This window comes from Pelecanus crispus, chromosome 22 (assembly GCF_030463565.1).
Source record: "Pelecanus crispus isolate bPelCri1 chromosome 22, bPelCri1.pri, whole genome shotgun sequence".
Lineage (NCBI taxonomy): Eukaryota > Metazoa > Chordata > Aves > Pelecaniformes > Pelecanidae > Pelecanus > Pelecanus crispus.
The window spans coordinates 3,359,531-3,500,600 of record NC_134664.1 but is presented as its reverse complement, the minus strand read 5'-3'; the positions used below and the strand labels follow the sequence as shown (position 1 = coordinate 3,500,600).

At 49.6% G+C, this 141,070-nt stretch overlaps 3 protein-coding genes across 4 annotated transcripts; 1 reads left to right on the top strand and 2 right to left on the bottom strand.

Moving 5' to 3' along the window:
• Positions 1-26,015: 26,015 nt before the first annotated feature.
• Positions 26,016-44,885, bottom strand: PLEKHO1 (pleckstrin homology domain containing O1). Of its 2 annotated transcripts, none has more exons than XM_075724492.1 (6): positions 44,829-44,885; positions 43,835-43,981; positions 31,193-31,333; positions 29,624-29,728; positions 27,311-27,412; positions 26,016-26,780 (listed from the first exon to the last, which is right to left on the bottom strand). In XM_075724492.1, the coding sequence occupies exons 1-6, from the start codon at positions 44,856-44,858 to the stop codon at positions 26,016-26,018; spliced, it is 1,290 nt and encodes a 429-aa protein (XP_075580607.1). In that variant the 5' UTR covers positions 44,859-44,885. The 2 variants fall into 2 exon arrangements, with proteins under 2 accessions (XP_075580607.1, XP_075580608.1); XM_075724493.1 differs by having other exon boundaries at positions 43,835-43,972.
• A 10,797-nt stretch (positions 44,886-55,682) lies between these two features.
• VPS45 (vacuolar protein sorting 45 homolog) lies at positions 55,683-85,715 on the bottom strand. Its single transcript, XM_075724269.1, has 15 exons — positions 85,609-85,715; positions 85,375-85,509; positions 84,622-84,682; positions 83,315-83,394; positions 82,720-82,788; positions 82,258-82,395; positions 81,729-81,839; positions 79,813-79,947; positions 79,330-79,443; positions 78,851-79,018; positions 75,093-75,251; positions 74,205-74,312; positions 73,763-73,884; positions 65,663-65,794; positions 55,683-56,398 (listed from the first exon to the last, which is right to left on the bottom strand). The coding sequence occupies exons 1-15, from the start codon at positions 85,699-85,701 to the stop codon at positions 56,311-56,313; spliced, it is 1,713 nt and encodes a 570-aa protein (XP_075580384.1). The 5' UTR covers positions 85,702-85,715; the 3' UTR covers positions 55,683-56,310.
• A 32,844-nt stretch (positions 85,716-118,559) lies between these two features.
• On the top strand, positions 118,560-138,207 carry OTUD7B (OTU deubiquitinase 7B). Its single transcript, XM_075724360.1, has 11 exons — positions 118,560-118,632; positions 122,846-123,016; positions 123,237-123,452; positions 128,460-128,561; positions 129,434-129,561; positions 131,695-131,807; positions 132,454-132,581; positions 133,173-133,322; positions 134,362-134,476; positions 135,735-135,819; positions 136,828-138,207. Exons 1-11 carry the CDS (start codon positions 118,560-118,562, stop codon positions 138,133-138,135), a joined length of 2,589 nt encoding a protein of 862 aa, XP_075580475.1. The 3' UTR covers positions 138,136-138,207.
• The last annotated feature ends 2,863 nt before the right edge of the window (positions 138,208-141,070 follow it).

The window sequence follows — 141,070 nt, the reverse complement described above, 5'->3', positions numbered from 1 at the left end:
GTGATTTAAGGTAGGCAATTTTTCTTTGTAATGGAAACATTTCTAAACTGCTAAGCAGTAAGAAAAGGACAGAAAACTGTCTAGAAGGCACTGTAAAAGGGGAAGTTGTTTTTAAGGCATCTTAAAATACAGACAGTGACGTTTCTACAATGAAAGTAAACAAGGTCACAAGCTGTTTGAGAGTCTGAGGAAAGCTACAACAGCAAAAAATTTTGGGTCACTAGAAGGGTGGCTGGACTGTCAGAGTAAAACTGCTGAGAGATGATACGGGGTTTTTTTATTATTTTTAAATGCATCCATTTGAGCTATCACCCACATTTTGTATAACAAGGCATTTTCAACTCTGTTCCATGCAGTGGATGCTCCAGTTTGCTGAAGTGTGAGAGACTCTGGCCCTTGCTCTCCAATCTGCTTGGTTCCACCTCTAGTGTGCTAGAGTTCATTTGGTTGTTTTAAAGAGTTCCAAGTCTAATCATTTCAGTAGGAGCTTGTGACCACGTTTTTGAATGGGCACCCATGGTGCTCTTTCTGCCCTAGCTTTGCTAACGATTCCAAGACAGACATTCCTCAGCTCTACAACTCAGTTTCCCCCCCTAATAAAAAGCAATCTTTTCTACTTTTTTACTCATAAAAAAGTCAACGTTTGGTCACACAATAGTATGAAAATCCTAGATAAATACATCTTATTGTGTTCAAAAAATATGTGGATGTGGCACTTGGGGACATGGTTTAGTAGGCATAGTGGTGTTGGGTTGATGGTTAGACTGATGATCTTAGTGATCCTTTCCAACCTTAATGATTCCTAGCTTTACTTTCATTGAAAAATAATCCAGCCACCAAGCCAGGAAACATGACATTAATTATGACTCTCCCCTTAATTGGTTTAATGGTGGACTTGGTAGTGTTAGGTTAATGGTTGGACTGGATGATCTTAAAGGTCTTTTCCAACCTAAATGATTCCATGATTCTATGATTCTATGCCGAAATCGTACTAGGAGTTACACTGGTTTGTCTACATTTTCCCATTCTTTGCCATTTTTTCCAGTGGTAGTGCACTCTACTACCAGTAGTAGTAGTGCTCAGGTGACAGCTACCTGAATCTGCTGTGATGGACTCTTTGGTTCTGTGAAGCAGATTCTAGCCGACAAACATTGTAGAATTACCCATGCACACCAGAATAGAATCCTGTCTTTGGTTAAAAAGATGGATTATAAGAAAATAAGAGTTCCATATGAAAAGTGTAAAGGGTCAGACACAGTGTAACGGAGGCCAACAAAAAAAGATGGACAGGTCAATAGGTGCAGATAAGAGTAACTCTAGATATAGGCCTATGAAGAAATAAGAAAGCAGGGAAAGATACACCCATAATAGCTGAGAGCAAATCAGAAGCTGTTTGTAATTAATCTGGGTGTCCACAAAAGTCAGCGTGACGCTAAGATGCACACAGAAGCATTGTGTCATGGAGCAAGCTGCTGAGTGTGGTGCACCTCAAGTCCTCCTCCTGTTCCAGCTGATTCTGTCTTTCTTTTCTGTTCCTATCCTGGGAAGCAAAGATCGGTGTTCCTGCTTTGGCCCAGGACTATGACAAATCAACTAGTTGATCCGTTTCCCTGAATCCCAGTCACACATCAGTTTGCTAAAGAGAGACAGCGTCTGTCCTTCGCTGGTGTGTGACGTGCTGTGTGGTATGGAAAAGCTGCCTGGTTTCATTCCAGAAGTGGCTGCAGTCCCTGCAGTGATCAATAAGCAGAGTTTATACCTGATGACAGATCTCTGTTCAAGACTAAATTTCTAGAGAAATTAACTTTACTATTACATAATAGATGAGGAGGCTGCTGCTATGAACCATTATTTTCCCGATAGCATACAGTCAGATTTATCTGTGATTTTGCCTCTTGTTGACTAGCTGGTGGGTTAACTCTTCACTGAAAGTAGGGAGGAAGCAGATGGCAGAAGACAAATTTGCTTAGCTTACTTGAACAAGGAGACAGATAAATTGATTTTCCTAATGATATATTTGACATACAGAAGCCAAATGTTATTTTTATGAGCCAGGCTTCTTGTTTATAGAACTTCACCATTTTGCTTTCTTGCCAACAGACATAAAAAAAGTGACCTTGTGACCTGTAAAGGATCAGAAAGCAAGCAGCCAAGAGGAGGCATTCAAACCATGCTTTTACAAGACTCTGCATGATTTTGAATGCCGTCTCCTGATTTCTGGGAAGCATGATGCCCAGATTGGACTGCAAAAAAGGTAGACAGTGCTGAGATTATATATAGCAGCAAGTGGGTTGGAAGGAAGAACACTTGGCTCGCAGGAAGTGGGAGGCTGTTCTGAAGAAATCAAGTGACTTGCTTATGCTACAGCATAAACAGTAATGAAACCAGGCTTGCCTCCCAGTTGCTGGCTCTAACCTTTAGGCAATGCTACTTCTCCATCTCACACATTCAGGCTCTCTGAACATTCAGCATCATATTTTCCTCCCTGCTGAGACTTGTTTGGGTATTACAGCAATAGGCACTTGACAGAGATGAAGGAAGGCCCCGGCCGCTGGCCTGCTAGGGTTAGGTTTGGTGTACTCTGTTTGATTCCTTGCTCTCTGCTCTGTCTTCTTCCCTACTCGCATACAAAGATCCGTCGCTTGGGGAGCAAGCTAGCTCGCCAAGCACACTAAGACATACAGGATCCCACATGTTCCAGAGGGCTGGGGCCAACCTGAAGCACACAGTCTGCGCAGAGGGCAGGGGCGGCTGCAGGGCTATTCTTAGCACGGAGAAATGTCTGTCCATGGGTATCCTATTTTAAAGAGAGGATCCAACAATCCACGCTAAAAGTTAGGAGGCTAGGGAACTAGATGCAACCAAAATAATGCATGTGCTTAAGGATCAGCAGCTTAATGAGGAAAGGAAGATGTTCTTGGTTATAAAACTGTCCTTCCTTTTTATCATTAGCCACAGGACTTCAGCTGGTGATTAAAAGCTTTTGAATTAAAATTGCGATTTCCTCAGCCCATTTATGAATACTGAGAACACAGAGGGATCTAGCAGAGCCATCTGCTCATGAATTGGAACTCCTGGTTGGGAAAAGGTGAAGTACCATCTTTGGCTGAAGCACCTCTCAGCTGAGGGATTGCCTAGCTCTCTCTGCTGTTTCTCTCTCCCCTGGCAGCTTCCCCATCCTACTGGATCTAAGATGTCTGATCTGATGGCCAAGGGGAGTATCTTTAGGGTGATGCCATATGATCACATGGCTGTCGAGAACAGGAGGACCATTATGCAAATTCCCAAGTTCTCAATTGTGTCTGCCTCACCACCTGCCTCAGATGTGCGCTTATTGTGTCCCTCGTGCCACTGTATCTCAGCACCCCACCGGCTGCCTCATGAGGAATCTCAAGGGAAGACACCGCCCTATGGCTTGTACTCATCGTCGCCATCACGCTGATCTTCTTCCAATCAATCAAGACCCCTTGCTGGTTCTCGTAGGCTTGTGAGGTTGGCAGGCACAGAGCACAAGGTGAGCAGATTTTTGAAGAAAAATGTTAAAGAAACTACTCTTCAGGCTCTCCATGGATGGCAAGAATCATTCTGCTACCTAATAGCCAAAGGCTGCCTGCATCCCTCAAAATAATAATTCCATTCTAGGGCATTTGCATTTTTCCTCTTTAGATAGTTACGCTATGCGTTTGCCATGACTAAGTCCATCTGTTGAGAGTTAGTCCTTTAAATAATTATGTCCACATTTCTGCTGGATAGTTCCAATTAATGCCAGTCCTTTGCATACTGTTCAATATCAGACTGTAAACCACTAATTCTTACAGCTCTGAATAATACCCTCTGTCTGCCTACCATGCATCTATGAACTCTTTATTCTAACCACAGAGCTATGAAATGTCTCCTTTCTGTCAGTCTGAAGGGACGGTTTTTGGAAGAGGCAATAATCATTTACATGCATAACTCCCAAGCCACTAGTGTCATGAGGGTCTGATCTCCAGCACTTTGAACTCTGGCTTGTCTGACCTCTCCCAGACATCCAGAAAAGTTATAAAGATTTTTTCTAAAACAATTGTCTTCCCTCTGAGCCGGGAAGAGTTGTTTCAAAACAGCAAAACAGAGCAAAAGAGGTGTTTAAAAAATTAAAAATTAATGCAGTGGAAGGCTCACTATAGTTTTCAGTCCCTCAGGAACATTTTATAAAGTCAAACAAAATAGGTATGTCTGAAAATACAGCAGATGATTTGCCATTCTTTTGCCATGCTGATAGAAACATTTCTGAAAAGTATAATTCACAGCTACAACTTTCAACCTTTTCCATACCAGATGTCATGTTAAACAGCAGAAGTGTCAAAACACCACCTCTGACCTCACATGAAGGGAAGGAATACTAGTGCTAGCATGGAGGGATGCTCTGAGACTTATTAGTAACTCCCATGAACAGCTCTTCTAGTTAACGGGCTGTGCCTTGAAAACGAACGTGTCGTGCATTGACTGCTTCTTAATCAATCCCACCGCATCCTTTTATAGGTGGATGGGGGATTATTGTCTTCATACAGACAGGGAAAACTGGGACACGGAGATCAAGTTTCTTGGGCAAAGTTGCCAAGGAATTAAGAACTGAGAAGCTGCCGGCTCTGAGCTGTCTTCCTGGAGCTTGGTTTCACCCCAGTGGACCGGAAGCATTTTTGAAATGCCGACTACTTTGTGCTGAACGCACGCTGTACAATTCACACCGTGCGTTCTAGTTCCTGAAAACAAACACTTGATGGCAGGAGCCAGGCTTCCAGGCTTGTCAATACATCTCTTATTACAGTTTCCACTCGCCCTTTTAGTGTCTGTTAATCCCTGAATCACTTGGGGATATATATAAAAAAAAGTATAGATAGACAATATATGTATACATATATGTGTGTATATATCTGCTTTTTCATCTGTTTGCTTTCCTTAATATCATCTTCTATCCCAGCTGCCATTTCCTGGCAGTCAGAGGAGAACCACTTTGGCTTGTGCTCCAAAACAAATTTGGAAAGGAGGTGCAGAAACCCCAGGATTCTCCCAGATCCCCTCCAGGGAATAAAGGAAGAGAAGGAAACTGAGAAAGGGGAGAGTGGGGAAACAGGGGAGTCTGTCTGACATGTGACCTGGATATCAAGCATCCAGAAGTGAAAACCAAAGTCCGGGAGCTGCCCACAGCTGGCTTCAGCTTCCCGCCATGCTCTGCTTCCACCAAAACTCGGCCAGGACAGGCGTCTCCCAGAGCTTTGCCACCTGGAGATGGTCAAAGGTGACGTTAGCAGAGTGAGGCACTCGGTGCTCAGTGGTGTTGCCCCTGCGGTTCTGCTGCCTCTCTGCCTTTGCCTGGGGGTGCTGCCTGCCTGCCCAGCCCCTCCTGTGACACAGGAGGGAAGCTCAAATCCAATAAAACCTTACCCAGGACCCAGGCAGCTGGAGGGGAAGGAAATGGGGACAGAGATAAGGGACATGGGCTGGAAGTCTCTGCTTGCCACAGAGAGAGGAAAGATTAGCATCTGCTCAGGAGGATTTGGGGAGAAATATGGTTACGTGCTTGTTTACCCCTCATTTGGCAGAGAACAGCCGCCAACCAGTCTGTACACAGGGGTTTACACCTTGCACGGTGATGGGCAGTGCTGTGCACTGGTTACACAAATCGGTGAACACGGCTAACCCGAGAGATGGTACCCGAAGGGCATGGAGCTGCCAGCAGTGACAGGGTGGTGGCAAGGCCACCGTCAGTGGCACAGCCAACCCGAGCAGGCAGTTCGGCCAGGGATGCTCAGCGGTTGTGTCCTGGTGACATTCAGTACAGGCAAACAGAGGACTGTCCCAACCGGTAACACAGCACCGTGTGATGTACTGCTACAGGACCCATCTCCCCGAGATGAAGGAAACTGTGAGTCAAAACTGACGGCAAAAGATTCCACATGGAAAGACACAAATTAATGGGGATGAGTCTGTAAAAAGACTGCATTAAGTTGCCAAAGAGCCATAATTCCTCCTTCAAGAGAGTCCATCTGGCACAGACTCAGTGCAAAGACAGCAATTAGAACAAAAAAGCAATATGTAACAAATAGATATGAGGAGATGGAGGGATTGAGAGCAATTAATATGAATTAGTTTTATGAAGTGCATGAAATACAGAAGGAAAAAAGGCAACTCTAAGACAGAAATTCCTGGCTGTCAGTTTTAAGGACAAAATAAGGTATATTTAAAATTGTATTTAGAGAAAAGAAATCCTAGTAATAGTCCAGGACTTTTAATGGATGGAGAGACTAACGCTGTTCATAATTATGCAGGAAAAGCCAGAAACTTTTAGTAAATATTTCTCACTGGAGTTCAGAAAGAATCAAGAGTGTTGTGCCAGAATCATACAATGATGATGCGCTATTTTCCAGTTCATTAGTAACAGATAACAGCAAGTAGGAAAAATTGTTTAAAACAGCCAGTCTACAGAGCTTACACAAAGTGTCCTCAAAGAGTTAACTGAGGAGATCTTTGGCCAGCTAATATTAACTGTTAAATATGTGCATTGGTGGAAATTTTTAGAATGAAAAATACCTGTTCTGCCCTAGTATTCAAAAAAGACCGAGTGGAATAACCCAGGCTAGGCAAGCAGTCAGTCTTTAAAAGAACCGGTGCGTGCAAAGCGAGTGACTCGTGTGTTAAGTGCTTGTAAGAAAGCGTGAGGTCCGCGCAGTTTATTTGGTGACGGCCCATGGCTGGGTCACCCAGCTGCAGTAGGACCCTGCCGTCCTTAACCAGTGGAGAGTCCCCGCAGTAATGACAATGTGTTGAGGCAGCAGAAACTCCTAAACCTCGCAACCAAGAGTGCGGTAGGATGTGATGATTCGTAACAGCAATTCCACGAGTGACAGGAATCTTTGGGTTCTAAGCCGGTCTCTTAAGGTGGCCAAATTTGGGAAGCAGTCTCACACGTTCCTCTAAAGCACCTAGTCCTGGTCTGGTTTGGATATAAGACACTGAACTAATGGGCTTTGGGTCTCATCCAGACTAGCGATTCCTGCATTCCTATTAATTAGCACTATAACTTGCTCCCAAATGAGGGGTGCTCTGTCTGAGGAGAGCTGAGGCTGCATAATGACTTTTACCTGCAGAATTAATTCAGCCCAGGCCCATTATAGCTTAAAAAGGGATTAAACATCTTGTGGATGGTCTGGCTGACTGATGGCTCATTTGGAAGATGCAGAGGGACTGCAGGAAGGGTAGGTACGTCAGTAACACCATCACGTTACAGTCTCCAGAGTCCTCTCTGCTCTCAGCCCACAGCGCAACCCCCCCGATTGTGCAGTACACCCAAGAACTTAAGGACAGCAACTCAGTCAGATCTGGTTTTAGCTCGCACAGCAGTGTTGAGATCATGGATAAAAATGGGTTGTGAGTGAGGTTCAGTTTGCCATTACTTATATGGGAGGTTTTCTTTGATGTCTTCAGAGTGATTCCATGGTGCAGTCACTTGCCTAAAACAAAGGTTTCAGCCCTTTCTTTGCCATTAATTTTAGTGACGTTGCGTAAGTCATCCTCACTTCATACCCCAGAAGTGATATAGTAGAATCTTAGATTCTCATTGTCATTCAAAAACCTTTTCTAAGCACTGGACTATTTTTTAGAGGCTGGACTTAAAATGATCAGGGGTTCTCTTAGCTTTTGTGTCATTCCTTACCTGGACACTCAGTAATAGCTCTTTATAATAGTTGTTCCATATGGACACACATTTTCACCTAACTGCTGTCTGTCTTGGCTGTGAGCTGCTGTATTAAGTGGCAGACACTGTATAAAAATAAATAGGACTCTGCAGCATTTTTCCTAGATGGAGAAATGAACCTGCCTGCATTTGCACATAAAAATACTAGTTAAAATGTGGATCCTAACCCAATCACTGCCACTTTCAATCACCTGTGATGTAATGAATCACTCAAGCACAATTCTAAAAACTGAGCCCAGTAATGGCAAAATAATCAGGAGATTAATTAGTTCTGCTTTGTGTATGACAGTGTTTCCTTCTCGGTAGCCCTAATTCAGGAAAGCACTTAAGCCCATGATGAATTAAGCATCTGTTTGTGTTGAACAGGGAAGTTTCCCTGAATCAGTATCTATATGTATGATATCTTTTTCTTGAGGTGAAAGATTAGGATACAAACATCTGTCCAAGGTTTGTGGTAGGAACAAAAGCCCTCTATGTATTCATTAAATGGGATTATTATTAAGAATCGGTTACAATTAATCCATTACAGAATCAAAATTAGGAATTGGCCATAATAAATCATCCAATCCATCTGTCTGGCCTAAGGCAGGATCCAATCTATCATTAATAGTATTTTGTATCATAGTCCCATGTCTTGATTTGGGATCAAGTAGAATCTTGGAAGTCAGAAAGGAGTCTTAAAGAGAACATACCTTCAAAACAGTAGATTTCTGTGGACTCGGGACACTAACGGAGATGTTGATGTCATTGAGAGTTTCTGGTAGGATATAGGAAAGAGTTCCCAGAGCACAAATACTAATCATTACTTTTTTAGCATTTCCTTGCTACTTGCTTTTTAACTCCAGTCTCAAGTATTGATATTTGAAGGCCTTTTCTTCTTTCTTTCTCAGATGTTAATCCCAGGGACAAGAAGCGTCTCTGATGCTGATTGTTTGCAGGTATAATCCTGAAACTCTTGAACCCACAGCTGCTGGGTTTCCAGCTTCCATTGGTCCATATGGTCATCAGGGGGAAGTGCTGAACGAGCCCTTCTCGGGCAGTGTTTGTTAATGGTTCGCAGTTGTGTTCCCAGTACTGCTCACATAGGTTCCAAAGAAGGTCTATAGCCTGCTTGGCTGTACATACCCTGCCATACATCTTCCTGGACTGAGAGTGTGCAGAAATTGCCAGTTGAATCCAGAGACCCACACTGCAAGGCACTGTACAATGTATCACAAAAAAGGATTCTTTCCTAAAGAGATCAAGCACACACAAATACTCATATTCCATATTGCATATTCCAGGGATACATTTACATATGATCACTGCACACATGTACACCTGACATAGTAAGACTGAGGTTTTTCCTTTTTTTCTTTTTTTTAGGGAAGTGGGTCTGTTCTTGCTGAGCTGTAATTTGAAAAACTGGTTGGAACTTGTTAAGTCAATAATTATTCTTGTGAATGTAGGTCAAACTAATTTCTATTTTTTCCCCTCCCTCTTGGGACTTTGAAGATGATTTCAATACTCCAATACTCCAAGGATAGAAGCACCGTGCTTTCCATTAGTGAGAGACAACTCTCAATAGCAAAGCAGGAAGACTTGAGGGCTTCAAGATAAATATACTCCTATATGCTTAAGTAGGTTTTCCTATAAAGCAACTTCCCTCGAAGCAGGAAATTTGCAGAAATAAAACTGTCTTCTCAATACACTACAGTTTTCTAAACAGTCTAAGATTTTCACAAAATTTACTGAAAAATGGAGTGTTATGATAAGTGAGCTCAGTGTAAGTGCATTCCGTTCTGTTGAGAGCTTTTCTCCATAGCAGATAGCTGCCCATTTACATGCACTTAACAGGCAGTAAATCCCTGGCACTTTCTCTGAGCAGGTAATTTACAGGATCTCGACGTTAGTAACCTAGTTGTCAGCACCCTCTCTATGATCAATGGAAAGATGGGCATCTCCAGAGGAACATTTTATTTCAAAAGTTCAACAGTCCACATCAAACTAATTGCCCCATGGGGGTAAAACTGATAAGGCACACAGTCGTGCAAGCAAGCTTCGCTGTAGCTCTAGGCCACCCTCTGCTCCCCAGCCTAAATGACTGGGTATTCATCTCAGCTGCTGATACAAGTGTTCAGAAAATAATTCACCCAGCTCCGATAACATAATGGAGTGCATTTGAATCCCATTGATTTTATTCTAAGTGTGGTCTGAACTTATTCAACCATATTTTACCATCACAGTTGGGATATCAGAGGGCATATAGCTTTCCACCTCTTGCGGACCTCCAGAAATAGATCTCGCCTTATATTTTTAAGGCATTTGCCTTACTAGAGAAAAAACCCCCAACAACTTCTGCAGTTGCTTTCGTCAGTAACTCCAAGAAACACTTCTGTGCAGCAGGATCTATCTGCTGTATCACAAAACTGTATTTATCCACCCACTTTGCCAGGCTGAGAACCCTCTGGCATGAGTCACAATTGTTTATGCTCCATTCTGGGGCTTGGGGGCTTTTCTTTTTTTTCCCCTTAATGCAGTGGAAGGCTCCAAGACTGGAAACTGCTGGAGAAATATGATTTTATCTGCCAAAATTTTATTCGTGTGAACTGCTTTTGTAAGATATAATTCCAGGATGTGGACCACTGCTATTTAAACACCACAGGCCTATTTCTTCTTTATACCAAAGTCCTTTACCTCACTCCAGCAGTGTAAAAGTTGCCTCCAAGTGTGTGTAAATTCTATTTATAGCCACCAAAAGCCTCTTAATAGTCATCATCTTCTGCTTTAAAGGGGCTTGCAGTAATTCAGAAATTTTTCAGCCGCTCTCTTTATCTGGCCTGTTATGCTTGCTTTGAGTTATTGATTCTGAAGGGCATTAGCAACGTATGAAAATAAGACATGGGACAGACTATTAATTCCACTGAGGGCAGATGTCTGTTACAGCACCAGCTAAGCAGCACTGGCTTCAGCAGTAACTGTTATATGTGGAGATCGTGTGTTCGCTCATCAGTGTCAAGGTGGCAGCCACCACAGAGGTGTCACCAAAATGGTGGCCAGTCAATAGCACATGCAAGATTGTCACATTCCTAATTTTCCCTCCCACTTAAAATTCCTGGAGCAAGGCTAGGAGGAGCCTGATCTGCCTGAGGCTACGACAACCACAGCAGCTCCTGCTCCTGGTGCTGGAAGTCCAGGTTGTGTGTGCCACACAGTTGACAATGCATGTAACCAGATTTCCTCGTGGTTCATTTATCTTCATTTAAATGACCGTAAGGACCAGAGATATAGGACTGCAAGGGTTCCTGTCTCCTCGACGCTCTGAGACCAACGGGCTGTCAACAGTTCTCACCGTAACCATCATTTCTTACCTTGGGGGGCCACATTTCTTCCGTCCCTCCAGTCTTGCTAAGTGGAAGGAGAAGGTCATGCATGTGCTGGAAGAGAATCCTGATGGAAAAACCACCGTAAGACTTTCAGATACGCTGTTTTGTTTTCTTTGTTTTTCTCAAGAAAAATTAGGAGAGTGTGCAAATGATCTATTACTCCCAGCTATGAGGCTGTCTTCCCATCTCCAAAAAAGGCCCACCACAATGCAGTGTGAGGGATGGAGGCTGCATGGGACTCCCAGCCCAAGAAGAGACTGCAAAGCAAATTAACTACAACTCCCTTGAGACACTGCAGCACAGTTTAAAAACTGAAATATTTTGGGTTTGCCTCATTTGACAAAAGGCCCGAGTTTTTCGGTGGAAAAATCAACTGAAAAGATACATTTTGTCATTGTTTTCATCAAAAGTGTCTGTGGAAAATCTTCAATTCATATCCCCCAACCCCCCGGCTTTGTTGCCGGCTGAACAAGTCACAAGATGAAGATAGTTTCCGTTCACTGCTGATCTAAGCACTGCAAGGCTGAAAATCCAACTTCGTACCCTGCTGTTCTCCCCCATTCTGCCTGGGTCCCTGCTTTGAAACGCCTTTTTAAATGCTAGAAGGGCATCATCTGATGCGGAGCAGCACGTCCCCGTACAGCGCTCCTTGCTCCAGACCCGCGGTGGGACCAGACTAGATGGTTGCTGCTAAAACTGAGTTGCTTTGCAGCTGTGAGTGCAACAGACTTCAGAGAGTAGGGCAAGGCTGGTAGAGGAGGCAGACTGATTCTCTGTGTGACAGGGGGCTGGTTAATGAAATCTCTTTAAGGATTCACAGGCAAGAGCGAGTGGTTTTATGATTAAAATTTGGTTTCCCTCAAAACATGCGGTGGGTAAAATTTAAGGACACCGTACAAGTCCTCCTTGGGGTGCCGATCTGCAGAGCAGGGCGCCCTTTGCACCCTGAAATGTGCTCCTGTGGGCAGGTTTGCCATGCGCTGTGACAGCTTCTCTCGGTGCCTGTTTTCCCAATCAGTTCAGCTGCAGGCTGATGCATAGCCTTCTGGCGCTGTTGGGGGTTTTTGTTTTTCAAACCTCTTTTCCCAGACTGTCATGTACCGATAACACCCCAGGCGTTTCCCAGGTGTCTCTCCGTTATTTCTTCAGAAAGGCAGAAGAGGGAGGGAGGGGGAAGGGGGTTTGCCTGTCTTTGAGCCGGGGAGGGGGAAATCACCAAAAAAGGCCACTTTGGCTCAGCTGCTCAGCTGGGTGGGTGCATGGGTGCCTGCACGCACCCGGGGTTCCTCGCGCTGCTTCTCCTTATTTGGCTGGGAGCTGGAGCGTGGCGGGGATTGGCTGCGGAGCGGGAGCAGGCAGCGGAGATGGAGAAGGAGAAGCAAGCAGAGAGGGTGAAGGGAAGCGAGCTCGCTGCCTGTGGAGTGGCAGCTGACAAGCAAAGCAAAACAACACTCACACTCACTGGCATTTGTCAAGCAAACTGCAGCTATTTTTATGAGACACTTTGCCTACATCTTAACTAAGAAGCCAAGGTCCAATCTGATCTCCCTGAAATGTAATGAACCTCCCTTCTCATCTTGCATGTGTTTTCAAGGCACAGTTGTGCAGAGTTGTGCATAAGCAAGATTTCTTGGCCATGAACAGGCTTCAAAATTGTTCTTTTCTGTGCTGCTCTGCCAGGGTGCTTTTTATTCTTATAATGATACAATATTTTGTCTCCAGAGCCGACATAATTGACACACTGGACAAAACAACCAGCCCCTTCTGGGAATGGCAGACTTGTTGCTCCTCCGTTTGCCAAGCATGCCCTCTTTGTGTAGTGTTATTCCCACATGGATAGACCCACAAAAACGGTGTGCGATGCACAAAGCAATGTCTGTGCTCTCTGGCTTTGCAGCTCCATTAGGGTTCATTGCAACATGCCAGTGTTTTTGGAAATGCCATCAAAGGCAGGGGACCGTCTAAGGGGCTGGCAGGGAGGGAGCAGAGAAATGGAGGTGGAAAAAAACTAGCAAGGGGTAAGGAGAGGTGATCAGATGCAAGAACGAGAACAGGAAGGGGAGCTGAGACGGATACTGGAATGGTGAGGTTATCCTGGAAGTAAAGACCAGAATAAATGTTCATGAACAGATACTTTGGGAAGCTAAGCAATTATTAGGACAAGAAGAGGGAAAGCAGAGGTTTGAGGAATGGGACTCAGAAAAAAAAAAATAGTAGTCAGAAGTGAAGATTAGAAACTGGAGAAAAGTGGTTGCAACAATATTCCACTTTGCCACCTTTGGTGTTTTTCTTAAATTGTCAGGCTCCTGGAGTCATGCAATTAAGTGAGATTCCCAAAAAGCTAGAGACATGAGCAGGCAAAAAGAATTCCGTATTGACTCTCTAATAGCTCTTCCTCTAAGCTGATCTCCTCACCTCAGAAGGTTTGTAATTTCTATTGCTTCACTGGTCCAGCAGAGACAGTTGTCAGTTATTCTTCAGGTTACTGCTTCTGCTTTTCTAAGTCCTGCATGAGACTCAACACAGAGCCTTGGAAAACAAGAGAGCTGTTTCTTCAGGTCTTTCCAGACTATCTCCATGCAGGAAGCACAGGAAAATCTGTCCAGCCTGTTTTTCAGACTTCTGAAATATCTTGGAACAACATTTGAATTTCTGAGACCTTATCCAAACGAGTCCTGAACACAGCACTTTTTAAGGTTTTCCTGTCACAAAGCACCAGGCAGCTTTTTGGTGCAGCTGGCAACTGAATGGCAACAGACCTGTTGCAGACACATTTGTTCTGTGGTTAGTTTTGGCCCACAGATGATGTGTATCGAAAACGGGGCCTGGCAGTTTGTGTCGTGGAGCGCGGCTCCTGCTGGCACCCCAGGTGCCAAACTCGCTGCAGGTGTCTCGCAGCTCAGGCTGACCATGTGCATCAGGTACCTGAGGTCCTGCAGTGGGGAGAGGCCACGGTGTCACGCTGAGAGCAGTGAATCGATCTACGTACGCATGTACGTACGTATCTGCCCCTCTGTCTATCAAGTATTTTCGCAATATCTGGACTTCTCTGGGGAGAAAAATTCCCTGTGGAGACCTCCTTCTTCATCGGTCTCTGCATCATCACAACAGACAGCTCAGACTGAGCGTGTCTGAGATTAAAAAAAATATGGGAACAAGTTTATACAGCTGGTTATTTATCGTGACATGGCCTTGTTGCCTAAGCAGAACATGTGGGTTTATAAATCAGGACTTTTCCTTTAGGGTAGATTGCTGTGATTTGTAAATCTCTAATAGGATCTGTAAATCTGCAGCAGGGTTAATAAAACTAGGCTCAGATTTATAAATTGAGAGTAGGGTTTGCAAATCCATCAGTGGGGGTGGAAATCCTATAGGCCAACTCCTACAGCTGTTGAATGTTTTTATTCTCCATCTGATTTTTGAGAGAGTGATTTTTTGAAACCAGTCTGTAAGACTTGGCATATGCAGGTGAAGCTGTTGAAATATGAACCAAGAAATAGGACATTTCTTAGGCTTTAAGAGCAAGCCTAGAAATCGTGGAAACCATAGAAGATTTTAATGCATTTTTGAGTATTTTAAATCTGTTTTTCCAACCTGTTCTTCCTATCTCCACTTGGATCACTGTTATTGTAAAAACAGCCCGTACGCTTTCTCTCTGCAAACTACCAGGTACTGTTGAAGAGGTCACAGAGAACGAACTGTGTCCTTTGTCACCAACAGATAGAGCAATTTCATTGCACCAGTAAAGAGAACTATTCTTCCACAGAACTATGCTAAGGCACAAGTTCAGATTCAAGCCCAGGTTATTAAATCTCATAGAGGAATTGGTGAGTGAAAATATACTGGCAAATACAGGCAGAGCACTCAGCTCAGAGCCGTACCGTGCGTGACACCGAGGTGTGAGCTCTGCTCCCGATGAGTTCACACTGCCTCTCACCTCCCGTCCTGCCCACTCCTGTGTCGCTGCCCTCTCTGCTCCCGGCCAGCCTGGCCAGGACATGGCTGAGTGTTATTTAAACCCTCTGTGAGCCTGAAGAAGGGTCTTTCTGACAGCATTAGCTACCTCTGTGACACTGATCTTGTGAGAGCAGACACGGAGGTAGGTCACAGTAGTGCAAGAAACAAAAAATTGCCTTGATTCTCATACTGCTGGGTGCGGTGTGTTATTGCATATTTTAAGGAAACATGTAGGAGGGAACTGTAATTCTAAGAGCTGTAAAATGTCCAGGGCTTGAGCTCGCGATGTAGAAGATGAAGCCAGTGGTCCTGTAGGATCTGATGACTCTCTGGCAGCGTATGTGAAATAAATAGGCTGCAGGGAGTTCATGCGTGAGCGGACAGGCGTGCCTAGTGCCCAGTCCCGACGGGGCCGCGCTGCTGCAGTCGGTGCTGGCTGGAACGGTAGCCACATCTCTGCTAAGGAGACAGCAAGGGCCGGGGGAGGCAGCTGGTGAGCTGCAGACCAGACCTCGCCACGGCAGAGAACTCTGGTTCTGTGGCTGGCCTTCCCTCAACTACAGCGAGTCCTAAATTTACCCAGGTTAAAACCTCTCCCTCCTTACTCCTCATTAAAGGAGGCTTTGACAGTAACCTGGAAGTGACAGGAACTCGCTTCCTTCTTCCAGCCTAAACCAGCATTCGGTTAATGGCAAAGGTTTAGGGAGGAAATATTCAGAGTCCTGGCTGAGCTGTGAGCTGCTGTCTGCCCTCTGGTAACTTCCCTTGTCATCTGCCTCTCTGCTCCCCATCCCCAAAACACTGTCCTTCGTAGGCACTTCAGGGACTTGCTGAGTGCTCTCTCAAAGGCTGGGCAGGGTAGCTTGGGCGTACCAGGTACTGCAGCAGTCAGCTGTTGTTCATGACCTTTCAGCTGTTCTGCTGGTTTGCAGCATGAAACAGAGCTTGTGCTGGCTTTTTTAAAGTCTTTAACTCATAGCAGCAGTGCAATAGGCTTTCCGAAATACGAGGAGAGTCACTGGGGAGACCAGCATCTTGTTGGCGCTACGTGGGTTGCAAGAGGTCACACATGATTCTCAAGTGGTTCAGTACTTTTAAAATTGAAACTACATGCCTTTTCCCCCCCTTAACCACTGCTTTAATACAGCTATAAGGGGGTGACTTGCTTGAGTTTGCTGGCAATGGCAACTCACCGTTAACAAGGGCTGTGGCAGGATTAGCAGGGAATGTTGATCACTGCCCCTACCTGTCGCTGTAAGCAGTGACACACACTGGTTTGTACTGCTGCCGTCCATCTCACTGCGTCAGGAGCGTAGCCCTCCCACTGCAAAAGACTTTTTGTGGAGCAGTGCAGTTCATCAGTGTGAAAAAGGGCTTGACATTAGCCCTGGAAACATCACTTGATTATAGTTATCCAAAACCCCTTAAGAAAGACTTCTTTTTTTTTTTTTAAATTTTCCTTTAATTTAAAAAATTCTTTTAATCACAGCCTTAAAATCAATCAAAATAAACAGAGCTGCAGCAGACTGGAACAATGTCCTGGCGTCTGTACATATGGAAGGTTTAATTTACATAAAAATCAGTGCAGATTTTTTTCCAAAAGCAACAACCCATTCCGTTCCCCCCCTCCCAAATCCCCTTTTTAAGAAGAGGAAAAGAGAACCTGAACTACAACTCAAAGAGGAAAAGAATTGATAGATCAAGCAAGAATAAAATCTGTGTAATGTTTGTAAATACTCTTTTGAGCAGTTGCAGCAAAAAATAGCACCTTCAAAGCCCCTTTGTACAATATATGTGGAAACCAAGGCTTTCCAAAGAGTTTGAATGAGTTAGAGACATGACATGATGTTTTGCTTACAGACAAGAATCATCTCCAACTTTTAACTGTTTGGGCTTGCGTGCAGTTAATGGAAAGAAATCAGTACCTGTAGCAGGTGACTTACTCATCCCAAGATAAGCACCTAAAATAGTTTAGATCTGCTGGAGATACCATTTCTGGGGAAGGAAGCTAAATGACTAAAGGTAGGCAAAATTAATCCCTTCCTGATTGACCTGACTTTCAATGGCATTTGTATTCCTAAACCATTTAGGCATTCTTGGAGAGGGGAGGGACTCAAGCCCTGACACTCCCTTACAGCTTTTTGGAAAACTCTTGTTTTGCTCTGAGCCATGACTCGTTAGGGGATAAAACCATGTGGCTTGTTAGATATGAGTATTCATAAAGTTCAGGGTCAGATTTCCATGCACTGTCTTGGTTTGCAAACAGTTTGATTCCTTCGATTGTTGGGTACAGAAAAGTGAAAGAGGAGAATGTTCCTTTCTCACACAGCAAAGCAGACATAAAGGTTAATCTTGGGGAATTCTAATTAAATGGATTTTGAACCATTCTCTAATATCTACGCTTCCTTGTGCTTTGAAGTTCTGATCAGTCCTGGAGCTGGTCTTTGTTGGGTGATGAATCAAAGCTAAGTGTAGAGGATCTTTGGATTTCCAAGTAAAATGGGCGACAGAACATGGGGGTCAGTGAGCGCCTTGCACAGCAGGGATTTCCAGGGCAGGGCTGCCACAGCCTAGCAAGCTTCTCAGCACGGCTTGCATCCTTCAGATGTCTCCTGTATACAACTGCCTGATCCCAGCATCAGTCCTCGCCAGTTGTGTGGGTCAGGTCCTCATGCACATATTCCTACAAGTTTCACGGTTGATAAAAGTTAATGCAGCTCTGTGGAGGTTGTTGCAACTGAGGGCCGTTCGTGGCTGTTAATTACCTGGCCTAGCAGACCAGCTTCTTCTTACAGGCTGGGGCTTTTGGTGTTTTGATGAGGACTGAGTTGGCAGATCCACATGTCCCAACCAAACCTTCCAGCAAATAACTAGAACTCTTGAGTCCCTGAGATCCTTTGCTTTTGCCAGAAGGCCGGGAATTGGCCTGGGTTATTGGGTGGGCCGGGCTGTGACACCCACCGTGCAGCAGCACGGAGAACAAACCTGCAGGCTCTGCTAGAGGAGGTTCAGTCAAATGCTTAAGCACGTGCTCAGACCTATCGTATCAGAGAAGGAGGTCGGAGCCGGGGAGCTTCATGGAGCGGCCTTGTGGCCCACAGCTGGCTTTTCTGCTCCTCCTGCACTCCATTTAGTTTCTTTAACAGAAAAGAGATGTAATGATGGCAGGAACAGCATTCCTCCCTTCCCTCTCCCATCCTTCCTTCAACCAGTACATGCACTCCTTGAACAAGCTCAGCACAGTCTCCTAGAGCACACTTCTCCCAGGTGTTGCCTGCTTGTTTTTTAAAGACTCATATAATTGTCTCCAAACCCTCCCCCTTCCCACCGCATCGCCCCCAGCTTGGCTCCATTTACATCATAGTCACTGTTGGGTTCTTCCCAGGGCCTTTTGTTCGCTATGGGTTCTTGCAGCTCAGATACAAATAGCTCCCGGTCCTCTGGAAACCATTCCTCTTTATTCTGAGGGGAGGACAGGGGGCCCTAGGCTTCTTCCCAGCTTCGCCATTTGAAATTCAGTGCCGATTTCGTGGGTAGGGAGGGGCAGGTGAGTTGGACGGTTGATGTCTTCTGCTCTCAGGGCCCAGATGTGGAGGTGAGGTGAAATTCCCAGAAATATGTAGCCTTCGAGTTCTCTAGGAGTATGTGGCTGAAGCAATCGGACAGGACCCCAAGGGAGAGGGGGAGAAAGGCTGATGCCTTGTTTACTGCCTGCAGGGTATTGGCACGCTTCTCCCCGCAGGGCTGGATGGTGTATGAGCAGGCAGGGGGGAGCTTGTGATGCAAATCCCTGTGGGCAGAGCTCTGTGAGAGTCTCTAATTAGGGGCTGCGGTCCCCTGTCCTTCAGTGAATCTCTGCCACTTCGAAATCGGGAGGAAGTTTTCTTTAAGGGGGCTTTCTGTCATGTTTTTGGAGGGTCAGGGGAGCTGTGAACTGTTTCCCTACAATGGAATCAAGAAAAGTTTTTTCCTATTGAAAAAGCAGGTAAGCATGTACAAGCTTTTAAATTTTAAATTTAAAAATATTCCACAGCTGGACCAAGGGCAGGTTCCTTAGTACATTACAGCTACGTAGAAAGAAGGATTTGGGGAGGGGATTTCGCAAAAGTCTTAAATAATGCTCAAAGTTCTAACACCTGAGAAACAAGTACATAGCAGGGGTGCTTCAGGAAAACAGCTTCCAGCCTGGACTGTGCTCTGTGCTAAGTGAAACGCTCGGGCACAAAGCCAAAATGAAGTTGTCACTCAACTAAAGAATCCCCCGTTCTTTCTCTAGACCCTGAACACTTGAACACTGGCCACAATGACCGCATTGATGCAGGAGATGTCCAGCTTTTGTCATCTAGGTGCACTCTGAACTGGCAGGCAGTGACGGTCCTGTGGCCCTGTCCCAACTAGCGTGTCTGGTGCTCCAGTCGTCTCTAAACTAGCCCTGTGCGCCTCTGAACTGCCCTGGGCCACCTAACCCAGCTCCGCATCAGGCTGCGGAGCAGTGGGTGCGATCACCCAGCCGTCGGGACCTGGCGATATCTCTGCACAGCGTAACCTTGCTCTTTCTGCTTGTCTGATGCCAGACAGCTATCTCAGTGATGAGACCAGGGTAAGGTCGTGTGTGTGTGTGTGCACAGGGGCCGTAAGGGGTGTTCGACGAAACCTGACCTTGACAAGCATTGTGTGTGTGCGTGCGTGTGCAGGGGCCGTAAGGGGTGTTCGACGAAACCTGACCTTGACGAGCATCTTGCAGTTACGCGAAGTGAAAGCCCCTGGTTAATCGCACGGTTCCTGCTCTCCCATCACCCTTCTGAGCAGAGAATGAGACTGGAGGAGCTTTGGAAACCAGGAGCTGCTGAACTGCAAACACAAACTGAGACAGAAATGATGGAGGGTGTGAAGGAGAGGAGCAAGCCGGCAGTCGTCTTCCTTTTCGCTGAAGCCCCAAGGAGGTGGTTCAGGGGACCAGTTCCACAAGAATCCAGGTTCCTCCGAGACCCAGATGTGCTGCTCAGCTGGTGGATTTCACAGGGGAAGACTGAGGAGGAGGAAGGGAGCAGGTCAGAGAGCACGGAAGTGCTCAGTGCTCCGAGTGGATTTGCCATTTCATTGTTAATGTTTTTCATTGTAAATGTTTGCATAATGCTGTAGATGACAGCTGAAAGGGAAGAAAGTCAGAAATCAAAATGAAAGGCTTTTGGAAATGTCCCTGAAGGAGAAGCTGGGAATGATTTTCTGGAATAAAAGCAGTCTGGAAATTTCCTTTGTGAAAGAGAGTTTCAATTCTCTACGCAGCTCAACACCTTAATCCCTGACTTCTGTTTTAGGCAGACAGCGCAGCCCCCACCTCCCCCAGGCACACACAGAAGTCAAACCACAGTCAGCACTTCTATGATACCAATTCCTATTTTACATTTATAGCTGTTCTTGCACCAACTACTTCAGGCATTCAGCTCGCTCTGATTTATGTGTCAACTCCTTCAATACGCAGGGAATCGAGGCTTTTCGTTCTCGTCCTTTCAATGATACCAAACATGGGTGCTGCAAATAGACTCGGTGGGTAAGCCCTGACCCCCCTCCCTATCACAGATGCTTGTTCCCTTGAGAGCCAGCCTGACAGCTCCTGCGGCTGCTGCAGTGCTGCGCTCAGCATGGCCGGGGCCATCTGCCTGCCCTTCCTGGGCTTGTGTCAAGTGCACTCCGTGCAGAATGGGCTTTTCTTCAGCTTTGAGATTCCCCCCAGGCTCAGGCATGCGGTGCACAAAGCAGAAAGGGATCTTGCCCTTCAAATTCTTGAACTGCTTTTACAACAATGATTTGCTCGCGTTTGACACTGCTTGTTCCCCTTACAAATTTTTTCCTTGCTATGCTGTGAAGCATCCCAGGCGCATGCTCGCATGGGGTGTGCCTGCTGAGCCACCGTGCCCGCTGATTTATTCTCGGCATAGCCACCTGCTGAATGCCGTGGTGCAGCCAGGTGAAGGGTGCCCGTGGGCGCAGGCAGACACGGCCATCCCTGGGGACAGTTCCACTGCGGTGCGGCTGGGGCGGGTGCAGCAAGAGGAAGGGAGACAGGAGGGAAAGCTTTAAGTACCAGATAGGCATGAAAGCAAAATACAAAACCTCTCAGCTTCCAGGTAGACTCTGCCCTTCATCCTGTTGTGTAGAGACCAGGTATAAAGAAACTCTTCATTTTCAACTTTGTTTTATTCACACCTTAACATCTGATCTTCCTGAAAACTTGCTGCCCAGTGCCCAGAACAATTCTGAGGGGCTTTTGGACAAGAATAGCAATGCTCCCAGAGAGTTCGGAAGCTGAGATTACTGCTGCAGCTCTCGAGTTTAATGTCTTGGAGATGACTGGGACGTTGCCTCAGGTTGCAAAGCGCAGTCTTCCCTTAGGCCTGCTGGACTGAAGCTCAAATTTTCTGTGCTTGATTTTCTGGGCTGTGGTGGAAGTGAAGGTGAATTGCTGCCTTGGGACCGTCTGAATTATGTCCGAGGCACTGGGGAGGAGGCAGCCCCAAGGCAGGCCTCAGAGAACAGCAGACCCTCATTCTGAGCTGTTGCGAAGCACTTCAGTGTTCAGCCATGTTTTCAGTTCGAGTGACTTGCATGGTAAAACTCAAGCAGGCTCCTGGAGCCCCACAAATCTCCAAAAAAATCTGCTGGAATCCTTTTCAGAGGTTCCAGTGGCAATTCAAGGACAATTCCCTTCCTTTGATGACTTAGGGGTGTTACAGTACACGGACTGCAAATCCATTCACAAGGAAGATCCCTTTTTATCGCAGCATCATGAATTCCTCCCCATCCCCTGGCACAAGGACCCCCCGGGGCAGTAGCGAGCTGGGATGGAAGGAGGTTCCCACCACAGCCCACCCTCCCTGGTGTGAATGGCTTCCTCGGCGTAGGCGTGCTGAGAAGAGACTAGAGAGAATCACTGCAATTGCGGCTGAATAATTTTTATTATTGCAGTTTGTAGGTTTTTTTTTTAAAAAAAAAGCAAAATTTCTACTCAGTCCTTTTGAATGTAAGAATGTAAGAGAAAATAAGGGTGAGAATCGCTGTGTGTTCAAGTGCCTTCCTTAGCCATTTATATGGCTAAATAAAGAATAAACTGGCGCTAACTGTGATCTGTCAATGAACTGCACCCGCTGGGTGGGAGGAACCAGGCTCAACCCCCTTGTTCCTGCCCTCAGGAACGGTCCCCTCCCGGTTCTCCGCTCGGGAAGCTGTGCTCAAGAAGGAAAGAAACAGCAGCACTAATGTGACTGGCATGTTTTCCATACACATGCCATTCTTGCCCATAATTGTCTTTTTGTCTCTAATCCCAGAAGCAGGATTGACAGAGGGGAGAACTTTGCAAAATTTAAAATAAATAAAAAAAGAATAAAAAGAGGGCAGAATTATAGCCCGTGTGGGAGAAGGGGAGAGAGACATTTCGATCCTTTAATTTGTGCAATGTCTAGACTCAGAGGCTCCTAATGTAGGAATGAGTTTATAGATATTCTTGTGAAGCTTCTAATAATACACAGAACCCTCTGCTCTGGCGCTGGTGTGTGACTGGGTCTCCTAGCCATGACCCAGTAGTACACAGTGCTCAGCAGCACGGAGCCTGAGCCCAGGGTTCAAGTTTTCACAGCTTGGTGATCGGACCCGGTTGGAGCCTGGCATTTCTGCCTTGTGAGGAATTCCACAATTCAAGTTTAATTTTGTTTTGAATGAAAACAATGTAAAAATTGCCTGTGGAAAAATGTGTCAGGCTTCTTGAAGGGGGGCAGTTGGTAAAACAGAATGTTTTATTTTGACTTGGAGAGATTTTTAAGGAAAAATTCACATTTTGTATAATACAAAAATATTCCCAAGTGAAAAATATACATTTTCTATTCTGAAAACTCATGGTTTTTTTCTTTCTTATTTTTTCGCTTTCCCTGGGCCCCGTCAGAAGTGGTGCTTTCTAACAGGGAATATATTCTGAAAGAAAGTTTCCAATCAATTTTGGAAATAGTAAATCTTCACAAGATCCTACTCGGCAGTGATGAGCTGAGGTGGAGAGAAGGGAGGGAGAAGCCGATGTATGGATCAGATCTGGGATCTTGTGTCGTACAGTTTGAAAAATCATCCTAAATCACGTCGTACTTGTGCTAGCCTGAGGCACTCTGTTCCCTGTGGAGTGGAGGAGAAGAGCCCGGGGTAAGACCCAAAAAGCGGGAGAGCTGGGCATCTTCTAGGGCAGGAACATAGCACAGGGAGCAGGAAAGCTGCCGCTCCGACCATTGCACTGTGGCTCCGTACCCAGGCAGCACTCTGCTGTCCAAATGGGAACGCTGCACCAGGAGCGGCATCAGACTTGGCCCTTTAGGTTGTCAGACTAGAACTAGGAAATTGCCTCCTGGGTTTTGGCAGGATGAGAACTGCAATTCTTCCCAGGTTGGAAGTAGTTTCTTCCTAACTTCCTAAGTCAGCTCCATTGTTTCCTCCAAATCTTGTTCTAGTTACAAAATAAAAAGGATTGCGCAGGTTGGTCTGAAGAGCAGAAATGGTCCTGTGCTTCTGCCCAGCCCTGACAAGTGTGTCATGCATCCCTTTTCTCTGGACGGCAGAGACCTAAAGATGGCAATGCTGTGTCCAGACATCTGGGTCTTACTGATGTGATTCAGTTCTGTAATCTGGTGGAGGCAGCGGTGAAATAAAGATGCCCTTGGTTACCTCTCTACAAAAAAAGTCACCTGTTTGGGGTGACTGCTCAGTGTTTCATCCCTGCCTCTAGCACTGTTTTGACCCTGTTAATCAGCCCATTTTTATATTACCTTGTTGCTTAAGAAAGACTTGAGAGCATTTAATGACCCCTGTACAGTCAGGATCGGGTGTATTTTCATGCTTACATTTTGACATCAGTCCAGTAGGCCAGTCACAACACACATCCATCCCAATTGAGTGCAATTCAAACATCCAGGTTTTTAGACAAGCTTTCTTATTTTGAAAACAAGGCTAATTTTAATGCTGAATGTCTCATCTGGAAAATATTTGCATATTTTTCTTGTTCTCTTGATCAAAGAGCTGAATGGGAAGGGTTTTATCAGAGTGGCTCACATGCATTCTTTTCTGATCTCTTCTAGGGATTATGTTTTTTCCTCCGACGCATCCAAACGGATCCTTCAAGTGATACAAAAGGTAAGAAAAAAAAATTGAAAAGAACAAAAATGCTGGAAGGGTGACATGTATACCCCTGGACAGTTGTAACATGCAGCTCTGTGACAAGAGCTTAGGTGAATGAGTGATGCCTTTTCAAAACTGTCCTTTAAGAGTGGGCAAAGAGCTGTGCTAGAGTCAGGAACAAGTAAAAGATTGTTGCAAGGGCCAGATCTGAAGTTTGTAAATAATACGATCTTCAGGAACTTCGTGCCAACAGTAATAATTCTACCAGTAATTCTAACAGGAAAGTGGGAGAAGGACTAATTAAAACAAAACAGAAATGCTTTCTTTGCAGCGCTGGCAACTATACATCAGCAACATGAGCCTGAATAGTAAAGCTGACCAGACCCAAGTGAAAGTAACCAATCTCCTTTCCAAGGGAGCTCAGCCATTAAAAGAAAATAGACAACACCAACTGCGACCAGGAAATAACTCTGTTGGTTTTAATATTTTCATGGATTATTTGCAATGTAGGTAAGGGAATTAGGTTTCCTTTTTTAAAAAAAAAGTAACAGTTGGATGTTACCACACTGGTGTACTTTAAGCCCCATGAGACATCTTAACATTCTCCTTTTTTGTCTTTCTGCTTAAAGGCGTGCAAACTGAGCCACCTATTTAGCAAAGTGCTTGGCATCACCAAGATGAGGGTATTTGAGCTCTCCGACAGGCTCAGCTTTCGTTTCAGTAGGCCTGATTCTGTTCCTAGAGGAGCAACAAGGACTATCTGTTGCAGTCCGTCTGGCAGAAACCCAGCCTGCGTGTGCATGAGAGAACAGAATCAAACCTACCAAAACCACTTTTGGCTCTTGGGTTCCGGCTGCTGCCTGTACACGACCCTGATTTTTCCATTTCCCCTCAGCTCAAAGAAAAGGAAAAAAAATGAAATGAAAATGGAAAGCCAGAAAACAACCCCCCCCAAACAACCCATATGGGCTGTCTGCTAGATTCAAGGCTTTGCTCCTCTATTTGCACAGAAAGGAAGACATATAGCTGCTAACTCCCATTGCACAGGGCCAAGGGGGTTCTGTAAAGCATCGACGGACAGACAGGATTAGTTTGAACACAGATTGCATACCTGTTGCCCTCCTTCTGGAGGGCTGTATATGTACCACAAGAATAAGAGCTGCCGACCCCGGGAGTTCACAAAAGGGACCTGTGCCAGGACAGAACCCCGCTAGCTGCAGTCCAGCGAGTGCCTCTGATGACTCGCATAAAACTTGAGGTCAGCCTGAACTTCCAAGCATCTTCGAGACAGTTCCTGGATAATGGGGACTTCCAAGCATTGGCCGGGACAGACACCTTTTTTTTGTCATTTATTTCCAAGAGGACAGTGAGGAAACAAGACGAGACTCTTGGTCAAGGAGCTGTAATGCAGGATACAGCTCAGACGTCAGAGCAGCAAAGCCAGGGCTTATACAGCGCAAGAGCATCTGTCCCCATTGTTATGCACGTGCTGCTCCAGGCATGCAGGGGCATTTTCTAGGAACTGGTGCTTTTCTTCCGTCCTCCAAGCATGACAGAAGTTGGGGGCCTGCGGTGCAAAGGGTGCTCTTTAAAAAAGGAGGTATAAACTGTAACTGAATTTATTGGGACACAGGGTTGTTTCATCAGGGGATATGATGGAGGAAAGGAAGGGTTCAAGCTTTGAGAAGCAAATTTGGGTGAGAACAGGCACCTTTTCACTCTTTTGAACACTGTAAATAATAATAATTAAAAAAAAGACCAAATGGCCACCCTCCCCTGTCCCTCCCTCCCAATCCCAAGGCTTGCCTTCACATCATGCTCTTCCTGTACTGAGACTGTGAGCTCTGTTTGGGTTTTGAGTCCGACTGCTGCAGTTCAAACTGTTTGTACAGGTCCCTTAACTCTTTGATCTCCTGCAACACCCTCTTGGCTTGGCTCCAGGTGGAGGAAGCCTCCCCCAGCAACCTCTCGGATTCCTGCAGGATCCTTTCAGAGTCCGACTTGGAAGATGATGAGGAAGAAGAGGTGGTGGTGGTGGTGCTGGTGTTGGAATCCTTGGTCTTTCTCTTGCCTTCCCCGTAGCCCTTCACCTCTGTCAGCAGTTCCTGAGTTTTTTCCAGTTTCAGTGCAACCAGTTCTTGTATCCGGGACAGCTGCTCTGGTTCTGCTGAGGCAAACTGAGCCTCCAGCCCCCTCCTCAGAACCGCCCGGTGCGTGGAAGAGTCCCGTCGAGACAGAATTTCTTCCATGGAGGCACATTTATTCTTTTCTGAGTGCGAGAGCTTTTTGGGGACCTGCGGCGTGTACATGGTCCCTTTGTCAAAGGAGTCATTGCGCTGCCCAGATCTGTCCCATGAGGTCACCTCCCGTCTCGGGAGGCTCCCTGTCCGGCCTTTTTCTGATGACTTGACGTTCTCTGAATCTGACCGGCGCCGGCCAGCAGTAAGATGTGCCACTGACTTATCCAGGTCCACCCGGAAACTCTCTTCGCAGGTGCTGTGATCCTCTGGAGAGGCGTCTTCCTCCTGGATCAGGTCGAGTGTCAGCATGCCATCAGAGGTTGAGGTAGATGCCTGAAGAAGCAGACAAGGAAGAGCTGTGTTATCACAGGAACAGGCATGGCTGCACATTACGTCATAGTGTCTCTTATACCGAAGATACGGCGTCACCTGCACTGGGATGCAAAGATGGACCAGGAATAATAGCAAGTGTGACCTAGTGACAGAGCCCCAGGTATGCTGGGTTGGTAGCTGAGATGCAGATCAGCTGAACAGCCTTGGACAAGCCATCTGTGCCAATCCATGACTGAGTTCCCCAGCTGTATGGCTATTCTCCATCAGGAACTTGAAGGAGCATTTCATTTTCAGCATCAGGAAAACAGGTGTCAGTGATGGCAAGCTACCACTTAGCAAAAGGGTTTGCACAATGCAATGGTCTACAAGAACGGAGGGCTAGATCTGATGACCCAGGACAGCCCTGGGTCTTATGACAATTTTCAGTTCAGGCCAGAGCTCAAACACCAGGTCTTCTTGCATTTACTTATAAATGAAGTAGTTACAAGGGAATTTTACCTAAATGGGTGTCTGGAATTTGTTATACGTACCACAGCCATCAAATGTCCCCGTGTTGGAGGGCGTCGGGAGTGCTGTATTTTTGCTCTGTCACGTGTTGGGTGGGCGAGGTAGCTGTCCTCTTCGACAGTAACCTAAAGTGGTGACAAAGGTTAGTGAACGCCTGGGAGCATAGGAAACATGAGCCATTCCTAGTTTCTGTAGCTGGAATCAGCCACATGCACTGTGGCAGATCATTTATTCCTCCAGGATGCCCTTTCTCTTATGACCTGGCCATATGCTGAGGGTGAGCTTCTCCCACATACCTCTGGGCCAGGATCCTTCGCTTAAAGGCTGTCAGGCAGAGTGCTCAGCAGGCAGAAGCTTGGGTTGCAAACAGTGAATCCTGAACTCGAATACAGAGTTTGCAATTCTGTAGTGCAAATGTTTGCTGAACAGGAGGAGAGCTATGACCACCACCTGAACCAAACCTCGTTGCTGAGCTGGAATGGGGAAAGCACCACATTCCCAACGTGCTAACTTGCTGGACACCTCTGGCTGCCGAGCTGTGCCAGGATTGTGCCTGGGAGCACAGCCTGACTGCCTGGTGCTACTGGATGGCTACAGTCTGTAACACGCTCCCTAGGGAGTGTGCCCAGGCACACGCAGACCGATAGGTTTGTAAAACCTGCCAGCACAGTGTCGACAACATGCTGGTCCCAAGGGCCATCACTGGTCCAAGGCTTGTAGGTGGGACTCGCTGATCTGTGTGCTTACAAAGATGCACAGAAGGAGATTTGCAGGCAGAGCCAGCAGGGAATGGGGTGTGGGAATCCAGCCTTAGAAGAGTCTTAGAGTGTTTCCTTGGTCTCTCCCCTCTGTGCCTTGATGGGATCAAATCTACTTAAGTCAAATTATCTGTTGAATCTGTTTGTAAAGATTTCAGTGACAGACTCTCCTTGAAGCAATCTATACCATTGTTTGCTACGCTGCTTTCTGCTCTACAGCATTTCCTACGGTCTGACCTTCGTTTTCCTTCACTACAGGGTTTTGCGTTGCCGTCCAAGAGAACAAACAGCATCACAGCAGTGGGCCGCCTGTATTGCGGTAAGTTGAATGTGGATGAGATCGATCTGAGACAGATCTAAACTGAAGAGTAGTTGTCATGAAGCATTAATGTGAGACAGCATTGAAATGCTCTTTCAAACTGCAGCCGTGACAGCGAGGGGCCCAGCCCTCTCAAGGTAGTTATCATTCACACTGGAATAAACTATGTGGGAGCGCTCATACTGATCTAAACCTGGCCTCTGTCAGCTCAGCTGTGGTTGTAAGCATACACTTTGTCTCCAGGAGGAGGCTGAACTGATGTTGCTTTGTTCTTTTTTCTAGTAGAAGCTGCCTTGCATAATTGTGGTAGCTACTTTGGGAGTTTCATGCAGCAATAATGCTGCCACTTTGGAAGCGGTAGGAGCTATGCTAGTTACGCTTTGTGTGGATGTGTTCTCAAGTAGGCAGGGCTGTACTGCTCCAGGGTCCTCCTATTGCCATCCCACAGTGCACTGACGCCTCATCTCTCCAGTTGTCCCTTCTTTTTTCACTAAATGGAAAGCCTGACTTATCTTGACAGAAATATATATGCCACACAGTGCTGAGAAGGCAGGATTAAACATTCCTGGTTTGACCCTTGAACAGTAGGAAAGGATCTGCAAAGTTTGAATGCCCAGTAAGTCCCCTTCCTTCAGCCCAAGCAGTGGAAATGGGCCTGTCTCCTGGGGACGGTGACTGAGAGGGGCGGGGCAGGCGGGATGAAGATGGACTGAGGTGGGTTGACAGATGGTGCCGTGCTATTAGGGTGCTCTGAAGATAGCATGGGACTATATTGGTTTTCAGTTAATTCCTTAATTCAGTTCCACTACTTAAAGCTCCTTTGCAAACATGAGCACACTGCATTATCATCCAGGAGCAGCGAGGAAAGACTCTCCAAAGCCCTGGGAAAGCATTCCAAACATAGTCCCACCACCCCTGTGTGAGGCAAGGCTGGGCTCCAAAGCAAAGGCATCTCACGGGGGCCGGGTGTGACAGAGCCTTGGCAGCTGCCCCTTGCCATTGCTTTGCAGTCGCTGCTGCATATTAATCCCGAGGCTGGGAGGATCAAACTATCCCAGACCTTCAGAAGAGCTCACTCTATAGGTGTTGGTGGCTGTGTTTGGAGTGCAGTCCATAAAACCCAATGGCTTTGCACTCCTTTTAAATAGGAAATGGAGAGGGTAGGAGGGGCTGCTACTGTCTCCAGCAGTCTAAAATCTTCACCCAAGATGAAAGTTGAGACAATGGAGCCTGGGTCCAGCCCTCAGAGTCCTGCTCACCTCATCTAAGATGCGGTTTTTAGCACGTGTGATTGCAGAGTTGAGGGCATTAATCCAGGACTCTTTCTCTTCTGGACTCACAGCCAGGAAGATCAGATTTGGTGCCTACAAAAGAGGGAATTCAGGTCAGTGCCAGTGACTAAACTCATACAGAGATGCTTTCACACTGCCCCTGCCCACAGAAAAGCTACACGGCCTTTACAGCTGGCTTGCCTTAGTGGGAAAATGCAAAGCAGACCTGATCCTCCAGTCCTGCAAAATGGCACTGGTCTGCCATGCACTGCACCTGGCCTCTCTGCCGCTTGGCAGCCCTTTGCAAAGCAGTCTATGATTCCTCACAGTACCCAGCTTTTCAAACCAAAAGCTGTGTACCATATTTACTTCTCTCGTGGCTGCAGTTCCTCCTTCCCCCTCTTTGCCTTCCCACACACCATCCTAGATTTTGCCCTCATCAAATGATGATGCAGCCTTTCTGTGCATCTGCTGCTCACATGCGATTTATCTGTTGCCACCTCAGACTTTGACAGAGTCTGTTAGACAAGCACCTACAGTAGGTACCCACAGAAGGATTTTCCATCCTTTGGTATGTCAGATGCACACTGAGGGCCGAGCAGTTCTGAAAATATGGCCCATATAGGGGATCCAGGATCCTGAGGGTTTTTTTTAAGTTAGATACTCAGTAGAAATGAGTTTTAGCCTGCACAGCGTTTTGTTCAAGTCTCTCCATTGCTCAGGGCGCTTGGGGACAGTGCAGCCGCTTTCCATTTTCCCCTTTTCTCTTTTTGCATTTCATGGTGTTACACAATCCTTATCAAAGTGTGGGGCGGGCAAGCTTGGTCTACTGAAACAAGTCAGAATGAATAGTGTAAATCCAGCTCACGTGTGCGGCTGTGGGTGGGTGCATCTGTGCCGGAGACAGCTTGCAGTTAGAGACTGGCTCTCTTTTTGCAGTGGCAACCAAGACCTCCTGGGAAGTCCTGCTCCTAGGTAGCAGTGCCCCCATTCTGGCACTTTTTAGCTTTCCTCTGGGCAGAAAGTACTCCTGGGACAAATTCCCGTGCAGCTCTTTTGATGCTGCCCAAAGCTGGGCAGCGAACCCAAGGACCGTCAGCACCCCTCCCTTCCCTGCCTGCCCCTGTGAATAAACAAGTGCAGTCAGCTAAACTACAGCTGCCGGGAGCGGCGGCAGTGAAATGGCTTTGTCCTTGCTCCCGGCAAATGTTCTTCCTTTCCCGAAGTCAGAATACTCTCAGGTAAACGGATCCAGAGCTAAGTGCTTGGTTGTGTTTACTTAGTGCACCAGAGGCCCATGTCCTCTCCCAGCAGAAACCCTGCTTCTCTCTCCATCTTTCTCTGTTGCTATCAGTCCTCACATGGTAAATGGACGTTCGTATATTTTAAATCACGAGGCATGATCTGGACTCCTACACAACTCAGCCTATCTAGTTTCACCCCCCAATTACTGTGTCAAGCCCTCAGGCCTGGAGCAGGTAACCGAGAAGCAGCCTGGCCCACGCCCAGAGCTAAGGGCTTTCTGGGGCTGACCGCGTGCTTGAGAGCAAAGCGTACCGTGTTCCCAGGCTGTCTGGAGTGGGCGAGGGTAAATTTGCTGTGGTTCTTTTTGCTTCTGCTTTTGGATTTCCTGAGCTCTTCACATTTCTCATAATCACTCAGGTCAAACATTTCCTGTATGTTTTTTTCATCTTTTACCTGCAAAACAAAAATAAAATACAGGCTTGCAGATGCCAGGCAGAGAAGGAGTAACAGGGCTGCTGCTCCAAGGCAGCGGGGTGCCTGGCTGGAGCCGCTGTCCGCACAGGGGGGTTGAGCGTACAGAACGTGTGCTGGAGCCTCTGGTGCGTTATGTGGTCACCGAAACATTGTGCAATAGTCTTCCACCTTAAGGCACAAAAACAGTAATGGCACTATTAGCTGAGCAGTGCTACACTTGGTTTTGGGGGGGCAGAAGCAGAGATTTTCAACATGATAGTTTTGACTCGAGTCTCCTCTGGAGTGAGGGGGACATTTAGAAGGACATATGACGTATTTAATGACATATTTAGAAGGATAACTTGAAAATCACAGTCTCCTAGGTTAATTCCTGCTTTGCTACGGATTCCTTTGGGACTTAACTGCCTCTCCCACTCCCAAAGTTATGGGGGCTAGGCTGAACTGACATGCAGGTGTGATCAGACTTTTCCCTGTGTTTACGCTTGTGGGCCCTCAAAACAAACGGGATTTACTCCAGCAGCAAGGAGAGGACCCTGTCTGCTAGGAGGAGGTTCATGCGGAGGCTGGAGACGCTGGGAGGAGGTGGACTTTCATCTGCTGATTAAAAGGGGCAATCATATTAGCGCTTGTTGCTTTTCTGGAGACAGCATAACAAAAGTTTGAGGGATAAAGATTAGCACTTCCTATTTTTAACCTGGTGGTATTACTGAAGCCTGCGCTGACAGCTGATTTGGGGGGTGGATGAAGCACACCCAGTCCCAGATTACTGACACGATGCGTGTGCCACTCTCCCCCGCTGCTGAGCCTCCTCCCTCGTGAAGGGGCTATGGGCAGAGTTCATCCAGGCACCGGCAACTGCCCGGATCATGGGCTTTGTTTTGGGCAGCTGCTTGCCAGGCTTTCGCTGCTGGGTGGCCGGCCAGGCCCCCCGAGACCTTTGGCGGCCACGGGATTCATGGAAGGTTTCAAGAAGGAAGAGAGTGCTAGGGCTTGGCCTTCGCTGACAGAAGCACTTCTTGGTTGTCCTTTAGAGAGTCACTGAGTGGCCACTTTGCGGCTTTTACAAGATCTCACTTTTTCCAGGTCTATTCCCCAACACCTTCTGTATTAGCCATGGTGTGACAGGCACACAGCTATAGATAAATATCGCAGAGGCTTAAATGAAAGATGTGACTTGTACGGGGTCGCAAAGGCTGTGGTGGAGCTGGGGAGGAAGCCAGGGGTCTTGATGCTGTCCCATGACAGACAGACCCCTGCCCTGCAGGTGCCGTCACTCGGGGGACACTTGGAACAAAGAGGAGAATGCACAGCCTGACTGCTGCCTGGCCCCCTTTAGTTTTGTATGGCCTTCCTTTTCATTGCTCTCTAGTGCACTGTCCTCACGTCCCACCCCTACAGCAGGGCAGCTCTAGTCTTTCCATGGTAAACATGAGGAGTGAGGGTAACTGGGATGGGAGAGAACTTGGGTTTGCATGTCCGCTAAGGCCAGAGCTGTAGCAGGCTCAAATCCCCGTCAGTCGGCTTAATCCGGCTCCAGCCGGGGTCATTACAGGCTGGCACCTGCAGTGGGGTTTGAGTGACTCGGGTGCTGGACAGGCAGACGATGATGAGGTCTTAGCTCTTGGATTTCTTGAAAGGACTCTGCTCCATTTAATATGTTTCCTCCCTAGTTTTGGGAAGCACTGACGGCATTCCCCATGATTTTCTCAACACAATTTAAACAAAGAGGCTGACTAAAATGCTGTAACCAGCTTTCTAACCAGAGACACAGATAAACTGACCATCTGGCCTTGCATAATGACTGCAGTTCCCCCGCTATCCTTTTTCCTTCTATACCCCGAGTTTGTCTTCAAGAACTAGGAGGCAGACACCGTACACAGCTGTTCTTGAAGCCCCGGAAGCTATTGCTTATTTCTGCTCATAACAACAGCCACTGTGTATGGGCTATTATGGACAGATACGGAAACGTCTCTCGCAAATAATGTCTATCTATATATCCTCCCCGTGCATTTCTAATCGGCTTTTATCTCTTCCCAGTACCATCCTACAATCCACCTCTTTCCAAGAATCTTGGCTGAACTCAGCCCTATTCATTTGCAGCAGGAAAAGCCGATCCCCTCTGAGCCCCCAGCTGTGACACAGCGGCTGAGGCAGAAGTCCTTACTCCAGATGTTTGCTCATGTAGGTCACTGGGACTTCCCCAGCCCTTCCCTCCTTTCTCAGACACGTAGAGCCTGCACTGTGAACTCATGGGAGCTGGGACTCAAATATCTTGCCTCTAGGAATATCTACGGGAGGCTGCAGAAAGGAGGGGTGTAACTGGTTCAGCTAAACACCCTTCGGGTGTAGCAAGTCCTTTAAAAGCCTCGGACTGACAAGTGCCAGGGCTCTAACACCGCGCTTCCCTACCCATGACGCACACAGGAGACCCTGCTGCACAGCAGCGTATCGCTTTCACCGAAGTGCCATATGTGTGGTTAGACCAGTTACAAAATGCTCAAGAATGGAGAATAAGCAACATCTATTTGCGTTAAAAGGATGATAGTGGGGTCCCATTGCTAAGTTTCAGACACGGCGGGCAGGTTCAGCCCCCCCCAGGTACTTTGTAGGGGTGAGTGCACGCGTGGATACAGGTGCCTCAGGGTACGTCTGTCCTTCAGCCAGAGCTGCAGCGGGGAAAGGCAGGTTCGTGCTCACTTTGAATGGATTCCCTCTCGTACGCAGCCTTGGTAGTATAATGAGGCCATAAAGTGAATGGGGCTGTAATTTAGTCATTTGAACGTGGCTTTGTTCTGCCTTGGCGGTGGGAAGAGGTCTCAGCATCAGCCTGAAATGGGCTCCATTGCGGTGATGCAATGGCAGTGATTTCACGGAGCACGGGAAGGACAGCAGTCTTGTCTCACAAGGGGCATTGCCAACCGATTTCCCCTCTCTCTCCCGCACTGAGACATGCAGGCAGAGAAGTAAGCAGCAGAGCAAAAATAACAGAGCATTCAGTGTGTAAACAGTGAAACTAGAGAGAAGGAAGGTGAAAGGCAAACTTCAAAAGTACCAGCCAGCTCTTTTGTCCTTTGTGGAAGGCTACTGAGGCCAAAAAGAGGGAGGTGGTGGGCATGAATTACAGAACAGAGCAACCTCAGAGGCAGGAGAGGATGAGTGCTCAGAGGCTGAGGATAGTCATGCAGCCCATCCTCTGTGAAAAACAGAAAAAAGCAACCCTTAAAGACCCACGAAACTGCTGGAAGCACATGGCCAGTGAAGCCTAAATCCCGGTCACCTACACTGATAGGAGGTGGGTGACAAACCTGCAGGGTGTCTACCCGCCTCCACATGTTCAGTGAGGTTGGAGCTGTGCAAATAAAACCTTCCAGCTTTCACCAACAGAGAATTTGGCTTGATGTGTTCCCAGCACGCAGGCAATGCACAGGTCTTTGGATAACATTTTGGAGACCTTTGGGAGGATGTAGCCTTGGGTGTTGGTTCTTAGTAGGAGGGAATGAAGCACGATTTCTCTGTCACCCGGCGAGGTTTGTAAGGGGAATGACAGGGGCAGCATAGCAGCATTGATCTTAATTTCTGTCAGGGTGACCTACCACAGCTCGTCATGCACCCAGGGTGCTCCGAGTGAGGAGTTCATCCTAATGTTGGAGATTTACTATGATCATTACGTTTACTTGATTGTTTTCTTCTTTGCTGAATATAGATTGAACACAGATTTTTGAAAGTGAGGGGTAATTTTTAGTCTCCGATGCTGAACTTGAAACTCTTTAAGAAAAGGTCTGAGTTCCGGGAAGGGCTGAGCATCTCCTCTGAATAGTCTGCAGTCTGGTTCTGCATCCCCAGACAATTTGTCTCTTGCTCTCTAACTTGCAGGGAAGATGGCTTAAACAGGCTCACCAGGGTCTGACAGTTCCTCTTTTCTACAGCTCCTTTTAGGGAGTCAAGAAAAAGCTTCCCTGTCTGGGGCGACATATCCTCTCCTGTCCACTGCACGGGTTCGCACACCTGCCTGTGAGCAGCCAGGGCTCTGCAGATGCGGGTATTTTTTAGATCCTGCTGCTTTCATTAGCCTTCCTTAAGGTCTCCCACACTCTAGTTTGCTGAGAGGAATCAGGGACCGCTTGGCTTAATGTGCTCGGAAAGGAGAGGCCTGGATGGTTGATTTTGGCAAAATCATTCCTAGCTGGGATGTGGCCAGCAGGTCTTTCCTTCCTCACAGCTGCTGAGTGCCTGGCACGCAGTGAGCCGACGGATCTCAGAGCCTCATGGACAGGTAGGTCCTGCACTCCCTGCCCTGCAGGGAAGCTCTGGATTGAAAGGATTAAGGTATATAAATCCCAGCAATGCTGCCATGGCTGCCTGCCGGCTTTGCTATCCGTATTGCACCTGCCCTAGGCGGACAAAACAATTTCTTACCCTGGGGTTCAGCCTGGCTCCTCCCCATGCTCCCAGAAATGCTTCCACACTCCAAGTAGGCCAGGTGAGGGAAAGGAAACTGAGGCACAGAGAAGGAACCTGAAGTGTCCCCCATCACCTAAGACAAAGCCAAGTCCCTAGAGCACGTTACCTTAGACCGTGGGGCCATTAGAGCACGCAGTCCCTGCACTCCCAACAGCAGCTGCCACTGCTTGGGGCGTAGCTACGCTGCAGCCAGCCATGCAGCCACCGGCTAATCTGGGCCTGCAGTCAGCGGTGAGATGTGCTGAGGCTGACATTGCTGGCGCGTTGCTAAAGTTCAAGGAGGGGAGCTGCATTCCTCACACGCCTCGCCCCCGCAGCTGCTGCCCCAGCAGGGTCAGCCCAAAGGGACGCCAGCCACGACGGCACTCCCTGTGCCCGTGGGACGTGGCGATCCTGTGGACATGTAGTGGGTCAGAACATCAGCCCCGGTACCCAAACTACCTTCTCTCAAAGGCCTGTAGGGCTTATTTCTAGCCTTCCAGCTAGTCATGCTTCCAAAGGTCTGTTTTCTCCTGGGCGAATGCTCCTTCACAGCATTCTGGCAACGGGAGGATCCCTAATGTGGTTTAAATTAAATGACCCTTGGATGTCTTGCTGACGGACAGTTAAAATTTCCTCCCTCATCAAGTTGTCACCTGCAGCAACTCCGAACCTCCTTGATTCAGCTCAGGGCTGTGTTCTGGGGCCAAAGCAGGAGCGAAGCAGAAGGCAGCCACTTGGTCACCAGGCGAAGTTCTGCAGTTCAAGTTTTTTTGGTGGCTATTTGCCTGAGCAGTTTCCTGTTAGATGTTACACACTCAAAGCAAATGCGGAAGGTACAGAAAATCACAAGACACCAAGTGTAACCTATCCACGAGACATTCAAGAGATCATAATGTGGCTCAGACTGTAACAAGAAACCTACAGATTCTCAGTAAAGCTGAATATCCAAACATGGGCAGTCTTGGGGACAGCATCAGCCAGCATGTTCCCCTCTCAAGATGAGATGAAAGTTTCACTTCCTCAAGCTGAGCAGTTCTACCATCTAGCATGGGACAGACATTTCTGCAGAGCTTAGCTAAAATCAGGCTGTCACTAAGACAGGAATCCACGCATGTGTGCAACACTGGCTCTGGCAGTGCTGGGAAGCAGCACCAGTGAGGGGACTGGCAGGTGACAGGGGAGACCCGAGTTTAAGGGCCTGTCCTGTCACTGGCTCCTTGTTCTTCTCAGTTCCCTGGTTACAAGGGAGGTAACTGTGGTTCTCGTCTGCCAGGGAACTGGAAGAAATACAGGGAGCATTGGGAGGGTTTCAGGGATTGCAGTAAGAGGGACCTGCAAAATGCTGTGGACGCAGGGTAAAATGGCCCGTGTACAGTGGGACACTGCAGATGGTCCATTTTTTCCTTCTCTAGTAACAGTGAAGGCACATGCGTTCAGGGATATAGACAGGGATATAGAGTGTTTGTGCAGTCACCGGCACAGCAGGACCCCTGTTTCGGCCAGAGCCTCCGGACCTCGGTAGAACAGAAATGGCAGTGCTCCAAGAGACTGCACCTGCACACCTGCATCCTGAGTGGGAGTTTGCACCATGAACTCCGTAGCTCAAGGGCATGAGCATGACCTTCCAGGCCTTTTCACTGCCAGATTGCTGCCCGGAGCTATCAGGGGGGTGACGGCACAAAGTTGCTATCTAGTCCAGTCCCTTGCCCCAAAGAGTCATCAGCCAAGGCTACCAAAACCACAGGTCTCTCAGAATCAACTGGCCCCAAGGAGCCAGTCTCTTTTGCATCCCAGTGCTGCACTCAAGTCCCAAAGCCGTGCTGCCGCATCTCGCAAGCTACCTCCGTTGCAGGGAAAGGGCGTCAGGCTGTGTGTCGTTTCTGCCTAAGTGTTCTCTGACCCTCTCTCTGGTTGTGCAGGACAGTGCCACTGGGACAGGAAAGGCACTCACTGAAACTTTTCACTTTGCTCTGCAAAGTGTAGAACAGAGCTTGGTCGAGCAGGAGAAGGAAGGTGAAAGGGAAAAGGATGGCTTAAAAGAGCAAGAATAGGAGAGGTATGGAAGGGGCAGCAGGTCCCAGCCATGCAGTCACAGACTACTCTTGTGTAGCCGAAAGCCAAGGGTTTACACACCAGACTGACACGTAGCACTACCACTGTCCCTAAACACGTATGTAACTGCACAGCAGCACTTAACACCTTGTACATGTTGAACACAGTGGACACCCAACATACTTTCCGCACCTACCAACCGCAGACGTGACACAGAGGCAGAAAACATGGCCACCCCGTACACGGAGGCATTCACCAAGTGCAAATGCGCGCCATGAAGCCTCGTCGCAGTGCTCAGTGCGTGAACAGCACGTGCGCAGAAACACCACGAGTACTTTGCAGGCTCCATCACACGCATGAACCGTGTATGTGACCATGTGTGTGAACTCCAGACGCTACTTCGAATGTGTACACGCACACACCCCTCCCAGGCAGAGAGTTGTGCAGTGTTTGATGGTGCTGTAACAAATGAGGAGCGAGAACAGACTACTTTTCAAGTGCTCTTCTGCTAATTGAGTCGATGCTTTTGGTAGCAAACAAGAAAAGGCTTAAGGAAGCCCCGAGAAGCATTTCCTCATTAACATCTCGTCGTCACAGAGTCCGTTCATGCTGTCTGGACAGCCCTGGGCTTCCTGACAGGAAGTGGTAGGAGCCCAGCTGTGTCTGTGTTAGTCTGACTGCTATTCCCAAGTGCAAAGCAATAACAAAGCTGTGCTAGAAACAAGAGAACAATTACCAGAAATTTGCAGGGGGGGAGGGAACCGGTGAGGAGGAGAGCAAGGGGAAAGAATGCAGAAATGATTCTGAGAAGGTGTTCTTTTGCTTAGCAGAGCTTAGCTCACTTCAGCACATCTTGCCTTGCATGTTTCTGCCCTGAATGCTTTTTTTGGCTGATGACCAAATGCTAAATAATGACGGGGGTTTTTGCATAAGTTCACCGAGTTCGGCTTGCAGCAGGGGTACAGAGTGCTGTGCAGGCTCAGAGCTCCTGGCTGAACAAGGTCTGTAAGCCTCAGCTACCATTTTGGTGCACGGTTGGAAGAGCAAAAGGTTCTAGGTGTTAGAGCAGATTTCACAGCTTCCAAAGGTTGATGCCCTAATAAAAGAACGTAACTCAAAAGCCCTGTTTGCATTTTACAGGTATATCAGCTGGTCTGATAAAATATATTTCCTCTCCTTACAGACTGGGTTTCTGCCAGGGAGAAAGCCCAGGCTTCCATCAGGCGTTCGCATCTTCTCCTAACCCAAATAAATAAATGAGGGCTAGTCTCTAACCTGCAAGCCCACGTCCTAGGCAGGCAACTGAAAAAGCACACAGATTCCCAGCAGGAATCAATGTGGATATCGATGGGACTTTGGTAGTCACTCTGCCTGTGGGAGTTAGCCTTTTGGAAACCTATCCGTTCAGCCCTTCCAGGTATCAGACTGCTGCTCGGCTCTGAGCAGTTGCTTCGTGCAACATCATCACCTGCCCTGAGCTGACATCCTTCCCAGGGGATCCCACAGTCTGTGCCATACAATTCCCCCTTCCTAGGCACCTTGTGCCTTAGGGAGATGAGTATTATTAGCCCTGCTTTCCAGATGGAGAAATTCAGGCAAAAGTAAATAAATGTCTGGTTTGAATTCATTTAGTGAGTGCGTGGCAGAACTGGGGATAGCATCCAGGACTCCTGGTATTTAACCCCTTCTTCTGCGGTGCTCTGAGCTGGCAGGGAGAGGCCAGGAGTCCTGCTTTACCCACTAAACAACCTGCCTTCTGTTTTGGAGCAGCTGCTGAGCTTAAGAGGAGCTGACAAGAAACACCAAGGTTAATATGAGAGTTAACTTGTAAGCTCCATCCATCAAATCCACGTTGCTCCGATGGCTTTGATGGAGCAAAAATAATATATAGCAGAGGAGGACTTTGATCTTTTGCTGAAACAGACAATTGAGTCTCCTCTCCCATCACTCCAGAAATTGGGCTGAGATTCAGCCTGTCTGGTGGCCATTTCCACTAGAGTTTTCTATTCATGTCTCCTCAGGGTCTCCACTATTTAATTCTCTCTCTGGCTGCATCCAGTGCTTGCCCCATCAGCCACACCAGCAGTGGCAGGGATTCAGAAGTGGAGAGGCCTTTCTCCAGAGCAGTGAAGAGCCTCTCACACAATTCATCAGCACAACCCAGCAGTGGCTCCATTTTCTCTACTGGGCATAATCTGGTGTGTGAAAAAACAAAAGAGGCTCCATCCTGTTCTGCTTGACAAATCCCAATTTATTAAGCTATTTGCGGGAGCTGCAGGCACCTGCTGCCAGGAAGGCAAGCGTGCAGAGGGAGCCTCGTGCTCTGGGAGCGGAGCTCTGAAACACGCGTTAAGACCTGCGGACAGGAGTGCTGGCTACAGGCCTCCCCAGGGCAGAGCTCAGTTCTTGTTGGTATGTGAACGCCTGGCTTTGCTAAGGAATAGAAGTCCGGTCAGTACCAAAAACCTGCGCTGTGTGTTAAAAGACCCGTCTGTCGTTGAACAGAAAGTCTTGGAAACGCCCAAGCGACGGGCAGCCCCCCCAGACGCGTGCCCTCCGTCCGTACAGGCACACAAGCGTGCTCACCCAGACAGGCAGCGCAGCGTGCCAGGCGGCTGGAGCCACCGCCTATGCTGAGATGCCCAGAGATGGCAGACCCACTGACACCGGCGTATCCTTCAGTCCTGCAGGCACACAGAGTCACTTCAGCGCACACGCAGGCAGCCAGATGTTACCTCTGTAACCACATTTCTACACGACCACAGATTCTTCCATATAAAGACATAGGCAGTCACTGCTGCATGTTATTTATGGTCTTTCACACACATATTCATACACGTAGAGCCACAGCGCTGTTTCAGCTGCACATGCATTAGTTTTTTCCCCGTAAAGAAAGGCATGCACGCTCCCTGAAACAAACACAAGTGCTCCTTGTTCAGAACTAGCACCCGCGTGGCCCCTCAGGCAGCCTCGTCCCTCTTCTGGGCTCAGAGCACAGAGATATTGGAGCGGTGGCTACCTAGACGTTCGGAGGGAGGGACGGACAGACAGACATCTTCCTCCTGCACCTCCCCACTGGCGTTGATTCCAGTATGAATACATTCTCTCTTGTGCAGGCTCCTCAGCCAAGTAGAGCCTTTGCTGTCAGTTTATTCTCCAGGGTTCAAACATTTGGGGTACCAGAGGGAGCCATAGCCACCCACCCAGCATGCTGGGTGTCCAGGACATCCCAGTGGTGCTGCAGGCAGTGGCAGTCCAGCTGGTGACTTCAGGGTGGCCAGGATTTTGGAAAACACTCTTGTTTTCCCAGGCAACATCCAGACTATTTCCCATTAAAGGGAGGGTTCGCACATTGCTTTAAAGGAGCGTTTTGTGCCACACAGCACAGCTCTGCTGTCCCGGACAGCCGCTGTGCAGGTCTGGGCTGCAGAGGGAGGGTCTGGGAGGATCCTCCAAATGGGGCAGCCCTGGAGGAGTTTGCTAGCATGGAGCCCAGCCGCTGGGCCGGCCTCCCCTGTGAGCACAACCCTGTTAGGAGCGCAGGCACCACAGTGGATCTGTAATGGGTACTTGCAGAGGCCGCTCAGGGACTGTACGTGCGCTGACTAGCTCTCTGGAAGTGCCCTTTCCCTCTCCCTAGTGAAGGTACTCCGAGGAGGGCCTCAGCTCAGGCAGAACGCATCTGGGCCGCAGCCCGCGGGCTCCGGTGGTCAGTGCGGCCTGGGCGGCCGTGCCGCCTCCCGTCACGCCTGCAGAGACAGCGCAGTGACGGTCCCAGCCGCCTTGTTCAGCCTTTGCTTCAGCGGGGCCAAGTTTCTCCCTCTACCCCCCCATATGACTCCTCCTCCCACTGAATGGCGGTGAGAGGGACCATGAAAAGTTCCTGTCTCTGTAAGTCCCCCCCAAACCACATACACAACCTCTGTGCTAACTTGGCTGTGAACTTCAGTATTATTCCGTCCCATTGCTGATGTTGCACCTTCACACCTGCTTGAAGGACCATAAAGCATCCTGCTAACACTGCTAAGCATCTACCCAGCCTGCAGTGAACTCACCAGTACAGAGCTGCCTACTCCAGCCTATTCCCAATCCCTTCCCAGCAGTTCCAACTGTGTCGGCACAGCCGATGCAGTCTGATCCGAGCAGGCAGCTCCCCTAATATTTGGACTTGGTCATGATTACTTCTCCTCCAGGTCCTGGCTCAAAAAGTACAAGCTCCAGTTGGATCCCCATTAACTGGGCTTAAGTCTATGTTTCTGCTTAAGCACGGGCGTCAGTGCTGCCTTGAATTGGGGCCCCAGTACAGAAGAGCCATTGACCCAGACTGGTAGAACACGAGGCGGCAGGTAAAACCCTTCCCACCATGTAATCTGTCTGTCTAGCAGTTTCCAAACTCTGATCTGTGGCCCCAGAGGTATGTGAGCTGCTTGTAAGAGTCATGCAAGACAAGCAGGCCTGCTGTTGAGAAATACACGCTATACGGTCTGTGTTACCGCTGGAAAATGTGGAAGGACCACAAATCAAAGCAGATTTGTACCACTCACTGTGTACCTCTCACATCCATCTTTCCATCTAACTTTCCCCATCCATAAACCTCTCTATAGATTCATCGTAGGTTTAGTGTTTCATTACCACTACTGCTGTCTGCAGTCCCCAGTCTTTCTCTTACTACGTCTCTTTACCTGAGCATTTCTAAGGCACTGAACCCCCAGCCTGCAGACATTTATTCCCCACGCCTGTGTCTCTCTCTGGTTCTGGATGATCTTAAAGGTCTTTTCCAATCTAAACGATTCTATGATTCTATGGAGCAGCCAAGAGATCAATGGGAGTGAGCTGCGAAATACCAACACATAGCTAAGCGCGACCTAGGCTTTCAGTCTGCTTTTAGGCTATTTCTGTGTTCTAATAACCCCTGATCCATCTGCACTTTGCCATGCCCCACGATTCAATTAGCCTCTAAATCAAATTATGCTTGGCGCTCTGGGCCCTATTATCTCTCCAGATCCTAAACTGATAAAGCTGGGCCAGGTAGCCATGCACGTGAACAACAAACCGCCCTGCAATGCCCGTCAGAGAGTAACCTCCGCTTTTGGGAGGAAACCCACCGAGACCCAGACCCAGACCTGTATTTTCACCCTGTCCTAACACCAGCCGGACTCCAAACAGCCCCTGTGCCTCTTCGTGTGGGCACAGCTCTCACCGGTGCTAGCGCTGAGTTTTTAAAGGGTAATCAGAGGGAGGAGTGCTGTTGCCTGGGGATTTCTTCCTGATGAATTTATCGAGACAAAAACTAAGGGGGGAGGCTGTGCAAGGACAGCCGGATCCCAGCCTGCCAGAGCCTGCAACGCTCAGCCTGATAGTCACATCCAATTAAGTCTAATGAAAACACTACATTAAACCCCAAACCCCAGCCGATGTTGAGCGGAGACAAGGGGGAGGAGAGGGGGCACATTTTTCAAGGTGTTGAATCCATGGTTAAATTCCCCCGTTGTCCTCTTGCGGTGTGGTTCAGGGGGAAAAAACTACAAGAGATAAGGGACCCGTAAATGGCTCGATTCCAGTTGGGAGACCGCAGTTATTTCCAAATAGAGCAGTGCAGCAGCTGGGAACAAGACCACTGTCGAACTTAATGACAGAGGACAGGCACAGAAGGAAGCTGGCACTGCCGTTTCACCGCGGCGGAAAGAAGGATGAGGGTTTTAACTCTCTCTAAGTGAATCCTTTCATGTGTCCAGTGCTGGGAAAATGTCTCCCAGCCAGAGCTGTCTGGGAGAGTCGCTGTTGGAGCCGACACGCCAACCCAGGCCAGGTTTCTCCGGTGCCGACTCAGGGAGAAGAGAAGCCCCCGAGAAACCTCCCCAACCCTGGCTGGGGATGGCGGGTGATGGCTGGGCGCTGGGGAAAGGCTGGGGCTGCTCGCGTGTGCTTTTCATATGCAAAGGGGAGGAAAGGGGGGATGGGAAAGGAAAATGAAACCGATCCTACCTCCTTCTCCGAGATGTAAAGCTGATCTCCCTTCAAAACCACATAACGGTTTTTCCAGATTTCCCTAAAAATGCCTTTCCCGCAAAATTTCCGCACCCAGCCGACCTTCTCTGGCTGCACAGATTGCTGGTTTCCATCCTGTTGCCCCTAACACAAAGAGAAAGGGAAGAAAACGGGGGGAAATGGTATTATTCTTGGTTTTACACTCCTCTTCTCCCCCCCTCCCTCTTTGCCCAACTTTTGCCTCCCCCTCCCTCTGGCCCCTCTCTCCACCGACGCTGGGACCGAGGTACTTTGCTTGATTCCCTCTACATAGATTTTTCTGCTGCAGACATGAAGCAACAACAGTAATACCGAGGGGACGATGCAAAAATCGCAGGCAGGGTTTCACTCTGTGCATTATATAAGAAAGGCTTATGTTATGTTACATTCGCCTCCTACAACATGCATTTGCCCGTGGAAAGAGGAACAGGAGGGTGTTGGGGAGAATTTAAACTAGCTGATTTTTTTACTGCAGTGAAAATTGCATTTTTGAGCCTTTTACGAACAATTAATCCTAGAGGTGAAATCTTTGTATGGGTTTATATTTAAGATTTCTTCATAGGCAGCGATAAGATCTCTGGGCGCAGCAGACACACGCATACGGCACAGAGCAGACAGAGAGCGACAGATAGATGGTGCCTCCGTATTTTATCGTTTCCTTGTGATCAAAAATGAAAACTGCCTGCCTACATTGCTCTGCACTGAACGGCGAATAGTATCTCCTGGCAAATTCAAGAGGAAGGAGAGGCGCTGGGCAGTCGGAGGGAAGGAGAGACGGGTGCTGGGTTTGGTTTTGTTTTGATCTGGTTGGGTTTTTTTTTTGCAAGGCAAGGGCGGGGGGGAGCAGAGGCAACGCGAACAACTGGAAATCCAGAGATGAGCCCCCCACCCCAAAACATCCGGGAGCCTCCCCCACCCCACCATGCCCCAAAGAAGAACTGCTTCGACTCACCCTTTTTGCAGAATTATTTTTTTTCATCATTCCTTGGTGTGCTGCGCTGGAGGGAGATTGGGGGGGGGGATCAGAGAGGGGCTCCCGGCAGCCTCCTCTTGGGGTGAGCGTGGCTGGGAAATACACAGGCTACCTCCTCTTAACTCCCTCTCTGTCTTCACCCTTTGTAGATCACAGCAGCTCTCTAGTTACATTAAGACCAGCCCGCCTCTGTAATACATCCTTAGCCATACAGACACGGCATCCCCCCCCACCAACCGGCACCACCACCACCATCACTGAGCTCTCGTGGGCTTGCACTGGGCTGGCCTGGGCTCCCGAGCTCCATCTATAGCCGTGCGCGTATGACGTCTGGAGTTCACAATAAAGGGCGAATCACAGCCCACGAGGGTTTTTCTTCTTTGTTTCTGACTCACTGCTGATGTGAGTGTCTGGATGTGTGTGTGTGTGTGTGTGTGTGTGTCGAGGCTGGGGTCCGCGGGGGGGACGGGAGCAGACAGCGCATTGTCAGATGGCCCCCCTGCCCCGTGTCCGAGCCACATTCCTGGCTGTGTCACAGGTCACTGCAAAACTTCCTGGGAGACGGAAGAGCGGCCAGGTGGCACTGGGAAGGTTTTCTGCCAAGAAAGGGGCTGAGTGTTTAGAAGTATAAACGAAAGTGCTCTGCAGAGAGCAGTGGGGAGGAGATTCCCTGGGGAGGGGGCCAGGGGAGAAGGGATCGCTTCCTAGCACTGAGGGTCTGGCAGCAGGGACTTGCGCTGCAAAAAGGCAGTGAGATTCAGAGCACAGCTTCCCAAAAGTGAGGAGATGCTTGGCTTCTTAAAAAACACCCTTTTCCTGCTTATTTGGTCTCCCTCCTGTATGTCCTGCAAGCTCAGAACTATCTTGAGTGTGGGACTGAGGGCATAGGCTGGGCTTATAAGACAGATGTGTAAAAAAGAACAGAGAAAGGAGGAGATAGTTAGGTTCAGAACTAGATAGATAAAGAGATCGATCGGTCATTGATCAACTGATCAGTTGTATGCTTCACAGTGAAAACCTTCCATCCCATCCCTAGTCTGGCACACACCCACACTACCGATTGTAGACTGTATTTTAACCCAAGTACTTCGGAATTTAATGCCTCGAGAATACTGATGATGTACTTGTGCTGCTAACATCTTTTAAAACATTATATGCTGGAAGCTCAAGCAGTGGTTGGGCGCTTGGATTGGAGAGTATTTCCAGAGCTTTTGTGACTGAGGGGCTGGCGGGTTTGTATCTTTTCTTTTTCAAGTGCTGGCATTTCTGTAGCGCTCTCCCGTTTGTGTCGTGAGCTGCATACCTGGGACAGTGCAACAAGTTACTGTCTCAACCAAATCCACCCTCTGAGATGCTCGGAGCAGGGATTGCCTTTTCCTTCTGTGCCTGTGCAGCCCTGTGCTCCGTGGGGCTCAGAACTGGGAGTTGCCATTTTGTGCCTCAGTTTCCCCTTTTATACCATGAGAATGATAATTTTTTGGACAATGATAGTGTGGAGTTAAGCAGCAGCTAAATGCTTTAGTATCGTTTCCCTTATTCTCTTGGGTCAGTTCAGCGGTGTTGGGTGCTGCTCTGTTCTGTTTGAGAGGCAGCGGGTTGGGTGGGTGCAGCGTAGCTTCCTCCTGCGGAGTGGGGGAGAACCACGGTGCTGGCACGTGTCCGGCGAGGGCTGCAGAGGCCCGGCGGTGGCACTGCCCCGGGCAGCTGGATTACGGCACGCGGGCGAAGCTGGGGAAGCGGGTGCGGTGTGATGGCAGAGGGACGGAGATGAGTCACGCTCACTGTAGCCAGAGTTAAACTGTCTAAAGGCCCCGGTGCAGTTTGCAGGGTCTCTGACTGCACGATAGAGCGTGCCAACTTATTTAATAACATTTTGCCTCCCAACCGGACTTGTTATTCTTCACGTCCTGTTTTCAGTGGCCAGGTCCTACGGAGCACCCTGGAGGGGGCTGCAGGCCAATGCCAGATGGCACGAAGCTGGTAGCAGCGGGAGAGCTTTGTCATGCCCTTTGAATCAAGACTCGTGCTGGTCAGGGCCCACTCTCTTCCCAAATGGCCTCCTTGCAGGACTGTCAGGACAGCCCGGCACTCACCGTTATGTGCTATTTTCACCAGTCTAACTCAGAACTCTGAGTACAATTCGTCTTGGGATTGTGTTTGGGGTTTTATCGAGGGATTTACGTGCCAAAAGACTTATCGTTAGGTGCCTCATGGGAATTTTAAAAGTGGGTGGAGACGATGCCTCATGCCCACTGAAATCCCATTTGAGTCTATATCATGCCTTAGCTATACACTTCCCGCAGCCGTATGCCAAGTCACTGTAAGATTCCCTGTTGTCACACACGAATTTTTAAACCAATACACAGCATCCGAAAGTTTGCCACCGGCAGGATTTCGGCTGTCACCTAAGTTGCCTTTACTAAAGCAGCCGCCTGCCATCATCACAACACGGTGCGTACCCACAGCGTGGTCTGGTGACAGAAAACTTGTTTTCATCCGGTTGCGTTTTGCCAGCGGCCAGCCCTGGGTGGTGCAGCGTGGCCTGGGTGCCGGCAGCGCGCGGGGGAGACGCTGCCATCGGAGGAATGGCTGCCTGAGCGGCAGTCGGGCTGATGCTGCCGGCATGCTTTGCGTTATTGTTCTGGCTCTGGCATGCCTTCTCCGGGCACATCTTGCAGAGATCAAAGGAAAGGGCAGTGGGTCATTCCTACTGGTTTCTTCTGATCCTAACAAACTCTTGTTCGGTGGTTCCCAGTAAACAGCCCTTCCCACTCCCCCATCAGCAGATAATCAATTTATCCAGGCAGTGTAAAAAGGGGCTTTGAAAAAAGCGTTCGACACCATAAATCTCTGTGGCACTTCTGTTCTCATCCTGGGGGAAGTGTGCAGGGCTCCTTGCTGGAAGGGGCCATCCCTTTCTCACACGAACCACAAAAACGAGGAAATGCAGTGGCCAAGCAGCCCTGGGGGTGGCCAAGGAGGGTCTTCAGCCACTTGGGAGCCCTCCGGGCGATGGCCTGGATTTCCACGGGCACTGACGGCCTTTTGCACTGCGCACCCAGCAGAGCTGGGCTCCCATGCCGTGCAAATCAACATCCCCAGCCGTTGTGCCTCGTGCCAGGGAAGTCGCCTTGTAGCTGCACCAGTAAAGCACCTGCACACACGCATCCCAAGGAGGAGGAATTTAGCTGAAGTTGAAATCCTTGGGCTGTTTTGGAAAACACAAGGGGCGTAGCTGGTTGAACAAGCCTGCAGGCAGTAGTACGACAGTGACTCACGTTCGTAAAGGATGTGACCAGTGATTCAGATCTGGAAACAGCAACAATTTATATGGAAGGAAGGGAGATAGGAGGGAGTCCAGCTCCAATTTCCGTGCTTGAAGCAGGCGGTCACACTCCCGGCGGTAGAACTGACCCCCGGACATTGCTCACGTTGGATTTACTGGGCTGGGGGAGGTGGCTGGGAGGGACGGAGGCGGTGGTGGCCTCCCTGAGCCATGTTCGCACCGGTGTGGCACATGAAGTTGTCTGTACGGCTGTGCAGCTTCCCCACCCTGTCCCTGTCCCCATCCCCATCCCCATCCCAGCTGCGGCGAGCCCCGATTGTCCTGTGGTTCGCATTCATGGTTACACAGTAAATATGGCCTTGTGCCCACAGACGCAAACAGCCCCCGATGAAATCAGTGGATCTCGCATACCGGAATAGCTAATGGAAGAATTTAGTCTTTTATTAGCTGCTAATTAACTCAGTCCATAGTTTAACAACCTTTGTGTAGACTGTATTCTGGGATGATTTGTTTTCCCAGTTTGTATTTTCAGTAGCAATGCATTTTGTATTGTGGTTGCAGGATATATCAAAAGTACCTAATAACACCGCAGGAAAAAGCAACTTCTGGCCCAAAGCTGGGAGCAACCACCTGGCCATGAGCAGGAAAGGCGGAACCAGAAATATTTAGACTATAATGTTACAAAATGATGGCGATCACTTCTTTAGTACCTTCTTGCAGTAGCTGTGATGAATCCGTGTCAGGATGTGATTCTCCTGCTGTGAGCATCGCCAGGCAACTTCAGTCCTGGTGCTCGGTGCTGTACATTTGGAGGTGCAACACAGTATTTCCAACAGCCCCTGCCGCGCTCCGGGACTCCTCCGTGCTACACAAACTGGCCCAGAGTCTCCACCTTTTGCTTTGTAAGGCTGTAGTCTGAAAAACTGGGTCCACAAAGGCTCTCTGTGCTACTCTGCCAGCGCAAAGGCCTTTGACTCTGGGCGCAAGGAGACCCTTGCAGTGGCAGGGGAATGCGGGAGGGTCTCCACAGAAGTGTGGATCGCGGTCGTGGGTGCAGGAATGCTCCTCCATGCGTCTGCTGGAATAAAAATGCCTGTAAGCAGGGGAGGCAGGGGAGAAGCGGGCGCCCTGGGTTGGTGCACCATCCTTTGCAGGGGGGATGCGAGCCTGGGTCTGAGTTCCCATGGCACGTTTCATTCCCAGCTGACTATCTTTTCTCTAAGGGAGCAGGGAACAATGGACTTGCAGGGAATTGCTAATATCACGGCTTTGAATTTTGTTACACGGAGCACAAAAATATCGTTGTTTTTAAAAGAGGGGGGAGGGTGTAGGAGGGACGGAAAGGACCTTGAAAATGTGGGCAAAATGAAAAGAGAACCTCTCTCTAAAGTTCTGTTTATGTCCTCCTGCTTACTGTCCTCAAACATCCTATTTGCTCTGTTCAGCCCTGATGTTGCAGTTTTGCTCCCCTATGCTATGTTGATTCATAATAAACAGTTACCAAAATATCTTCTTGCTGCAAAAGCAGAACAACAAACACTCTCAGTTTATTTATGTATTTAACACCCCCCACACACATAATTTTGCCTCTGGATATCAAGTGTGAAACTGCTGCTTAGGAGATGAATTGAGTTTAATTAGGACATGCGTTTTTCCTTGTCTCTGGAGATAATTACAGCACTATTGTCTGGGAAAGGGGTCTGCTTGATAGGAGAATCTACCCCTCTGGAAAGGAGCAGGCCAGGGGACTGCCTAAGTTTCCTTTAAGGGCCATAGAATCATGGGATCATTTAGGTTGGAAAAGACCTTTAAGATCATCGAGTCCAAGACTCAGCTCTACTCTCTTCTTTACAAGACTCTTTCAGGGTCTGGTGGCTCAGGTTGGCAGCAAGATCTGAGTTGCCTGCTGCAGAGTGACTCACGCAAGGCTCTGCCCCATTCCCAACGACTTAAAATTTACTGTATGGGGCAGGGAGAGGGTGGGAAAGACAGGAGAGAAGGAGGCTCCTGTCCAGAGGAGCCCTCAACAGGGGCGTAATTCTGAGCAGGTCAGGCTGCATCCATGTCCTGATGAAGTACCTTAAATCCTACAGGACCTTCCAGCAGGACAGAACCCGAATCGGAGCCAGAGCTGGAGCCGGAGCTGGAGTTGGAACCTATCTCTGGCCCATGGCCTGCAGGAGGAGATCTTAGACCTTCACAGAGTTTGAGCCAAGCTCGTCTGGAGATCAGGTTGGCTTAGGCTAGACATGAGCTAGGGTGTAGACAAACACATTTGGGGCACTGGGGACTTGGGGTCAAGGGCAAGTCTGAAGCTGAGCTAAGACAACAGTAATAAGAGTTAGTGGAAGGGCCAGGAGTAGACTCAGGATCTCCAGAGACACAGTCCAGAGCTCTGTCCACTCCTGGCACAGTAATTCCCACTCTCCTGAGACGAGGCACCTTTATACCAGCCTAACTTCACAGCACATTCAAGACTGACCCAGTATAGATCTAACCAGTGTCAACCTCCTGCTAAACCATTGCACCCACTGCATGCTTACCTGATGGCCATTCTCGGTGACTCTCCTTTCACTGGTGCTGTAAAGCAGTTGCAAATTTAGCATCCTCTCTCCCTTGACCCTGCAGCACTGCTTATCTGATGTAAAGTAGCCTCCCAGTAACAGAGAAACAGGCTTTTATTTCCCCTGCAGCTTATATTAGTTAGACAGGTTTGGAAGTTTGGGGTTGGGTTTTTTTTTTTCTTAAATGAAATGCCTCATCTATGTGTTCCTACTGCAATGTGTTTTCCCTTTCCTCCCAGAGGGCCAGTTTTATTTAACATCTCTAATTTAATGATGTGGAAGGGGGAGGAAACCAGCCTGCTAGCGAAATTTGGAGAGAGCTAACAAACTAGCCAGCTCTGCAAACATAGCTCAGGACTGAAAAGACAACACAGGAGGGGGAGGTCAGGAACCAGAGTGGGAAATAAGGTGGGCCTTGGCCTGGGAAATTGCAGGCTAACGATCCCAGGGCAGAAGGGGTCTGTGGGGAGTGGTAAGATGGTAAACATGGGCCGGGTAAGGTTGGAGTTCATGGAGCTTCACACCTTGTGCGGGGCTAGCTCTTCCTGCAGCGCGGGGGCAAACGAGGTAGCAGCATTCACTGGAGCTAAAACATTAGCAGAGAGAGGAGAGAAACCAACACATCTGCCTGGCTCTGTCAGCCAGCACACAGCACACATCCATCTCCACAGGGTTTTTATGCCCGACTTACCCCTCTGGGACTGCCCCAGCAACGCTGTCTCTGCGGAGTTTCAGCAGAGCGAAGAAGCCCCCGGGCCACACCGACGCTGACTCGGGACACGAGCCGGGTTCTCTCCTTGGCGCTGTGTCCTCACCCCCACTCCCAGTGGGACACAGGTCCACAGCACGGGGATCCACATCTCTGAGGATCCTCGCCACATCCTTCAGGTACGGCTTGCATGATGTGGCTGGAGGGATCTGCTCCTTGCCCGATGATGGCTGCGTGTTTTTTCCAACACAAAGAAGAGGTGTCAGGGACACCTGTGGCCAGGTCCCTGAGGGAGTCTGCTAGCCAGGCTTGGCTGGCCCCCTCCCCACTACGGGGTTCTGCTCTCTCCTGCTTTCCTCCACATCAACAGGGCTTATTTGTGATGCTAAGATAATTCCCAGGGATTTAGGAGCTCATTTCATTTGATCTGGCTTGTTAATTCCCAAGTCAGTCGCTGATTAAAGGCCACGTGTCGGAGATCTGGAAACTCGCAGGTTTCTCAGCGGGACCCTTCGTGTAACCGTGGGGATCGCAGGGTCCCGGCATCCATGGCTGCCGCCGCTCAACGCAGTTATGCCAGGGGCGGGAGGCTGCCGTCAGCCGTGCAGGAGGGAGCAGGCGAGGAGGCACATAGCAGGGACAGTTGGGGGTCCTCAGGTCCTGCAGTGCTCACGAGCTCTCTGCTGTCCCTCACAAGGACCCCCCAGGGACAAATTTACTGGGTAGAGCTAAGGGGACTCTCGCCCCTCCTTAGGGCCAGTATCACTTGTGATAGCCAGGGCCACTAACCAGCAGAGCCCCACTTTGGGCAGCACGTAGCAGATAAAACAAGAACAAAATCCTTTATTTCTGAGCTGTCTTAAACTCCTTCAGTTACAAAGAAAAGAAAAGCTGAAAACAAAAAGGATTTTTTATTCACACCTCTCAAAATGTTTTGGTATTTTCTAAATGCAAAGTTTCTCCAGAGTTTTGATACTGAAAAAACACCACCACCACCACCCCCAACAATTCAGCAAAACACATTTGCAAAGTGTTTCAATGCTACCACACTTGCATTTTTCTCTGAAAAAGCAGCTTTGGTGCAAAAACTTCACATAGCTCCAGCCTGATCCAGTTTCAGCATCATGCAGAGGTATCACCTCCCCTTCTCTGTAAACTATTATCATCACATCCTCCACATAACAGCAACTTGCACTTTGTATTCCAGCACTGGGGTACGGAAAACAGCAAGGGACATTATTCCATCTGTATTCTCTTGTTATTCCTGCTCCTTGAACAGATTGAAGCTGTGGCCAAAAGAAGAAATTACAAGGCTCTTCCCATTTTGCAAGGAGCCTAGCAATTGCCCAATAAATCTCCATCTGCAGCAGTATTAGTCACCCGTGCCAAGGAAAGAAGCAAGGGTTTGCATGACTGAGACTCTCCCATTTCGCCTCTGCGAGTGCAGGAACAATACAAGCCGAGCCACAAAAAGCCGTGGCTCAGCAGAGTGATAAAGGAACCAGCCTCGCAGAGAGTCTTCCCACCTCCTACCAAGGGCCCTGCTGTTTCCTTTTCAGCTCAGTGATTTTTCCATGAGAAAATGCCCTGGGAAACTGATTCTTAAGTGTGGGGGGACTTTTGTTCATGATGCCCTAAAACAGAGTCATCATGTGCCTTTTCTTCTAGACGGGGAAAACAGAATCTTCCTAAGACGTCAGAGGAAGGCCCCTGGGAGCTGCTTCTCTTCCCCCTACCCATCAAGTAAGTTACATGGCCTCCAGAAGGCAAATGAATAACCCCACATATACTGTGGGCTAAAATTATCTTGAGTATGATCTGGGCATCCACTGGCATGGCAGAAAGCTCTGAAAGAAAAGACAGCAAAATCCGGCGGCTGAAAATTGAAGCAAGTCCAATTTTAGCTACAGTGTGTACTTAAAAAGAAAAAAAAAAAGAAATCCAGGGAGGATAGGCAGTCTGGGGATATGTGTTGTTAAACAAAGATTGGGTACATTTTTAATGTGCACTTTAGCTTAAGCAGAGTTATAAATGAGATGTAGAGACTACTGAGTAAAGTTCTCTGGCTTGTCTCATGCGGCCCAGGGTGGGTTTAGAGCTTTGCATAAACCAAAAGCCCCAATTCCCTGTTCATTGCTAAAGTGCACTCATTTTATACCAGCACAAAAGTTCGTGAGCAAAATCCTTACAGGTGCCTGGAAACAGGATGCGGATTGCTGCAGGCTCAGCAGCGGCGAGCCCGTGTTACACCCAGGACCCGAAGCTCTTTGCGGCACAGAAAATACCTGAGACGTGAGCCTGGGATGTGTGGGACACCAGTCCCCCCAGCAGGACTCGGCCTCTCAGACACCGGCCCGGGAGTTGTTCTTGACAATCTCTGAGATGCCTGTCAGGAGGCAGCCCCCTCGGCAGCCCCAAAGGATGCTCCAGGTCCAGCATCTTTCTTTCACCCCGCTCTGTGCCTCCACAGGACCCATGGTAGCAACTGGGCTCACTGGGGAGAGCGGAGGGCTGTCACGAGCGTTGGCAGAGCTTGGCTGAGGGCTGTGGTACAAGGGCTCCTGCTCTGTCGAGTAATTTCACTCCCTGCTGCACTCAGAGCAGGTGCCCTGGAGGCCTCTTTGCTGATGGCCCAGCAGAAATCGCAAGCCAGGGATTTCGCCTGGAGAGCCCAGTTTTGCCTCATTTCTGAGGAACGATTTGCTTTGCCTGCAGGAAAGCAGTGGGATTCCAAGCAGGAAGAGGAGGCTGAGGTGAGACAGCATGAGATACAAGGTCCAAATGCGGCTGGGGAAAAAAAAAAAAAAGCAAAACCCAGCACTCCCAGCACTGTGCCCCTTCTCTCCAGTTTGTTATCTGCTCTGGTTTAAAAGCTCGGAATGTTTATCACAACGCTGATCAAAAGGGAGCCAGGCAACCTCACATGATGTCAGCTCTGTCTGAGCCTTTGCAAAGGGTGGCACTGTGATCCTCCAAGCCTTACGATGTGAAGCAAGGGAATGGCGAGGGAAGCAAGGGAAAAAACGACTGTGCAGGGGGCAGGGATGGGTCCCCAGGACTTCGTGTCAGGCTTGGTCCAAACCTTCGGTGCTTGCGTTTGCCAGGATGCAAAAACGTGTACCAAGGAGGCTGCAAAACACAGGAGACAGGTTTCCCTTTGGAAAGGTTGATGCAACATCACACGTAGGGGTCTCTTAATCCACCACTTAATCCAGTACCAGGAGCACAATCTTTTACAATGCACTGTTAGGAAATTGAGCTGCCTGATAAGGTCAGAGCCTGCTGGCTAAATAAACCAAACACCTTGTTTTGTTAGGTACCTCTCCTGCCTCCAGCACCAGCGTCAACCCCACCTTGGAACTCCGCTGCCTGACGAGGACTGCAGCGTTGCAGGGCGTTAATCCTATAGGGAGGAGAGGAGCAAAATGTGTCAGCTTCCTAGATGGGAGGATGAAGGCGATAGACTGGAAACCATGCCAGTACCCATCCTTTCCAAAACAATGCCTGACGCTCCCGAGTTAGAAAGGAAATGCTCCCTAATGATGTGGTGTGGGAACTCTGCCCCACAGCCTGACCCCATTGTTTTCATGCGAGAGCCCTGGAGCAGCTCCACAGCGCACGTACCATCAATCCTTCAGCACTGCAGGGAGATTTTGGGATGGACAGGCACCCAGGCTCGGAGTGACCTTGCTTCAGGGAATGAAGCCAGAGAAATGAGTGTGAATTCATCCACAGCAGCTCTGCAGAGCTCTCAGGGAGCTAGAGGGTCAGTCTTATTTAATTATGGAAAAGCAAGAGATAACGGAAAGACTTGCTCATTGGTAGTGGACGTTCACAGAAGCCAGGCATCCAGTCTGCTGATGGCTGTTTTGACTCTTTAACCTGTGCTGCTTTTCACAGTTCCTGTACCTAAAATAAAAGGAAACTCGAAAAAAAAAATCCTCTTGAAGGTGTGGAGAGCCTGCGTTTCTCTCCTGGGTGCCTGCACCCTGGCAGGAGGCACGGGGTTACAGCTCTCACCCTGCTTGTCTGCACTTTCCACAGAGCCAGGGGCCAGGAAGCAGTGAGCACTGTCTGGTCTAGCTTGCATGCCTAGGAGGATGCCAGCCACTCTCCTCTGCTCCCAGGTCTGCTCCACAATTATAATTCTCTTCTTTCTTTTCAAATCCAACATGTTTTATTACTGCTAGAATTATTTTTATTGTTAAAAAAAAAAAAATATCACTTTTCCAGCTCACAACATGGGAGCAAAACCAGGGGCATGGAGTTGTGTTTGTTTATTAAGGTAAACAGAAGTTAATAAAGAAGATTGAGAATGTAATTATACCTCAGTGGCATTACAAAAGGGATATTAGGAATCATGTAATAGACAAGAGGTTCAGTCAAAAGGGTTATTTAATAGGACTCAAAATATACAGACAACTGAGCAGAGCAAAGGGCTTCTAGTGCCCATCAGCTTCACCTTCCAGAGATACACAGAAGTCTGGGCCGGGATCATTAGATGTTCATTAGGGGACTCATACCACGTGTTCTGACAAATCAACTAGGAGCACAGCTTTCCCACAGGCTGGCAGAGCTGCAGCGGTTCAGTGCTTCTGTAGTGACATTTTTCCCAGGTTCTCCAGCAGGTTACGATTCCAATGACGCAGCCATGTCCCGTTCAGAGCTGTGTTTGTGAGAAGATGATGAGGGTGCTGCAGTTTGGGGCATGTCCTGGCTCATCAGGGCAGACGCCAACTCCTGCATTCACTGCCCTGATGCTTCTCGTGCCCATTAAGGTTCCTGGCATGGATGGGGGACGCTACGGCAGCAGTGCAGTATGGGAACATCCATTTCTGCTCCAAAGCTGTACGGTCAGTTCATGGAAGCTCCGGATGGGCGAGGCAGCGATTTCTCCAAGATTCACCGTCTGCTGCTTAACCTTGGCGTAACTTGAGAGCTCTCAGTGCTTCGGCCACGGAACCCCGAAGCTGTAACTTCCTCGAGGAAGCTGCCAAGCAAAGTTAAGGTTAGCAGAGACAAGGGCCAACTTTTCACTCATGCAGTAACCACATGGCCTGGCCTCAAGCGTTTGAACAAAATCAACAAGTGCTCTACAACCTCAAAGCTATGTAAACATCTCGTTTCTCCCCTGGTGTCACCAGGATGGGAGGGACAGTCATTCCATATGTGGTGACGGTGGCAAAGAGGAGAAGACCTGCCCACAACAGCATGTGATCCAACAAAAAACCCCACCCTGAACAGGGATCCCGGTCCCAACGGTGATGCTGCTTCCCCTCATCAGGCTCATGTTAAACCCAGCAGCTCCCTCCCCAAGGAGGCAGCAGCGAGGAAGTGACAGGGACTGAGCATCCTGGGAGGAGCACAGGACAAAGAGACACTCATCTCCTCCCATGTAAAAGCAACATCCTGAGAGCTGGCATCGGGGCTAACCATTTCCCTCTGCACTCGAGGGACAGCGGCAGGGTGGACAGATCACCCTGGGACTGGCCTCCTCCTCCAGCTGCTTGCAAGGGGAAATGTCCTCAGACTGGGACAGCTAAAGTTAGGAGACATTAATGCAAGAGGAAATAAGTGAATGGCAGCCTTGGAGAATTTTCCAGTGACAGATCCTCCCACCAGCCAGGATGAATTCAATGAGGGAGAACAAAGTGCAAAGCTATGGGACTGCAATGACCTGCCCTGGGGACCAGAATCTGGAGCACCAAAATCTGGAGCATCCAGCATGCATCACCAGGTCAACATCTGCACTTAACGTGGCCATTCATCCTTAAATGCTCCATCCTGTCCGGGAGGTCTCTTGTCTCTCCCCATGCCGTGAACGGTAAGGCTACCAAAACAAGGACAGCAGCTCCTCAGGGGCTCAGCTCAGCGTCTGGACACTCGCCTTTCAGTAACAAAGCCAGGAAGGCCAGCGTTCAGGCTTGTTTTTCTGCTCAGTCTTCCTGTGTGGATGATAAGGCAGGAAGAGGTAGGGTGGAAACCTCCTGCTGAGGCATCCTTGATGTTTCACAGCCAGGGCTTTCTGGAAAGCAGCCCCTTGAGCAGCCCAGGTCACTGCTTGTGCCTCACTCCCAGCTCCTCGGCCTCGTACCAGGGCTCACACCCACAGCAAGACCCTCCCTCTGATTTCCAGCCTCTTTAGACCACACTCAAATCTAAATAATGAGCCACATGGAAACCTCTGGGCACTAACCATTCATTCAGTCGGATCTCAAGAAAGTTTTAACCCAGTAAAATGCTTAAGCACACACTCAACTTCATCCCTGTTTCTCCTCTGTATAATTTTCCAAGGAAACTTAAGGGAGTTTGGGGGCTAGACCCCAAGGAACAGGTCAGTTTGAGACTTATGTACAAGTTTGTCCTATAATGTCAAGTGAACGGCTCAACCACATGCCAGAACAACGGTTCCTCACAAAAAACAAAAGGCAACACATTCGGAGACACATTTGAATTGGTGAACTGCTTCTCAAGGAAAAAACTGTCAGGTGGAGATCAGCTGCTGGGGACTGCAGAGGGAAAAAAGATTGAAGCAGGCAGCAAGCATGCAGCAGTTAACAAAATGTCTGGGAGTCAGGAGGGCTGGGCTCTGTGTCTTGCTCTGGTTCAGATCCTGAGATCCTGAAATCGGAATTTGCAAGACCGTTCTGTCCTAGCCCAAATCTGTTTCCACTTAAGCCCCGTTACGTCTTTAGGAGCGGAGTTAGGCTAAGCATTTGAAAGTTTGGAAAATCCCATTCTGGAATGCCTGTGGTGCGCCTTAAAAGCCTTGCACGGACATGGCTGAAGTCACGATCACTGTGGAGGCAACTTTGTCAGTGAAGAATTTCTGCTGCATGCAGAACTGGGGTTGCATGGTGCTGGGTTAGGTGGTAAGGCAGATGATTTCTACCTTGATGAGTCTGCAAAATGAATTTCACCCATTCTGTCACCAGGCAGTCTTCAAAGGCCAATTTTATCCCTGAAACATGCCACAGCGTTTCAGTTTCCAGGCTTATACCTGTCATGGGCACAGATTCATTTCTTATCTGGGTGGACGGGTACACGCAGCAAGCTGAGAAGTAGGTATACGTACAGAGCGGTGTTTGCTGGAGCTGCACCAAGGTCAGCCGCATCACGCCTGCACCCTGGCAGCCTCAGCCCGGCTTCACGGAGCACAGCGGAGCTTAATCCAGCAAAGCACGCCAGAGCAAGGAAGGCTAAATCTTCGAAACACCGTTGTTTAAATAGGTCTAAAAGTGGGTTAAGGTTTGAGACTAATTCAATCCTTTCAAGAGGAAAAGAAAAAAACCCTTTGAAAGAAGAATGCTTTAAAGCTCCTTGCATTGGTTTTGCTTGATTATAGGCTCTTGCATGCCTTCGTACGGCACTCCTGCCTGCAAAAGCCAAACGGGAGCACGGCCTACAGAGGTGAGCGCTAGACTAGGACCAAAGCTTGGAGCTAGTCCCCGTTTCCCCATCAAGTGACAGCTCACTCCTGCCTTTCCCTGCTGCTCCCCACCTCCGTCTTTCACGTGACTGGCCTCCTCTGGAGTATGCACCGACCAGACCGTCGTCTTCTGCGTGCGGGTACAGCTCCTGAGCGGCTGGGTCTCCGCACGCCGCTATAATACGAACACCAGAGCGAGACACAGGCGAGTGAACCTTCACGTGACATCCTTGTACATCTGTACGAGAAGCCTCTGAAGCCAAAGGAGCTGTGACGACTGCCCACAAAACGAAGATCTGGCCCGCTGGCGTTACTTCATCGCAGTTACTTACACCTGCCGGCCTGTGCAGTTTGGGAGGCAGCTGAGTACTTCGCAAAACCACAGCAACGCTCCCACATAAGATCTAATGAGGATATGTTACCAGGAAGATGGTTACTCTGGCAATGCGATAAAGTGCTACCAGTTTCTAGGTTGACTCATTCCTTCAATATGCTGATCAAGTTATCTGAACATTAATGCGTTTAAAAAAAAAAAAAAGATAAAGAAATAAAAATCAGGAAATACCACGAATCCTACAAAAATGTGGTTCCCTAGAACAGGTCTAAAATAGGTCTACCTGCCAAGGTTGTGAATCATGAGGGTTTAAAAAAAAAAAATAAAGAAATAAAATCTCATGTAAATGCCTGCACCAATTTCCAGATCTCAGCACCGCACCATTTAGAAATATGCATTCTGGGAGGGCAGCAGCCTGATTTATAAGAGGTGTACAGGAACACTGCTCGCACTATGGTCATTCAGCTCTGTGATTACAGCTAGAGAGCTGTCCCTCCTCCAGTTTTATTTTTAGGCATTAGAGTCAGGCAGACTGAGTTCTTAACAGAGAATGACTTGCTTTTATTTTTAAAGGGGACTCCTGTTTATTTGCTATCTGGAGAGAAAGTTTGTGCATGTGGAGAGGGAGATGCGGTGAGACACTGTCAATTTACACTTCAGGAGGGTCTTAAAAGCGGGCAGCACGACCACCTCCGAGCATCTCCTGCACAGAGGATCTCCCCATCTGGAGCGCAGCTGACGTAAGAGCCCAGCTCCCACCTGCAGCGGAGGGGTGAGCTGGAGCACAGTAAAACCGCACCGTGCTGCGGCTGTTGTTATTTCCCAGGACCCTGAGGATCCTGCAAGAAACAGAGTGAGCATCTAGCGCAGTGGTCACAGCTACTCCGGCTCTGGCTGGGAAAGCCTCTGATCAGAGTGCGAATATCAAACCACAAGGAGAATTTGAACTGATCTCTCCGCTCTACTCCAAACCCTCCCTCCCTCTGTAGCAAGGAGGAACCGCGGCTGATCCAAACGCTCCTCCCGGAGGCACAGGTTGTCCGGTGAGCGGGCTCCGCCGGCTAGGCGCACCGCAGCCGCGGTTGGCACAACCAGGCTATTACTGTAAGTGGGTAAGTGGGTCAGGCTAGATATCCCCTTGGATTAGTCACAGCAGTTGTGCTTAACCTGTGCTCTGGATGAGTCAGCCCCACGCGACAGATGTTCCTCCTGGTCTTGGTCTTCCATTTTTAACTGATTATTGATCATTTTTTATCCCTTTCTCCTCCAAATCCAGCAGAATTTTCTTGAAATCCATTTGCCTGGGCAAGAAAAGAACGGAGCTGGTTGCCTGTGGGACTGGCAGTAAAACTGTTTGCTAACAGCAAGGAATCAGCTCCCTCAAGGTGAATTTTCTTTAGGAAGCAGGGGAAGCCAGAGCCACTTCCTTCCAGCTTTCAGCCCAGGGAAGGGGAGCAGCTGGGAGGTGCTGCCAGCCACATTAGGCTCTCTGACTTCTTCAATTCCAAGTCCAGCAATTGTGTTCTTGCCCTAATGCCACAGCAAAGCCACTGACTTTAAGAGCTCTTTTCATTCTGCATTTTGGTGTGAGCCCATGACCCTCCACAAGTGTTAACTTAAAGAGTGGAAAGCAATTGAAAACCCGCAGATTTAACTCCAGCACAGTTTTGCCCGAATTTATCTGGTTCCTGCAGGTAATTACAGATGTTGCTATGGTCAGTGTTAAGGAATGGCACCAAGTCAAGAAAGAACTCTCATCATAAATACTATTTAAACATATATTACGTATGTATTTTTTAAAGAACCTGTGATTAATAATCTCCAGCCTTCCAGCCTTTCCATTACAGCTCATTATGTTGCAGGAAAAAAACAGACAGGAGCTCTACACTCAGGTCTTGGTTTATCAAGTGGTTCGACCCATGGCCAGAGGCAACGGCGTAGCCGCAGACTGAGTCCCCAGCATAAGCCCGCTGAAGAACTGCATTAAGTGGGCAGATGTGGCATTTCGATTCTCATACGCCGGGCACAGCTCTGCAGTGAGCTGTTGCCTAGGCTCATCATGCAGGAAAACACGTCCGGGAGGGCTTTTGTACCTTTTTGACAATCAAGTCATAATAGAAGTATTTTTAGTAGGGCTGCCAAAATTTCAAAAGTAACAGAGGCAGCCAATCTGGTTTGATTAGAAAAACACTGAAAATTCCTTGACAACAACAGATTTTTTTCCACCCTGCTGGTGTTTCTCAAAGGATCTCAAAGCCTTACCAAATGCGTATCTGTATACCCTCCTAGACTTAACAGTGTGAGGGTTGCCCGTTAACAGGAACGGAGATAAAAAAGGAATTAAGTAAACTGAGATGGGACAAATTTAAGGCCTTGTCTGCAGCAAAACTAAGCATGCACAATCAAAGAGATTTTCTGATCTATGGATTTCTGCATTTCTCTGGCTTTCATCACTTGACTTTTCAGCACCCCCGCTGCTTTAAAGCATTTTTTCTCACAGCTCTTGGTTGCAGCCAAGAACAGAAGACCCAAGCCGCATTCCCAACCCTAGCACTGGCTGACCTGCCCACGGGTAGTGTCAGGGAAGAGGCCAAGGAATAGGTGCACTACATGGATTTATCTGCTAGAGGCAGAGGAGGGATGCCAAGAAACAAAATTTTTCTCATACCTTGTAAAACCACTGGGATGTTTTCAAACAGGGGAATAAACTCCAACAGTACAGCCTGTTAGCTTCTGTAGCCTGATTTATTTATAAGGAATCCCTTAGACTGCATGCTTCATTTCAGGAGATGAGCACTGTTGTTAGATGCCTGCCCGTATTTTCCATCTATATGGATATAAATCCATAAAGACCAACAGGGACAGATCCTCCTTGACATGACTGTGTACCATAAGGAAACTTTAAACAGGTACCTACTATGCCCACTTTGAGACCCTCTTTGCAAACACAGAATGTTGGATTTTTCATCCCTACACTGAGTATTTTTAAATACTTTAAAGCATCTACTTACAGTATAGTCGCTGGACAACGCAGATGGGCTCTTAAACAGATAAGCTTCCCGCAAATATACAGCTCTAACAACATAACCAGCTCCAAAGGCTCGTTCATCTCCTGCTTTGTAAAAAAGCAGAATGGATATCCCTTAAGCCATCCCCCACCCTGTAAACACAGATGTTGACCACAGTTTAAGTTGGACTGGTAAGAACAATGAAAGCACAGGATTAGTGTGCTTACACGGGCTGCTCAGCGCATTAATGTAAAAATCTCCTTGTTTATTGTGACATATCGACCCTAATCCAGCAGAAATAAGCAACAGTTCATTAAGGGAAGGCCAGTGGCTTACTGGAGGAGTTAGGACACAATAAAATCTAGGTTTCCTCACATTAGACACCTCGGCGCGTTTGCTGAAGTATCTGTGATCCTCACGCACTTTGCCAGAATGGCGGTTAACACTCGGATGGGAAACTTCTTCATTTCTCAGGTGTCCTGAACGAGACAGCTCGCTCCACTGCACAGGCTGCGCCTCCTCCGCGTGCAGAAGCTAAGCAGGCCAGCCTCCCCTTGGAAAGGGCTCGAGATTACTGATTCAAAAGTTCTCATTTTTTATTATTATTATTAATGTGTCCTCTCATCATTTAGGAAATCTTATTCAAGCCACTAGGGAAAAGCAAATCATTTGGGGTAGGGTTATTTTTAGAATGGGACCCTCGACAGTCCTCATCCTGGAGTTCCCAGACAGGACCTTGTAGTAGTCAGCCCTTAAAAAGCAACAGCCTTCTTTTTTTTGCCTTTTTCTTTTTTTTTTTTCACTTCATTCTTTGAAATGCAAATTTTGATACAGTATCCTAGGTTTTCGGTAAATAATTCAGAGACTGCGCCAAAACGTAGTCCCGGTAGAAGCCCTAACTAGCTAATGTTACTCATTACAGCACAAATCTAAGAAGCGGAGCCCAACGACGCAGCTGCAAATCTTGAACTTCGTAAAGCAGAAGTGAGAGACAGTTCCCGCTCAAATACCTTCTGGTGCACACAGACAAAGGAGAACGTTGCCCAACGTCACCTAACAGGTCAACAGCAGAGCTGGGACGTCAACCTAAAGCTCAAACCATCTTCTCACACCCATCCTGCTCGCCACACTACTGCTTGCCTTCTCCTACTCAAAACGCTGCTGGTGAGTTTCCTCTGTTCCACCCCCCCACCCAGCGACAGTTTTTGCTGAATCTGCTACACCGATACACTTTCGGGGCAGGTCTCAACCTCCAATATGGTGTGAAAAACTGCACCAGCCCAGAGATCTCCATATCGCTTACTCTGTTTTTTGTGTTTAGTGTGGCATGATGACAGTACCATCCAGGTTCTCAGCACAGATGCTGGTAAAAGTTTCATGCAGGCGTGTTGGTAGATGTCAAAATCAGCCTCAAAAATGAACGGGTAGACTAAGAGGTTACAGTGGATGTCAGGCTGAATATGAAGCAGGTTTTTCTGCGTCCTTGCAAGATGACAACTTACTTTACTTCTTTCTTTTTGTCAGTCAAAGAGCGGCGAGTATGTCCGCTGATCTCTTTTTCTTACTATTTCTAGGCTTGGCTAAAACAGGATTTAGTTCAAAGGCTACTTTGTAAAGCAGAAGGTTGAGGAAGCTGGGTAATTCGGGCAGGAATTGATCAATATGTGGGCTAATACAGACTTGCCTTTGTAACCCAGTTCATTAAAGCAATTTGCTTCTGGGCTAGCATCAGCTCAGGAGCTTTCCAAGCATCTGACATTAAGATACAGTAAGGGCCAAATTTCAGAGCGGGCTCTGTGAGTTTGGAGGGTTTGGCCATTTTTTCTGAGCAAGTGATGATAGGAGCCACTGGATTTCCTTGCGAGAGAATTGTTACTGCTTCTGTGCAGGCAGCTTTGGAGCCTGAAGATCCCTCACAGGCATGAAAAGGAAGGGCGAAAGTGCAAGGATTTTATAAATGTCACACTGGACTCTGATACAGCAGCAGTGCACGTATATGGCCTGAAATCCAAGCCATTTTTCAGCCCGCTTGCTACACTTGAGTCCACCTGTCAGTAACTGAGATCAATGAAGTGCTTGACAGCTGTATTTCTGACATACAACGCCTGCGGTGTTAATAGCATGTGTTTCCTGAACTCCAAGAGACCACTGAGGCACCCAAAACTGTTAGTCTGCTCTGAAAATTTCATCCCAAATGTTGAGAAGCATAAAACTTTTCGTTCCTGTTGCAGGACTGTGTTTTGTTTGCATTTCTACGTGGTACAGCTCAGAGCAGGGTGCTTGCTCCCTTTAAGCACAGAGCAGCTGCTGGACAACGCCAGGGACTCTCCCAGGACTTAGATTTCACCACGCTTCCTTCTGCAACACATGGGAGAGGTGTGGGTTGCCGGTCACATTCCTGCCATCACCCTCCTTCCGATAACCGATCAGCTCCCGGCCACGGCAGCGTCATTACGAACGGGGACAGAATGGCGTGGTGGAAAGGAGCAAGGCACATACTGAAGGAACTCATGCTCCTTTGCCTGGCTAGCAACAAGTCGTGCTGATAGGAAACAATCCCCAATATGGTGTAAGTTTTCACCTGTGCTCAAATACTCAGGTGAATAATTTGGGTTCAGGAAACATTATTTGTATTTATAAACCAGACATTTCATAGGAAATAAACCAGGCATTCCGTATTGACAAGAATTTTTGGCCAGCTACAGCAAAGCAGTTGCAGGTTTCTGCACAAGCTGTCTGACTCTGTAAATCCCAACTGAGACCCTTAGGAATGGCTCGCGCAGCTCAGCGCAGGGAATGTGAAATGCCATCAGCATTGCCTGACACGAACCCTTCGAGCTCCGACAGTCAGCTGCTGGAACACCCCCGAGACAGTGACCTAGGAAATCAATGAAGCTCAGCGTGCCCAGTGCTCCCCGGCATTGCTCAGCTCCTGGAGGGATTAAGCCCTTACAAACGTCTGGCCTCCCAGGAAAGGCAACTCGGGGCGTACAGCAAACCAATAAGGAAAGCTCTGTTCTCCAGGGAGAAATGCAAAAGACACAGCCAATACTCTGCAGGCTTGTGGGCGGCAGAGAGCCTGCTAGCAGTGTAATCATAGAACCCAGTTCTAATCACAGGTACATTAACTTCACTGCTAGCAAATTTGGTTGCTCCAGATTTCAACAGGAGCAATGAGACCACAGTCAGTTTTTAATTCCTGCGTGCTGCACTGGCTTCTCATTCATGTTAGAGTGTGTGGTGAATTATAAGCAGGAAAAACTACACAAATCTACTCCCCTGCCCTTGAATTCAGTAAAATGCACATTAAACCTTCAGCTTGGTAATATGTCCCTGAGCCATAATGAGCAGAGCTGGACTAGGACCATTTACACACATTCCTGTGTTTTACTGCGTGATGAAGATCCCTCAGGCGTCACAAATTCACGCTCACGTCAGCAGTTTTACATACACGGAATCCACAGTAAAAAATATGGTTATTACCTTTTTGTGTTGTGGATTGTGGTCCCACCGAGGACGATCCGGACCCCCGGGTTGGTGCGGTTAAGGTTATAGACAGTCAGCGCCTCTTCATAAGTTGCCCCTCCAATGATGAACACAATAATATCTTGGGGCCTGCAATAAAGATGCAAACGTTGAGACGGGATCAGGCAAAACACAAGGATAAATCCTGTACCTCTCACGGGCGCTGAGGCAACGATGCTGTTCATTTCTCTCCCCAGACCATGTCTCATTTCTGGGATGTGCTGGGCTCAAGACTGACAACAATGTGTAGCCCATTAAATTGCTTTTAAAACATTGTCTCTCCTAAACATTTACACAACGTGCTAACGGTCCTTAAAAGCCTCCTCAGCAACACCCACACGCTGCATCCCTGTGGAGCTCCACCATGACACATACGCCAATGTTTAATGCATGATCGAGACACTGCTGCGGCTGTTAAATTAAGATCAATTCAGGAGTCAAACGAGGACAACAGTGGTGCTTTCAGACCTCTCGGGCTTTGTTTGAAGGGCACGGATCAGCTGCAGTTTTGCTGCCTGATTACAAAACTACTGGGATTTGTGCTGAAGTTTACCTTTGAGGTTACATTCCCTAGCCAGCCTAGAAATACAGGATGTTACAGAGAAGAAGCGTGAGGGGAAAGAGGGGGAAGGAGGGAAGTGCCTTCATCCTACAAAATACAAAATCAGCCGCATGCCCTGCACATTCTGCTTTCAAAGGAAGGCTGCACCTTCCTTGCACCACCCTCCCCAATCACTTGAGTTTTCCACTCTCAGGGATAGCAGAATGTGCTTGCAACCCATAAATCAGCTCTGCTACCATCTACAAGCCGAGAGAATGATTTCTACAGAATCTACAGCGAAAAGGCATGGATCACATCCTGTCAGTCATCCGCTTGAGTCAGAGCAGTCAAGTCTCGACACAAAATTAACTTTCCGTTGCAGTCTCAAAACTCATCTCTGCTTTCCAAGCAGGTACTTCTGCTAGAATACAGCTGCTTGCTGCAGTGGTGGAAGCAGCAGGCATTCATCTGCTCTGTCTGTGCAAGCTCTGGATCAGCAACAAAGCAATGGAGCATGAGACAGGGATGACCCTGGAATGCACCTAGGCCCCGTGTTCTCTGGTTACTGCCTGCTGGGAAGCCAACCTGCAAAGCCCTCGACACCTTTACTGTCCCAAGGAGGGACACGCGCATCGGAACAACGGCCGTCAGGGACTTCTTTCTCGGCATCACTGAACAGGCAGTACTACGAAGAGCAAAACTACTTCTGCCGTCAGAATGGGACACTGGCTCAGAATGAGCGTGTTAGCCACCAGATCCCCACAACTGCCTCCCCGCCCCTGGAGAGGATGCAGAAAGGGCAGGAAAATAAATGGAAAAGATTAGTACACACCCCTTCCCAAAGTGATCTTTGTTACCAATAACCTTCCAAATCGTCTTTTCAGCAAGTTTGGGTTAGGTCTGCGTAAGACGATTTGGACAGACAAAAGGAGATTTCAGAGATGCTTTAGAAGGTGCCGGTAGTCTCCCTTTGCGGGGTGGAGAGGGAATACTGCAGCCTTGATGCCTGGAATGTGGGAACCCCATCATCTCAGGCACACCCTCTGGTGACACACAGCATTGCTAATTCAACAACAAAAAGTTGGTGCATTCAATACAGTTCTTCTGCAGGTACTATACAATTTGTTATCCTTGGGAACTATAATAATTCTAACAATGGCCAAGACTTCCCGCTGCAGTTTACTGCACAGCTTCCCTGGCAAGAACAAGGCTCAAAGTGGAATCCTTTGTAGAGAAGTCCGCAATAGTGGAACACGCTATATTAGATGCGTCACGCCTGCGCTCTCTGGACAGTGGCGAGTTTTACCCTGCACATGATTCACCCCTTCCAGCTTCACTTCCCTCCCAGAGCCCCAGGATTCGGTGTGCTCATCAATCCCTGCAGAGCTACAGTGTCTCCCTGCAAGGGAACAGCCTGTGAAATCTTCTGCGCTGCAGCCTTAAGATAAGCAGGTTATATATAGCAACCGCACATTCTGGCTGTGCAGGTTCAAACATCTCGCTGAGGCAGACGGAGGTTTTTGCACCCTAGTGACAATACAAGTCACTGAGCCAGCCCCAGAGGACAGAAGAGTGCTCTACCTTGTCTTTTTAGCTACGGTCAGGCCTACGGCTTTGGGAACTAGATGCAAATGTGCCCGAGCCTTTTGGAGATGGAAATCAAAGGAAAGGGAACGCACAGCAATGAAGCAGTGAATCTGATAAGCTGCTGTTAGTAGTCAGAAAAAGTATAATACCTAAAACCTCTACAAGCCCCCTTTTATTGTGATGCGTGTAAGAGATGTGCCAAGTAGGCCATGCCACAGTTCGCTTCTTAGGGAGAATGTCTTTATGGCTGAGAAAGCTGCACCTCCCCAGGGTCCAGTAAGTCAGTTAGGGCCGTAGGGTTAAGGTTCCATTACTAACTGGATCACTGGAGCAACAAAGAAACAAACCAGGCAATTTCTTGCCAAGAAGTCTTGTGCAGACTGAAATCCGCAGGATCAGTCTCCTGGTACCATCATTTATGCATTTTTCGTTGGAACTATCAAAGACCTAAGGAATTTAGATGCCGAAGCCATGTGGCTAGCTCCTGTATGCTCCTCTGGAGTATCTTCAAGTGTACCGGCCTTTAAATTTGCCATCACCTTTCACTGTCATCGTGACACCAGCCCTGCCAATTCACATCACTGATGCACTTAACAGTCCCTGAAGTCAGGGCTATGCAGTGCTTGGTCACAGCTTCCTCCTAGGAGCGAGTTAGAGTTACAAGAATTAAGTCTAACAAGATGCTGGATCCCCACAAATGAGGGCGAGACTGTGCACTGTCAGCCTAGTCACTGCGTCAACCCAAGGCATGACTGAAGATTACATCCAGCGGAAGGCAAACTGTGTTTCTTGCTTATTCAAAGCCCAGATGCAGAGGAGAGGAGATTTGCTAGTTTCTCAACCCCAGGCTCAAGAATGGAAAAATACCTTATGAAGGCATTTACAGCTGTCTTAAAACAGGTTTGAAAAAGATAAAGTACATTTTGAATCACATCAGGTTAAGGAGGAACTAAGTACACACAGGAGGAGTTAGCAGCGAGTCATGAAACCCTTCCTGGCTGCACTCTTCCCTCCCGCTGCTCCACTGGCTGGTAAATGAACGCAGTCTCACACACCGCCTGTCAGGTACGGCCACGTTTTACACAACACTGATGAGGATTACATACGTGATCAAATTGGTGAGGCAAGTGGATCTGAACTAAGAAAGGATACAAACCCTATGAATGGAAGTTTAGAGTTTTTTAATGTATTGTGTTTTGCTGCTGTGTTTAGAAGACCCTCTCATGGCACAGAATTCCCCTATGCTAGCTGCTGTACAAAACAAGAATAAGAAAATAGTTCCTTTGCCCTTTAAGCCATTTCTGTACTTTTTACGAGGCAGCTGGCACTGTCCAACTCAAGAGACTAAACGGCCCAGTGATACCATCACAGACCGCAATCAAATTTCTCTGCCATCCTCAGTCAGTGAGTCTGGGTTACATCTTGTGCATGGCTTTGTCACTGCGTATTAGCAGTTTTTGTTGTGATGGAGAATCTTTGTATGAAGAGAGGAATAGGTCGACTGATATCCAGAAAAACCTATACGAAAAAGTTGTCGAACAGATAGAGAAATCCAGAAAGGATAATCCAAACAGACCCAGCATGGGAGAGCTGATATCTACACTGGGCTGCAAACTAAACTGGTAACACCTCTGAGATGCTGGGGCGCAGGTAAGAAAAATTCCTGCTTGGATGTTATATCCCGGGTCTGCCTCTACTTCCCGTGCAGTTGTGATCGCTAGGTATCAGGAGTACGGCACAGAACATGCCGATTTTTGCTTTTCTGTAGCCCCTGCCTTTCTTAGAGGATTAAGCCTGGCATGGGGGAGCGGGGGCAGAACTGCAGCTTCTCTCCCACTTCAGGTGCCTCGCTCAAAGCATCCAGCATTCGCCCTGCAGATTTCTGAGAGACCAGAAGTGAGCTCAGTCACGCAGAGGCAGACTGCTACAGAAAGAACAAAGGGATCTTGGTGTTCTCATGAAGTGCACGGGGAATTACTGCTTATATCAAGGGCAAATAATAAGCAATTTCGGAATAGGAAGAAACCCCAAGACTGCTATAGGATTAGTGGAAAGCAATCTACAGCAACGCTCGCTCCAGCTGTTGCGCTCCTCAGACCCAATTTGTGGATGTGGCTATGTATCTCCTCGGGTTAACTACCAATTTAAGAGGTAAACGCTCAAAACACTTCAGACAGGAAGAAAAAGCAACTTCCTTGAACAAACAAGGACACGGTCAGAGTTCTGCCTTAAAAAAAAATCCACAAAATGCAAACCATACTAAACACAAGAGAATATATATGATTTAGCAATAGTGCTACTTTCCCTAATCTTTAGGGCAGTATGTGTGAGCTCTGATGAAAAAGCATACAGCTAAATGGTTCCACATCACATGCTGCAAGCTGATGCTTCCAAAAAAGGAGATTTTATATTTGCTGCCTCACCATCCCTTTAGATGTGTGTCAGCTATAGACATTTCTAAATGGTTGCAAATTCTTCCTCTCCTCAAGCAGTCAACAGGAACTTTCCCTTCAATAAAATCAGTGGGAGAAAGATCATGCCCAGTCTGTAAGCCGTAGTATACTCTAAACCAGATGATATCGGTGAGTTCTCATGTTCCACGTTTAAGTCTGGACTTTGATGGGCTTTCAGACAAGGTAGCTTTCCAAGATTTTTGAACAAGCAGGTACGTAATTGTGGTATTTTGAGAGAGACACGGAATGAGCCGAGTCCCATCTGGATCCCCAGGGAGCAGCATGCCTTCCCCTACTGCTGTTTCATAGGCCGTTGCCTGGTTCATGCAAAATGTTGAGGACTCATGTTTGGTTTTAAGAAGCGTAGCAGTGCCAGAGCTTCCTGCGGTCTGATTACAAACTTGCTTTTGTAAGAAGTGGACTCTAGCTGTCTTAGGTGAGCACCGTCAGGCCCAGTTGGTCTGGTCGGGACAAATGCTGTGTTAGAGAAAATCCCAGGTCAAAGCATAAATAAAGCAAAAGCCTCCCCCAAAGGGCAGGCTTTGGCAGAGCCTGGCGAGCGGAGCACGCCAACGGGGTCACAAACCTGCGGAGGCATTTTGTGCGGCGTGTAACACAGCTGGGGCTCCCGCAGGCTGCTGTGACGGGGAGAGGCTTTAGGAACTTTTCTAGCGAGTACTTTCCAGCAGCAAGGTGGAAGGGACTGCAGGCTGATGGCATACAGGAAAAGGATGATATTTAACACAGCAGGAGAGAGAGGAGAAGCAAAAGCAAGCCAAATTGCTTATTGCTCTCTCCTAGGAACCCTGCTCTGTGCTTTGCAAAGATTCCCTTTCCTTCGCTGCTGCCAATTTCCACAGCTGAATTTGGACCGGGAGCTTTTCCTCCCTTGCAACAGTGTAATGTTTAATACAGAAAGAAATAGTTAAAAAGAATCCTTCTAAATTCTTTGCTGTTCAAGCAACTGCATCCCTTTGATCAAAAAATACAAAGCCTTTCACCCTGACCTTCTGTTGAACTCCTGCCAATCACTGTAACACCATCCTCTGAAAGCAGAAAGCAAGAAGACAGTGTAGCCCAGTTTGCCTTGGGCTGTGATTTATTATACCAAGTTTTGTAAAATTATTAAATTTAAATTCCTCACTGAATTGGTTTGGCACTAAGGCAAAACCATCAAGTGGGCCTTTTTCTTCCAAATTTGATCACTAAAACCTGTTTTTAGGTGAGACCCTGTTTTCATAATATTGAATATTCATACTTCAGAGCTAACACAGTGCTGTGGCCCCCATTTTACGCAGCAAGTAAAGACCAGACACAAAAGCATTTAGGTGCCTAGTTTTCGTCAGTTACAAACCCTCATTCCTCGCTCCTATGTTTTAAGCTCAACAAGATCTACCATTCCCATCAGGAAACAACCCTAATAACCATGTGCCCTTACGCTTTTGATTGTTTTGCAGACTTCTGACCCAGCAGCAGCACTGTTGGACCCGGCCACTGTCCCAAGGATAATCCCGGACCAAAGGAAGACTGTGAGAAATTTAAGGGAAAGAACAGTTTGGAAGCTCTGCCTTTGTATTTTGAGATTTACTTTAACAAAACTACAGGATTCATGTCTTTTAGCTAAGAGACAAGGCTGTAGCTGCTGCAGAGAAGGGAGGGAGACGCAAACTCCATTTCCCTTCATCCAACTTCTGTCTTCCTTCAGTTCAAGGTAGGAATTAAACCCTTCTCATGCTCCCCCAAATAAATTCTTTGCATGTTCTTCATAGCAGGATTCTCAGGGGCAGGCTGCTGTACCCTTTTTGGGAAACGTTTAAAGAGGAATCTAAGTGAAACACAGCTCAGGAAGATGTAAGTGGGAACTGAAAAAGAGAAGATAAAGGTCAGAAGACCATTTGTTTCTAGTTAGCTCAGAACAGGTCAGGGATGCCAGGATGCAGCTACTGCTGCTCTGCAGGTCTCATTTCAGATCTACCACAAACCGCATCCCTCAACCTCTTTTTGTTGGGCTGAAATCCATCTCAGTCGAGAGCTGGTTTCAAGGACAGAGAGGATAGCATTTCTGTTGCTAGGGGCCTTGATATTTCACACCTATCAAAAGCACCCATCCACCCTATCCAAAATTCACCATTTTATTTTAAAGGGAAAATCTGGAGTAAGGCAGATATTTTTTTGGTCTACCAGGGACATACACAAATGAATTGTTTCTTGTATGACTATAATTCTTTCTTATTCATAAATAAAATGATTAACGTCCCCTGCTGTCAGCCTGGCATGGAATTTGGATGCCTCCCTGCTACAAAATACATTTTTGCTTTCATCAGATGGATCGAAATGCCCCAAGGCAGGGCTAGGGAGGAAGAGCAGTGCGTGTGCATCTCAGAGAGAGCCAGACATGAATGCTCGCTCTTTGACGTGCTTCTGCCCCTCCCACCCACTTGTCACTGCTGAACCTTGGTCCCCAAGTCTACTTCTGTCCTGCTCCAAATGAGTCGTGGTTTTCATTTAACCCAAACTGCCCTGCAACAGCCACCTCATTTGTTGAGAATTATTACCTTGAATTTATTTTCTGCTTCACTAAAAATGTGGCAGTTGCTGATAAAAAGCCAATAATATGCAGCGTGTGAAGGGAATGATGATTGTTCTAATGCTGCAAGTAAAACATCTTCCACAGAACCCCGGGGCATTTAACAGACATCGGAGAAGATTCAGAGAATTGCTGTGATGACCTCATCACGATCACCCAAAGGAAGCAAAGCAACAGCAGGCTCTTCTCCTCAAAGGAGACTACCACTAGAAGGAGTAAGGAATACCCGACCAGCACACTGCAGAAGCTTAATTTAATTTACAGAAAGGAAAGTGCGGTACCAAAGCAAGGTGTGATTTGTACAGAATGCCGTTAGAGAACTTGTTGTCTTCTCTCCAGTGATTCAGTGCCCTCACCCTGAGGCCCGTATTTACCTTTAATGACTTCACTGACAACAGATTAGCTTAGCTCCGGCAAAGTCAGCTAGCACCAGACAGCCAGAGTTCTTTTCAATTACTGTTATTAGCCGTATTCAGCAAGATCCCATTCTCATCAGGAATAGTAACTGGCTCAGAAGGCAGAGTTTGCAGTTGGACTATTTTTGGTACTCTCCAAATAAACGCCAGATGGCATGGAGTGAAGTTAGGGGGCATGTTGAAATCCATCATGTGAACATCCTGGCAGCTTGGTGCAATGCCTTTATCCTTCACCTGAGCCCTTACAATGAGAATGTCACTTCTTGGCCAGCAAGAAAAGACAACCGTATTTCAGTCTTAACAGCTCTCTCCAGGACATCTACTTGAGAATACAAGACAGACCTACACGATCAAGACATTTCTCTGCCAAGCCTAAGTTTTGTTCATCTACAGGCAAACAACAGAGCAAGAGGCAGCACTGGGAGGAGCAGATATATTTCCGTTCCAAGCTCTGCCCTAAAAGGCCCCACATACCTGTCACGAAGAGTGTTGGGACCCAGGTAGGGGTACTGGCTGTCCTTGAGTTTTCCTTTGATGAGCTGATCTAGTGTTTCTTGGAGAAGCGGCTGGTGTTGCGTATACACATTCTCAACACCCTACAGTGCAAGAGAAGCTCTTGTTATGAATTAATCCAGCAAGGCAGCAAGCTAAGAGAGAAGATCAGCAACGGCACATGAAAGGAGCATCATCATCTGATGGATACATCAAGTGTTAACCACTGAAGTCCAGATTTAGAGAGGCTTTTCAGCAACTAACTCCCATTGTCTTCAATGAGAATTATGCCCTAAAAGCCCAGTGCACTTACTATTAAATCTCTGAAATCCATGACACATGGCACTGCACTGCATGCGAGTCCTGCTCCGTGACTGTAATTGTGACTAGAACTGTCATTATTTCATCTGTGGCAGATCCATACCTTCAGTCCTTTGAGGAACTGTTTGGTGATGGCTACAGCATCCTTGGGACTGAACAGGTCACTGCCCCGGACCCGTTTCCCTCCATACTCCACAACGGCAGACACAAGCTGTACAGAGAGAGGCAAAACCAGAATCCTATTAACCTGGGAAACCAGCCTCCAGGCAGTTTTTGTCTAGTTAGGCTCAGTGGAGGTACTGGAATGATGACCAAGGAGTCAGGGAGATCGATCCCAAGCAGATAATGCAGCACAGAGAGAGGCAAGGGGGAAGAGAAGTATTCCCCATACCCACCAAGCAAGTCAGTCTGCTGTGACACTGCCTGCATAAGGAGAGAGGCTTTCGTTTCCATAGTCTGCTGCAGTGATAGCAGATCTTCCATGCAATGTGACGTCACCCCGCTTCTCCACCTCCTCTCCAGCTGCTCACTACATTTGCCAAGCACTGCCACCCTCTCCTCCCAGCCCAGCTCCTTTTGCAGTCTCCAGAAGTCCTTTGCTGCAACTATTGCCTATTCAGCAGGAGCTGGGGGAACAGGGGTGGGGAGGAAGAGGGGAAGGAGAAAGGAAGCATGTTCCAGGCCCCGTTTACATGCCACACACCCGTCCTAGCAGACTTCTGGCATGCCTGCCATCTCTGCTTTATTCAGTCCTTCATAATGTCACTGATTTTGGAAAGGGAAATTAAGTGATTAGTTACGCTTTTCAAAGTAACACCTGCAGGCCCCAGCCAAGCTCAGGGTTCTTTTCGCAAGGTGCGGCGCAATTCAACAAAAAAGCATTGTGCTAAACGAACGCGGGCAAGCTTTATGCCAATTAACAATGATTTTCCACCTCTGTGCCCTCCTGTCCCACTCGTTCATCCAGCTGAAGGAGAAATGCTGCAATTACCTTTCGGTATTTCTCTGACACACCCCGGTTCTTGAGATCTGTCATCAGCCCTGGCAGGCTATTGCTGCTGTGCCGCTCGTAGTGCAGGGCATAAAGCATCACCAGCCGGGCAGCGTCGAACTCTGTCACCTTGGGGTTCTGCAGGAGGCGACGCACGTTCTGCAGCAAGATAGAGAGGAGTATTAGCAGAGAGACCTTCAAAGGACATTAAATCAGACTAATATCAAGCCTACTGCCTAGCAACAAAATTGCATGCAGGAGGAATGCAAGAGAATTAAATTGTGTCATAAGCAACAGAGCCCAGCTTCTTATGCGCTCTGCGGTTAGATTTATTAGAGTACAATGGAGTGCAAGTTGCTTTTGGGTCTTTTCATGAAGCTGGGAATTCATAACCCAATTCTGTTGTCCGTTCCTAACTCTCCATAACACGCTGTGGGGTGAGCTCAGGTTACCACCTGTGCTTCCCCTGAAGGGGGGCAGCAGCAGGCACTGACAGAAACCTTTCACCTCTGCCCTTCCCCTTCCCGCTTGAGTAGAGCCAGAACTGGCCCACAGGTTCCACTGTAATATTGACTGTCAAGAAAAAAGAGCTAGGACAATTACGCAGATTCTGTTTTCTTTTGGAAGGTGTGGGGCAGAAGCATCGAAGTCTCAGACAACCTTTGGATGGGAGAAGTGGAGGAACAAGTATCAAGCGTTTGGAAGCAAAGGAGGAAAGGAATTAAAGCATGAAAAGGGAAAGAAAGATTACAGCACTAGAGGTAAATACAGAAATCTACAGTTATTACTTCTAATATGCAGATCATTCCTTTTTCTGCTGAACAGAACACGATACCATAAAGATAAAGGGTGCGTGCCCCAGAGAGGCTGCCTGTTAAAGCACAGACCCTTTCCAGAAAAGTTTCGAAACCCCCGTTGCATGCCGCTTACTCTCCAGGGATTGCAGGCAGCGTATAATTGCTTGTGTAAGTTGACAATTGGCCGTATAAGTGCTATTCCTTCCCATTACAACAAAAAGCACTTATTTCCTCTCTGCAACCTCTCAGTCATTGTGTTGAGTCGCAGAGCTGAGATAATGGAGTTAACAGAACAAACACCAGAGCCAAGCTGGTAGCTTAGGTGAGCAGTGGGAGTAATAAGCTTCTTAACTCCGAGCTTTGAGATGGATCTCAAAGAACAGGCATCAACTACCAGATGTGTTTGCAGACATCTGGTTAGGGCTGGACAGATGCTTTAGGACACAGCAAAGTCTGAAATTCTCCCTGTGCTGAACATTAAAGCAAAACAATCAGCCTGTATTAGCTCAAATGCATGGGAGCAGAGGAGCTGCCAGTTTTACAGCTGCAGAAATGGCACTTCCAAGGGAGGGATGGAACCAGTTAGGATTTTTTCCACTCTGTAAGTGTACATGACCTTCGAACACTCCAAAAATCCCAGCATATCTTTGCAAGATTCTCCCACCCTCCCAATACAGGTAGGCAGCATGGAAACATTCAGTTAACAGCTGTGAAACAATGTTGTGAAACTGTTCTTAACTTACCACGCTGATTCAGCTCTATTTGCCCTAATTTGTTTGACTGATGCTGACTAGTTACAAAAACACAGGATAAAATCCTGGCTTTGAGGAGGATCAACAGGAGTTTTAGCATTAACCTTGGTAAGGTCAGGAATTCACCTGTGAGGGTAGGGACAGAGTCCCACGGAGATGTTTGCTTGCAAGATTTTTGATCCTGTGCTGGCAGTGCAGTGGCAATGCCTATATAGGCGGGAAGTGTGTAAAACAGAAAAGCTATTGTCCATCTAAGGAGATGGGATTCAAAACCTCCCATTCATCCCTGAAGGCTCATGTACTATGTCAGGATTAATAAGAGACCGGGGAAGAATAACCAAAATGTACTGTACTCAGGGGCCCTAGGCCACCAGAGAAATTAACAATTGCTGAAATTACATCAGTGGGAGAACAATTCTGCCTTTATTTCGTGCACTGGCTTATTCTTCATTGTTTCTGTGGCCTTGGCCCTTCACTGCCATTAGGAGACTGCAACAGGGAACAGCCTGGGGCAGTGCAGCTAAAGAGATACTGATCTCTCATGTAGAAAGACACCAGTTCCATGGCTCTGCATTTCTTTCCTAGCTGCTACATGTTTTCCAGTCGGTCTCAGTTGTTAGAAATCCAGTAGCCCTTTAGGCATGTGGCTGTAAGCAAACTGCAGGCAGCTTTTCTGCTTTAAGAACTGCAGAAATACCTACTTAGTGCACACTAAGACCTGAATTAGCACCCAGGTGAACTCCAGCAACCACCCTGCCATGACAGTGTGGCACCTGGCGGGGGCTGACCTGCCCGCGTCTCTGTCCGGTTTCCAGCACTGCCACATACTTGCTTAACCATAGAGCTGGTAATGCAACTGCATCATCACCAGAAGTTCACATCATCCCTTTCTTCAACGAATCTGAGATAACTGAATAAAAGACACAAAAGTAGACCAACATTTTCCAAAATGGTCTCCAATGCCAAGCACCCGAGTTTCAACGCTAACGCTCTGTGCTGTGTGAATATCAGAAATAACACATAGCAGCACAGACATGATGGGCTGACGGATTAGAACTCAAACATTTGACTTTTAAACTGCAAAAGCTTGATCTAGAAACAATGATAAAGCAAGAGAACCTCAGAGGCTGTTTGCAGCAAATGCATTTTATGGCTACATGCCCACTTCAATATTTAGTCATCTAAATTCTACCAAATAGAAGCTATCGAATCATATCTATATGCTCGCCAATCTATACAGCTGCGATGACTTCAGCAGGCCTATACTGATTCACGTAACTCAGGATCTGGTAATAGATTACAGTACTTGAAGAGTCTAATATTATCGCCTAGCCACCCACTTGGAGCACAGAATAACAGCGGCAAAGAAGACATGTATTTCAGATCTGTTGAAGATGCTTATCTTTATTTTCTAGTCAAACTGCATCTCTGGTATTGTGTAAAGGAGTCCATTATATGGTGTAACTTCTATGTTAGCTATAAAAAATTAAGGAATGGGTTTTTAATACTGAGTCGCTGGTTGAACTCTGCTATAATACAGCCACACTCAACAATACTGCCATTTTCTCTGAATAGTCAGCAGCCACAATTCATCACTATTGACACACTGTCAGATACTAGGTCAGGTCATGGAATCCGACAAGCCAGCATGGGGTCAAAACTTCAGTCTATCCTCAGCTATAACAGAAGTCTCTGTTAGGCTTTTTCAGTCCTCTTTGCCAAAGAAATCTTTTATCTAAGAGGCTTTCCACTGTTTTTTATTTAAAAAAAAAAAAAAAAGGTAAAAGCCAGCACCTCAGTGAATAGTCTGGTTTAGACAATTTCATGGATTCCATTTCTTCTCCTCCCCAACAAATACAACAAGCTTCTGCACAGGGGTCCAAGTGGGTTTTTTTTACTGGTGCCTGCACAGGCAGCTTGCCAGAAGCCAACTGACTGCATACAATGAAGGAATGTTGTATGGTGAAACGTAAAGACAGGATTTGCAAAGATGCTTCCCAAGCCAGTTATTAACTATGACTCATCCCCATCTGAACTGAATGGGAAGGAGAAGAGTAATTCTAACATCTAATGTCCCAACCCTGCAGGATATCTGCGTGCAGAACTCCCACTGACTTTCAGCATCAACCTTCCATCAACAGGGGAGTTGCAGGATCAAACCATCTCGATTCAGACAAAGGACCAAGGTTAGGTTTTGAGCCCAAGGTACCTGGAGAGCGCTGGAATGGTCATTCTGGCAGGCCAGTTCCTGCTCCACTTCAGACACCTCCAGCAGGTTCCGCTCACCAACCAGTCGAGAGAGCTCTCCCACTACTGTCACGTGCTTCGATACCGTGCCTGACATCTTCTTGAACTGCGGGTAATTCTCCACAAATGCCTGCAATGGGGAAACCAAAGCAACCGGCTCTTCAAAAGAAAAGCAAGTGACCCAGCTCAGATACAAAGTCCACGCAGCCATATTGGGGTAAGCTTCGTATTTCAACCAGAGCTTACTGATTCAGCTGTAGGGCTTCGGGACTCCAGCAAGCTCTAAGCAGCCGCTTAGAGAGCAGTCAGAACAAGGCAGCTTGCAGACCACACTGCAGTGGTGCAGAACGGCCTATCGAAGCGCCTGCCCTTCAGTGAAGAGCCATTGTCATGAACATGGGATTCAAAAAGTCCAGTCAGTTACGTGTAGATTGTCTGTACCTTCATATCTGCTATGGATTCCAGCTTCTGCTGCTCCTTAGGCTTCCTCCTCTGGAAATCCTCCATAAGATTCTTGATGTTACTGCCAATCTCTGCAAAGTTCAGGTACATGTTCTGCACGGAACAAGACAGGGATCTGAGAGAAGGCTGTTCTAACACGAGTCTTGATGCCACTGGAAGAAAGTGGCACTCTGTGCCCAAAACACTTAAGTGCCGTTGCACATCATCTCCCCGAGACCCAAGCTTGAGCAAGCAGCTCTGCCATTGGTCCGGGTTTGAAATAAAATTATAAAACGGACACGTTATTTCATGTCAGATGCTGCTTGCATTACACATTGATTTTCACCATTTGCATAAGCTATACAGTACATCACCATCCCAATGCTCAAAGTCATTGGAAAATTCCTTTCACATGACAAAAGCAAGAATGGAACCTGATCCTCAAATTCAGCTACTCGTGAAGATCCCCACCGAGATACCTACATTGGCGTAGAACTCGTCGTTCTCGGCAGACAGGACCACCTCTCGGAGATCCTTGCTTATCCCCGGTACCCGAGAGAGATCGATGCGGTTGTTGTTAATCCCCAGCAACTCGTGAACCATAGCCTGGTACGTCCACTAACAAGGATGGTGAAAGAGAAAGGCAAATGATGACCTTAGTAAGATAACAAACAGCACTGGAAAATTAATGGATTGCAGGCTGAACTCAAAGCAAGCCAGTTTATATTCCTCTAGTAACACACAGCGGATCCAAAATGTGCATCCCTGAAACTTTTGCCTGAATGTTACAATAAGAAATAAATATTACTTCTGTTATAATCAGACGGGCACCCCGTGGTGGGAGGCACTGGCGCAAACACAAAGGAAAACCACCCCGTTCCAGGGTGCTGACTGTAGGTATGTTCAAAAGACACGGCTCTCTAAAAGAAGAGCAATGGGGTTAGGACAAGAGGAAATGGCCTCAAGCTGCACCAGGGGAGGTTTAGATTGGATCTTAGGAAGAATTTCTTCACGGAAAGAGTGGTCAAGCACTGGACCAGGCTGCCCAGAGAGGTGGGGGAGTCCCCATCCCTGGAGGGGTTCAAAGCACGGGCAGAGGTGGCACTGGGGGCCATGGTTTAGTGGGCATGGGGGTGTTGGGTTGATGGTTGGGCTGATGATCTTAGAGCTCCTTTCCAACCTTAGTGATTCCTGGTTTTACTTTCATTATAAATAATCCAGCCACCAAGGCAGGAAACATGAAATGAATTATGACTCTCCCCTTAACTGGTTTAGTGGTGGACTTGGCAGTGTTAGGTTAATGGTTGGACTGGATGATCTTAAAAGGCTTTTCCAACCTAAACGATTCGATGATTCTAATATTTCTGTTCAAACAGTTCTGTTTGCCATTATCTCCTGCTCCTCTGCTGTGAAGGGACATGTATTTTCGGCTACAGAGGTTCCACAGTTACAAACTGCACAATTTTCTACATGCTCCTCTGTTTCTTAGGCAGCAGTAGGAGTGCATGTTTCTGCACATCAGTGAGTTACTGTATTTATCCTGGGAAGAGTAATATTAATCTAGAGAGAAAACTGAAAGCTGATCAGAGCACTGACATGCCCGGCACTCCATTGGCATTCATTTGAACCTCTCTTCTGGATAGAGAATCTCCGCATAGCAGATAATGCTTTTGGTGCCCTGTGCCAAGCGCAGTCCTTAACTCCACAAACCACGTGTGAGCTGGGTTTCTGACTGTCAGATCACTCCAATAATACAAATATCACCACTAGCTTTTACAGCACCAGCGTTACAGAAGCGCTGGCTGCTGTTGAGGTAGCCCGGCGGCAGCTCTGGCCATTGCCTGATCACCAGACTGACCTGTGTCTAAGCGTACCCCGCAGAAAGGAAAGGGGACAAACAGACTGTTTGATGCCAGAATCTGCCGCGCAGCAAAGAAAGAAAAGAAAATCACAATAGCTACATAGTAAGTACCACCGCCCATCAATAACACAGAGGGAGAAATACACCAGTGCAAGGTCACTCGCTAACTGCGTACGTGTGCTGCCAAAGAGCCTGCACAGATAAACCCTTGGAAAGGACACTGCCAGGACACGAGGACTCCAAATGTGAAGTGTGTCTCACAGAAGTGCAAGCGGCCTGGTTTTCCAGGGTGCTGGCTACATCTGCCACTGAAGCCAGCACACACAATCCGTGCTCAACACTCTGAAAAATCAGGCCATGAGATAAAAGAGGGATTTCAAAAAGAACGGGGGCAGGAGGCAATACTTTTTACCTTTCAGATATAAACCATGCCCTGCCAGGGTGTGAACTCCGACTCACTGCTACCGCCACGGGGCTCTGTGCACTTCCAGAACTCACATTCCTATCTCAGCCTTTGCACAACCCCGAGATGATTCACCTGGTTCAGAAGTGGGGTGATGGCATCGTCAGACCGGTCCAGAATGAGAAGTAAGGGAGGAACCTCAGTGCGCCGAAAGTCAAACAGCTCGTACTCTTTAGTGATTACTTGCTGTCGAGAAAAGGAAAAAAAAAAGCCACTTGATTTTATGTATACCCAGAAAATGCTTCCTCTTAGTTTGGATACAGGTGAACAAAAAGTGAAGAGCTGGTGAAAAATAAGTTGTGCTGCTCTCCTAGTCTGCACTGCTAAGGAAGAAATAATACCCGCTCTCAAAAGGCTCCAGGTAACCTCCTGCAATGGATGACACTCGCAGGAAACAGGGGGCTTCACCTGCTCTTTGGTTGGAAGCAGGCAGAGAGGAGGGATGTGACCTGCCTAAGGCCGTGCAACAAAGTAAAGGACACAGTTTACAAGAATCGACTGAAAACGGGTATTTCTCTCAAATGCATCAATATGTAAAAAAAATCAAACAAAATTTAAGTACGTTGCCAAACTTATTTCACATCGCTGTAGGTTCTCACCATACCTTCACACATTCAGCAAGCCTCTTTGCTGACTCGGAAGAGAGCTGGTACCGAATCATGGGGCATTTCTTCAGAGACAAAAGCAGAGCAGTCAGCCCTTGAGTTGTCCTGGACAGCTGAGCCGGATCCCAGTTCCGACCCTAGAAGGAAAGGCTGCATCTAGTATGGATGCACCGTCCCCAGACACCTTCTGACATAACGTCTTCTTTCTAAGTCTTAAAGTCTTATATAGTAAGACTTATAGTAAACTACAGGTTGACTGAAGGAGCGGGGACACCAGAGGCCATAGTCCGGACTCCCCAGTGTTCCTCTCCTTGCCAGTTCCTTGTAAGCATCGGCTTATGGACCCTTGGCAGCAGTCTGCCTGCTGGGCAGCCCACTGCCGCACCCAGCTTGTTGTGGCTACTGGTCTCTCTATTAACCATAAAACAAGGCCCCGGAGGAGCGTTAAGCTTTTTTCATACCTGGCAGCAGCCCAAGAGGTTGAGAGAAAAAACATGTGGATTCACTGCAATGTAATCGCCATAGAACTCCTGCCAACAAATGAAAGCAAATACAGTTACGTGTCTTGCCAACCCTTATTGAGCCTACAAGAGTTCCAGCATCAGCCACATTAACGCTAAAATCCTAAGCAATGCACAGACTCATTGACTCTGATCATTTCTCCTTCCTCCATGCCTAACCTCTCAAATCCCTACGCTTCTGCTGACAACTCCGCTGCCAATTTGTTGTGTGTATTTTTTGAGCGTGTAGCTCTTTGTCAACACCACAAACACGTAGCAGCCTTAGTGAAATACAGATGACAGCAGAGCCAGCAGCAGCTCTGGCAACTGGAGGGCCAGAGGGAGAAACAAAGGGGGACAGGAGTTTTTCTTTCTTTTACTTTTTAATCCCACATGTACATTCATCTTTTCCATCTGAGACTGCTGCACAGTGCTGCTGCATGCTGTTCAAGAACTAGAGAGTCCTCCCATTGCCACACCTGGATTTGTTAGCTTGTACGTTCACTGTGCCGGTGTTTTTGGATTACGAGATCTATTTAAAATATTCAGAATTCACCTGAACTTCAGCCACAACTTCCTGTTCATCAGCCTCAGCCAATGACTTGACATCACTCTTACTGATCACGTTACTGAAATCTGAAAGAAAACAACAGCAAAAGAACAGTCGGGCTCTGCGAGTGACACATAACACAAGAACACCACAGAACAGTATGACCGGATTTTCCTCCGGAGCAGGAGCAGACTGCAACAGAGATCCCTTGACCTTACACCTGCAATTATTATGCAGACATTATAATCCAGAAGTCACCTCACAAGGATACTCTGAGCTAATTCCCTGTCCAACTTTCTGCCTCCAGTGCCAATATCCAGTACATGACCACAGCACTGGATCAGCGCGTAACGGTCAGCGATGGAATAAACGCCCCGTGGGACGTGGCAGGGCTGGAAAGGCAGTACTGGCTCTCTCCTGTCTTCTCCCAACATCTGCCCGATTAAGCAACACCACGTACAGCCCAGTCACAGTCAGTAGATTTATGTGTAAAACGTAATATTAAATGGCTGAACACAGTGACAGCCTCATCTCTGTCAAGCTCCTCGGCACTGCTGCACTAGCAGGTCACCACCACCCTTCCCAAACTGGAGTCTCCTCTCGCAGCCCGGAGCCCGGCTCCTAGGCGCTGCATTCCTGCAGAGCGGCAATGACATCTAGAGGCCACTTCAGCTCATTTCCTGGAATCTCACCCAGGGATACCTGTGCTGGAGGACTCGACTTCAACACAAAACCAGCTGTAGTTGTTCTGCTTAATTTCCAGAGCCACAGAATATTCTGTGGCACGAGCAGGATGTGTGAGAACTCCTGCCTGACACGCCAGGCATTGGACGATGCCGTGTAGCGGGTTTAGTCCAACGCTGAGATGTGAAGTCTATCCTAATCCTGTCTCAATTATTTACGTTCAAGATTTGGCCCAGTCTCTCATCCAGCGCATCTCAGCTTTCCTTATAATAAAGGAAAGCATTAGCCGCAGCATTAGCCTTCTTTCATGTTTATGAAGCAACATGAAGCTTTAAAATCCCCAGAAATTCTCAGGGATAAGCCATGTTGGAGGAATGCAGATTTATGGTGTTGCTTTGTAAAGATGTCTTACAAGTTGCTTCAGTTTAATTATTTTATCTGGCATGCATGTACCCTTTGCTAAAAGCGTGTGGTGGCCTAAATAGTATAAAAGCTAGAATCCACACATTCTCGGCATTTTAGTAGAGGCCTGTCAGTGGGAGCGGTCACAGCATCTCACATTTTCTACTGAACCACCTTGGTCTCTGACGGCCAAGTCTGACTTGCTGGGCAGAACAGGACGTACTTACAAATAAAATAGATGCTGTACTTTGGCCTCCGCAGCTCCTGGATGAGGAACTCCACGTTCTCCTGGACGAAAACAGCACCGGGGAAAGCAGATTTTAAAAAAAAAGTTGAATAAGAAGGGTTTGGGGCAACCTGTGCCCCCTTGCCATCCCCATCGCGGTCCCTGCTCCTGACCTCCAGCCCACGCAGGACCGTCCCACCGCCTGGGGCTGCGGGCAGGCGTGGAGGGGGGGGGGGGGGAGGACCCGAGGCCGGGGTCCGGGGCGAGGGGCAGCCCCGAGGCCGGGGTCCGGGGGGCAGCCCCGAGGCCGGGGTGCAGGGCCAGGGGCAGCCCCGAGGCCGGGGTCCGGGGTGAGGGGCAGCCCCGAGGCTGGGGTCCGGGGCGAGGGGCAGCCCCGAGGCCGGGGTCCGGGGTGAGGGGCAGCCCCGAGGCCGGGGTCCGGGGTGAGGGGCAGCCCCGAGGCCGGGGTGCGGGGCCAGGGGCAGCCCCGAGGCCGGGGTGCAGGGCCAGGGGCAGCCCCGAGGCCGGGGTCCGGGGTGAGGGGCAGCCCCGAGGCTGGGGTCCGGGGCCAGGGGCAGCCCCGAGGCCGGGGTGCGGGGGCAGGGGCAGCCCCGAGGCCGGGGTGCGGGGTGAGGGGCAGCCCCGAGGCCGGGGTCCGGGGTGAGGGGCAGCCCCGAGGCCGGGGTGCGGGGCCAGGGGCAGCCCCGAGGCCGGGGTGCGGGGGCAGGGGCAGCCCCGAGGCCGGGGTCTCTACCTTGGTGGGCCGCAGGAAGCAGATGGCCTTCAGGTGCTTCATGGCCTCCCGGTTGGCGGAGTCGAGGCGCTCGAAGAGGTACACCTCCTTCTGCAGGATCTCGGACTGCGTGTACACCATGCTCACGATGCCGGTCTGCGGGAGGGAGGCGGCAGCGCCCATCACCCCGGGCCTCGGGCCTCGGCCCCGCCGCCCCGGGCCCACCCGCACCGCGGCCCGGCCCCCGCCGCTCACCGTCTCCCGGTCCATGAGCAGCACCTTCATGCCGGGCCCGCTGTCCTCGATCATCTTGGACACGTACTGCTTGACGGCCAGCACCGCGTTCATCTCGGCTGCGCTCCCTTCGGCTCCGCTCCCTCCGGCTCCGCGCCGCCGCCGCCGCCCGCCTGGGAGCTGTAGTCCGCCAGCGGCGGGGCCGCCCGGGCGGGGCCCGGCACCGGACTACAACTCCCGGCATGCCCCGCGGCGCGGCCCGGCCCCGCAGGCCCCGCGGAGCGGCGGGGGCGGCAGCGGCCTCGGCTGCGGGGCCCCTGGGGAAGCCCTGCAGCAGCCCGGCTCCCTGCGCTTCCCGGCTCTCTCTCCGCACTTCCCGGCTCCCTGCCTTTCCCGGCTCCCTGCGCTTCCCGGCTCCCTGCGCTTCCCGGCTCTCTCTCTGCGCTTCCCGGCTCCCTGCCCTTCCCGGCTCCCTGCCCTTCCCGGCTCCCTGCCTTTCCCGGCTCCCTGCCTTTCCCGGCTCCCTGCGCTTCCCGGCTCTCTCTCTGCGCTTCCCGGCTCCCTGCCCTTCCCGGCTCCCTGCCCTTCCCGGCTCCCTGCCCTTCCTTGCTCTCTGCCCTTCCCGGCTCCCTGCCCTTCCCGGCTCCCTGCCCTTCCCGGCTCCCTGCCCTTCCTTGGTCTCTGCCTTTCCCGGCTCCCTGCCCTTCCCGGCTCCCTGCCCTTCCCGGCTCTCTGCCCTTCCCGGCTCCCTGCCCTTCCTTGGTCTCTGCCTTTCCCGGCTCCCTGCCTTTCCCGGCTCTCTGCCTTTCCCGGCTCTCTGCCTTTCCCGGCTCTCTGCCCTTCCCGGCTCCCTGCCTTTCCCGGCTCCCTGCCTTTCCCGGCTCCCTGCCTTTCCCGGCTCCCTGCCCTTCCCGGCTCCCTGCCCTTCGCCCTCCCCAGGGGCCCGAGGCAGGGCCGAGCTGTCCTTGGAGGGGGAAGCGGTTCAGGACTAAACCCACCGCCCCTCTGCCCCTGCCCGGCTCCAAACCCCCCTCTCCCGCCGCTCCCAGCCGCCTTCCCGCAATGTCCCTGCCTGAATCATGGAATCATCGAATCACAGAATCGTTGAGGTTGGCAAAGCCCTTTAAGATCACCCAGTCCAACCAGTAACCTCACACTATCAGGGCCACCACTAAAACAGTTAAGGGGAGAGGAATAATTTTGTCTTTCCTGGCTTGGTGGCTGGATTATTTTCTAATGAAAGTAAAACCGGGAATCACTAGGGTTGGAAAGGAGCTCTAAGATCATCAGCCCAACCATCAACCCAACACCCCCGTGCCCACTAAACCATGGCCCCCAGTGCCACCTCTGCCCGTGCTTTGAACCCCTCCAGGGCTGGGGACTCCCCCACCTCTCTGGGCAGCCTGGTCCAGTGCTTGGCCACTCTTTCCGTGAAGAAATTTCTCCCAATATCCAATCTAAACCTCCCCTCATGCAGCTTGAGCCCATTCCCTCTCGTCCTATTGCTGGTTCCTTGGGAGCAGAGCCCGACCCCCCCTCCCTGCCCCCTCCTGCCAGGAGCTGCAGAGCGATCGGGTCTCCCCTCAGCCTCCTCTTCTCCAGAAGGAGGAAGGAGGAGGAAGGTCCCTCCCTTCAGCACCCTTGCTGTCCGTCTTGTTTTCCAGCAAACAGAAGGTACAAAAGATGCCTTAAAATACCATTTCACCCTTGCACATAATAAATTAATCAGGGCAGTTCTTTCTGACCAGTAATTTATCACCAACGTAACCCACCAAGGAAGCTGGGAGCCGGTTCTGGGAAGGCGCGGGCGAGGTGAAGCCGGGCAGCGTGCCGAGGCGCAGACACGTCCCGTGGCCAAAACCCGGGACATTGAACCTGGCCCAGCTGCATGCGGGGGGCAGCCACAGCACCCCTGCCTAGCGGTGTATTTATTCGCCTAGGCAGGTTTTTGAAAGTCCATGCCCTGTGCCGGCCAGCCAGCTTGGCTTCCAAAAGCAAATAAAATTTGCAATAATTTCTGTCTCTAAAAGACCCGCAGCGGTACCAGGGTTTGGGGGGCAGACGGAGGGAGGGGAGGACGCTCCCGTGTCGCCGCTCCCCCTCTGCGTCTCTCGTCTTCGGGATGGGGAGCGCAGCGGCCGGCCTTCGTGGGATAACTCGCGTGACTGGAGCTGATATCTGTTTTGCTAACCTTTAAAAGAGCGGGCCTCTGTGCTATTTATTCTGCGGCTATTATTATTCCTGAGTGTGACAATTTTGAAAAAGGGCTATTATGTTCATAAAAACGTAATCGTCTAACGTGCATGTTTTATACAGAAAATGGTGAGCAGGTGTTGATGAAAAATGAAAGCTATTTGCAAATCTTGTAAGTACCTTTTCATAAAAGCTGACACAAAGGAACTCTTCCATGCTTATAGTTCATCTTTTGTTCTGCTTGATTTACATTTAATATACATCAAAATACATTACGGAAATAGGGATAAGGCTTAAAATTTTTCTATTTTACAGGAAAAATAAAGATCAGAGAAAGAGGCTCGGCCATGAAATCTGTTCCTTCTTAGACAGCAGCCAGTCTGTAAGTAATATTTGTGAAAGCATTCTTGGAGGCATTCACAATACATTAGCCGTACGTAGACTATTGAAGTTCATGTACGGAGATGAGACGTGAAGTTCATCCGTACCATAGCGTAACGGAGTTGTTCAGAAGTGTCATACTTTCCCTGGCTACATTAAGCTGAATATAACTAATATTTTCTCTCCTTACAAGCCGCAGTCTTCTACCTTTCTAGCGAGTAAATGGGATGAGATTTAGAAATCCCAACTACTGTACACAAAAAGCACTTGCAGTCAAGAAGAGAAACATCCCGATGAAGTGAGTTGAGCAAGTTTGGCTTCTAAATACATACAATTGCTATAAAGATGGGCGTTAAAGCAATTCCACATTAAGGTTAAGACAAGGCTTTGTTCTGCCAAAGTTGTCTCGTGTTTGTAAATAACACTACAACATTCCAGATGAAAGGGAAAGCAATCCTTTTGCTTTACAACATTCAAGATGAAAGGGAAAGCAATCCTTTTGCTTGGTATCAAGAAAAGCAGGTACCTGAGTGTCTTGTCACTGTTCCTTGGCCTGGAGGGAGGAAAAATGCAGCTGTGACTCTGAAATAATACAGGAGACAACAGTCTTAAAATCCTTCCCTTTAGTCTGAGCACGCCGACGAACTCAAGGCGTTTGGATTTGATTGTCGTTCGTTTGCCGGTGTGATTTAGTGAGTATAATACTGACCCTCCGCAATACATACATCACGTATAAGCAAACATCTTGTAGCTGCTGTCATTTCTGCCATCAGGTAGCTAGCGCATTTCAGCGTTTATTGTAATTTAAAGAAAAAAAACCATCCTTAACCCGGAAATGAGCAGATATTTTTGTATTCTCACCTGCATCTGGAAAGCCATAAACATTGCAATAGCAGAAATGCAGTCAGGGCAAGCAGAATGTTTATTAACTTTATGAGATTATATTGGTTTGGCATCAATCTTGTATGGTAATTCAGAACAGCATGCACCGTAAAGACTAAAAGACAAAGTTACAGGTATTTTAAAATCCAAGACGCTTAATCAGCCCTAAAGAAAGCTGACGTGAAGGATGTACGAAGTTGATACGGATCTTAATGTTCAAAACACAATGTTTTTTCCTATCCCAGGTCCAGGAAATTGATGCTTTGAGGACAGAAGAGAGGAAGCTAAAAAATGCGGTACGTTTTACATTTTTATTTAAACGTGTAGGCAGTTTGTTGTATGACATCTTTTTGTGGTTGCTCAGGGAATAATCACGCACATCAGTTTAGCGCCTTTGGTTTTCTTGTATACAGAGACTTCGCTGTTAGCGTTTCTGTATTTGTGCTCATTGCCATTTTAATTCTGTTTTCTCTTCCTCAGAACTCAAGACTGTGATATAAAACAAAAGGTATATTGTCTACAGTGCACCTAAGCATTTCCCAACAGGAAATTCTTTATCATTAACATTTCATAAATTAGAAATGGAATTGAAGAGCAAACATTTGTTATTAAAAACCTTTTAATACAAAGACATGTAAGGAAAATAATGTGAAAAAATTAATTGCATATGCTTATAAAACTGACTGCTAATAAAACAAGCTAGGTGGCATCAAAATATAGTTTAGATTACTTAAATTCTTACCTAGTAAACATTATTCTTTGGAGAAGTATTGAAACCTCCCTTTAAGTCAACTGGAATTTGCGCAGAAATCTGTGTGGAAAGGCTAGCTGTCCTAGGCCCTTGTTTTGCAATAACTACCGCCGTATATGACATTTTGCAGAGTCAGGCACATAAATCCTTCATAGCCAAACACGCTGAAATGAAAGAAAAATCTATTAAGATATCAGTGGAATAATTTGTACCGATCTTTCTAACCCCTCTGGTTGGAAAATAAGCGCAAGTTTTACTGTGAGTTTGGTAAACGGAGCTTCATCTTTTCGTTTGGGTAGCAAAAATAACGTGTTGTTCCTTTTTCTTCCTAGATTGGGCATTAAGGAAAGAAGAGTATGAAAAGTAAGGATGAGAATTATCTGACACGGGGTTACAATGATATAGAGCTGTGCTAAACTAATGTGGCTTTGTGGTTTGGAAGGGCAGAGCGAATTTCACCCTTGATTAATAAATCTTTCCAATTTCTGGTGGCTCAAGTTCTGTGACAAATTGATGTCTTTATCAGCTTCGTACTTGAGAATCATTCTGACAACTAACGCGTCCATTTGCATTTTGCTTTGTTTTCAAAGCGAGCTCGAGAGACTTTCTGGCGAGATATCCAACTACTGAAACGGCTCCAATTTCTAGGTAAGTATGTCAGTATTTTAAAGAAGATTGTGAGAGCGTTTAATGAGACTAAGTGTCCTCTACAGTTTCGCCCCGTGCTGCTGGGACATGAAAAATAGTCAGAGGACGGGAAGGAAGCCCTAGAGACATTAATTGTAAACATGATTGGAGTTTGTGCCGTTTGTTTGTAGGGATTAGGCAGGCATCAGAAACGGTTAAAAAATACCCTGTATCCAAAATGGAGCAAAGGGAAACCAGTCACAAACCAGCACCTTACGTCCTCCATCTGCCTTAGAGAAACACTTGCTAGGGAGGCATATGAGAAGCGCGAGCCTTCTGTGTAAACTCCGAAGTGGACTTCTTAAGCCTTGTAAAAAATACCTCGCTTTTTACCATTACTTATAAAATGAGCTGCATCTCTTGTGTAGTATGAAGAGCTGAAGCATCTCGGCGGCCCAGGTGTGTCATTTTTAACCGCTGACAGAACAGCTGAAAACAGTCATAAAGAATGTTCCCCTTTGTATGTAAAACTGTGCTATATTCATTCAGTTACATACTATAGCGATAAACTTCCTATCTGCTTTGTAGCCACCGTAAGTGATTTAGAATGAAAACATTTGCGTGGTATTAGGAGTCTGACTCGTGTTATTTAGCTTAAAAGAAATGACAGCAAAACCATTTTGCGTTCAGAGTTATAACTTGGATGTGAAGCACACGGTCTGCAGGTAACTCTAAATGTTGAAACGATTGTGCTTCTATTTTTAAATTGGCAGATAAAAGAACACCAAGGAAACAGACCAAACATACGAGGTGAGCAATGGGAAATGTTTGCTTTACCAACGCCTCTTGGACTAACAACGTGAGATAATGCATTACATCATCACTTTTGAAACTTCATTTTTTAGCTGAATGGCTTAGAAAATTAAGTGAAAAACCAAGCTTGTCATAGATGCTAAGGTGATTCATTTGCCTGCTGGTTAACAGAAATTTTGGGTGCATTCCAAGGTGTTTTCACAAAACTGGTGGCTACATATGCATCTTTTCTTATTTCAAGTACTTAGGTTTGAGTTGCAAAATGTTTGTTTTCATTTGTTTTGTTTTAGGAAAAAAAATTTTGAAAAGCATTGACACCCCACGTCAGTATCATTTAATTATCAGTTTTAATTAAAGCACTGGAATTGAAGAAGCTTGTAGCAGCTTAGATTAAATAACCAATTAAACATAAATATCCCCAACGTGCAACTTCTGGCGAAAACCACAACAGATCAGTGGCATTTTAAAACCGATTTTAATCGTGTTTGAATTCCTGCAGCACTCAGACAGAGGGCGCCTGCGGAGCGGAGGAAAGATAACTGTGCATCCTCCTCTGCGCTAAATGCTGCGATGGCCCTGGGAAAACACTGCCCGCGCAGAATTACACAGAGTTTATTGGTCATAGCTGTTACATTTGGAGGGGTGCTGCTGAGATGCAGCAGTGCCCCAAAAGGCGTGGGCTGGGTACGCGGCGCGTTCAGCGACTCGGGGCTGGTGCTCAGCATCCTGTGGCACAGAAGCTGCAGGGGAATTTAAAACCACTAGCACGAGCAAGCGATGGCTCTTGCCTCACCGCTTCGTCTTCGGTGCCACGCAAGGCGTATCGCTCCAGCTGCTGTGCGCCGGTTGGAGTGAAAAATCAGTACGAGGGAATGACAAATGGGGTCAGTCGCAAGACGTAGCTGTAACGAAGAGACCTACTTGGCCGTCTGATGGAAAATGTTCGTGCGGTGTTCGTGCGTCTGGGACAACTCCGTGCGTAGCTGCGATACGCGTGTCACTGAATTCATGGAAGTCCCATAGCTGCATCTCGATGCGTCTTGCCAGAGAGAGAGGTCTGGAAAAAAAGAACCTGGTCTTGAAGGTCAGGGGACCTTATTGCTCTTCCTGTGGGAAAATGATCCTAGCACATGGGCTGAGGCCGTAAGCTCTGCTCCGGGGAGCGCAGCTCCGAGCAGGCAGGCTCAGGGAACACACGTAGCTCTGCTCCGGGGTGCGCTGGCATGGGAGGGCTAAACCCAGCCGGTAAAGGAGACGAGGGAGTGTTTTACGCCTTTTTTCTTTTCCCCATCCTTACTGTTAGTGCACAGGAACTTCGTTATCTTGGACAACCCACTGTTTCTCATCCATTTCAACCATAGGGAAAGAACCGACACAGATTATGTTCCTATTTTGGAGACTTAAAGATGGCATTGGAGCTTTTTTATTTGTCTATATCACCCATTCGTACGCTGAGAGCTCTTTTCCTCCCACCCCTCTCTTCGCACAGTTCCCATCTCTCCCTCTTCCATCACTACTCCTTCTGCTCCTTACGCCCAAAATCACACAGGTTTTTAAATTTGTGCTCAATAAATCAGAAGAGTGGCCTTCTAGGTTCAAAGTCCAAGAATGTTACTTAGTTTTACTGGGAATTAGGTAATGCTCCTCTTCAAGAACACGGGCTCCGGTTGAGTAACGTTCAAGCACCCAGAAGAGCCTTTGGTCCTGCTAATCGCAGCTGGGATTAGATGCTATTCCTAGAGGAACAGAGCTAAAAAGGGGCTGCACGGAACAGAGCCAGCACACCCTCGCTGTCAGATCGCTATTTATAGAAGAATGGATAAATGAATAAATCCTGCCTTTCACTTCCAATTAAGCAACTCCCCCTTTTCTTCATTGAGTAGCCTACATGTTTGTTGTCTTTTAAGGACTGAGATTACCCATTGAGATCACATTTTAAATTTCATTTCACTGTTCAAAATACTTTTGGTCTTCTTCCTTCAGAGCAGTTAGAGGCTAGGAGGTTTTGCATGTGTACAGATCCTTATACAAAAAAAAGATTTGTGTGGTTTAGACAGTTCAGGATTTCTCTAGAAAAAATACCTGATTTTACTTCTCGTATTCAAACTGACTGACACCTTACACAAGGAGCTAGTGGGGGTACTCATGGCAAAAGGTACTGCTTTATATGCGTAACAGTTGCAAACTAAATAAAAAATCGGTATTTAATTGCATCCCATTGTTTTCTGGCCTTGTTTAGATTTTAAGTGATTTAATGTCTGGAGAGTACTTCTCGTTTAATTATTTGTCCAGTTTCCTTGGAAGTGCTTTTGTAATGATGTCAGTGATGATTTTTTTCAACTAAATAAGCCCAGAGTGTTGTCTTCTTAAAATACACCTTTGTAATTGTCCTTAAAGGAATACAAATGCCTCTTTGTGCCTTTGCCATTTTTCTGTAGCGATGGATTTGACTAAATTAATTGCACATCAAAAGCATAATGCAAGAATAATTTTGTTATTTTAACATTAATATTCTACTATCGAAAAGGATTCAAAATTCATGTAATTACCCGGGGGGGGATACTCTTTCATTACAGGACTGTTGCAACTCAGACAGGTGAAGAAAGCTCGAGGTAATGTACAACAGAATGCACGCATACTAAAAGCACTAGGAAAGCAGTACGTTTATAAAAAAAACCCCAACTTGCTATGTAGACTGTAAATTATGTTCACATTAAACGTGTAAAATAGATACAAAAATATGGTAAGTTCTATTTTTTGTTGTTGGAACCTATTATTGCATCAAAAGCTATAACACTGCATTTCCTTCATAATTTTGAATGTCCGTGTTGAGGCATCGGGGACTGATTTTTTACTCAAATTTAGGTAGCAGTAGGCACATCTGAAAATAAAGGGTAATGCTTACAAGACATTCAACCATAGAAAAATACACAATCAGTTGTAAATTGTCCTCTGCTGCTGGAGCCTGGTTTTAAATTGCCAGATAAGGGATTGCATTTTTAATGTCTCTTCAAAATACCTTTGAGTCAGGGACTTTTTGTTCTGCCTCGGTGCACAGCCTAGCAGCTGGGCTGGCACCAAGATCCCGCAAGCTCCCGTAGTACAAATGCATAAAATAATAATGATAATGGACGGATCTGAGCACCTTCTTGAAAAGTACAGACAGCAATACTGAACACAAATTAGAGGTACACTCGCCTGGCAACGTAAAGCTTTGGAAGAATTACCTAGTTGATTTATTTCAAAAGATAAAGTAGATCTCCTGATTTTATCTTTAATATCTTTACATCTTTATTTGCCTTCTAAACTTAGCTGGATGGGTAAAGAGTCACTGGCCCAAGCCATTAAAACACCTTGGCTTCATATGAATCCAGAAAATTGTGGTCAGATGCTACTAATTTTTTTATCTGTGTCCCTTTTCTCCTTCCTCCGTCTAAGCGCTGCCAACGTACCATGGTGTCGGTCTCCAAATCAGCCCTAAAACGCCGCTGACCAATTTTATTCATACCAAAGGGTGCAGCGCTCTGGGAACCACGGACAAAAGGGAACCGCAATAAAATCACAATAAAAATCTGCCGCTTCCAGAAGTTAAAGACTCTCCTGCTAGGGGACAGTCCCGAACTCTGACTTGCTCTCCCGGCCAGCCCATCAGACGGGATGGCCCTCGAGGTTTCTTGGCTCAGACTCCTTCATTCCCATAATTATTCCTCCACCGTGGCTTTTATCCACCTGCAAAAGGTCAGTGTGGGATGCAGGTGACGCAGTCGTTTTGAGGATGATGTGGCAGAACATTTGTTGGCTGTCGTGCTGGGCTTTGCTCGTATTTACATTTCATCTACATAGAAGTCGCTGGATTTGTACCGATCTACCACTTCTACAAATTATCAAATAACGGACGTGATAAAAACTAACAGAAAAGAAATATTCCAGGGTAAAAATAGTTCCAATGATCATTTTAATAATTACTGAGAGTGAATGTGTCCATTGTATTTGTAGGATATTTATCCCTTATTTGCAGATAAGACTTTTAAAGCAACTGTATTTTTATTTTGAGGAAATCTTTACCATTTTCCTTTCCCACAGGATGACTTTGGATGGTGGAAGAGCAGTTTAATGTCAATGGGACTTGTTGCTGGACAACATAATGTTTGGCATTGTTTCTAATTTAAAACTTCCTTAAGAATGCATTCAAATATATATTTGTATAAATAAAAATCTATTTAATCTCGCTAATAATTACTCTAGGCCAATTACTATTTAAACAGCACGATAACAGCTTCAGGGGCAGATTTTGGTACCTAAGTTCAGTCAATAGGATTGTCGCAGGATTACAATGCTGTCTATTTTAAGAGATCAAATTTTATCTTGCTTATTTAAAAAGGAGTCCATTTTCCTCTTCTTGTTTCAAAGAGAGAGGAGGCCAAGGCAGTCTGCGTTTCCTGGGACATCACACGCTACCACGTAACAGAAAATTCCTCCTCTCTGCAAGCTTTGATTCACATCCCAGTCTGGCTCACATCTTTAAAATGCTTCTACTTTATTCTTAACGTAGGAAAAACATTTTTCAACACTCTGCTCTAGCAGACAACATTGGTGCTTTTACCAAATTTGAGTAGCTGTCCCATGAAACAGCAAAAACCGGGGATTGATGTGGGAAGAGTTCCTGCTGTTCAGGGAAACTCCACAGACTTGCGCTTCATCTGGAATATATTCCAAATGGCTCTTTTATATTTGACCCACGTATCAAACCAGTAACGTTACTGGATCAGACTGTACTTCCTTTATTTCTTCCAACTCTAAAACAGAGGCACGCTTTGAGCCGTGACTTTGGTTGTGACGCTCGTGCACAACTGCTCAGCTCAAGCTGTCTAACTGAGCACAAGTTCATGAATTAAGTCCCAGAGATTCAGGTTGAAATCGTAGGCTGGAAACCATCTTGATACAAACAACGCCGCGGAATAACTCCCTGGTTTATGTGTTCTTGGTACCAGTTGCAAACCAGACACGCCGAGTGAGAACAAGTTCAGCTGTGCCCCTTCGAGCCAGATGTCTCGGTTGTTCTGACGTCAGCGTCTGCTTCCCGCTAATGCCATTTGTGCCCGACGATCCCGTTAAGTCGACGTACGATATTCCAGTGCTAAAGCTTTGTGCCTGCTGGTGGGAGAGAGACAAACTGCAGAAAGCCACAGCGTCTGGTACCAGGTCAGAGGAGGAGATAATCCTTCTGCGCATCCTGTTAGTGGTTCATGTGCAAAGCTGCGGGGGAAGCCAACGGCGGCACCGCGGGGGACCGGCCCCGCCGCAGGCATCCAGCCACGGACAGCTCCCGCCTTTTTGTCAGCTCCCTCGGATTGAGGAAATGGAAATGTTTGCGTGCGCCGTGAAAACAGCACATCAGTTCAACAGTCGTCCCCCTACATACTTCTTTTAACAGAAGGAATACCGTGAGCGTTTCCCCCGAGTCCCGTTACACCCCATCCACGTGCGTGTTGTGGCATCCAGGGGCCAAGTCAACCCGTGGCGTGAGTGAGTCCAGCTCTGGAAATGGGCCAAGAACTGAGCATTTGCTCCTATCACTTAACATCTTCGGTTCAGCAACAAAATCATCTTCCTATCGCGTTGGTAAAAGGGTAATAACGTTAGTTACAGGAGAGAGGAAAAACAGATGACTGCCAGCAGAAGGAAGCTGAAATTCATGCGAACTTTGAAAAATAGAGTAGTTGCTTAGAAACAATTGCGCCTGTTTGTCTCATGATGTTTTTCTTCCTCTGGTTTTCATTAATATTAAATAATTTTCTTTACCTATCTATCTCCTGTGTGCAAGAAAGTTTACAGCGTAGCAGTCCCGGTCCTGGCTCTGCATTTGGTTTCTGGTGACATGGAAAATCCCAACCCCTTTCCCTGTGCCTCAGTTCTTACACTCTAAAATGATGCTCGTGTCTGAGACATCTTCCGCCACAGCCTTCAGGTCTCCTGAGGAAAAGGGCTCCATAAAGAAGAGGCTCTTGGCAAGTCAAGTAAGGTTTGGATGAGTTTCCATCTTTGAAGAGTTTCAGGCCTGTGAAGCCAAAAATTAGTTTGTTTTCCTGTTAGCTTTGCTTGTCAGCTGCCATTTAACCCTCTGCTTTTCTAAGAGAGTAAAAAAAAAGTCATCGCACCATGAGTAGGCATGTCTTTTTTCCTACTCAATTATCTCTCATTAGTAAATACAAGTAACTCCATTTAACTGCCTTGGGAACAATTTCTGCATCTATTGAACTGGCCTACAGTAAGTCTTGTGGTTTCCTGTTGGCCTTGGAAAATGAGCGCACTTCATTATGTGGAATGGTTTACTTCACCTCATTATTTTTTCATAATCTTATTGTGCTTCCCCTTTTAACAGTGACGAGGGGAAAAAAAAGAACCCAAATAAACAAGCAAAGGTCCTTTTGGGTCCAGAACCTTATCCACTGTGTTTTGGAAACTGCATACACATGTCAATTATCTTGAGTTAATTGGCCACTCCATGAGGTTTTTTGGGAAAAGTCGAGTGAGTTTTAAGGCAAGAAAAGCTCTTTCATAACCCAGCTAGCTGAGGCCTTTAAAAGTCTTCTTTGCAAATTGGTCCAGAGCTAACCAGCCAAGCCCAAGTTAAGCTGAAAAGACTTCATGTCTCTGATCCCTGTGCTTCCTCCTCATATGTTTCTCTTCACTAGTGAAATGATTTCTATACAAAGCCCTGACAACGGTGGTCCTGGGCTCATGAGTGCCTCGCCTCACTTCTTCGGTGTCTTGGCGATGCTCGCCATCTGCTCCTCTGTCTTTATCCCCCTCTACTCCAATCCCTGATCCTCTTTACGGCACTCTTCTTATTTATCCTAATGTCCCCTAGCAAATCCAGGCGAGTCATTGTACTCGGTCGAGACCGTGCTTTAATCTCCCTTCATATCCATGATGTAAAGCGCCGTAACGGTGCTGGTGTGTCATGCTGTGGATGCTGTAAGGAACAACGGGCATTTAACTGCTGCTTTAGCAGTCTGGATATCAGCCCCATGCCACGCTGGGCATTAATTCTGCCGATACCAGTGCCCGAAGCTTCAGAAGAAAGGGAAAACCTCTACGTTTTGCCTGTTGCGTGAAGCTCTGTGTTCGTCCCTCGCTGTCGGAGGAGAGGAGGATTGCTGTTGTGGAGCAGGCGCGGTTGGGTAGCTCAAGCCCAGCAGCCAGCCTGAAAATCAGCCCCTCGGTCGGACGCAGTGGGGCTGCACGGGGGCTTTACTGCGCTGGGACGCTGGCCTGCATCCCCGTGGGAGCAAACCCAGTCTGAACCTCGGGTGACGTGTCCTGGGGCACCCAGGGCTTTACAGCAAGTTGGGCGAGCACTGGCTTCTGTGCCACCAAGTCAGTAACCTCATACAAACGTACGTTTTATCTCGCTCTCCACAGAAGGGAGAGTAATATCCAATATAGTGAGATAAGTGTGACTTGGGGCTTTAGCTCACCTCTGGTTTTATGAGTTTTTAATTTGTTTTACAATTTTTAATTTCCAAGGCATTAAAAGCCAGACAGTCCACCCCAGCTCTCACAAAATTAAGCTTAGCAGTTCATGGGGTGAGCCAAACACATCCAAACAGACCCACAATCGTCTCAGATTTGCTTCTCCTTTGGCGTTTTCCAAAGAACAGGTCATACCCCGGGGTGTGCCTACTCCGGCAGAGCCAGATGTGGATTCCCCCTTGGCAGAACCACAGCCAGCAGCTCCAACTCTGCCTCTCGCCAGTCCTGCCTCACCCTCGCATTTTTCCCGTGTCTTCTCCTCCCTCGCACACCATTTCTGACAACAATCCCGCTAAAATAACCAGATGAAGGCTCTACTCGCCATCATAAAGAAACTGAGTGAAAACAGGGTTTTCCAGCTGACTCGGTTGATGCCTTCCCTCTTGATAGCCCTCCTGGAGCTGGTACTCTCTTCTTCAGGATGCTTCTCTCCATTCCCCTACTTGAAAGCAACTGTCCCACAGCACCCCCAAGTCCAAACCCACACGTTTCATTGCCTTACTCCAAACCCAGCACCCCGAGGCCGGTCCGACCACGCTCCGTCACGCGGATCAACCTGCAGCTCCCATCTCCCATCTGCTCCCGGCTGTGCTGCCCATTCCTGCTCATGTGCCCAGCAGGATAAACACGTGGTGATGCTCAGACTCTGCAGATCAACAGGAGCAGTTGGCAGTAGACCATCCAGACTTGGAAAAATCAGGATTTTCACCTTCCGTTGTTGGCAATTAGGGCTGAATGTCAGGAATCCCACTCTCCTTTCCCAGCCTGACCCACTGGGAATGCAAAGGAGCCCGTTAACCGCCCAGAAGTGAGGGCCGCCTCCTGCCTTTGTAAAGTGCCTGGAATAAAACTGAGGACTGCTGGAAGGGTTAATGCTTTTCCGTATGTGAAGTCCTCTGAAATCCTCAGATGAAAGGTTCTTTAGAAGTGCAAAGCACTATTATTTGTCCGGCATCTGAGGAGCGACTTGTGCAGGAGCTGCTGTGAGATTTCCAACTAGGAAGTTCTGAGAAGGCTTTCATCTGAATGAAAAAAAAAAAAAAAAATTAAAACCAAATCCATAAACAGACTCTGGAGCTGATGTAGGTGGGTGAAACTCCGCGCAGCTCAGTGGAGCCGTCCCTGCTTGCGTCGCGTCAGAATGTGACCCTGAATGACTGATGGCACCATAGCGAGCAGCAAGAATTGAACTATTCAGTTGTTTAAAGAACTGCGGTGTCTGCCGTCAAAGGTGGCATTGTGCTTTCCACAATCTTACATGTCGGCTCCCTGCCTAGGTGTTGTGCAGGGGAGGTACGCGGGGAGTTTAGCCTGGCTGCTCTTTTCCTGTTGCCTTGGTTTCGAGTCCACCGAAGAGGCTGAGTCAGAGGGCCTGCTCCTCTGCCGCGCTGTCTCCTTGCTGAGGACGGAGCACGGCGCTGCAGGCGTTTTTAAGACGCAACCCCACATCAGTGCCCCTGTGAATGACACTGCTGTAATGGTAACACTACCGTAATGTCACCTTAAGTCAGCCCCAAAACAGTTGGAAAAGCGTTTGTAGCCTCAGCTGGCCGCCCCTCGGCTGCATTGCAAGTTGTCTCGTTAGCCCCGTGCCTGCTGCTTGTCCTCTCCTCCAAAAAGCCCTTTCCCCTGCTCCTGCGTTTTGCAGACAGACCCCGTTTCCCACCAAGGTGCCAAGATGTATGTTAAGAACCATCCTGCACTTCCAAGTCTCGCCTGTCAGAGCATCCGCTGATGGGAATGACTGCGATTGCTGGATGTCTCGCAGAATCCTGGGACAAGGCTGCTTCACCGCAGGCTCCAAATCGCAGTGACAGGATCACAAAGTTGCCGAGCTCTGGATGAAATTGGGGTTGACGCTTGGGAGCATCTGCCTGGAAGAGCAACACCAGGAGAAGCGCCCGGGTGGGTTGCATGTGGGTAAGCAGAGTTGTATGCAGTTGCTTGAGGCCATGGCGTGCGGCATAGCTGATGGAGACCAGACCCTGATGACTGCAGGAGAGAGGAGCTGAGCTGCAACGCTGGCTCGCATTTGCCGAGTGCTTTCGGTTTAACACCCCTGAGGCGATTTGGGGTTGCATGGAGAAGTCCCAGCCAGGCGCAGGGTGTTCGGCAGTGGAGAACGCGGGAGCAAGAAGAGAGCCCTTGCCCGTCCGTATGAGATAGGAAGATACGAACGGAGAAACGGGGGGGCTGTGCGCAGATTCAGCACCCTTGCAATCAGCAGTTTGAATCTCCACCATCCGTTTGCAGCTTCTCCTTCAGGCCCAGCTTCTGCTCGGGCCCCCGGGGAGATGTGGGCCTGGCCCGGGCTTTGCACAGCCCCTTGCAGTAGCCCAGAGGAGCTGCCGCCGCGGCTGCATCGATCCTCCCGGCTGCAGCAGAGCCGACACGACGCAAAGGCGTTCTCCCTGCTGATGGAAACTGCTCGAGCCGGCCTTGTGAAAGGGGGAGCAAGCGTGCCAAGCTGGTGAGCTCAAAATCTTGTGAGCGCTCAGCTGAAGGGATGCCGAGGACTTAAAAAAATGCGTGCTGAACTCATAAAACAGCTAATGCCGATGAGAACCAGGCCCAGGAGAGAGATGGGAGCTGTGGAGTGGCCATGGGTCAGCCCGGGAGTGGCTGCGTCGCAGGGGCCGGCCGTCACCGTCACCATCGCCGCACGGTTTCAGACGGAAGGGCAGTACCGGCATTGCTGATGACGGGCGCGGGGGCCTCGTACGTCTCCTCAGAGAGAAATTCGTTGACGAAACAATTTCTCCCAGCTGTGGAAATGGTTTAAACCAGATCTGGCAGAAAAGAGGCAAGATTTTACTTTTATTTACCACTGTGCCTGCCTTGCTGACCCCTTCCAATCGCTCCAGGCAGCTGGCAAGAAACAGCTAATGCAAGCAGCACGGGAGGAGGATGACACGAAGCCTGCCCGCACAGGCAGCGGGGACCGCTTGCCATACCATCGCTATTGATTGCTTGGAAATCAGGGGCACTCAGAACGATCTCTGCTTTGAACAAACACTGCAGCGGGGGGAAAGAAAAAGACTCTGGGGAGGCCGGGACTCCACGGCACAGACCGTTCTTTCTTTACCGGACTTTTCTCTGCCCCTGACATGATAAACAATCCTTTTGTGTGAGATATAAACAACGCTAGGTTGCTGGAGGAGAACAAAGGCTGCGATTCAGCGCCGGGATCAGCTGAACGCTGCGCATGACGGGCCCCGCGCCGCTCCTCCCGCGTGGGCCTTTGCCACCGGACGCCACCGGCCCGAGCGGCCCCCGGACCCCGGCTGCCGCCGCCAACGCAGCGCCCTGGGGCCCTTTCCCCACCTTTCTCGAGGGAAACGCACTTGTGAGTGGGAGAAGGACCAGAGCACCAAATAACGCCCAACCGGCGCTTCCCAGCGGGAGCTCCGCTGGGATTTCCCGGCACAGAGCCCCGTGGCAGAGCTGGTGGCATCACGGGTCCCCTCGCACCGAAACCTTCGGTTTGTCTTTGTGAGGACGCGTCCTCCTGGCTCTGAGGAATAACCCGAGCGGCAGCGCCAGGGCACATTTTCAGCGTGCTTCGCCCGCGGCTGCTGGCACCCACGGCAGGGGGAATGCCAAGCACTTGGCCGGCTGGACGCAGCGTGGCGCCGGCCCACTCGGCATTGTCCCCCTGCGCTGCGGGGCGAAGGCAGCGGTGGCATTTCCTCGACTGGCTGGGGGACACGACGGCACCGCTCTGCCCTGGGGCTTTCCCTGGCAGTAATTCCCAGTGGGAATCAGCCTCAGGGGTCCAAGCACCTTCCCCTTAGCCTCCTGCATTCGGGGGGCACAGGCCCCACACTGTGGTTACTGGCCCCACGCAGGGCTACGAGCCCCACGCTGAGGGTACAGACCCCACAGGGGGGTTATAGGCTCCACAGGGGGGTACAGACCCCATGGGGGGGGTTCATGCCCCGTGCAAGGGGATTCAGGCCCCACGGGGGTGTTACGGGACCCACGCAAGGTCTCAGGCCCCATGGGGGACTCAGGCTCCATGGGGGGTTTGGGCCCCACACATCGTCCCAGGCCCCTCAGGGGGTTCAGGCCCCATGGGGGGGTTCAGGCCCCACGCAGGGTCCCAGGCCCCACGGGGGGTTCAGCCCTATGGGGGGGTTTGGGCCCCACGCAGGGTCCCAGGCCCCATGGCAGGGTTCAGGCCCCATGCAGGGTCCCAGGCCCCATGGGGGGGTTCAGGCCCCACGGGGGGGTTCGGGCCCCTCAGGGGCTTTGGGTCCCACAGCGGGTTGAGGCCCCTCAGGGGGTTTGGTCCCCTCAGGGGGTTCAGGCCCCACGCAGGGTCCCAGGCCCCATGGGGGGGGGTTCAGGCCCCACGGGGGGTTCAGGCCCCACGCAGGGTCCCAGGCCCCATGGGGGGGGGTTCAGGCCCCACGGGGGGTTCAAGCCCCACACAGGGTCCCAGGCCCCATGGGGGGGGGTTCAGGCCCCACGGGGGGTTCAGGCCCCACGCAGGGTCCCAGGCCCCATGGGGGGGGGTTCAGGCCCCACGGGGGGTTCAAGCCCCACACAGGGTCCCAGGCCCCATGGGGGGGGGTTCAGGCCCCACGGGGGGTTCAGGCCCCACGCAGGCTCCCAGGCCCCGCGGGGCCGCTTGCTGCCCACTGCCCGGCCCCAGGGGGCGCTCTCCCGCTGCCCGCCCCCGCGCAGGCGCCGTTGCGCCGCCAGGGGAGGGAGGGGGCGGGGGCGGCACCTCCCGGGCGCCGCCATTGGCTGGGCCCAGCCCGGCGGGGCGGGGCGGCCGCGTGCGCCCGCCAAAGCGTTCCGGGCGGGAACGGGGGCGGCGCGGCGTTCCGGGCGGCGGCGGCGGCGGCGGGGCGCTCCCCTCCGCGGCCCTCCCCTCGCCATCCCGCCCCTCCGGCAGCGCGGCCTCGGCGGCGGCCGCCGGCTCCGCTGCGGCCCGGAGCGCCATGGAGCCGCGCACAGGTACCGCCCGCCCGGCGTCCCGGCGGGGTCGGGCTTGGGAAAGTTTTCGGTGGGGTCGGGCCTGCGGCGGCCGCGGGGCTCCCGGCTGCGGCAACCGGTGCCGCTGGGGTCACGGCGCTGCCTCAAGGAGCGGCCGCAGGTTCCCCCCCTGGGGCCCGGGGCTGGCGGGGGCCCGGGGCTGTGCCCGGGTGTCGCCCGGTCCCGGTTGCGCTCCCGGTGGCGGCCGGGCCCCGCTTGGGCCCCGGGCGCGGGGGGTCCCGCTGCAGCCGCCTCAGGCCGGGGGGCGGGGGTGGGGCCGGGCTCCCACTCACGGTCGTGGCCGCTCCGTGGCCGCCCGCCTCCCCCCCGCTGCTGCCCGGTCAGCAGCAGCTCCCCGGCCCCGGTCCCCGCTGCCCCGGTCCCTGAGCGCTCCTTCTGCCCAAGCAGCCGCCGCAGCGGGGCTGTCGGTGGCTTCTGGCGTCGTGGGGCCGATCTCAAGGGTTCAGGCTCGGCTGAATCCCCGGGGAGCGGAGGACGAGCCCGGTTTGCAACGGGAGCGACCGCGACCGAGCTGGGACGGCGTCCGTGGTGGCTCCATGCAGCGCCGGGCGTGAGCGCCAGCGGGCAAGGACGGGGCGGTGGGCGCTGGGTTACGGAAACGTTCTCGTTTGTGGTGATTTCGGACCAAATAATTGTAATCTGGTTACTTCTCCTCCGGTGCGGACCAAATGGGATTTGCCCTTTGCAACCTGGAAATCCCTACGGCTTTTCAATCCCGTGGTTTGTGTTCGCACCGGAGCGGACTTTGCTGCCGGCCTCCGGCCCCGTGCCAGGAGTTTCGCCTCGATGAAAAGCCGTTGTCTTTTTTTTTTTTTGCGTGCCCGTTGTAACAGCGCTGGGCGTTAGCGTGAAGATCCGTGCGTCACCGGCGGGGCCGAGGCCGCGCTCGGACTCGGGGCGCTCGGCCGCACCGCAGCGAGACACGAGCTTAAAAACAGCTCCAAGAGTTTACTTGTCTTAATCTCAGGAGGAAAGGGAGTTTCTCGTCCAGCTAATTACAGGTTGCCTCGCTGCCGAGCCGTGGACTCCGTATGGTTTCCTTGTGGGCGAGGAGGCTGGCGGTGACTCACCGGCTCGAGCATCTCTGACAATCCCATGCTTAAGGGAAACGTCTTTGCACCGACGCTCTGCCGTGGGAGTCGCTTACGCAAGGAGCGCGGTAACGGGACGGATCCTCCCAGGAGGCGGCGATGGCTCCCTGTTACACCGGGGATAGCACCGCTCCTCCCCGCCGCGATGGCTCGCCGCTTACCCCTCTGTGAAATGGGCTGACGCCGGCGCGGTGCCGTGTGCGTGACGATGAGTTACGCGAGGCGCTCGCTGGCGGCGATGCGCTTGCGGGGCGGGGGGATGATTTCTGACTTTGAATTGCAGGGCTAATAAAGACGTTATTGTCACCTTAAGTCGCGTAGCCGGGAAAAGCCAAACTTGAGGCTGGAATTCTTCACATCGGATCGCTGACAACGTCAGATTTCTTCTTCCCGCTGCGTCTTTCCATTCCTCGGTGAAGACCGATCGCGGTCGCTCCTGTTCATGCACCGCGGTCGGACTCTCTGGTTTGGGTTCGGGTTCACTTTCTGCTGCGCCTTGCACGGAGCTCGACTGTTCCTGAGCTCTTCTATACGCTGCGATATCGAGAGCGTGAAACTCTTTATGTCACAGGAGGAGAGCGGGCTGGTCTGTTTGACTTTAAAGTATCGTGGCAATTTGTTCTTTGGCACTTCTTTTCTTCATAGTGTTTAAAGTTTAAAAAAAAAAAAAAAAGCACCTTGCGGTGCTAATTGTGAGACTTGGATTAAGAGTTTCAGTAGAACAAAAGCTGCCATTTAAAGTAGGTGTAAAAGGAAAATAAACAGTTGGCGCAACGACTTGTGGCATCGCAGCTTTAACCTGCGCAGAGCAGGGACCGAGCTCCTTTCCGCTGGTCGTGAGTCGTTACCCCGGTGTTGCGAGGAAAAACATTCTTTTCCCAGGAAATATGAGGGATGTTCTCGATGGAAAATGTATCGGCGAAGCTGCCGTGCAGCGGCTTGAGTGGCGTGCATCCGCGCTGTGCCGTTTCTTTTAGGGAAACATGATGTTTAACTACTGGGACATGCTTTATTGCTTGCTGAAGAAATAAGTTATAGAGGGGAGGTGGTGTGGCGGCTCACGGCTTTTTTATTTGATGCATATGGAAGGGACATCTGTCGGGATGCTCGTTAGGAGCACGCGACTGGGAAGAGCCCGCTTACAGAGCCGGGCTTGCTCCGAGCGCGTTTGTAGGTGTGAAACGCTTGTCGGCTCTCGGCCTGCGAGTGGTGGGTATTAAGCGTGCAAATCCCTGCCGAGAATAGAGCGTGGCAGGGGATGCAAAGAGGAGTCGTGTGCCTGAATGCCTACGAAGATCAGGACCGCGGTCTTTCTAGTGCCTTAATTTTTGTTGGTTTGGTTTTTCTGCTGAGAGTTTACCCCGTTTCTGGCGAGTTTCTCCTGCTCGGTGCCGTGCGGTTGCAGCGGGATGGGACCTTGCTCTCCGTGGCGGCGCTGGGGGAGCGCTGCAAGGGACGCTCTCTCACCCCAAATCTCAACAAGTGCCTCGGCTCTGACAGCGCTTTGGTTTAAACTCTAAACTCATCGCTTCAAATGGCGGAAAAATAGATTTACCTGGCAGGAAGAGGGCTGGATCAAAATACTATGGGGAGAAACGGCGCTTAATAGCGTGGCAAAATCTGCCGTGGCCTGATTTGCGGAGCTGCTCATCACGAGCATCCCCCCGGGAGGCCGGCAAGTGCCGGCCTCTCTTGCAAAACCAGGGTTTGCGCTGGAAATAGTAACAGCCCGATTTAAGCAGGTGAATGTGTCTGAAACTGAATTGCCTTGTGTGCAGGCACTGAGAAAACTGTGTTTATTTTAGATACGTGCCTCGTAGTTGGCTAAAACAGGAAGAGAGCCGAAGACGGGTCGTTATATCGGTACTATAATTCTTGGGAGTGTAACCCCGCTCCTGAGAACGTCACGAGAGCGGGCGCTGCTGCGCTCCTCAAATGATTTAATGGCTTTATCAAGCCGCGGCGTAAGGAGGGACAACTTTAGGAAACTCTGCTTTGTGCAGTCGTTTCTTCACCTCCTGTTCCTGCCGCTGCCGCCCCTCACCGTGCCGAGGCAGTTGATGCAGCCCCGTGCAGCGTGGTGTGTTTATGGCCCAACTTTACAGCCCTCAATTCTGCGCTGCCGTGGGATCCTCGCCGTCCGCTCTCCGTCCCAGACGCGGCTGCGCTTTCGCCCCCAGATCCCGGGTGCTGCCTCCGCGCCGGCTGGCCTGGTGTCTGCCCCCCGGGACCAAGCGTACAGGAGCCCCGTCTCCTCTCCTGGGCAGCCTTCGGAGATGAAAAGTTGAGGAAAGTGGAAGCGAGGATGCTGTGAAAATTAGACTGTGCCTGCTCGCTAATCATCCTTAGTAATTACTGCGCTGTAATGACAACGCTTTTATTTTTTAAGGTAACACGTGATCCACGTTGGGGTTTGAGCCGTTGTTTTGCCTTCAGGACCTTTTTGAAACGGAAAGCTGAGGCTTGTAATTTAGCCTGAAAAGCACAAACCCCCTCGAAAGAGAAATTGATAAATAAGTGGTGATGATGATGTAGAGCCTCGGACGTAATGAAGCTGCTGCGTTTGTGTCGGAGCCTGCTTCTGGCTTTTATGCGGCTTTGAGGCTTCGTTCCTGTGCCGCTGCCGACGTGTTCTTCAGCCCAAGTTTTAGAATAATCCGGGTGTTGAAATTAGCACGGTTGTATTTAGAGCAAAGGGAAGCAGGTGGTTGCAGCGCTGAAAAAACTCTGAAGTTTTTATTTAAAAACAGGTAAGCATATGGGAATTGTCATGTCTTTATAAACTTTCACTGTGACTCTTGCTTAGCTGCTGCTTTTCTTGTGCTCTGACTCGTGAGCAACAGCGTATTTTTAAGAACGCCTTTTCCCTGCTGGAAAGCCTCCATTTGTGGGGACGGCGTGCTGTCCTGAAGCAGCCCGGATCGTGTCAAAAATCCGCAGGAGGCTTCCGTGCTCGGCTTCCGAGGCTAGGGTCTCGCAAGACGGTGAATCTCGTTGGAGAGCTACCCGTGCCGAACACGAGATGCTGTAGCCCTGCGACCTCAGTGCCGCGGGCTGCCTGTCGCATCTATTTACAAATATTCCTCTTTTTACCTTGCAGGCTGGCTTCCCCTTTGCATCCACAGCGCCTTTTCTTTGGGCTGGAGGAGTTGGCAAGCTCGCAGGTTTTCTTGCACCTTCCTTTTCCGCAGGAATAACTATTTTGGCTTTGGTAACAGAGGTTTGATGATGATCTGATTTTTTTTTTTTTTTTTTTTCCTTCGATGAAGCGAGCGCTGCGTGGTCCGTATCCCGTCTTGTACAGCACCTAGTCGGAGCTCAGCGACTGTAATAAAGGTATTAGGTCAGGTCAGGTTCAGCGCGGCATCGCTAATCCCGGCGCTGTGTTTCGGCCGTTCTCGTGCGCGTTAGGTAACCTGCCGGTGTCAGGTCAGGGGTGCGGGCTGGGACGTAGGCAGCGCCCCGCGATCGTGGGAAGGAGGAGAAAGTGAGGAATCTCCCTTGAGGACCTTCAGATCTTGCTCGCTCGGAGCTGAGCCGCGTGAGTAGCTCATTTTTGCTCGTAGCTATTCTGATAAGGCCGGTTAAGTAGAGCAGGGCTTGGTCAGCCTGGGTGTGGGGCTGCTTACGGCACCGAAGTCTCGCCCGCCTCGCCTCTGGGTTGCACCGTGAACCTTTTGCTGGGGCAAGGTTTGCGTGCGGGTCTACGGGCAGAGCGAGCCGGCCGCGTTTCCCTCTGCGTTTAGACGTAAGGGCTGCTAATTGCAGGTTTTCGGGTGGATTTTTGCTTTAGGAGTTGGATACTTGGGCTTGCTGCGCCGCTCGCGGGAGCTTCCTTCTGGCGGAGCGTTGCGAAGCGAAGCGGGTGGCTGCCGGTGGCGAGCAAACGGCTTCTGGCTGGCTCTGGCAAACCGAAATCTCGTGTGGATTTTGGCAGCTCCTGCCTTGGCTCTCACCTGAAGGTACCCGGGGGCTTTGGGGGGTCCAGCCTGGAGGTCCTCTCGTCCTTTCTCCCGCCCGCCAGGCCAGGACGTGGTGGAGGCTTCTGGGCCGGGGCCCTGGCATCCTGGCTCGGGTTCCCGCCCTCGTCAAAAAATCACGTGGCGAATCTGGGGAACAGACGTTGTCGTTTTATGCTCCGAAAATATTCCTGGAAATACCTTTTTAAAGGTAGCAAAGGCTGCCTGCGATACAGGAGTTCCAGCTCATGGTTAATGTTTAGTTTTGACATTAGCCCTTAAAAATTTCTTTTTTTCTGAAGTACCTATTCCCAACATGGTTGAAATCTTAACAGAATAAGACAATTAAAGCCCCTGAAAATTATGATCCTGGAAGCAATAGTCCATCTTTCCTGTTCTGCGGATTGTATTTGTTTCCGGTGAAATGCTGATTTAGTTAAGTGTGCTTGATGATCCCCCCGCCCCTTATGCCCTGGAAGACCCAAGTGATGAAGCTGAGGTACGTTTAATTGTTTTACCTTGCTTCCTTTTTCTTTTTTCCCTGGGTCTCTCTTAATTTGCCCGATCAACTTAGGGCAGGGAGTGCGGTCCTGCAGTTTCTGCAAACCGCCACGGAGGACCGGGATGCTCTGCGCCTCTCCGGCTTTTGCTTCGGTGAGTTTGTACCAAAACCTGGCAAATTTAATTGTGGTGGTGTGTTATCCTGCCGAGAGGATGTGGGAAGCGAGGAAGCTGCAAGTCGCTTTGCTTCTGTGTATTTTTTTTTTTTTTCACTTTACTCTTGTTTTAGATGGGCGCTTGGTATTAAGCGTGTTAACTTCTATGTTGGCGTGCAAAACCTTCGTAACAGGTTAACTAAACCCGGCTTCTTCCTCACTGCCCCTTTCCGAAAGGCAGAGGCAAAGCCGGACGGGTTCTCGTCGCGTGTTGTTTCACCGCCTGGAAGGATGAAGGTCTGAATTAGCGACAGGCGGAGGCATCCTTGCGGCGCTTTGGGATGCACGGCTTTCACTCTCTGTTTTTATGGGTGTGGTGACCAAGCAAGAAATACTGTTTGTGTAAGGATCGAGCTTATTATAGTTCAGAGCTAGGTGTGACTCACGGCGCGGTGTAATCTCGCCACTGCATTGCTCCATTGCAAACAGCGCTGCGCTCGGGCCCCGGCGCAGGCTGCGGGGGGGAAGAGCGTGGTGATATATTGCTAAAAATCCCGGGCAGAAGCAGCAGAGAAGCTTACAGGTAAAATAATAAAATCCTGTGTGTCATCTGTGGGCGGGGAGCTGGCAAAATTTGGAGGATCGTGGTGTAAGGCTTCTGCTGGTGTTTTTTTGGTGCATTAAACCCACGGCTGGCATGAACTTACCATGCGGCTTGGTTGGCTTCTGCCTCCCAGGGACCCCCGGGATGGTCTGGTCCCGCTCCGTCCGCCCGTTCTTTGTTGCGCTCCTCGTTGGCGAACGGACGCCGGCTCAAAGGCTGCCTGCCGCCCCCGCGCTGTGACGTTGGCGTGCCCAAACCTTAAGAAAAGAGATTTTTATTTTTTTTTAGTAACTAGACTGGGAAACACACCTACCCAGCCTAAACTCTGTTTAAAATCAGAATATATGCGGCGCAAAGGGAGTATTTAAATGCAGTTGAAGATGAAAGTCCTCTTCGGTTGCTGATGTCTTTTATGATGTTGACTTAAAAGCTGGAGTTTAAAAACAAGCGAGGTTGCACATGGGCTTTTGACGCAAAAGGAAACGTTTTCCTTGGGCTGAAACTGTAAAGTTTCCTAATATAGTTTTGGTTGCTGCGTCCTGCCGCCTTAAGCGAGCAGGAAACGGATGCCCAGGGGCTGAAGGAGGACACCTGCTTCTGACTCGCGTTTTAGCCGCAGACCGAGCCGCGTTTCGGGTGCCTCTGCGAGCCCGCTCTGCACCGGCGGTCTGGGCTTGAGTTCTGGCTCTTGATGCGAGCTGGGACTTGGGCGTTTGTCAGCGCAGAACCAGCGTTGTCTCTGGCCAGGCAGCTTTTTTGAGTCTGCTTTAAAAGAAATAAATACATACCGAGTTTCGTTTCTTTTTCTAGTCAACCTGCTTTTGTGCCAGAGCTGAAGGTTTCACGCTGCGTTGCTGGTTTTGCTGAGATTGGCTTTCAGAAGCCGGGGCAGTCTTACTGTAAAAACAAAGCAGAATGATGAAGGCTCCTAAATATTTGTAATCCAGGAGGCTCTTATCGGGGGTGTTGAGCGTACGGTGGAAAACTTGTGGGTTTTGTGCTTTCCTCGTATTTGCACACAACTGATAAAGCAGCTGGCGTGGTGTGGTGCCAAGCAGAAACATGGGAAGAGTTTTTTGTGGAAGCAGAGCTCGGTACGTCACCGTAAGGTGACCGGGAGGGTTAGTCCGGTGTTGAGTCCGGTATGAAACCTCGCATTGTTTGCAAAAAAAGGTTTTCTCATAGGGGAGTCATCTCCTTCGTTAGCTGATGCTGGTGGCTTGCTCCTTCCGCAGCTCGTAGAGGACCACGCTCTGCAAGTACGAACGGCGTGTTCAGGCACGACAGCAAAACCGGGTGAAGTATTTCCAGCAGCAATGAACTCAGTCAGCCTTTCTGGACAGGACAATGAAAAAAAAAAAAAAAAAACAAACCCCAAACCCAACCAAACAAAAAAACCTCAAAAAAACCCCCCAGTGAATCAGCCTGAAACCATTTGCTGGCAGTTCTGCGAAACGCCGCCGGGTCCGGCGCGGCACCGTGCTGCTCCCTCCCGAAATCCCCGCGCGTGGCAGGAGAGGGGCTGGGAGCTCGTGCGCCGTTCCTCTTCTCTCCTCCTTCCTTGTGTTGATTTAAGCAACACCCTGTGGCTTTTACGTTTTAGAAACATCTCAAGGTGGAGAGTAATTTGTTAACCTTTTAGCTTCGTTGCGAGCCTGCGTTATTTAAGACCAGCACAGTCAGAAAGGCGTCGTACCTTGAGTTCTCTTGCGTCCACGTGAATCTTTAAAAATCGCGGGGAGAAAAGCAGTTAAAACTGAATCACACTCCTGAATGTGGCCATTGACTAATTCTGCCGGATTTAAATTCAGGCTTATTTAGGGGCTTGTCCGTGCGGAGGAGCGGGATGCCCTTGCCGCTCGCCTCCTGCGAGCTGGGGTGGATTTCGGCCCGCAGCCGGCTGCGCGGGTCGAGGCTTTGCCCCGGTGCCAGAGGCTGTTACCGCTGCAGCTCTCCCCGGAGGGTGGTTGGTGGGAGCCCTCCCTTCGGGCAGCGTCGCCCGTGGGTGTTTAAATGGCGTTAATCGGCAGCCCCGGTCGCCCTGCCCGCGGCGGCTGCTCGTGCCGCCGGCTCCGATGACCGGTGCGGGGCACGGTGGCTTCTTGCGGAGGCCGATCGGCGCTGGGAGCAGCGACGGCCGCCACCCTCCATCCGATTTCGGGGCAGATGGAGCTCCCGTTGCCTCGGGCCGCCCCGGCACGCTTACCCGCGCACCCAGCGTGTCTCCGTGGGGTGTTAGTGCTGAGCGCTGCTTGCCTTGTAAACCCCTGCCTCCCTGCGGGGGAGTGACTGCGGGCAGCGGTGAATCCACACCTTTCCCCCTGACCTGATCGGGCGGTAAATCGCTTTTATACGCTTTGATAGCAGAAGCAGAGGAAGCTCTTTGTAGAGGGGGCTTGGTCCCGTGGCTGGCGGTCGGTCGTGCAAGCATCGCCGGTCCTGTGCACAACGAGGTTGTTATTTATCAGATTTGAGCGTCATGCTCTTCTGCAGGTGAACGTTTAAAAGAGCGGCCAGGATCTTTGCCTATGAGGCGAATGCACTTGCTGTTTTTTCTGGGTTTTTCCCCCAAGATTATTTATGAAACGTCCAGTGATGCCCTGGCTGGGAAGTGGAAACCTCCCCGGCTCGTTGTTGTGCTGCCTGGCGCTCATCCGTCTCCTGCCTCCGAAACGCCTGCGAATCCTTCCAGTGCCTCATAAGGGCGAGGCTTAATGAAGCTTTTTATAGCATTTTACAAGCGTTAGCTGACTAAAGATTGTGACATCCCTATGGGGTAGGTGTTTTTTCGCTTATCCGAATAAAGCCGTTTCTGTCTGCGCGGGCGCTCGGAATTATCCTGGGAGGGAGACGCTTTGGAAAGGAGCTTCCCGACGATGCCCTGCCGCGGAGGGCAGCCCGCGCCCGACGTTGGGCCAAGCCACCCTAAAAATACGCCGATTCGCAGAGGTTTGAGAGCGCTAAGGCTATCCTCCGCCTGCATGGCGCATCCGATGGAATCGTACGAAGACATCGTGAAGAGACTCCTGGAGATGCGAGCGTCCTCAAAAACGAGCGGCTTTTAGGACAGCTGAGGTTGCAGACGTGCTGAAGATGCTGCTGGTGGCCTGCCGATAGCGATGTCCGGAGCTGGTATTTAAAATGTGTGTGTTTCTAAAGGAAAAGGAGAGTGAAAAATGGGGTGAACGTGGGTTCTACATGAACTGCGCTGAGCTTTTACCTGATTTCTTATCTTTATGGCACTTGGCGAGAGATTGGGGGCATCTGAAGGGGGCACGGGGCTGGTGCTTGGGATGAGGGCGGAGAAAGGTCAGCCTTCTGAAACAGCAGTTTTATTGGGATGGTAATGCGGCAAATTCTAGGGAAAAGCGTAATGCCGAGAGCTGAAAGGTGCCAGTGTTTGCCTCGAACGTAGGGGTTTTTTTCCGGTTAGGAGGCACCAGCAGCGAGCGGCACGACTCCCGCTCCGGTCCCTCGTGTTTCGCCCGCATAGTTCAGCACTTGCATCACGGCAGAAGAGGCGTTGGGCTCGGAGGATTCCTGACAGTCTAGGACATCGTGGCTTCTAAAACGAGGAGTCACGCACGGTTCAAAGACAATATCGACACCATTGTCAGCGGGCCGGGGCTCGGTCGGCGCGTGCTCGGCGGAATTCTCCGTCTGAGCCGCTGGTGCTGCCGTCGGCACCAGGAGAAGGTTTGTTTTCTCTTGAGCTTTTCCTCTTTGGACTCTTCCCCCTTCTTTGGCTTGTTCTGTTTGTGTTTTAAATGCAGCTTCCTTGCGCTGCCTTTTGCTTTGGCTTTGAGTTTGTTCCCCCTGGGGTTTGCCAGGTTTTCACCAAAGCACGCTGAAACGGCTGGCAAACCGCACGCTCTAGCAAAACCCCTCCGCGAAAGAGGGGCTAATAAAACTTCCCAGTTTCCAAAAGTCTGACCAAAAGTAGTTGGGATGAAAGTCTTGCGTGAATTTAACGCTCTCCAGTTTCTGGTGGAGGGCAGCTCCTTGCAGGAGGCTGCGATGGGATGGATAATCCTCGGCTGTGGTGTTCCGTCAAAGCGTTCAGCCTCCCACCAACTCGACGGCGAGAGCTGAGCAGGCGCGAACCACGGGAGAGAAAACGTAAAGGATGCAAGGAGATAACGAAGTTGCGGAACGACTCTGAGGGGGAGCGAGCTGGAAAGAAGTAGCTGAGCTACCATGCCAAGAAAATCAGGATTACGCCGAAGGACCTGAAGCCCGAAAACCCACGTTCTGCAGCGATCAAACAGTTTATTCCCTTGAAAGTGATTTTTTTTTTTTTTTTTTTTTCGTATTTTAAGGTAGAGCTGAAGCAGGAGGGAGAAGGAATAAATGTGCTGCGTCCCTCGGTCTCACTTCTCCTCTCTGTTTGCAGGGAGATGGCCGAAATGGGATAACTTCTGTCCGTCGGGAATCTGGCGATGTGGCTGGGTATATATTTTGCAGCATTCCCCCCCGCAAATATGCTGGGTGCTGTGTAAACACCCACTGCTGCGCTGCCGCTCAACACCATCCATGCCAAATAGTTTTACTGACGCGGCGCAAATAACAATGCGCAATTGTGCGCTTCCCAGCAGTGCGGTTATCCAAATAGAAATCGCTTTTCCCAGATTTCGCTGCGAAGGAGGCACTCTGCTTCCCCAGTCGTCTATTCTGGTCCTCTATGCAAATTTTTTGGGAAACCTCGTTCACGTGAGGCCAAATCCTCCAGATTTACAGAGCGTGAGCCGCCAGCTCTCGAGGCGCGATATCAGTATTGCATTTTGTGAATAAAAGTGTTCTGATATTTTTTTGGGGTGGGGTTCCCCCCCTGCCCTCAAGTTTTGCAAACCTCGGCGAGGGAAGCGGGACAGCTCCCTGGTGAATTAGTTGCCATTTTTTCTTAGATAAAATATTGAATATATACTGCCAAGATACTGCCGGTGTATCGCCTTTGGGGTTGCTCGTAGGAGGCGATGGCTTCGCTCCCGGAAAGCCCTTTACGAAGGATTTAGCCCCCGTGCCTGCGAGAGCGGCCGCTGTGATTTGGGCTGCAGGGCGACATTAGTGCCAAAAGCAGCAAGGAAGTCTTGCTTCTCGCCAGAAAAATGATGGGAAGGGGATGACAGGACCTTATCGCACCGGGAGAATTGCTGCCAAGCGTTCCTGCCCGCTGTTTTAAACTGTTTTGAAGCTCTGAAGAGCGTGTTTTAATTCGGGGTCGATAACAACGCCTCGTCGATCCCGGTCTGCGCTTGCCAGCCATCGCCTCTCCATAAGTTCAGAGCTCGTTACGCTCCACACTGCCGTTTTCCCCCTCTCAAATCAAGTTTTTCATTATCTGAAGAGCTTGGAGATACGTATTCCCGACTCCTTTTTGTACCTGAAAATGCAATTACGGAAAACACGCCAGTTTGCCAAAAGCTTACATTAGCGGCTGCCGCTCGGCAGCCCGGTGGGGGAATTAAATGAGAGAAGCTTCGAGGGATGCGCAAGATTTGAAAATATCTGGGAGGAGCTTGGGGAGCGTCTGCTAGGAGGAAAATGAGAGTTTAGGGGTAGTGGCATCTTCCGAAGCGCGCTGTGTTGGCGTTTCTGGGTGCTTCCCCCCCCCCGTCGCCAGGCAGTGCGCGGGGCATAGTTCTAATTAAAGTCTTTGCAAATTAAGGCAATTTGGTTTTGGCTCTGCGCTGCCGGAAAGAGGGAAATTTGGACGCCGTCCTTTCTACGCGAGGGCGGTGGATCGCAGCGGGAGGCAGGACTCCCAGAACTCGCTGGTGCTTTGCGAAAGCCTCAGGTGTACAGCGTTATGCTAGAGCGTGACCTGAGTGTTTCTTGGATGGCTTGAAGAAATGCGCTGTATGATAATGGAAAAAAACCCCGCAATGTGGGATGCGATGGCTTCCTTCAGTATTTCAGATGTGTAACAAAGCTGCATAATAAAAATCTGATAAACCGCTTTGCTAAACGTGCAAATTCATCCCAAACAATCTAAAATGCGAAAGGCGAGGCTTTTTGCATCAGGGGCTTTACATCCGCGTCTGATGCATTGGGGATGCTCCTCCAATATTTTCGGGCGAGTTGTTTTCTTAGTCCCGTTGCCCTTTTTATTGCCCGTGCCAATTAAATATTGGAGGAAGACTGGTACCCGGAGGGGTTTTGGGGTGAAGTTCATGAGATGGCGATGCTGGCCGCTGCGCGGAGGGGCTGGCTTGTTTGGGCAGATTAAATCACGGCTGTTCACCATTTCATTTGCTTAATTCCTGCTGGTGTGTCCTGCAGGTAAGCGTCAGGATCGCGGAGATCATAGAAACGACTGCTTTTGAATCCTAAACGCCTTGTCTTCCGCACGTTTCTCGTTGCGGTGTAGCGGGGAGAGCTCACGCAAGGATTCTATCCGGCATCGGAAGCGATCGCGGTAGCGCCGTGCCCGCCCGCGTGTGCACGTGCGCTTGGGGGGTGTTTGGGGTGTTTGGGTGTTGGGGTGTTGGGGTGTGCCTGACGCCTCCAGCCCTTGCTGGGTGACAGATTTGCGCTTGCCCATCTCTTCGGGCTTGCCTTCTCTACCTGCTGCGGAGGGAGGGAAGAGGAGAGCGCGTTTCCCTTGCGCGGGGAAGAAAATAATCAATAAAAACTAAACCCAGAGGGAGAGAATGTTTCTTGGTTTGAACCCCGGCGATAAATCTCTCGAACAGTTCAGCGCCGTGTCGTCGGACCCGGAGTTTTCCATCTGTGTTTTGCCTGACATTTTGGAGCGCGCGGGAGTTTGCTCCGTAACTGCAAATGCCATCAGTTAGCGGGTGTGGGCTGTGCTGCTGCTCTTTTCCTCCCCAAAAGCCACGCTTTGCTGCGTACGTTTTTTTTTTTTTTTTTTCTTTTTAAATGCCGAACCTAGCAGAAGGAAGTTATCGGTTATTGCAGTGAATTTTCATTTAGAAACTCTTCGCTGTCTCTGTAGCTCTTGCCAGTGGTTAGAAGATACAAATGTCTGGCTTCTAATTAGGGATGTTCCCTACATCGTTGACGGGGCAAGAGCAAGAAATCCCCTGCCAAATTTTGCTGTGTGAATACGCTTGGGTTTGGGATTGTCTTCAGCCGACAATAGCCCCGAGATTGCTCTGGCGATAGAAGAAAATCAAGTAGGTTTTCTGCGCGCATGAAGTTGTTAAGCGTATGATTAGCGAGCGTGGAAGATAAGAAGAATGGTATTTAACCAACAAAGCCAGGAAATTCCAGATTAAAGCGTGGCTGTTTAACTTGCTGCTTGGGGTTTGGGAGTTGCGTGCCATTAGGGGGTTTTGCCCATCTTTAGGAATAATCCTGAAAAGAGACATTTTTTAAGGCACCGGGAAAGCAAACGGGTTGGTTCGTCTTCCATGTAATCCTGAAATTCCCTCTCGATACGGCAATACCTCCCTCAACCAGCCTTACAGATTTTTTTCCCCTCTTCTTCACTTGCCAAATTTTCAGCTCAGGATGAATTTTTTTTTTCCAGCAGTTTCTCTTCCTTGACAGCAGAGTTTTTATCATAACCCTTTAACTGCAAAAAAATTCCCGCGGAGCTTTTTGCCCGGTCCAAGCTCCCACGGATGCGCGCTGCCCTCCGTTTCTGCCTCGAGGAATGCAGAAAATCAGGATTTTGAAGGCACAGCAAGAGCACACACCTTTCTGAATCTCAGGACCTGCTAAAACTTAAGATTTATGTAATATACCTTTGGACAGGCTGTTTTAGTTCCCTTCTGGGAAGGAGATCCAGGCTGGTGCATTTATTTTTTTCTGCAAGAAGAGGAATTGGGGTTTTTTGGGGGTTTGGTGGTTTGTTTGGGTTTTTTTTTTTTTTTGCTTGAAAGGGGCTTTTTGGTTTGCATAGGCAACATCTACCAATTACAACGTTTCGGTCTTGCTTTTATTTCCCTTGCGCGCGACCGGGGTGCTCGGAGGAGGACTGCCTGCCCCGGGGAGGGCAGGGATGCTGAGCTCTCGGCCAATATATGAGAGAAACTTTCTGCTTTCTCGCTGCTACCAAACAAGCTCATTTATTCTCCTAGCTACTTGTCCGTGATTTTGGAAAGAAAAGCTCCACCCGCCTTTGAAATGAGAATTGTTTTTTTTTTTTTTTTTCCCCCCGGAATTTGCTGAGCCCTTGGTATGCCCATCATTAGCAGAGTCATTACAGCCTATTCCCGTGCGGGGAGAAAGCAGCAAAATTTGTAATTTTTTTCCTCCCAATTATCAATTAAACAGCAATCCCAAAGCACAATTAATCTTAGGGGGGGAGGTTCATTTTCCCCCCTCGGCACCTGCCCTCAGACAGTTCCAGGCCAGCTCAGCGGCTGCCTGGCCGGGCTAATGATTCCGTGCTTTGTAACGCGAGCTGCGCGCCTTGTCGCTCTCGTTCCCAGATTGACGCCAAGGTGCTGATCCGGGCGCCGCCGACCCCAGCTGCCGGGAGGAATCCATGAGCGCACGACCTCGGCTATGGACATCGTCCTGTCGGATTTTGTTCGCTCAACGGGGGCAGAGCCAGGACTGGCCAGAGACCTGCTCGAAGGTAAAGAAAAATTGGGAATAAAAGAAGGGAAGAGGCAGGCGGTGGCTGACGGGGGGGCTGGTAGGGAAAACGGGGTTGCAAGAGGGGCAGGGAGCTGCTGGGCAGACCCCTGGGGCTGTTGGTTGGCGAGCGCAATGCCAGAGAGAATAAAACCGTGCCTGGGCTGGGGAAATTCCGCCTCGGCTTCTTGTTACGCGTCCGTCGGATAATGGATTTCAAACGTTAGGAAGGAGAACGCGTCAGCCGGGAGCGCGGTTTCCCTTCCTTCGTCCACTCCGTTCGCGTGTGGCGTTCACCGCCAGCAGCAAAACTTAAGGGTTTTTTTTGTCTTTATAGCAGCGATGCCTTGAAAAAGGTTGAAGGAATAGCACTAGGTTGAAGGCTGCCTGTGTTTTGAAAGCAACGTGGGGTAATTATATAGGCAAAACCGTGCTTTTACTGGTATATCTTGTTCTGCTTGTGAAGGTGGTTTGATTACGCCGATAGAAATTGCTGTTTTGTCGGTGCCGGTGCCGGCTCCTGGCAGAGCATCCCCTCGGAGCCCCGTTTACGCCCGGTGCAGGAGGCTGCCGACCGAACAGGATCGGTGGGATTACCGTGGCGAGCGCCGAGATGCTCAGGAGCTGAACGCAAGCATCGCCTGCCTTCGCTCGGTTTGCTTGTAAACGGGCACGCCAACCCTCGAGAGCCTCGGCGTGCCGCGCCGGCAGCTTCCGTGCTCTGCGTACGCGTATTTAAAATACGTGCGTGCATTAAAAGAGCGCGTATATTTGCCCGAGAATAGAGTGTAATATTGGCTTTCTCAAGCGCTCCGTAAGATGGGGGAGTTGCTTGTTGGTGATCGCGTTGAGTCGAAGGCTGTGGGTAATTTTTTTCCACCCTGCGCTTACGGCGATGGGAAGGGTAGAGGAGAAAGGACACCGGGTCTTAATTTCGGGGCCGTAAACTTGCTCGTGAGCGTGGCCTTTGGGTTAACGTTGACAAAAGGATGGTGAGTAAATACCGGCGTGCGTTGTAATGCTGGAGGACAGCAACGTTGCATGAGGAGCAGGGCGGTTTGCACGTCGTTAACCAATCTGTAATTATAATGCAAGACCACGCTTGCTGTGTTTCTCCCTAGCATCCATGGTCTGGTATAATACAGGTCACTCCTGTTGGTGCTTGAACCCGGGACTAGCTGATGCTCCTACATCAGCTCCGGATGCTCTAGCAGCACCGAATTCAAAGCCCTGAAATTGTTGCTATAATCCGTGTCTTTAGGCAATTTGCTCCACCTACTTGCTCTAGCTCTCCTCGGCACTCGCAGCATCGATCCGTAGCTTTTTCCTCTTCCAAACTCCCATTAGCTTTGCTGCGTTCAGGGCTTCAGCCTTTAATTTTTACAGCTGAGCGTCGTCTCGGCGGAAGTCTGGCAAGTTGTGGGTTTTGTGGTGTGTTTATGTTCTGGTTTCTCGGTTTAGGTTGCTTTGTTTCATGCCCGGATTTCTAATATTATCTTTCAGAAGAAACATTTAGGCTTGCGATAGAAAAGGTTAAAGTAGATATTCCTTCAGACTCTCCATCTCCCGCTCGGCGCAGGGGTTGATGTATTTTCACGATAGTTTTAGCTCATTTTCGTGACGTGCCGCTGAGTCGCTGCTGTTTTTCCTGCAGCCTCGGTGGAGTTGACGACTCCAGGGGTGGAAATGAAATCACAGAGATTTTTCTTTTTTGGGTGGGTATTAGCAAAAGCAGTCAGATAAAATAGATGTATAAAGCGGAGTATGCAGATTTGAAGTTTGAGGGCGATGTGAGCAATTTAAGTCGTGTTTTCTGTCTGTGGTTTGAGTTTCGTGCACGTGTCAAGTGAAGTCACTGTCTGGTGGCTTCTGAACCATGGTCTTCTCTATCATTCTGCTCTCCAGCACCGCTGGAAACCCATCACCTTGAGAGCGAAGGCTTTCAGTGTACAAATGCACACAAAGCTAAAGAACTGGGGGAGAAGGGGACGTAGTAATTAGCAAAATTATTTAGGTTCTGCTCTTGGAAATCATCCCGTGTTCTGGCAGTGAGAAGTTGGGCTACAGGTCTCTCTGTGGTTGAACTTCTGGCTCGTGGTGTCCCCAGGGGACACCGGTTTTCCTGCTGGACGAGGGAACCTCCCTTTTATCGCCCAAGCACCAGCGAAACCTGCTCTGTGCAAAAGTTCCCCTGAACGCCTCTAACCGCCTCGCTCGCGTTTGCAAAAAAAGCACCGTAGCGCCGAGTCCGTCAAAGACGCCCTTTCCGAGTGCTTGCAGGTAACTGGGATGTCTCACCATACTGGGATTTACGAGTCCTTTTGGCTGCTCTCATTGCACATAGAGTTTCCAAAGTTTAGGTTTTTTCCAATTTCTGAAGCGTCTGCTGGTGAAGGTGGTTGGGAAATGCAGCTGCAGCGGGTCAGCGTTGCCAATGCATCCTCCTGTCGCTGGCAGGTTAGAGCAAATAGTGATGCCACAGCAAATTTAATTTTAATCTGATGGGTCATTCTCATTCTTTGATACTGATTCATTCTTTCGTTAAAAAAAAAAAAAGGAAAAAAAAAAATCCCCTTGACTCAAAAGGTAAAGCTTAAAATAACTTTCTGTTTGGAGTCAGGCATTAAATGCTGCAAATGACATCTCTCAAAAGAATTTAAATACTTGAGAAGTGTATTTCCTTTAGGGAATTGGACATAATGGCTTCTTTTATTGTCCATGAGCTACGCTACAAACCAATTGGTGGTTTATATCTTTCCTGTAGCTGAGTTACTATATATAAAGTTGGCTTTCTTTCTACAGTGTCTGCTAACTTGCTAATTTAAGAGCCTAGATTAACAGTGTTCATAAAAAAAAAAAAAAATCACAATTTTTCCCAAATGTAAGCCATATGGTAGATCTTTTTTTTTTTTTTTGCTATGTATTCTTGCCTTTGGAAGACGGTGGCTTCTAAAAGGTCAATTTATTGCATACGGAAAGACTTCAGCATGCTAATATATTTTATGTTCTTGCAGCTTCCATTAAAAGGAAATGGAACTGCTTTAAGGAGTCACTCAACTCCACGAAGTTCAAGCTGTTTTGCTGAATAATTTGTCTGGCCAGTAATGACAAGAGCCTGCTGAAAAGTCTTCTAGATACCACCTAGCCCGGCTGGCACCTTCCTTGCTTCTATATTTTGGGTGTCGGCTTGAAAAGAATGGGGTGGCTGTCTCTTGAACCGTGCACAGAGATTTAAAAAGTCGTATTACAGATCATCAGCTTTTAAAGTTGCGTGGTTTTGCTCAAGCGTTATCCTGCGCTGAGGTGGGGGTAAAGAGAGCTGGAGGCTGTGAACTTTGTCGCCAAAGAAGGGGCGCCTGCATCGCGATGGATTATCTTCACGGCGGCTGGAGAGTTATAAAAAAAAAAAAAAAAAGCGCTCGCTGTGACCTGGAGCAATTGGCCACCGGGTTTGTATAGATGTTGGTGGACGTGACACAGCCTGACCTTCCGTTTCCCTTTCCTAAGGGTAAAATTATGTTTATTTTGCTCCAGTCCCGTGCTCTGTGCTCAGTGTATGCTGTTATGGTGACCCTGCCCTTCTTCATTTTGCAGCCAGGAAGCTTGGCTTGGCAAACTTTTATCTCCGACTAGATGTAAAGAAGGAATTTGTTACGCTGAGGGTGGTGAGATGAGGGCATGGGTTGCCCAGAGAGGTGGTGGATGGAAACATTCAAGGACGGGGCTCTGAGCAACCTGATGTTGAAGATGTCCCTGCTCATGGCAGGAGGCTGGACTAGATGACCTTTAAAGGTCTCTTCCAGCCCAAACTCTTCTAGGATTCTGTGATTCCATGAAAAGTTGAGGTCTCCGCACCTTTGCTTAGGTTCTGCAGATGTCCAGCAGCCACGAGCAGCAGCTCCCTCTAAGCTCTGCATGTGCGTACGCACGCATGAGGTGTAAACCATCCGTGTAACCCACGGCAGTACGGCCAACGCTTTCTGGGCTCCTCAGGTTCATGGTCATCTCTCTTCCAGAAACGCAAATCCCAGGCAGGAACACAGCAACCAGCTGAGTGAGCGGTGCCACACCCTGCTGTCCCCTTGGTTCCGCTAGACAGCCTTCATGCTTCATGATGAACTGCACTAATTTTAGTTTCTAGTGTGGATGTTTTAGGAACTGACTTGATTTCTTTCTCGCGCGATGGTGACCGCTCTTGATACCTTCCCATCCAGGCAAGAACTGGGATCTGAGCGCCGCCCTGAGTGACTTTGAACAGCTAAGGCAAGTGCATGCCGGCAACCTCCCGCATTCCTTCAACGAAGGGCGCAACTATAAACCCCCCGAAAAAGAGGCAGCCCGGCCCGGGCGACCGCCGCTCCAGCGGCAGGATGATATTGTGCAAGGTCAGTGTCATCCGCTGGCTTCCAGATAGCCGAGTCACAAAAATGATCTGGATCAATTAAATCTGCCTGAAATATTTATACGCTGGAGCGATCCAGCCGCTTGCAACCAAAAACTACGAGCTGAAGGCAGCGACGTAGTAATTGCTTCTGGGAGGTTTGCTGCTTCTGCACCGTTCAGGAGGGTTTGTTTTTTTTTTTTTCATCTTCCTTTTATTCTCAGAAAAACGCCTGTCTCGAGGCATTTCCCACGCCAGCTCGACCATCGTCTCCCTGGCCCGTTCCCACGTCTCCAGCAACGGCAGCAGCGACCATCTGCTGGAGATGCCCATCTGCACCTTCCAGCTGCCCGACCTCACCGTGTACACCGAGGACTTCCGCAGCTTCATCGAGCGAGACCTCATCGAGCAGTCGATGCTGGTGGCGCTGGAGCAGGCTGGTGAGTCTTTTCTTTTTTTTTAATAGAGCGCGGCGGTGGCAGTTTTGCAGCGGTACCGACGGGAATGAGCCCGAGGCCACAGAGCAGCGAGCACGTTGCAAGGACGTGTATCTTGATAGGTGTTATTTCATCCCTTTTTATAGCGTGGTGCAAGAGTTGAGTTAAGAGTCTGCTTCGCTTTGCCTGCAGACACTGAATGTAAATAAATTGTGGATGTTGTCATCGCTCATGCAGCTGAATGGTAACGCTCAAAAAAAAGTTGGATTATCTCACCCCCTGAGCTTCCCTGTGCCCTGCACCATCCCGTCAGCCGTACTGAGAGAAGGGGGGGAAAAGAAATGCCTGCATAACACAAACAGTAGCTCATCTCCGCTGACAAATATTAGAAGCGATTACAGACATTTTAGATTGATGATGCATTTTATATGCTGCTTCAACGCAGGAAAACTCGTCTGCTGGCTTTCTGTTTGCCCGGAGAGGAACCGCCTTACGAGTGCAGATGGGTTTGTTTTCCAGCGTGCTCTTTTCCTCCCGAATAGTTGCTAGGTGATCTGTAAATAAGATTTAGCTGGTGAATGAATGGGACCTCCGTGCTGGCAGAGAAAACCTAACACGTTACCAGGACAGCTTACACGGGGTGGGGGGCAGAAGGACACCAGGCAAGATCTCGGGAGCCTTTGCACCTCTCCTTCGTTTCTGTCACCAATGCGCGCACCTAGAAAACTATTTCTTCAGAGATAACATCTATTCTTAACGTCAAATTTTAGCCCTCTCCTGCTCAAGTGTCCCTGTAACAAATATTCTCATGTTTTGGAAATGAACACTTGATCCAAGCGATCTCGTTACGGCAGCGCTGCTGTTCGGCGACGCTGTCGCGTCCAATGCAAACGAAACGTAGCCGTCTACACCGGCGCGGAGGCGGGGGGCTGCGTTGCTGCGTTTCGGCGCAAGCGCTGGCCGAGGGAGCGAGGGGCGGCTGTGCTTTTCCATCCGCGTGCCGGGGATGCTTCCTGGCGTGCTGAGAGGACGTTAGCGTTAAGTAATTGATTTTTAGAAAATGCCTTTTGAAGACTGAAGTGCATCTGCCTTGTGCATGTGGGTTTGTTATAAATGGGTGTTTATCTTTAATAAAGCGCTCTACTGCATATATAAAACATTCCAAGCTTAACTCCAAGTAGGGTTTTGAGCGTGGCGCTGTGATCTACGGTGACTCCCGTTATTAATTGAGTAAGTGCTGTCCTTATGGGATTAAGCAGATATTTTATAGCCCAATAAATGTTCAGATAACTCTTTCCCTTCTATCCGGAGATCCCTTTACACCACTGTGGGCAGAGTAAGCACGCGTTAGAGTGGCTGTGAATTGTAACGACGTTCTCTTGGAAAGCTTTTAACGCGCTCAGAGTCGTATGGAAAGGTCTTGGTGGAGCTGGAAATCTGGCCCGTGCTGCAACCTTTGCGTTCTTTGTTACAAACCCAAACGGAGTAAGCCTTGCCCTATATTTTGAAGACACAGAGTGGTTTTTCTCGTTGCACGCATGGAGGAGCAGGCGGCGGTGCCTTGCCCGAGGCTATTGAAAAAAAAAAAAATCAGGAAGAACTGAAAGAAACCCCTGGGTTTGATGGCTTTGCCTCGGCTCCGAGGTCAGGCTTTCTCCCCCCGGGTGCCAGGCACGCTTCCAAAAGTCCCCCAGCGTATTGGCAGGAAACCTCCTGCTTCGCACTTCAGACTAATACTTAATAAACCTCTGTGGGCGGGCTATTAAAAAGTGCTGAGTTAGGAGAATCAGTGTGCCGCCTTCGCTGCGGGAACGGCGTCGAAGGAACGGCAAACGGGTTCCTCGTTCTTGGGGCGTAAATGTCCCGCGTCTCGGAGCGGGCAATCAAAGAAATGGGTGCCTTGGCCATGCATCACCTGGGTTTTGAGAAGCTTTTCAGCCCGGGTTTAGCCCGTGCGTGAGCAGAGGCACGTGTGTACACGCACCCCCTCCGTCTGACGTACCTGGCATCCGACTTGCACATATTTTCGCCCGTAAGTCATCGGCCGGACTGGCTCCCTTAGCAGGAGAGACGAGCTCGCGTCCGGGTCCCACCTTGCTTCAAAAGGCAGGCGAAACGTTCGCAGAAGTCGGGTGCTGGGCTCTGCCGGCTCTCTTCCTGCCGGATCGCCGCCCGCGGCACGGGATAGCTGCTGCGATGCCTTCGGCCCCTCCGCGGTCATCCTCGGCAGCGGGAGCGGGAGGCCGAGCTCCCGGCGCGACGCGTGCTGCCCTGGGTTGCATCATTTCGGCAGGCGGAGCGATGGCAGGGTTGGTTGGAAGCCTGCGCTTCCCATTCTCCCCAAAATGTGGGAGACGGTAGCTCCTGATACGTAAATGCGCTCGAACCAGCTCTTGTTGCTGCCAGATCCCGAAACAAAACTTTTCTGCAGGTGTTGTTTTTCTCAAAGAGATAGGCTCCGGATTAGATAAGGAGACTGGAGATGAATTATCTCATTTTAGGTAGATGCAATGAGCTTGCTTCAGCGTAGATGCCACGTTTTCTAGCTGCTCTCCTTTTTTGGTCTCTCTTTTAGCCCACTTCTAGGTGTGATCCTGCTCCTTCACCTCCACCGCTGATTCAGCAGGCGGGGGGTGGAAAAAAAAAAAAACCCCGGCGGTCTGCAGTTGGCGCGCAGAGGTCGCAGTGGGCGTTCGTGTTGGATCTGTCACGTCAGCCCGAGGAGCACGAGGCCAGGTCACCCCTGGGAACGCTGCCTTCGTCACGCAGGGAGGATGGCCTTGTAATTAGGGTGCTGGATTCTCTGGTAGCCTGAGGGGAGCCATTTGGGTTTTCCATGAGTCAGTCCTGGTCTTCGGGCTGGGAGGAGCGCCGTCGCTGTTCCTTCCTATTGCCCTGACCTATTTAGGCGGTTCCTGTTAGAGAAACGACGGTGGTGTACCAAACGTGCGCCTTCGTGCGCAGGTTCCCGATCTCTGCCGGGACAAAGAGATGATCTGTAGCCAGACCAGCTGCGCCCCGCAAGAGCCGTGGGGTTGGATGCAGCGGAAGCGGCTTGGTGCCGGCGGACTTCGTCAGGCGTGCAGAGGAGCTGTCGCCCACCCCGCTGCGCGAGCGGAGGTTGCAGGAAGATCCCGCGTTCCCTTGAATCCGGTTATCTCCCTCGTAGAGCTCTCAAGGGCTTGCTCCTAATAACCACGTGCAGAGAAATATGCTGTTTTAAATACTTCTAGGGGGCCCCTTGGCCTTTCCACCGCCTTGACAGGAGCAAAACATTTGGAGAAAGGTTTGGAGAAGGCGGTTTCTTTCGAGATGACTTCTCTTGCGTAACTGGAAATCTGTACAAATTACTCCGCCTGCCTGGCCGGGGATGTGCGCGGCACGGCGTGGCCGCGCGCTGCGAACAGAAATGCCTCCCCAAGGTGTGTCCCCTCCGAATCGGACCTGGCTCGGCGAGGGGTTGCGCAACCTCCCAAGTGCTGACCAGAGGTGCCAACTCCTGACTCCCCCGCCCATTGCAAAGAGCAGCAAATTCTCCAGGAGCAACGGGAAATGGATTTTTTTTTTTTTTTTTTTTTTAAAAAAAAAAAAAAAGCGAGCAGCTCAGCACACTGCCCACAGTAGCGTTGCATTTTGGTTAGCTTTTGTGAGACGCTGTTTTGCTGCTCGGTTCGCTCCTCTGGCCCCGCGCCACTTGGCGCAGGCTTGCGACTTCGCTGTGCCAGGAGCTATATTGAGGGAAAATAGCTGGCTTTTCCGAGCGGAGCTATTGTCCTGAGGCTGTGTACTAAACACTTTTCAACTCCAACGGGTTCCTTTCCCGACGCTGAGAAAAGAAATCACCCGCCTGGCATGGCAGTTAGCTCTGCGTTTTTATGTTTTCCTGTGTTTATTGGTGTTTAAAAACAAGTTTTCTGTATTTAGCTTTTCTACAGCTGCTGTTGCTGAGGTTGTGCAAACAATTTCAAGAAATCCTGTGTTTGAGAGCCGGGGTCCCTGGCAGGGGCCGTGCTCGGGAGCAGGGAGAGGTTTGTTAGAAATGCTGGGGGAGGGCTGGTTTTCTGCAAGAGCAATTTAAATGCAACTTGCTGGAAGCCCGAACAGCATCCACCAGCCAAAAACCTGCCTGTTGCACGGGATCGGCTGCAGAAAAGCTGCCGGAAAACGTCGCGGCCAAGGAAGGCAGCGCCTGTTTTTGAGGGCGTAGCAGAGCGAGATTCAGGCTGGGTTGCGAGTTCAAAGTCCTAATTCAGCCCAGCTCCGTTTCCTTGATAAATGTTTAACCTCCAGTTGCACTGTACTTGACTGCAGTGTGTATGTTAATTTTTTCCTAGCTTCTATTTTTAGATGCTTTTGACTTGTAGTAATTCAAGTGCCTTATATTCCCAAACAGCTGCTATTTTTAAATGGCGTAAAGCACCGTCACTTTGCATTTTCATTGGGAAAGCTGCTGGGATCAGCAAAAGTGCCTGCGTATTGTCCCCAAACCAGCGAGCAGGGCAAAAATGACCGACGTGAGATGGTTTAAATAGGAGTGATTTGCTTACAAGAAGAAACGAAAAGCGGTTCTTCCGTGGAAAACTCGTTGGGCACCATCTGTGACAGGCGCTTCGGGAGGTGTTTTCAGCCTGAGGGGTTTTGGGGTTTGAAATAAGTAGGGTGGGGGGAGAAATGGATAGGAGGAGAGCGCCGGGCTGGGCTGAAGTCCTGGCTGGGCTGGCTCCCGTTTCCAGTTTTAATTCTAATTTGTATGACCGGCTCAGCCCGGCCGTTTCCCTGCAGCTCCATGAAGTTCTTGTAACTGCACTCTCCCCTTTTTGTTGCCTTATTACCATCTGGACTCCTTCCTCCAGCCACAGCACGGCTCTACAACCGCTCGTCTATTTGGGCATCACCCTGCGAGTGAAGCGGGTTCCCACCCTCGGCGGCAGTGTTTGAGGGGACGAACGCGCACAGCGGTCCCACGCTGCGTAACGGGCCCCGTTTTCACGCTCCCGAATACTCCCGCAGGTCGGCTGAACTGGTGGGCGAACGTGGATCCCAGCTGCCAGAGGCTGCTTCCCCTGGCCACCACGGGCGACGGGAACTGCCTGCTCCACGCCGCCTCCCTGGGTAAGAGCTTGGCTTAATTTACGGCGGGCGAAAAAACAAACTGAAAAAACAAACACTTCACGCCTGGTAACGTGCATCGTGCCGGTGCCACCGCCCGTCTCCGGCTGAGACTGGGGAAGCGGCTGTGCCGGGAGGAGAGCCCAGGATCATCCTTTGGGAGCGGGACCGAGCGTTTCCCATCCGTTCCCGCGGGAAACCGCGACGCTGCCGCTCACCCCGGCGGCCGCGGTAGTAGGCGTGCGAGCGGTTGCGATGCTCAGGCTCTGCGGGAGAGGGGTGGGTTGAAGCAACCAGGTTGCCAATAGCTCGGGTACTTCAGGAATTCCTCCGCCGTTTGGCGAGTTTCCCTGTATTGCTGAAGGAAATGTGAAATAACAGAGCCGCCCCTTCCCTCCTCTCCCACGTTGAAGTTTCGGGAGCCCAGATTTGACTTCCTCTTGTCAAGTGGGACCGTCGTAAATCTTCTGAGGTTTCCAGACTTTTAAATCAGCGGGGTTGTGTTTCCTCCCTATGTGAATTTCAGACCCGGCAAAGCCACAGTCTCGTTTAACCCCGTCTCGCTTTCCCATCAGACGTTGATGTAGCGTGTGATTTTTGAGAAGCAGTGTCTTGCTGCGTCTGTGAGATGCCTTGGAGTTGAAAGCTGAGGTGGCAGCATCTCCATTTAGCCGCGCGAAAACTCGCTGCAGGTGGAAAACGCAGGCTTTGAACCAGGGATTTTGTTATTTAGATTGAGAAACTTGCATTTCTCTGCCTGTTTCCCAGCTTAGGCCCTTCCCCTGGTTCGTGGCAGGTTGTAGGACCTCAGCAGATCGCTGGAGTGATGCCAGCTGCTGCTAATCCTCTGCTACTCCCTCTTTTTCTTTTTGCAGGTATGTGGGGTTTCCACGACAGAGATCTCATGCTGCGCAAATCCCTTTATACCTTGATGGATAAAGGCGTGGAAAGGGAAGCCCTGAAGCGGAGGTGGCGTTGGCAGCAAACCCAGCAGAACAAGGAGGTAGGAACCAGACCGAACGCCGTCCTCTTTGCGGAAGGGAAAGTCTTAATGAAATATCCCGTGGGTCTGGGAGGTGCTTCCTATCGTGATATAGTCTGTCTTGAATTTTGGGCACCTCGCTGGCTTGCGGTAGTTGGCTGTGCCACGATGAGATGTATCCTTCAGTCTAAACGACGGCAAAATTCTCTTTATTACAAGGTAGGAAAATTCTTTATTAGAACCGCGTGGTGCCCAATATTGATGGGAGAACAAATTGTCGCCTTCAGGCATCTAAGATCCAGCAGGATGCGACGGCCGTGCTGGGCTTTTAAGAGAAAAGCAACGCTGTGGCGATAAAGATCGATGAGCTGCGCCTCGGTCAGAGCGTAGCGCCAGCTCCTCCACCAAAAAAGGAAATTCATGAACTTGCCACATGAAAGGCTTTTCTAACGCCGTGACACAGGCGAAAGCAGGGACACGACTTTGTCAAGGTGGAAAGTTACCGGCTGTCCTCACGTGGTGGGAGGCAGCCCCTCCGCGTCGAGATGTTTTTGTGTGAACTGGGTAAACTTTGGTTTCCACCTAACGCTGAAGGATGTTGTTTACTCTCCAGCTTCCTTCTTATTTTTGGAAGGCCGCAAAGATTCCTATCTTGACAGTTTGAAAAAATACGTATTTCCCTGCTTGAAGCGGAGTAATTAATAAATAACTGGAGATTTTGCTGCTATTAAAAACATGCTTTTATGCATCTCTTTAAAGTGCCTGCTCCAGAATTAGCTGTCGGCAACATACAGCGACTTGCAGATCTTAAAGGGCTTGAAAATGCTCAGAGCGTAGGATGTGGTAGTGTCGTGCCCTGGTCGTAGCCCTCTGCACAAGCCGAAGGATCTTGGCAGTAGATGTGGGATGTAGGTGGTGCAACGCTCCAGGAATTGCAGGTACCGCTGCAGCGGTTGGCTGCAAGTCGAGGATTACGAGCTCCTCCTTTCCAAATAAGCTCTGAAAGAAGCAGCCCAGGGTGATGGATGTGGCTCTGAATTTCACAACCCGCCCTGGGTGCAATATTCTCCTCCCGTGCTTTGCTTCGCAAGCTTTAGATCAGCGATGAAAGAATCCGTGTTGACGACTTAACCGGGAGCGGAGAAACTTAATTAACGCCTTACTGCGCAAGTGGCGAGCTGAACGTGCCATCAGTTACTTCTGGTGCACGGCTTGAAGGTTTTCTTGGCAGCTTGGAGGACTTAGGATGTTGTGTTTGGATGCTGGAGCTCCGATTATGGAGCCGAGGAAAGGAGGAGGAGGCTGCTGCCCTTCCCGTTGCGTTTCTCAGCTTATGACCTTAAATACGGCAGGCTTGAGCTTAGCTTTTTGCGCAGCCCTGTGTTTTTTAAGGTATTTCTCCCCTTCCTTAGCATGAAAATGGCTTCTGATAACTTTCAGCTCTGGGGTTGCGTTGGAAGCTGTTGGAAAAGCTTTTGCGTTAAGGAGAAAAAGGTGCAATTCCCGAATCTCATACTCGATGCAGACTTTATGAAGTAGACTGGTTGTACCGAAGGCGGCGTATTCTGTAGGTAGACTGGCCTTCCCTTGCGGCGCCCGCTTGGCAGAGCGGCGTTTCGGGCTGTGGCGTCTCACGTTGCGCCGGGCGCGATTGAGGAATGGACGTTTTGCAGTCGTAGTGTAAGGAAACGCGAGCAGAACGTAGGTTCGCCGTGCGTTGAAATAGCGAAGCAACGTTTGAGTTGAGTATTTCTGGGTGATGTGGTGTCTTCCGCTGATTTTTGAAGGAAAATAAATTCTAAAGGCAAAGCTGTGTTTTAGCTAGTCCAGTTATCTGTCCCCCGTCGCTTGTCAATAGATTACGTTATCTTTAATACCATAAGGATTTAGTGTCGGAGTAAAGGTTTCCTCTCGTTCTGTGGGTTGAAATGTTTACTTCCTCCCCGCAAAAAGGCAAACTTGCGTTTCAGGCAGATTAGCTCCCCAGCTGGCTTGAGAGCACAGATTTGGAAATGTGCACTTTTTTGCATAACGTATTGATTATTTTTGCATAAATCCATAGAGAAAAGTTGTGGCTGCCTGTGTAAAACTATGCCGCGGAGATTGGAAAATATTGACTGTGAAGATTTTGGGGTTTTATTTGCTATTTTCCAGTCCGGTCTCGTTTACACCGAAGAGGAGTGGCAGAAGGAGTGGAACGAGCTGATCAAGCTGGCGTCCAGCGAGCCTCGCGTGCACTACGGCACCAACGGGGGCGGCTGCGGAGGGTACGTGGAGGGGACCGAATGCAAAAAATACTGAGTCTCGGCGTCAAACACAGCGAATAATCTTCCTGCAACGTACGGCGCGGGGTGATTCTCAAGGGCAGGTCACGGGACGAGGCTGGGGATCGCTGCTTTGGTCCAGCTGGTCGGGTTTTAAGGGGAAGGATGAAAGGTCACGAGGACCAGCGAGAGGTCCAGAAAGCATCACGGGAGACGATTTAAATGCTACGCAGCCCCTTTGGTGGGGTAAGGCGCACACTGAACGGAAAACTTATCTTTTCCCGTGTTCATCACGTTGATGACTCTGAAATGAGAGGAATAAACCAAAGCTGAGGATTTCCGCAGCACGTGCTGTGTATTTCAAGGGCGCTTTATCGCCGCAGCCATCCCAAACAAACACCGCTTTTGAGGCTCTTTAGATAAGAGACTCCCAGAAGTGCCGAGCGCGGCGTTTCCTGGGTACAGCCCTTGCCTTAGGATAGGACATTTTTGGGGATCTACCTCGAAAATCTCAAATCGGAGCCGAGATCAAACTTCCTGCTGTGAATCTGCCTCTACCTGACTGCCTGTAAAGACCCCTTCCTGTTTTTAAAAGCAATCATTAAATAGGCAAGTAGTGAAAATGAATTTTTTTTCTCATTTCCCAAAGCGTTGAAAGCTCTGAGGAGCCGGTGTACGAGAGCCTGGAGGAGTTTCACGTTTTCGTCCTCGCCCACGTGTTGAAGAGACCCATCGTGGTGGTGGCAGACACGATGCTGCGGGACTCGGGGGGAGAAGGTAGGAATTGCGCGCTCTTTTAAAGAGGTCTTTACGGATGACGCCTGCTCAGACTGTGCGTTTCCGCTCCGCTGCACATTTTCACGAGCCCTCTGCTCAGTGAGGCTGGATCTTGAATGGGAGAGCAGAGCACGGGGTGCGCTGAACTGCTGCAGTCTGATTTTTTGCTATTTCTACGAGCATCCGCGTGATGGGGGGTTTTTTTTCTACCTCTTTTGCCCCCACGTGTGCGTGTAGAGATGGGAAATTCCGTTCCCTGCATGTCGTATTTTCCACTAGCAGACCTAATTTCCCGTCAGAAAAGATTAATCAATTACCATCATTCTGCGTGCAAATTTTAAATTGTCTTGTGGAGGAGTGAAGAAAGGTTTTTTTATAGAAAGCACAGGTTCGTTTTGCAACTGTGTTCTTCCTGATGTAAAATAGATGTCTATTTTGGGTTGTGGGTTTTCTTAGTGTCCCTCGAGCTGACACATAATTGCAGGTGAAACCTTGAGTGAAGGAAACAGCTTGTTCTGGAACAGTTTCAGTATAAACAACTCTTAACTCTTTAACCTGTTATGAAAACTAACCGCCCTGATTTCTTTCCAGCCTTTGCCCCTATTCCCTTTGGAGGGATCTATCTTCCCCTGGAAGTCCCAGCCAACAAATGCCATCGTTCTCCCTTGGTACTGGCTTACGACCAAGCCCATTTTTCTGCCCTGGTATCCATGGAGCAGAAAGAGCCCACGAAAGATCAAGGTAGGTGATAAACAAGATTTATAACAGTATAGCATTGAGAGCAGCCCCGTGGAGAAGGGCTTGGGGACACCAGTGGGTGACAAAGGGGACGTGAGCCGGCAACGTGCGTTGGCAGCCCCGAAAGCTGAGCATCTCCTGGGGTCCCCAGCGCAGGAGAGGCGTGGAGCTGTCGGAGCGGGTGCAGAGGCCACGGAGATGATCCGTGGGCTGGAGCGGCTCTGCTCCGAGGGCAGGCTGGGAGAGCTGGGGTTGTGGGGAGCAGAGAAGGCTCCGGGGAGGCCTTAGTGCGGCCTTTCACAGCTCGGCAGGACGACGGGGACAGACTGTTTAGTAGGGCCGGTAGCGATACAGGCAGAGGTGGCACTTGGGGCCATGGTGTAGTGGGCATGGGGGTGTTGGGTTGATGGTTGGACTGATGATCTTAGGGCTCCTTTCCAACCTTAGTGATTCCCAGTTTTTACTTTCATTATAAATAATCCAGCCACCAAGCCAGGAAACATGAAATTATTCCTCTACCCTTGACTGGTTTAGTGGTGGCCTTGGCAGCGTGAGGTTAATGGTTGGACTGGATGATCTTAAAGGGCTTTGCCAACCTCAACGACTCGATGATTCTGTTCTATGATTCTATGATAGGACAAGGGGGAACGGTTTTAACCTGAAAGCGGGGAGATTCAGACGGGATAGAGGGGAGAAATTTGTCACGCTGCGGGTGGCGATGCCCTGGCACAGGGTGCCCAGAGGGTGCTGGGTGCCCCATCCCTGGAGACATCCAAGGTCAGGGTGGACGGGGCTCGGAGCAGCCTGATGTGGGTGAAGATGTCCCTGCCCGTGGCTGGGCAGCCTTGGAAGGTCCCTTCCCACCCAAACCCTTCCGTGATGATTCTGTGATCCCAAGCACTGGCAGCCGCTGCGCGATTTGGCGTGACACCGGTTGCCGTCAGAGCTGACGTTGTCCTTGGTGGGCGCTCGGAGCTTGGCTGCCAACGCGAAAGGTTTGTCCTTTCGGGCACTAAAAGCGGGTTTTCTGTCCCTCGTGCAGCTGTGATCCCCCTGACCGACTCCGAGCACAAGCTGCTCCCCGTGCACTTTGCCGTGGATCCCGGGAAGGAGTGGCAGTGGGGAAAAGACGACAGTGACAACGTCAAGCTGGCCAGGTTGGTTAACTGCAGACCGGAGCGGTCGCAGCTGGAGGCTTCCTCGCTCTGTCCCCAGCTGGGGATTTCTTGCGTCTGGGTGAAAGTTGTACTCGGGGTATGAACCTGTTCGGTGGGGACGGAACAGCTTTTTCTGTTTCTTCGTTCTCTTCTGATGCCCTGATCTCGGTGCGTTTTGGGTAGGATTGTGACATCTCATCGGCTTCATTCCCGCAAGGTAAAGAGGTGATTGCTCCAAATCTTTACCGCAAGGTAAAGAGGCGATCGCTCCAAATCTTTACCGCAAGGTAAAGAGGCGATTGCTCCAAATCTTTAACGCAAGGTAAAGAGGTGATTGCTCCAAATCTTTAACGCAAGGTAAAGAGGCGAGTGCTCCAACTCCTAGAGCTTCAGACTAAGCGTAGCTCAGAAACGAGAAGCAACGGAGGACCGGCTGTCGTATTCACCCAAAAAAAAAGGTGTATTTTTCCATTCCTCTGTCCCCACTCGAAGATAACAAATATCTGAGCGTGGGCCCTGGAGCCGGGAGGACGGCTTGCAGCCAGACACCCTTCCTATTTTTGACTCAGACTTTGGGCAAGCCGTCTCGTGGTTGGGTAGTGGCGAGTTTCCTGTTATTGAGCCAGAAGTCGGCAGCGGTGGGTGTAGTGGTCAGAGAGCTGGAAGCGTGACTTGCCCATCATCTGACTTTGGGTTAGGAAGCCTAGAAACCTCCAAGATCAAAAGATTAAAATTCAGCGCAGGTTTTACCGATACAGTATCTCATGTTGAGGGGTTTGGAGCCAGTAGAAAAGACTCTGTCCCTGTGTTTTTAGTGGAAAGAAATTTTTTTTTTTTTTTTTTGGCAAGTGGAAATTTTTGAGAAAACATCTTTACCCTTCTTCTGAAGTTGTTTTTGTGGAGAGGAGAATCATTCTGAAACTAGCCCTATTTAGATCTGTGACATCTGCTTTTTTGTTACTTGTCTCGTGTAAAAGTAAGATTATCTGCCGAGGTCACTTTAATCCGTAGCAAGCTTGATTTTTGATATTCAGGAATCTTTATTCATTTGGGTTTTAATTGAAAAGTTTGGAAGGCTACAAAAATGTTACCTTTTGTATCACTGCTGTCTGAATGCAATTTTACCTGTTGTGTTGAAACATGCATTTTAATATGAAGACGACAGGCAAATAACTGTAAATACGGAGGAGACAACCTCAGATATTAAAATGAAACTTGACTCTAACTTTTTTTTGTTAATCCTTGTTTTAAATTTTAGCGTGACGTTATCACTGGAAGCAAAGCTGCACTTGCTGCACAGCTACATGAATGTTAAATGGATCACGTTGCCTTGTGACATGCAGGTAAAGAGACAAGGAGTATTTTCTTTACTCTTTAATTATTTAAATGTCCTTTCTGCAGGGCAGCAGGCGTCAAGTCGTCAGCTGGCTTGCCCTCCTTCACGTGAGGTTGTGCCTCCAGAAATTGCAGCTAACGCTGCTCCGAGCAGATAAACGACTCGGGTTTTGTGCGTGCAATTTTTTTTTTTTTTCCCTAGAGCTTTCCGTGCCTGTTTTTACTCTTCGCGCAAACTCGAAGCAGAGCCCTTGTACATCCCGCAGGGCAGCCGCTCGTGTAGGTGGCTGGCAGCGAAGGCGACGCTGCTTCGCTCCAAGACAAACACGAACCCTTGGCTCACGGCCGCCAGAAGCTGCCTTGAGACACACGGTTTGACCGTAGTTTTCCTGGGACCTTTCCATGGCAGGAAAACTCCCGTCCACTTCCCAGATCTCCGTGGTGGTGCGTTGGCAGGTGGTGGTAGCTGCCTTGACAGTTTTTTTTTTCCCCCCTCCCCTTTTTAGGAGAAAACTCCCCAAACTTAAATGTGAGCTGTTTTGGTCTGTCTGAAACTGCTGAGGTGTCATCTCTGTAGCAGAGCTCGAACGGTGACATTTTGGCCGTGCCCTCCTTCGCGGGCCGCGTGCTCTCAGACGCTTCGCCGTACCCCGACCCGCCGCTCTCGGCCGTGTCGACGTACGGACCGTTGACGCAAAGGAGCGGCGGGCGCCGGGACCCCAGGGAAACGGGTGCCAGCCGTGCCCACCGCGCTTTTGGCTGACCGGAGGGGGAAGGTTTTGGCCCCCTCCTCCCCAGTAGCACCCCCTCCTCTTCCCTAGCTCTGCCCCCGAAACCTCCAGCGAGTTCAGACGTTATGGGCGCGGGACAGCTGCTGGGGACACGTCGCACTGAGCGCCTCCGAAGCTTGTCCCCGCTGTTCTCCGAGCAAGCGCCTGCTTCTGTTTCGCCTTCGGCCTGAAAATTCCTATCTGAGGAACTTACTAGACTGTGATCTATGTTTTCTCTCTCCCTAGGCGCCTTTGGCCCAGCCGGAATCCCCTACAGCCTCTGCGGGCGACGACGCTCGTTCAGCTGCGGAGTCGGGAGAGTCGGACAAGGAGTCGGTCTGCAGCAGTTCGGCAAGCAATGGTGGCAGCAGGGGTTGCAAGGACAAAGACAAACCAAAGAAAGACCGAGAAAAGGATAAGGAAAAAGATAAAAAACGGGCGGACTCGGTCGCCAACAAGCTGGGCAGCTTCGGCAAGACTTTGGGAAGTAAGCTAAAAAAGAATATGGGTGGCTTGATGCACAGCAAGAGTGTTAAGGGAGGTGTGAGCAACGGGCAGGGAGATACCTTGGAGAAGAAGAAGAAGGGATCCTTAAAGTCAAGGAAAGGCAGCAAAGAGGAATCTTCCCAAGGAGATTTGTCAGCTCCCGTGGAGAAAACCTGCCCGGGTAAAGCAGCCCCCGAAAAGCCATCGGACCCCTACAAATACAGCAACGACGTCAGGCTGAGCCTGAGCATCCTCCGGGCTGCCATGCAGGGAGAGCGCAAGTTCATCTTCGCCGGCCACCTCAAGACCAGCAACCGGCACCAGTACCAGGAGGAGATGATCCAGCGGTACCTTCTGGACGCCGAGGAGCGCTTTCTGGCCGAGCAGAAACAAAAGGAGGCGGAGAAGAAGGCGCTGGGCAGCGCTGCCCCCCCCAAGAAACCGGAGCCGGAGGCGAACACCCACAAGGGCGAGGAAGCGATGCTGAACCCCGCTTACCCCCAGCCTCCCCCTGCCTACGCCGTCCAGACCCCGGATCTGGCCGTAGGTGCTAAAATAGCAGCTTTTCCCTCTGGCTATTCAGGCGTTTTCACCTTTCCCAGACCCTCCATGGTCAACAGCGTGGAAGGGTCGCATCCCCCCAGCTACCAGGAGAGCAGGCGGCAGGTCGCCGGGGGTTCCTGCAGCAGCCTTCCTCCCTACGCCACCTTACCCAGACACTGCGCCCAGGCACGGCCGAGCCCCTGCCAAACCAGCCCTTCCCACCTGGGGAGATTTTCCCCCACGGACATGGACGTCCATCCCGCCTACCCGTCGGAGTGCGACGGCTCAGCCTGCCTCCCCCCGCACAGCAACGGCTACAGGGAATACCTCGAGCAGGACAGCGCGCAGAAAGGGACGCCGGCGGACAGAAATAAAAGCCGAGTTCTTTATAACGTTCAGCAGACCAAATGCAAGCAGCCGAACTGCAGTTTTTACGGACATCCGGAAACTGGGAATTTCTGCTCCTGCTGTTACAAGGAGGAGCTGAAACGCAAGGAGCGGGAGGCTCTGGTGCACAGGTTCTGAGCGCTCTGCCCCGGCGCTCGTCTTGGGACCCATGAAAGATGGGGAATGCAATAAGGTTTTTTTTTTCTTTTGTTTTTTCCTCTTTTTAACCACCCCCCGCCACCATCCTCTCCCTGTCTGTGGAAGGAGGGAGCGGGCATTTGGCCGGAGAGGCTGGGAAATGGGATTCGGCGGGTGTGATGGAGGCGGTGCAGGGGGGTGGCGGGAGGGAGAGGGGGCGAAAAAACCCAGCCCCCCCCTCCCGGAGCCCCTGCGGGGAGGAGGAGGAGGAGGAGGAGGAGGAGGAGGATGCTTTTAAAGAGGCTGCTTCTGGCAAGGTGTGACCAGGATTAGCGGAGGCTGTGCCCGGCTCGGAGCACAGGGTGGAAGCGGGGAGGAATTCTTCAAAACGGTTCAATAAACCAGACCAAAGCTTTCGGAGAAGGCGACCGGGGAGCAGCACCCCGCCGGGTCCTTCCCGTTGGACTCCGACGTCACGAACTGCCCGGAACGGAGCGAGAACACCCCAGCGATTTCAGTTTGAACATCACAGACCTTTGAATTGACACGTTATTGGGTTTTTTTTAACACTGTTTTTATTTTATATTTCTTTTTGCTGGTACTGAGCGAAACCTAGTCGGAATTGGACGTCATCGATGGGTTTTTTTTTTTTTCGGTTGAACTCATCCGAGCCCAGCCCCGTCGGATGTCTCCGAGCATCTCCGAGCAGCAGGTTCGGGGCTCTGCCCTTCTGAGGGGCTCAACTCTGTTTTTAAAAATGTTCTTTTTAAACTCTTCCTTGGGGCGGGAGGGAGACGGAGGGGGGTGGTGGCAGCGCTCGAGTGGTTTTGAGTTTTTTTCCCGCAGAAGTACGGTGCAAAGCCGTCGCGTTCGCCGTACGGTCGACCCAGCTTAGTAAGAATTGAGACAAGAAACGAGGTCGGTGTCTCCGCCCAGCAATAACCGTCGGCGTGGGGAAGTAGAGAGGACAAAGAGCATCCTGCAGCACCGGGAGGTAAATCCGCAGCGGGCTGCCGGGCGCCTGCAGCCGTGCGTGGACACGCACCCCCGCGATAACTCTTTCTACTTGAGCAAGCTACTTCTGTACTACCTCTGTTCTGCTGAATCGAATTAACTCGGCTCCATTTTGCTGAGCCACGTAACTGACCTTAGGCTGAGGAATTATTAAAAGATATTTTTGATAATAGGGCTAAAGAGTGAAACGTTAAGAAAAAAAAAAAAAGGAACCTGTAACTAACTTACGCACTCGATGTGGTCCCACTACGTTCCCTTCTCCCCCAGTCCCAGCCCCTGCGGCGTAGGATGAACCGTACGCTCCCCGTCACGTCTTGCAGGGTGGGTTTAACTTTTAGCACTGCAATGTTTGCACAGATTTTTGATTTTTTTTTTTTTTTTTTTTTTTTTTTTTTTTTTTTTGGTAACTACAGCTCCCAAACCGGACTCGATCCTGTATACGGCGGGGCTCAGCGTTTTACCATGTGAAAATAAAACATGAATTATACCGATAAGTCAAAGCTTTACAACATTCCCTCTTTTTTTTTTTTTTTTTTTGGTTTTTTTTGTTTTTCAGAAGGCATCAAACTATGCAATCCCTTCCCGTGCTGATCCTGCCCGCTGCCCTTCCCGGGGAGAAGGGACGAGGAAACAGGGCAGAGGAGGTGGAAGTGTACTTAACACTGGAGAATCACCTGAAGCCTTATTTTCACAAATACACTAAGGCTTGGTTCTAATGTTTTACCCGTTTAACGTCTAAAAACCCAGAGATTAAAGCTTTTTCTAGAGGCGGCGGCCGCGCAGGGTGGCTAAGCGCGCTCGTCCCGCTGCGGCTCAAGCCGTCGAAGCTGCTCGTCGCCGGGTTGCCCGCGTCGCGGCGATGCTTTGACTCCGAACTGAGTCGTTCCCTTTGGTTTTCATGGATCGCCGAGCGTAGATAAGCCTCGCCCAGCTGCGCGCCGCGGAAAGCGCTTCAATGTACGGGCGGCGCAACCGGGGGTCGGCGCCCGCTCCCGTAGGTTGGTTATTCCCGCGCGCCGTCCTCTTGTCTCGGAGCAAATGCCGGGTAGCAAATCTTGCCCGCAGACTGCCGGAATTCCCATGGATTTTAACCCAGGGGCGAGAATACGCAGCGCCGGTTAAGCGCCGCAGGCTCTCACCCCGGTTACCCTGCAGCCATCTCTTGGTTCATCCCAAATATTAAGCTGAAATGTTTAAAAAAACCGAACAAAATCTTCACTCTGCTTTATTTTCCCCGTAATCAGAGGGGCAGCTTTAGGGGAGTTCGGGGCGTATCCTGCGCCTGCTGCCGAAAGCCTTGGGAGAGGGGGATGCTCTGAGCCCCCCCACCCAAAGACCGTGGGCGGTTCCTGGTTTTTTCCGGGGAATTTCTCTCCGTTTTGGTTAACTCCATCCTGCCGCGGCGCCGAGCCGATGGGTGCTGGGGGTTGCGTTGCGGTGGGGAGCGCCTGGCGCTGATTCGGGGACCTGCTCGCTGGCAGGGGGCTCCTTGCCGGCTCCCGACGGGAACGCAGCGCTGCCGGGAAATCTTGGGTGTTAAGACAGCGGAGGGCGCGGGGAGCTTTGCTTTAATCTTGTAAAGGTGACGGAGTTGCGCGTAATATTGTCTTAAGGGAAAAAAAAAAAAATAGGGAATGCCGGGGCGTGGAGGTTCTCCATCTCTGCGTGCTCCTAGAGGAAAATCAGCTCGAATCCGGTATTGCCGGAGCTGCTGTCGCTCTTTCTCCTCCCGAGGCTGGTTTTGGCGGCGGGGAATGCAAGTTTGGCCGGGCGCTTTGCGCTCCTCTTCCCGAAGTTTGGCTGGGCCGTGGTAGCTCTGCGAGCAGCGGGCGAGCCCGGCCGGCTGCGCTGGGGAAGGGAGACGCAAACCCGCGCCGCTCCCCCGGCGCGGCGGCTGGGGAGGAGAAAGGGCGAAGCTCCC

Bases quoted from the DNA above. Each gene is read 5' to 3' on its own strand.
- PLEKHO1 (XM_075724492.1), bottom strand. From the start codon at position 44,858: ATGATGAAAAAAAATAATTCTGCAAAAAGG. The intron at 43,982-44,828 runs GTGAGTCGAAGC...TCTTTGTGTTAG, and splicing joins AAAATAATTCTGCAAAAAGG to GGGCAACAGGATGGAAACCA. The intron at 27,413-29,623 runs GTGAGCAGGACT...TCACCACTTTAG, and splicing joins AAAACCGCATCTTAGATGAG to GTTACTGTCGAAGAGGACAG.
- OTUD7B (XM_075724360.1), top strand. From the start codon at position 118,560: ATGGACATCGTCCTGTCGGATTTTGTTCGCTCAACGGGGGCAGAGCCA. The intron at 118,633-122,845 runs GTAAAGAAAAAT...CTTCCCATCCAG, and splicing joins GGCCAGAGACCTGCTCGAAG to GCAAGAACTGGGATCTGAGC. The intron at 123,453-128,459 runs GTGAGTCTTTTC...ATACTCCCGCAG, and splicing joins GGTGGCGCTGGAGCAGGCTG to GTCGGCTGAACTGGTGGGCG.
- VPS45 (XM_075724269.1), bottom strand. From the start codon at position 85,701: ATGAACGCGGTGCTGGCCGTCAAGCAGTACGTGTCCAAGATGATCGAG. The intron at 75,252-78,850 runs GTACCTTGGGCT...ATCTTGCTGCAG, and splicing joins ACCATTCCAGCGCTCTCCAG to AACGTGCGTCGCCTCCTGCA. The intron at 74,313-75,092 runs GTAATTGCAGCA...CTCTCTGTACAG, and splicing joins TGTCAGAGAAATACCGAAAG to CTTGTGTCTGCCGTTGTGGA.